This window comes from Jaculus jaculus, chromosome 16 (genome assembly GCF_020740685.1).
Source record: "Jaculus jaculus isolate mJacJac1 chromosome 16, mJacJac1.mat.Y.cur, whole genome shotgun sequence".
Classification (NCBI taxonomy): domain Eukaryota; kingdom Metazoa; phylum Chordata; class Mammalia; order Rodentia; family Dipodidae; genus Jaculus; species Jaculus jaculus.
In genome coordinates, this window is record NC_059117.1 from 12,571,052 (window position 1) to 12,715,230 (window position 144,179).

At 39.9% G+C, this 144,179-nt stretch overlaps 1 pseudogene; it reads left to right on the forward strand.

The window, feature by feature from the left end:
• Positions 1 to 9,610: 9,610 nt before the first annotated feature.
• On the forward strand, positions 9,611 to 106,214 carry LOC101607704 (annotated as a pseudogene).
• The last annotated feature ends 37,965 nt before the right edge of the window (positions 106,215 to 144,179 follow it).

Consider the following 144,179-nt stretch of genomic DNA (forward strand, 5'->3'; position numbering starts at 1 on the left):
ATTTGGACAGTAACTTCTGTGAGCAACCATGGCCTCTGCTTGTCTCTCATCTGGGCTTGGGTAGTTTTTACTGACTGACCCAGTACTTCTCCCATACAGACTTCTGGGTCCTCAAGCTTTTTGGTTAATGAGGTTGTAGAAAAAAGAGAGGTGGGAAATAACAGATGTTTTGTCCAGGACATGTCAGTCTTAGAAAGATTCCCATCTTAAAACAAAGCACACCTATGCCAAGACCAAGATGCTTTCATATGTGATGTGTAGCAAATTCCCTTTGGAAGGGAGAAGGGAGGCAAACAAGTCCAGGAAAGCTGACACTTACGAGGTCACAAGACCTCGCCCCTATGCTATAGGAACAGGAAGTGACTACTCCGACCTGTGGAGGGCACGGCAAGTCATGCAGTGATCTCCAAAGGTGCAGTATCAGTGAGCTACCGCTTGTGCTGGGGTGGGGTTTGTGATGACACAGTCTTTGAGTCATCCATGCTCCTGGAAGTAACCTCAATAAACTCAGAAGGCATGAGTAATTAAACAAAAAATTCCAGTTGTTGGGCTGGAGAGATGGCTTAGTGGCTAAGCCACTTATCTGCAAAGCCCAAGAACCCAGGTTCGATTTCCCAGGACCCACATAAGCCAGATGCACAAGGTGGTGCACGCATCTGGAGTTTGTTTGCAGCAGCTGGAGGCCCTGGTATGTCCATTCTGTTTCCCTCTCTCTCTCTTTCTCTGCCTCTTTCTATCCCTCTGACTCTCTTTCTCTTAAATAAATTCATAAATAAATCCAGTTGTTGCTCAGGGAGGCTTCGGAGAACCCCCCCCCCCCAAGAACAAGAAGACCATTGCTGTTGCTCTTGGTTCCCCACCAGAACCAGAATGTAAGGTCCCATTCATGGAGACACTACATGTTTCAGTTGCATGACACTGAGAAATCAAGTTGGAACTGAGCTGGAAGCTTTCTCTCTGCTGGCTGGCTTTAAATAGTGCCAGAAGGCAGCTGAGAGAGAAAAGACATCAATGGTCCTACCTAGCTGTGGACTCCGTGTGCTGCACACAGAGTGAATATCGAACCACCAGGCAAGATGTTCCCATTGGTGCAATAGTGGTGTGCCTCTGATTGGATTTGAAGCCCACTCTGCAGGAAGGAATTCGTGCCTGATATTGCAAACACAGACAAAAGCTCACAGCTGCAGAGGTTATGTGCCCTAGAAGGGAAGCTCCTAATGCTGTTTTGCCAAATATGTCAAAATACCTTCTAAGCATTTATGTCTATACCATGGATTGCTGCTCTCAGCCTGGTCAAGGAAGCTTCTCTTTGTAGCTGGCAGTGTTCCAAGACAGATAACTGGTAAAACTGCACAGTAATAATTGAGTGCTTAGCCCTAAATAAAACAAATACGGTATCCTCTTTCTTGAAATGCTATGGATTAATCTGCATCCCTCTCACTTAGTGTAACACTCCTTATGCACCTTCCTGTGCAGAATCATCTTCCTGATGTCTAGACCTTCAATTTCCCAAGCCTAGTTCTTAGACTGTTCCTTTCTCCACGCAGTCTCCCATGGAGATACCTTCTTCTGAACTGAAAATGGCTGAACATCAGGCAGCAAGGCCCAAATGGCCTTGACACGTTCTTTGAGTTTTAGACCTTAGAGTGCCTCCCCGAAGTGGCTGCAGTGCTGAAGGCACTCGTGGCCGGCCCCTGCTTATGGAGAGCCACGTGCGGAGAGAGCCGTGGCCATCGAGAGGAACCAGAACTAGAGGAGCCTGATAATTCATGGCCTTTCTCCATGACAACAAATCCTGAAAGCAAGAAGTAACTGCTGAGAGCTCTCCTTGAGAAAAGATTCAGTCTGCATGGGTGTGCCGTCTTTCTTTGTAAGGCTGTGCAGTGATCAGAAGATTGGCCTATTCCATCACGCAGAGGGCTCATTGAAGAGATTACGTGTGGGATCCCCCTGGGAAGTTTAAGATCTCTGTCTCTCAATGACCTCAGCAGGCGCCAAAGCCTGACTCATGGTTATCTTTGAAAAGATTGTGGTTCTGACTTTTGTTTAATGGAGTATAATCCGTGGAAAACCCACAAAGTTTTTAAGAAAATTGTTACATCAGAAACACAGACAGCTGGGACTATAAGGGACAGAGAAAGGACAAAAGGCAAAAAGCCTGACTCTTGGGCTTCTCCCGACAGGCAGCAGGCTGATAAAACTTGTCAGCAGATAGCATGTGCAGATTCTCATGACAAGCAAAGGATGGCTGAGGCAGTGGGAACAAGAGCTAAGGAGACAGAGTTGAATCTTTCCCAGCGTCTGAAACTCAGTCACAAACTGCTATCTTCCCCAACTGTTTTTTGTCCTGTTATAGGCTGGGATCCCTCTTATATAATCCTTTTCATTGAATCAGAATGTCCTTACTTCTCATTTAATGCCATTGCATGTTGGCATTATTGAAGACACTTGACCTACCTTTAATTTTGTAGACTCACAGAGAGGAAGGTCATATGCCACAGGAGATGGACTAGATTAATCAGACCCAAGAGCTCCTTGTAATCTGTTTTAGATATAATAGAGGAACAGAATTTAGACTCAAGCTTAGATGATGGGGCATTGATCAGAGGATAAAATTTTGGTTCTTGATGCTGTGATAGAACCCAGAAAGTCCTGGTCCAGGCCTCCAGAGACTGCGAGGTAGTGAACAGGTGCTCCAGGAAGCCAGTGTACTTGTGGCACTTTGCTATGCATGTGTCACAAGCAATCAGGAGCGAGAACGTAATGATACTGAAATCCTTTCTTCACACTCTTAATGCTTCACATTTGCATAGCCAGTCATTCCTCTACCTATGCTCCTCCTGTCCTAACAGTGAGGCAGCTCACCGCAATGACACTTGGTCCATGAGCAGAGTTTTCTGACGAATGGCAATGACCTTGAGGTTCCCGCAGGCTGCTCGGGATTCCTGTGGTGGGTATCAACACCAGGGCCATCAGGATGTGTGCTGTGTCCAGTGACAACATCTGGAACTCCTGGCTTTTTATGTGGTTGTGGCCCAGTCATGTGCTGCTGATAACCAGTCACCACCTTAGGGCTGGCTGCCTGGCTTGACTTTCACTATCCGCGCTATGCTCCTAGCAGCATGGCAGACAAGGAAGTTTCCTGTGCTCTGCAGCTGTGCTTCAAAGGAGAACGTACCTTAGAAATCTTATGTGAAACTTTATTTTCTATAGAGTTCTCCATGGGCTTGACATTCTTTTCTAGGATAGTGTGTACCTTGTTATCTGAATCTAATATAACCAATCCAAGCATATGCCATGATTTTTTCAAAAAACTTTTTGTTTGTTTATTTTTATTTATTTGAGAGCAACAGACAGAGAAAGAAAGGGGGAGATAGAGAGAGAATGGGTGCACCAGGGCTTCCAGCCACTGCAAACAAACTCCAGACACGTGTGCCTTCTTGTGTATCTGGCTAATGTGGGTCCTGGGGAATAGAGCCTTGAACCGGGGTCCTTAGGCTTCACAGGCAAGTGTTTAACCGCTAAGCCATCTCTCTGGCCCACCATGATTTTTTTAAATCAGTTTAGCAAAATGCAGATACTTTTGTAAGTTTTCTCAGTTTTATTGAAAGTGGGAAGGGTTTAGTCTTTTATCTTGAAGAAGCAGATTGTGCTCTTGCACCATGTAATTGCCAGTAGACACCTCATCTTAAGCTTCTGTAAGCTTGAAGAGCTTTGCATAAAAATAATAGTGATGCAAAACAGGAGGGCTGGGCAGATGGCCCCATGGTGAAGAGCACTTGCTGCTTAAGTAGGAGGCCTTCTGGGGCCCAAAGTTAACTGTCTAGAACCCATGTGAAAGGTAGGCATGGCTGAGTGAGGAGAGGAGTGGTGGAGATGAATTGCTGGTGCTTGCTCATGAACAGCAGCTCTGGTTTAAGGGAGAGACCCCAAGCAATACAGAGATGAAGAGACTAATACCTTATGTCCTCTGCTGGCTTGAGTATAAGTGTGCATGGGGTATTCACCTACATACACTCGTGCATACACCACACACACCGTACCACAGATGTATACCACACACAGATATCTAAGTGATGATCATCTCTGAGAGATTCTCATTGTTCACTTTTCTTTGAGAACTTTATTATGGAGCCTATAGTAATTTAATTGTATTCCCATCCCTTTATTTGTTTTTTTTTTTTTTGCCCTCTCCCCCACCCCCACCCCTAAGGACCCTCTTCTTTCAAGGTTGCCCTTCCCCTGTTTTGTTGTCTTTTTCCTTTTGTCCTCTTCCATCTTTCATGTCAAAATGTTGATGGGCTCAGGACCATGCTGGTCTTGCAGATATATCGGTGACCACTGGGGGCCACGATTACATGAGTGGGTTCACTTGGGAGGACGGCACCCCTCCAGTTCTTGGCTGCCTCTTACTTTGTACTTTGATGAGTTTTGAATCTCCTTGGTATCTATCACCATCTCCATAGATGTGGTTCTCTGGCCACCAGTGAGATCAGCGCTCTCTTATGAAGTTCTTACCCCAGCTACTTCTGCAATGTTCTCTGAGTTTTATTCATTTTTATTCACTGATTTAATGTTTATCTGCCCTGATCATTCATTAGTAATACAATGCGACACTACTATTACTACTACTAATACGAATAGCCCCCAAACTGGCAACCAGTTATTATGGATTATTTGTTTTCTTTTTAAGATTACTATAATAGATAGTTACTATATGACATACCAAGCAAATTTTTTTTTTTGCACCATATATTCTTTATTTTATCATCTGGTGATACACATCTAGGCTTCTTCTATATCTTGGCTTTTGTTAGTAATGAAACAAAATATATGGATGTGCAAGTATCTCTGTGGTGTGCACTTAGCATCTGTCAGGTATATACCCAAGAGTGGTATCACTAGATATAGCTGAAACTATTAGTAAATTCTATACTGATTATCACAGTGGTTGCATCAGTTTAGACCCCACCAACAATGTATGTGTTCCTCTTTCTATATAGCCTCAACAGAATTTGTTGTTTATTTTCTTTTTTTCTCAATTTTATTAACATTTTCCATGATTATAAAAAGTATCCCATGGTAATACCCTCACTTCTCCCCACACTTTCCCCTTTGAAATTCCATTCTCCATCATATCCCCTCCCCATCTCAATCAGTCTCTCTTTTATTTTGATATCATGGTCTTTCCTGCCTCTTATGATGGTTTTGTGTAGGTAGTGTCAGGCACTATGAGGTCATGGATATCCAGGCCATTTTATGTCTGGAGGTAGCATGTTGTAAGGAGTCCTACCCTTCCTTTGGCTCTTACATTCTTTCCGCCACCTCTTCCGCATTAGACCCTGAGCCTTGGAAGGTGTGACCGAGATGTTACTCAGTACTCAAGTCACTTCTTTCCAGCACTATGATACCTTCTGAGTCATTCCAAAGTCACTGCCATCAGAAAAGAGAAGATTCTCTACCCAAAGTGCGAGTAGCGTTAATATAAGTGTATAAATATTAAGAGAAGTGCTTACTGGGCAGTTTGATAAGCATAGTATATACATTTTTCCAGACATCAGTAGATGTTAAATCCCTAGGGCTCATGACTACCCCTGTTTTAAGTTTTCAGTATCAGGGATGTATTTCCCCCATGGAGTGGGCCTCCAGTCCAATTGGAGGGCAGTTTATTTCCACCATGACAGACGTGCCACTATTGCACCCATTGGCTCATTTGGGTTGGCTGGCCAATTATAAGGCTTGCAGTGTCCACTGTTGAGTATCTTCACTGGTGGTATCTCTTTCTCCCATTGAACTACATGTAGAATGGCTTCTTCCAGCTTTCTGTCAGCAGCAAAATATTTTAACATTAATGATTTTATATACTCTGTGCAGCAAAAATTTTACATAAACACAATCTCTTGCAGTTACTTTAGATGTCAAAGTGACAATTTATTATTATTCAAATCAAAATGAATTTTCATTAGAAATTCAATGAAACTACTAGGGAGACAGTCCATAGGTTTCTCCTTTATGATCACTTCTGCTGTGTGACTAGAATACCCTGAAAGCTTACTGTGGTCACACTTGACCCCATACAATGCTTCCCAAGACCATGAAAATGAAAACTGTTATTGCTTCAGTGTTATAGTTAAGAAAAGATTACAGAAGTGTTAGAAGCAGAGCCTATATTCTTAGGGTAGATTTCTAGGTACTTACAAGGGCATTGTATTTGTGAGTATCTTTATCATTCTCTCTCTCCCTCTCTCTCTCAGCCCAAATGAAAAAGTAAAAGTCTTCAAGGTGTAGGACACAGTCATAAATGACAAGGAGTAACTGGAACATAAGTCATGAAGAAGGAGAGGTCTTTCCTATACCAGAGTTATAAATATAACTGCACATCAGAAGTGGATTATGTAAAATAAGTTTTCAAGCTGTTTTGTATGAAATAAGAAACATTAATGACCCTTGACAGCACTTAGTTTTTTTGCCATGTGACTTACAAACATTCTGATTAGTTGACTGTGGATATGGTAATTTATCTACTCAATGGGCCTCTTGGGTCCTGTAAAACCAAATTATACCCAATTTTGGATTAGAAAAATGTTTGATTAGGCTGCGCTTAACATTCCTCTTCCTTGATACATTCCACTTCTGCATTGTTTGCACAAGGAGAATTTTTAAGCAGCCTTCCAAACAGTTCATTAGTTTGGGTCAGACCCTGTCACAGCCTCACACCTGGGAACAGTTCACATTTACCCAAATAGCAGGCCCACTTTTAACAAAGTATTTTTTTTTTTCTTTTTCCATGGCTTGGATCCCCACACACAGTGGCCTGAGCATATACAAACTTGTTTTTACCATAATTCATTTTCTCCCTCCCATTAAGGTTGGCGGGACACATGTAGTATTTTGCTTTCTCTTTTGATGATGGCATTGCTTTCTTTCCTTTTAGGAAAACATTCCCATGTTGCCACTTCAGAAAAGTAAACATCAAAACATGGATTCAGAGAGCTTTTGATTTTGCTTCTGGGAGTTCTGAGTTTCTTTCAAGCTGTGGAGCTGCATGGCCTGGAGTCTGTTATGTTCCCTGGCGTTCCCGGCTGCCCTGTGGCCCGTGGTCTGCTCTGACAGGGCACTCAGCTTGCTGTCCGAAGATGCCACAAAGAACAGTGTGTTTTCTGTGTGCCACTGAAGTGATGTTTTAATGCTAAGTAGGCAGGGCTGAGACTCAGTTACTGAAGAAAGGTACAATGAGGTTATTAGCTTGCCTCTCAAGGTCTTAACCCATTTTATACTTTCCGAAGAGATCTTAAGGTTACAGTAAATATAAATGAATCTAGGAGTCTCTGTAAGAATACTTCCTTTGAAACTTTCCTCTAGTTTAAACAGAGAAGATGTCTAGTCAAGAGCTTGGCATAATCATAAGTTCAGTTTAGTAGAAGTCAGTCAGAACCATGGAAGTGATCACACCGATTTTACACTTGGTACCTTCGTAAATAGTTCAAAATCGAAAAGCATCATAGTGCAGTGGCAGAGGCTCTTTATGGTGAGACAGGAGACATTCACAGTGGGAAAAGGAGAGCAGTAAAGGAGACCTGGGAATTGGACATTATTGCAAGGGACACTGAATAGACACAATCAGCTTTGTGTACCAGCAAACAGAGGTCTGGCACTGATTTCCAAGGGAGGTAGAAATGAGCCACACTTTCTCCTTTCTGTGTGAATTTGATTTTCTCAGTTATCCCACAAGCCTTATCCTGACCTGAGGTCCCTCCCTTAGCTTTGTGAGATTACTCATCCAACCCTGTCCCATTAAAAGTCTATGATCATTCTTAAAGAGACTTTTTATGTATCTAAGGAACTGTCAAGACTGACTCTGAGATCTATGTAGGTTTTATAACCTTAAGATCTTCCCTCAACATATAAGACAAACATACCATCAAGCACAGTGGTGGTGTTGCTACTGAAATGTCATTTTCAATATATTAAAACCTTTGTTGTAAAATCTTATTTTAGGAAGAAATTCAATGACATCACACAAGATAACTTGAAAGATTATTGACAAACAAAGGTGTTTTGGTAATTTCATTTACAAATACCTTAGGTAACATGCTGAAATTTAACAGCTTCTATTTTAAGAACACATTTTCTGACATCTTAAAAAAAACAAGAAACAACTGGACAGTAACTGAAGTGCTGTTTCCTGCAGGTAAACTGCTCAAGAAGGCCCAGAGCACTGGGAAGTCTTAGAACTCTTTTTCACTTAGTGGATTTTTAGACAAGCAGGCTGAAGTACAATTGAGTGTATGAGACAGAAGCCCAGCTGTCTGCTCCATGGCTTCTGTGTGTGCGTGAGGGGCGTGGGGGTTAGTTCCAGGACCTCACGGATTTTAAAATTCCTTTTTATAAAATGGTGGTGGTGCAATATTTGCATATAACCTAAGCATCTTTCCCTGTATCTCACCCCATTTCTAGATTCTATCACCTAACATTCTGGAATCACTATGCAAAGATGCCATATATATTATTTAGGGAATAGCTACAAGTTTAAAAGTCTGTACATATTCAATATTGTGCAACTAAAAAATCTTTCTTATCTGTAGTTGGCTAAATCCATGGATACAGAACCCATGGAAAGGGAGGTGAGTATGAGCTTTCACTATCTGAATTTCCCATTGGAGTGCAAAGCTGGGATATGATAGGAAGACACAGGAGATGTACCATGGAATGGATTCGTTCCTTCTTTTTGAAGAAATTTGTTTCAATTCATTCTTAATATTAGATCAAATTTCGATAGTCTAGAGATGATTTCGAGTATTGAAATATTTAGTGGATTATATTCCAGAGGAAGAAACCTGTGGTATGAAAATGTACCACAGATATTTTCTCAAGAGATCACAACCATACTGGCTTGTTCCTCTGTTTTATTCCTCCCAGCACATGCTCCTTGGCACTCGAGACCTCGCTGGGCTCTCATGCTTTCTTTTGCTCTAAGCACAGTCACAAGGGAGGCTTCTCACTGCTGCCAGTTCCCGACAGTACTATGTTATCTTACCATCACTCTTCACATCTTTTGCTCTTTTGATAACCTATTTTCTTGCACTCACTTTTGCATGTGGGTATATGTGCATATGCATGTTTATATGTGTATGTGCAGGGGAGTGTGTACATGTGTGTGCATGTGTGTGGAGGTGAGAGGTTAGCGTCAGGTGTCTTTGTCAATTGCTCGGCACTTTTTTGAGGCACAGTCTCTCACTGAACCTGGAGCTCCCTGTTTTGGCTATCTAGCAGACTCCAGGGGCCTCCCTGTCTCTGACTCTCCAGCACTGGCGTAAAAGGCTCATGCCAGGTGAGTGCTGCGGATCTGAGCGCCAGGTCCTTATGCTTGTGTGACAAGACCTTTGCCAATGGAGTCATGTCTCAAGCCCCCTTGGTAAATTTTTCTTTGAAGCTTTGACATGTAGGTTTGTAGCTTTGGAGACTAGGGATCACTCGTTTCAACAAGTGAGACAGAGACGATCTGCTTTAATCTTAGTTCATTTATCCATCTGTCCCACTGAATTGCTGGGAACTTTGGGATACTAAGTTCAGAAGCAACTTTTTTATGTGGCTCAACAGGCCAGCAGAGATGTCTGTGAAAAAGATGTATTCGAGTGGCATGAAAGTAAACTACCACTGTCTAATGACACCGTGGAAGAAAATGAAAGAAGCAGGAAAAGGACGGGCAGAGGAGCAGCCTCCCAGAGCCAAGGGCCACAGCGGCTTCACGCTCAGGAGTTGCCAGCTGCAGCGGAAGGGGCAGCATGGTGGGCGGCGTCGCGGTTCACACGGTTAGGTATAGTCTCAACCACTACATGTTCCATTGAGGAGAAGCCAGATCCAACCTAGGAAATGTGCCTTGCAGATGGACAAGGACCAGTACCTGCAGACAACTCTGTTGAACTCCTGCAGCTCATATGTGAGGTAGGGCCTTGAGAACTCTAAGTACTCATGTAGGTTTTGTTGTCTGAGCATGGTCACAAGCATTTGTGAGACACTTTGTGAGTAGCTAACTCATCCCTAGGAGCCCCCAAAGGATAACACGTTGTAAAGACTTTATAGTTTGAGCTCTCTCATATATTCACCACACTTATTCACAGTAATTGTATTAGTTATGCTCTTCTTGCTGTGGCCAAATACCTAATACGAAGCAACATGGAAGGAAGGAAAGAAGAAAGTAAGGCAGGGAGGGAGGAAAGAGGGTCTGTGTTGGCTACAGGCTGTGGTTACAGTCCTTGGTGTGGGGAGGGCATGATAGCAGGAGCGAGGTGACCCGGTCACGTGTAGTCCACAGCCAGCAAGCAGAGTGAAGGCTACTGCTGCTCAGCTCCCTTCTCATTTTTTTTTGTTTTTTTTCGAGGTAAGGTCTCACTCTAGCCCAGGCTGACCTGGAATTCACTATGGAGTCTCAGGGTAGCCTCGAACTCACGGCGATCCTCCTACCCCTGCCTCCCAAGTGCTGGGATTAAAGGTGTGCGCCACCACGCCCGGCTCCCTTCTCATTTTTTAATCGGTTCATGGGTGAAGCCACCCATAGTTACTCTGGGTCCTCGCATCTCAGTTAACCTGACTTGGTTATTCTAAATGCTTTTCAATTTTTGGGGCTCAGTGAAGATGCCCCAGGCTTGTAAATCCCAAGCTTTGGGTTCTTTTCCATTTTAACAAAGAATTGAGAAAATGGACTCCGAGAAGGGTAAATTATGAATTAAGTTTATTTATGGAGAAATTATAAATAATGAGATTTAAAAAGACTCAAGAAAGAAGGGGATTCCCCTCCTTGCCCTGCTGGAGGGTAGGCAGGGGTAAAAAGGCTCTGGAGGAGACACATACATTCATACAGGGAAGGCAGAGCATAGGAACCAAATCAAACATGCACCAAAGTGAAAAGACATTGGGAAACAAAATACATGTCAAAGGCAAGCAGAAAAATACACAGGCAAGTAAAAATAAAAGCCCTTCCTTTTACCAGCCTGTATAATTGAAAAGATGTTTTACGTGCAAACCTGTCCTGAAATTTTAAATTCAAAACTCAATTTTTTTTTCTCCATTGAGTTCCCTGACTGGGGGCAAGCATTTAGAATCTCACAAAGAGACGTTAGTGGATAACATTTCTGAATCTTCTCTTAACTGTGTATTTTACTAAACAAGTCAAGTTTTACTGAAATTTAATGTTTGTAATCCACAAAGTGGAAACAAAAAGCAGGCAGCAAATAGGCCAGAGTCATTGCTAGAAGATTACACTGGGAATTTTAGAATTGCTGTTCCACATGAGACAGGATCGTTCATGTTCCCTCCCCTGTGGCTTTTCTGTGGCCATCGAGGGCATTCCAGATGCCACACAAGAGCAGTGTGTGGGCACAAGAGCTCTCCTGGTGGGGTGACGGCGGGGCCTCCTCCAGTAATTACTGGGATGGATCAAACTCGTCTTGCAGATTTTGTATCTGGATTTCACTGTAAAGAAGATAAGTGGAGAACTACACCAGCTATTGAGGAAAATCCCAATGCTTCTTGTTTACTTGTGGATAATCTGTGGCAAAATGCATTTGAATTTTATAGTAGAAAGGAGGTATCTACCATGCGTCTGAGTTTTCAGTTGCAGTTGTAAGTTCAAAAGTGTTGATTTCTGCTCCTGTTAGAATGTTGGGAAGTGTGACTTTTTATGTCAGTAGATGTTCCACATGATGGAAGAGAATTATTTTGTTGTTGTTTGTTTTTTCTGTAGAGCCTGAACATCACTGTGTTGAAGACCCAAGTACTACTGCCAAGGATGCCTTCCCTCCTCTAACTGAAGTTCAGAGGTCTCATATTCCAAACCAGGGAGAGTCCCAACTCTGAAAAGAGACACAAATGACAAAGGGGGAAGATGAAAGCTTCAATGATAAGGGTATGTATTAGCCTCAAAATCAATTCTGGGACACAGCAAGGGAGGTCATTAAAAAAATTTTTTTTATTAGATATGGAGGTACTTAGTATGTAAACAACACATGTTGGTACCATCCTTTCTCTCATTCCTGCCCATTTTCTGAAGAGGCCCTCCTCTTGGGGATGTAGGCCAACCTCATGGGGATCAGGGGGTCATGCATTGTGGGGGGCAGCAGTCAGTTATGGGGGAGAGGCAACATCTCTGTGCATAATGTCCCAACTTGTGGCTCTAACAATTTTTTCTGACCCCTTTTCCACAAAATTTCCTGAGCCATGCCGGGTGCATTTTAAGTCTACTTCGGTGATGGGCTCTTAGGAGACTCTGGATCTCTGCTTTGGTGGGTGTTGAGTGTCCTCAGTGTCTATCTCTTTCACCCTTGTGCTGATAACAGGTTCACCAAGAAAGCAGCACTCTTGCTCATTTCCCTAATTCCTCTGTGGTTTCAGTTGGGGCTAGGGTGAAGTGTGATGGGTCATTTATCTCCTTGGGTCCAGCTTCCATCTGCAAAAGAGAAGCAGATTCTCCAAAGGAGAGTGAAGTCAGCACCAGTTAAATGGGATAACCATTATAAATTTAGAGAAAATTTAAAGGGTGTAGACCCTCTTACAGTCCAATATTAGTGGCAGTTTGACAACGGAAGGCAAAAATCATCATCTGGATATGATTCTGACTTGTTTCCAGTTCCAGGTATGGTTTCCTGTCCACTGAGCAGCTCTGTTAGCCGATCCACGAGCACCTGGTCAGCCAGCACGGCTGAGTCAGTACTGCTCTCGTGTCATCAGGTGGTGTGCTTCTGAGCAGCTTACCATTGAGTTGCTCGGACAGATGTTGGCCACTTTCCGCTGGCCACTCATGTAGTGCCTTCCAGCACTAGATGAGCTAACTGTGTGGGGACTGGCTCTCTTCCAGATTTCCACCAGGTCTCTCCGTGGTCCCTGCCAACAGTATATGATGTCTTTAGCAGTAAGGTATTACCATTGATCTCTAGTGAGTAATAATGTGCTCTGACAGAAGTCTGTTTTGTTTGTTTGGGGAGACCTTGTAGTTCTCTTTGATCAACAGCATGTTGTGGATGTTACCCATGTCCTGGTACAGGGAATTATAGGCCAGAGCCAAAGGAAAAGCAGAAAAGAAAAAGACAGAAAAAAAAGAGAGAGAGAAATTAAAGTTAGGTTTCATCTCACCCTCTCCAGGGCCCTTGGGCTCAGGTGCTCCCCCTAAGGTCCTGTTGAGGGTTCAACTTTTAGCCTAACTTCCAGGATATAGCTTTCTATGGAACCAGTTCAATTTGGGTCCAGTTTTGTGTGTCCTCCCAACCCTTCCTCTTGCCCCAAGCCTTACCCTCCCTACTGTGCAAGTCTTGAGATGCCACTCATGTATGTCAGCAACTTGGGCTGATTATTTTTATTTTTTTTATTTTATTTATTTATTTTTTAAAGATTTATTTATTTATTAGAGACAGAGAGAGAGGGGTAGAGAGATAGAGAGTGAGAATGGGCACGACAGGGCTTCCAGCCACAGCAAATGAACTCCAGACACAGGTGCTACCATGTGCATCTGGCTTATGTGGGACCTGGAGGATCGAACCTGGATCCTTAGGCTTCACAGGCATACGCCTTAACCACTAAGCCATCTCTACAGCCCCTGATTATTTTTAATAAAATAAATAAACACACACATCTATATAATATATAGTGTGTATGTGTGTATGTTGTTTTTGTTGTGAGCAGAACACTTCCATTGAAACCAAAGCACATTTGTGTCTAGAGAACTTACATCTTGGGCCTCAGCAGCACATAACTGGCTCCTAATTCTGGCTGGCTGCAGCTGCATCTGGGCTGTGGCGGAAGCTCCCGCAAGCAAACCCACACCTACCGAAAACACCACCGCTCCTGTTGGACACAATGGGGAGCCAGCCTAAAGATGCTGGCTCACTTCTTCAAGCCTTGCACTTCTCTGGCATTGAATGACCCTCGTATCCACATGGTGGCGACAGAGTCACAGCATCCATGCATCTTATGCCTGGGCCCAAAGCAGATGCTCTTCATTGCATTCTATGTTCAGGAGGACTCTGCGGCAGACAAGAATTACTACAAGGAAATTTGGCTTTTTTTTGAAGACTTTGCCTTGTTCTTAAACCAAATTATTAACATACACTTCCATGTCAGTCAAATTTTGAGCTACTTTTTACAACCCAAATCAGGTCTAAAATTTAAGAAACTAACTGGATTTTATATATTTCATTTTCAACTATGGGATTCTTATGGTGTTTTATTTATTTATTTACTTACTTACTTATTTATACATTGCTTTTCTGAGGTAGGATTTACTCTAGCCCAGGCTGAGCTGGAATTTCCTATGTATTTTCAGGGTGGCCTTGAACTCACATCAATCATCCTACTTCTGCCTCTCAAATGCTGGGATTAAAGGTGTGCACCACTATGCCCAGAAACTTATGTTTTTGTCCATGTGGACCAGTGCCATAATAACACAGAAATAAAAAAAACATATAGTGAAATTTTATATATCTTTTATAGAGAATTTTTTATGCATGAAAATTTTGTTCTTAAACTATTTAGATTATAAAATGTTCATTTCTGTATGTTTATGTGTGAACTATATGTAGTGTGGCGCCCGTGTGAGTACGTGGCCTGCGCATGCGCCCCATGTGAACGTGTGCAGGCCATTCTTAGAGGAGAGTGCTGCGCGCCCCTCCGCCATTCCTCATCCATGTGTTTCCTTGAAGTGGTCTCGCACTGATAACAGAGCTCGCTGCTTTCCATGAACCCCAGCGGTTTTCTGATCTCTGCTCCCTACAGGCTGAGGTTACAGACCTGTGTGGCCATGTCCACTGTGAAGCGGTGCTGGAGAATTGAACTCAGGCAGTCTCAAGACTCTGCAGGTCCTCATACTTGCCTGGAAAATGCTCTTATCTTCTAATCCATCTCTCCAGCTGCTGCACAAGGCTTTTAGTTCTTTGTTACAATTTATAGATTGCTTAATTATACTGTTTAGTTTTATTTTATATTTGCATCGTGAATCATTTCACAAAGACTTGGAGTTACGTTAATAAGTTTTAATTTATCTGAAGTTTACTTTTTGGAGTATGAGTTCATTAAGATGCTCGAAGCAGTTTCCATAGTCTAAATCAGATGAGGAAACTCTACACATTGTTTCTCCTAAGATGTCTTATTCCTTTCAGAAATTAAAGGCTCTGGGAAGTCTTCCAAAAACAAACCCATGTTTTCCAGCTTCATCAGACTACAGAACACTGAATAACAGCTTAACTATTATAGTATCCCACAGAAATAGTATTTCTGAAATTTAGTCAAAAGGGCATGAGCTTATAAATTTAATTCCTTTTGCTATTTTCTTTGTAATGCAGGTTATATTTACTTTGAAAGTAATGTTGAAATAAATGATACAGTTATATTCTGCTGCTAAGGAGCAGTATGATTTTAGATAAATTATCTTATCCCCTGAATCTCAATTTTCTTATTCATACAACAAATGTTATAAATCACAGACTGAAAAAGGCCTCTGACATTATTGTTATCCTATGAGATTTATCCTAGATACTTTCTTACAATATGTACCCTGACTGTTATCCTGCAATATGTATCCTAGATGTTATCCTGTGATAATGTTTTCTAGCTGTTATCCTGTGATGTGTGTGCTAGATGTTAGCCTGTTGTGTACGTCATGCTTGCTATTCTGTGATGCATACCTTATCTGTTATCTTGTGATGTGTATCCTACCTGTTACCTACTTGATATCCAGTGATGTGTATCCTAGCTGTTATCCTGTGATGTATAGCCTAGATGCTGACCTGTGATGTGTATTATATTGTCCTGTGATGTGTATCCTAAGTGTTATCTCTGATGAATATCCTAGATGTTATCCTGTGATATGTATCCTGAATGTGAATAGGCACTTAGGGTGGCTGAACCTCCGAAAGTAAAAAAGGCAGGAAGGTCTGCACTTGCTAGAAATCGAGGATGATCTGACTTCTTATCTCTTGACTAGTTCCCTAGACCTGGTTTTTCATAAACAACCTGGACCCCTCCCAGGAAGGAAGTCTTCCACAGGATTTACATTGTTGTGGTTGGTCAAGTTCAGTCCCCAGAACTTGATGTCAGGACTAGCCTCTTCCTGAGACAGCCCCTAGCCCTAATCTACCAAGTATCCCCCAGGTTCCTCTGAGCTGGAATATAGGGTACACCACTATAATGTCATAAATACTTTTGCAAGGGGAAGGTAGGCTCTCTGAGCTGCTTGACCACTTGGGAACTTCCAGGTGTAGGTGAGTTTTCCCTCAGCTGGGCTTGGGTCAGCTGAGGGGAGGGATCCTTAGTCCTTACTCTTTACATGGGCTCCTTATCCCCTCCAGCTCTCCACATGGCAGGAGCTCTTTGAACTTTGTTTGCCTATCCTTTCTCTCTGGTTTTCCCAGGCCCTCCACATGGGCTCTCCAGCTATGTGGATGTCTTCCCTTGGCTTTGTACTTCTCCCAATAAATATAATAATTTAATAATTATGTATCAGCCTTTAAAAAATTCAATTCTTTGATTAAAATTAGAAATGAACAAAGGGTTTGGGGTTCAAGAACTTTCCTGAACCTGAGCACCCTATTGCAATCCTAGATGTTATCCTGTGATGTGTACCCTAGCTTACTTTTCACAGTTTTCGAGTTTTCCTGTACCCTAGGAACTATCACAACATAATGGACTCCTAAAATACAGTGCAATAAAATATCAGTTTCAGAATGCATTGTGCTGCTTATAGAAAGAAAAGTGCCTGGAGAATTGCGGCTTTCATCAAAAGGCACAGATCTTTGTACAGTTGGCCTTTCCCTTCTGTGGTAACAACTGTAGCCGCAGCTCCTTTGGGGCGGCGTCACAAGCTTCTCTTTGATTTGACTTTCCCTTCATGTTGGAATAGTGGCTGCTGCTGAGTCTGATCCCTTTTCAAAGAAGCAATCAACTATACTGAGGAGGACGTCTTACTAAGGATAATAAGCAATGATTTCACAATTACTCCCGGCAGGCTTTGCTCACATCCTCTTTAGCTGTAGAAGGACTCAGAGCTATGTGATGGATGAATATAGTCTAGTGTACCATCTCCTTCTCATGACTCTCTTAGGACATTTGCAGGATGAGGGCTGGAGAGATGGATTAATAGTTAAGGTGCATGCCTGCAAAGCCAAAATTACCCAGCTTCAATTCCCCAGGACCCAAGTAAGCCAGTTGCACAAGGTGGTGCATGTGTCTGGAGTTCATTTGCAGCAGCTGGAGGCCCTGGTGAACCCATTCTCTCTCTCTCTGCCCCTTCCTTCCTTCCTTCCTTCCTTCCTTCCTTCCTTCCTTCCTTCCTTCCTTCCTTCCTTCCCTCCCTCCCTCCCTCCCTCCCTCCCTCCCTCCCTCCCTCCCTCCTTCCTTCCTTCCTTCCTTCCTTCCTTCCTTCCTTCCTTCCTTCCTCTCTCCAAAATAAAAAAATAAAATAAAATATTCTTAAAAAGGCATTTGCAGGATGATATATATAGATCCTCTTCTTTTAATGTAGACCAGTTAATGAACAAAATCTTGATCCTGTTGGTAAAAGAGAAAGGAGTAGGGGAGTGTCTGACACAACTGCCTTTTTTTCCTCTTTTTTTCTGAGCAAGAGACTAAGACACTCTCTCCTTTAAAACACAGAAACTTCTGTGGTGGGAAAGACCTAACGCACTGACCCAGCCTCTCTGCATGCCGAATGGAAAGTCTTAATCACAAACACCCACCTTAGCTGCCAGAGTCCTTCTTTCTTAGGCCTCGGAAGTGATGGTGGGTGGTATTTATAGGACTTCACAGTAAGTAAAGCAACACTATGAAGCCTCAGTGTGTAAGAGTTTCCCCAGCTTGCAGCAAGATCTGTGAATGGAAAATAACAAATGCACGTCACTGTGTAACTGTAAGTCCATCATGACAAATGCTAACAGGTTTCTACACTATAATTGAGCTAGTGAGCTAGTACTACAGGTATGTAATTCCAAGCATTTGGCAAGAGTGTTGCAAGCTAGAGGCCTGTCTGAGCTACATAGTGAGTTCATGGACATACTGATAACTTAGTGAGACTTAGTATCAGAAAAGAAAAGGAAAAAGTGGCTGAGGATGAGCTCAATGAAAGAGTACTATGCAATGTGTATGTAGATATGTGAGGCCCAAATTCAATCCCAGTCCCATATTCACACATTAAGATAATGGTAAAAGTGGACATATCTCATAGCTAAAGAACGTAAGATTTAGAAGTGAAAGAGAACTGAAAACCTTTGTCACAGAGAAGTAACTCATGCTGGCACTCAGAGGCAAGATGGCATGGGCCTTAAGAATGATCCATATGCCATTCATCTCAATGCAGTCAATTTTGCCACTTACCTAATTAAGTTTTTTCTCAATAGGTTGACCTACCCAAGGTCAGAATGCTCCACATGTCCCATGATCAGCACGACATGGGAAAAGGGCTGTTAGACTGTTCCAGGTCAGCCCAAAATGGAAATTTTGGCTCTATTCTGGGACTACCTTTAAAAATGTATTTTAGTCACAAAATTTTCTTGGCTCCAGTTTTGTGGACTTCCATTGCTTTTGGTCCTTGGTCACAAGCTCCTGCTTCACCTTGAAAGCCTCTTAAAGAAACTGTCTCGGACAGCTCTGAGGGGCCCTCCCTCTCAGCTTCCCATCCTTCCTTTTCCAGGTCTGAACATAGCAATTAGGAACGGACCCATGACATTACACTCTTGCTAATATCTGAAAACTGCTTTCTTCCCACTACTTCTACAGGGCAGTCATCCAGCGGCATTGATGACACCATTTGTTTACAAGATTCATGGAAACTGCCCATTTGCAAGTCACATGCTTTCCAGTATCATGCAAATGTCACCAATTCTGAATTGGTAACTTAAAAATATCTGATTAATTTTGGTTTTGTCCTTAGAAAGAAGTGAAGCTACAAGTGAGGCATCACAGAACGGCTCTATCACTGTGAACGATGGCACAGCTTCTTTCAAAGGAGTTGCCTGGAAAACTGGGCATCAGGAGGAGAGTACTGAGCAGGATATATGGCTTGCTGGCCTTGTTTCTGTGAAGTCCTCTGAGGCTGGGACTATCTTGCTCTTGGGATAGTGAAGCTAAAAGTTCCCATGGTTCCAAGCTTCCCAGATGTGTACATCTAGCTGATGTTCTGAAGGCCAGTGGCATGGCTCCAGACAAATCTCCTTGCTTTCAAAGGAGAGAGCTGTCTCACTGAGCTTGCCACGTGGGGAGAGTCTGGGGAGAGGTCAGTGGAAGCATAACCAGCCACCCATGATTCACTTTATTTACCTTACAGCAGGTCACCTGTGCCCCATGGCTCCAGTGCATGACTCAGAGTATTGGAATTTCATGCTCACTTCTTGGCATCTTGTAATTTCCAGATGGGTAGGGACCATGGCTAAGTATGCATTGGCTCAACCTATCTAACAATGTTCACCATATGAAAGATGCTCTAGAAAGTGTTGCTTAATGACAAGGGCAGCATGCCACGCCAATTCAGCGTGTGGGGAGCATGCAGCCCTGGGGAGATCAAGGGCATTAGGCCCCTTGTCTGCACAGTCAGTTAAAAAAAAAAAAAAACAAAACAGGAATTATCTCATCGTGTTGCCAGATGAGTGAGTTGGTAAAAAGAATGGTGTAACGAAAATGCAGTCTGTGCTTAGTTCAGGCTAATGAAGGTGAGGCAGGGGTTAAGAGCACAGAGCTACAGGAGAAAAGAGCCACCACCTGCTTACCTCCAAAATGAAGCTCTGGCCACCATGAGATGTCCACTCCTGCACACTGACACATTCCCTTCCAATAGTCAAGTCAGCCAGATTTGGATTTCTATTACATGCAAAGGACTCTGAGTTGCTTGATGGCCAATCTCAAGGCTATGAAATGAATCTACCTAGAATTTAACTAGCTTCACCTTGTTATATTACTGAGGTTGGGAGTTCCTTACATGCTCATTGCTTGCTTTTGTTCTATCTTTGATGAATTTATGTTGGGTTGTTTGGTGATGACAGTTTTCCCACTTAATAATGATTCAATGTTGTAGATTCTTGCTGAATTTTTATTGCACATATACAGATGCGTCTGCTTGGACACTTCTGTTACATGGGTTGTGAGGCTTTAGGTTTAAAGGTCTGCTCCTTAGTTTTTAACTCTATATGCTGGGATTTGTTCTGGGGTCTTAATGAGACTTTTCTTCTTCTTTTTCAAAGTTGCCTCTGGGATCTCATTTAAGAAACCTCACCTTACTTTAAGGTATGAAGATGTTCTTCTGAAAGACTTTTCTTTTGAAATCCAGACTTGTATCTCACATCTGGAACTTATTCCCAGGTCAGTTTCTGTTGCTGTCATTTCATTATGTCATTATGCAAAGCACCACTTAGCCGATGAAGTCCTCTCCTTGCGTGATTGGAACTGCCTTGGCTTTTGTATAACAAGGACCTGTTCCTTCAAAGGACTATTTATGTTTTATTGATAAACTTCTCTATTTCTACATCATCTTCATGTTGTTTCATTCAATGCTGATTTGCTTACATCACCTGATAACTATTTGCATTTGTCAAGTCAAGTCACCATCTTTGCAAAACTTCTCTAAATATCTAAGGCAGTGCATTTTGATCAATGTATGCTTATTAAAAATTTATGGAATTTTATATAACATAATCTTTATCACCACTTAGAAGCACAGAGTTCCTTGCTCTTGATATGTTCATGGTAATTTGTATCCATCACCACAACTTAATTCTGGAGTATATTTGTAAATGCTGGCGACCTTCTATCCACCAAGTAATCATTGCACACTCCTCATCTCCCAGAACATGGAAACCAATAAATGGTTTCTGTATGTATTATTTGCTATTTTGTGGTATCATATACTATTAGAATCATGTGATATGTGCCATTTTGTGTCTGGCATTTAAAATTTTTTATATGGGGATGGGATCTAGGTTCTTTTACAAACTAGACTAAGAAAAAAATTACTACTGAGTTAACACTTCAGCCCTTTGTAACTTTTCTTTAAAAAAAGTTCTGAGGGCTGGAGAGATTGCTTAGTGGTTAAGCAGTTGCCTGTGAAGCCTAAGGACCCCGGTTCAAGGCTCGGTTCCCCAGGACCCACATTAGCCAGATGCACAAGCGGGCACACACATCTGGAGTTCATCTGCAGTGGCTGGAGGCCCTGGCCTGTTCATTCTCTCTCTCTCTTTCTCTCTCTCTGCCTCTTTCTCTCTGTCTGTCTCTCTCAAATAAATAAATAAATAATAAACAAAAAACTTAAAAAAATTCTGAGATAGGGTTCTTTATTTTGAGACAGCTATGTAGTCCAGGCTGGAAAGAAACATTTGATGTTCTTACCTTGTTCTCCTCAGTTGCTAAAATTTCAGGTTATCCCACCACACTTGTCCAGTGTGGTATTCCTGCCTCAGCCTCCTCAGTCACTGGGACTATAGGCTATCCCACCACACTTGTCTAGCATCTTCTATGTCTCATGCAAATTTCAAGATTCATTTATGAGAGAGAATACATCAGTATTTCATTCTCACTTATCATCAAATATTAGTCAATCACCACTTGCTTTACATTGAACTGACTCTTTCATCAGAGGACAAACATTTCAGTTCTACTTTAGTGGTGCTATGAATAACTGAATGTATGTTTTCAATTTCCTGAGGAGTATGATTGATAGGTCATAAAATAATTCTCTTTTGGGGGGCTGGACATGTGGCTCATTTGGTAGACTGCTTCCCTGGATTTGATTCTCAGCACTGCATAAACTGGTTGTGATGGCTCACACCTATAATTACAACACTTGGGAGGTGGTGGCAGAAGGATCAGGAGTTCAAGGTCATCCTTGGCTACAAAGCAAGGAACCAAGGCCAGGAGGAATGATATGAGACTTTGTCTCAAATAAATAAATAAGTAAACAAACAAACTAACTAATTTTTGAGGAGCCACTAAACTGCTTCTCCCAATAGCTGTATTTTTTCTTTCCTACCAGCCACACGTGAAGTTCCAAGTTCTCTGCATGCTTGCCAGCAGTTTTGTTATTGTCTTTTGCTCCTCTTTCCCAGCCACCCCCAGTGACAGTGGGATCTCATTGTTCTTCTGCTTTGTACTTCCCTCACTGCTCGTGGTGATGAATGTCCCTCTCTGGGCTAATTGGCCACTTGCACATCTTCAGGAAATTTCTGCTCATCGTTTGTTGTTTTAAACTTGGAATGTGTCTTTTCTTTTGGAGTTCGAAGAACAGTTTTGTATATTCTGAACACTTACAGGACACATAATTTGCAAATATTTTACCCCATTTTGTGGTCACATTTGCACTTCCATGAGAGTGTTCTGTGATGCATAGTTTTCATTTTGATAAAATTTAACGCCTTGCCTTTTCTCTTTTGCTCATGCTTCTGGTGGAATGTTTAAGAAACAGTTGTCCAGCTCCAGGTCATAAAGATTTAGACCTGTGGGTTGGAGTCTTCCCAGTTCACTATTTTTCAAGAATGTTTTAGATGCCTGGGTCGTTTGCAATGATATGTGAATTTTAGGATCAGCTTACCAGTCTCTCAACAGAGGAGGTTGACCCTTGTATAATGGAGCAGTGTGGGAAGTACCGTCAGATATGGGAGCCACCAAGATGCTCTTCCATTCTTAAGTCATTCTTAATGCGGTGCACTAACAACAAAGGAGTCTTCCTGTCCTATTTTTCAATGTATTTGGTAAGGACTGAGTGAATTCTTTTTCACATATTTGAAAGAATTTACCAGTACAGGCATATTGTCCTGGACTTTATTCTATTGGTGTTTTGCAGTTATTAATTCACTGTGTTCCTGTAGATAATTACTATGTTTCTTCTCAAGTCAATTTGGTAAATTGTACATTTTCAAGAATTTATTCATTTCATGTAACTTAACTAATTGGTTACATATACTTTTCTATTCAGTTCTCCTTTAAGTTATTTTATTTCTGTAATATCTGCTTTTCCATTACTGGTTTAGTAAGTCGAATCATCCTAGCTTTGTCCACATATTTTATTATTTTTCAGGGAGACAGCCAAGTTCCAATGAAAAAAAAATCTTACTTATTTGACATACACACACAGAGAATAAATGTATGAGAGCGCCAGAGCCTCCTTCTACTGCAAATGAACCAGATATGTGTGCCACTTTGTGCATCTGCCTTTACGTGGTACTGGGGTATTGAACCTAGGCCCTCAGGCTTTGTAAGCAAGAGCCTAGCCATGTGAATAACTCTCTCTTTCTCTTTCTGCATCTTGGTCTCCTTTGTCCTGTGGTTCTGCATGAACACACGTGTGTAAGTCTCTCTACCCTTTCTTGGCCTGGTTGGGAATTTCTTATTTCCCTGAGCATTTTCCTGCTTGCTTTGTGCATGTTTGTTGTCTCTGGATGCTTTTCTGTTTTACTTCATGTGTGATCTTTCTTTAAGCCTGAGTCCTTCACTGTCCTAGCCCTTAGTCTGTTCTGACTCCCTTTGGAGTGTGGAGGTGAAGGGGACCTTGGCTGGGCTCTCAGGCTCTGCCTCCCACGTGTGCATGTGTCTTCTCTGCAGAATTCTCTGTGAAGGAGGTCCTCTCCACCCTTCCCACTCCCTTTCCAGTTGGGCAAGGGGGAGAAGGCCCTTCTGGCTTGGGTCTTCCAGCCATCCTTCCCCTAGAGCCTAATTCTCCCTCAAATAAATCTCGCAATTCATAATTTATCCTCCTCCAAGTCCATTTTTTTCAATTCTTTGCTAATTCAGATAAAACCCAAAAATTGAGGTCCACAGGTGTGGTATCTTCTGCATCTTTATGGAATTTTTAATCCTTCCTTGGACCCAAAGTTCAGCACTCATAAAGATGAAGTGTCTTATTTTGACAAACTTTGAGTATTTTATATTGAATCATGGGAGTGATTCTTGATTTTATTTATATGGTCAAGAAAGATAGTCTTTGGTTTTCAGCCTTTTAAATGTGTCATGTGTACTGGGTGGTCTTTCATAGGTGTCTTCAGAGCTACATGACTTATAGTCCTGTTAACATGATCACTTCTTGGGTCCTTTCTCCCACTGCCATTACCTGTTCCTGCAATCCCTTTATGCATGTGAGGACTCTGCCATTTACTGGTTATAATAGTTGTCACTGCTTAATGGATGAAATATTTTTCATTATAAAATATGTCATTTGTCTTTCTGAAAACTTTTTATTTTTTATTATTTAGTTGTGAGGGAAGGAGAAAGGGGGGAAAGAGAGGGGGGGGAGAGAGAGAGAAAGAGAGAAAGAGAGAGAGAGAGAGAGAGAGAGAGAGAGAGAGAGAGAGAGAGAGAGAGAGGGAGAGAGAATGGGTATGCCAAGACCTTCAGCTTTTGCAAATGAACTCCAGACAAATACGCAACCTTGTGCGCCTGGTTTACGTGGGTCATGAGGAATCGAATCTGGGTTCTTTGGCTTTGCAGGTAAGTACCTTAAACATTAAGCAGTCTCTTGAATCCTGAAAACTTTTGTTTTATACCCATTTTTTAAAAATAGCTATTTATTTATAAAGAAAGTTTGAGAGATAGAGAGAGAAAGAAAGAGAGAGAGAACATGCCAGTACCTTCTGCTGCTAAAAACTCCAGATACATGCACCACTCTACACATCTGGTCTTATCTGCAGACTGGGGAATTGAACCCTAGCCTTTAAGCTTTGCAAGCAAGCACCTAAACTACTGAGCCATCCATCCAGCCCTCCTTGTTTTATTTATTTATTTTTGTTTGAATTGTATTGAGGCTCTAGCTCTTTTTCGGTTTTGTTTTATGTGGAAATAATTTATCATACTTCATTTTTAACCTACTTCTGTCTAAGATGAGCCTCTGTGAGATATCATATAATTTGGTATTCATTTTTAAACAACTATGTCCAAGTATAGCATCATCATCACATTTATTTGTGTGTGTACGCATGTGTGTGCATGCGTTCGTGTGCATACAGGCATGCCAGGGTCCCCGGGCACTGCACACGAATTTCACACGTGTGCTACCTTTGTGTTCTGGCTTCAGGAAGGTGCTGAGGAGCTAAGTCCAGGCCAGCAGGCTCTGCCAGAAAGCACCTCCAACCACTGAGTCATGCCAGCCCTGGTTTGGTGTTTTTGTAGAGCATTTACTAATAATGCTTTTCGCTTCTCTCTGCAGCTTTGAGCCTCTGCATCATTCCTTTTGTTAATACTGAATGGCTTCCTTGACCAGTTACCATGCAGGTCTAGCAGTGTTGGAGGCTGGCATCTGGATTTGTGGGAAAAGATCTTACTTTTAGAAAGATAGAAATCTTTCTTGCTTGAAAGCTTCACTTTTGCTGAGCACTTTGAATATGTAATTTTTCTTCCTCTTTACTGGCAGTTCTGATGAGAAAACACTGCTGATCTCTTGGGGGATCCTTGTGTAGGAAGAGTTGCTTCGGTTTTGGGATTTCTCAGTTTATGTTGCATTTTGTGTTTCTTTTTTATATTATCCTGTTGGCTGCTATTGATATTCTTGGATGTTTACATTAAATTGCTTCATCAAATTTAAGGAACTTGGGACCAATGACTATTTTATTTTATTTTATTTTTTTGGTAAACCTTCCTGTCCCTTATTCTAGAACTTCCATGATGCTTATGCTGGTATGCTTGATGGTGGCCTTTGGGTTTTTTAGGATCTCATCAAGATACTTCATTGTTTGTCTTTAGTTTCTCTGATTGAAAATTTCAGTTGCCCTACATCCAAATTCTGAACTATTTTTCCCAAGTATGCTTTTTTTAAAAAAATATTCATTTATTTTGAAACAGAAAGGGGGGGGGATGGGTTTCCAGGGCCTCCAGCCACTGCAAGCAAACTCCAAATGCATGCACTACCTTGTGCATCTCGCTTACATAGGTTCTGGGGAATCAAACCTGGGCCCTTAGGCTTCACAGACAAGTACCTTAACCCTAAGCCATCTCTCCAACTCCAGCATGCACTCTTTGTTGTATATGTCTACTCATGTCTCTGATCCATTAGCTTAGAAGTCAGCTAATCATGGGGCATGGGTCATCTTAGATGCTAAGAGCCAAGGAAACAAACCCACCCACCCACCAATCAACCAACTAATCAACCCTCTTTCTGTTCTTGCAGAGGAACCCTGTTTTATGTTGGGGCCTTCAGAGCTCAGACAAGGTGATCTGTCTTGGTCCAACCACCAGCAGAGATGAAAGAAAGGTTAGTGTGTTCTTGAGTTGTCTGTTATTATCTAAACATTTCTGTGAGAACTCAGGGTTTTCCAGACTCCCAGAAACTGCAGCACTTTCCAATGTCTATTTCTGAAAATATTCTATTCTCTTCTCTAATATTTTCCCCTCAAATTTTCAATCCATTATTCTCCTTCAACCATGATCCAGCTCAGGGAGTGTCTTATTGTGGTGGTTGGAAGGTAAAATGTCCCCCATAGCACAAGTGTTTGTGCCTCAGCCTTCTACTTAGTCCCCAGCTGGTGGGGCCTTCGAAGATGGAGCCAGCTAGAGGAGGAGTATCACCGGTGGCAGACCTTGAGACTTACAGGGTATTGCTCGCTAGCTAGCTCACTCAGACTGCTCTCTTTTCCTCTCTGCTGTGGATATGTGAAGCTGTGAGTTAGCTGCCAAGGCTTCCATTCCAAACCGTAAGCATCAAATAAATTACTTCTTCCCATAAGCTTCTTCTTGTCCGATGTTTTGTCCCAGCAATGAAATGTTACAAGTTACAGAAAATTGGTACTGAGGAGTGCAGCTGTTGCTGCAGCAAACCTGACCACATGGTTTTTTGGTCTACTGGAACTGTCTTGTGGGAAGAATAATCTGGAAGGAATTGATACTTTGGACTAGAGAAGTGCTGCAGTGCTATATAAATAGAGGTTGATGGGCCATTCTGGAGAAAGTATGAAAGATGTAAATTCAGAGATAAGTGTGAACTATAAATGCTTGGCTTATGATACTTCAGAGGAGAAAAAAAGGACCCTGTAGGGACTGGGCTAGAGGCCCATGTCTTGAGAAGTTGAGCAAAGTTGGACTTAAAAATGTTTGATGGAAGAAAGCAGAACACAAAGATATGAATGGTGTAAAGTTTACCACAAAAAGAAACTGAAGCAAGTCTGAAGTCACAGGTACAGAGACTGGTTTTAGTCCACTTAAACTGTGATTGTTAAAGAGATGATTACCCCCATAAGGCCAATTGTTCTGCATTGAAACAATGAGAAATATTCCCCAGGAGTGAAACTTAACCCATCTAAGAACCATACTAGTAAGAATGAAAATTATTATTATTTTAATTTTTTAATGTTATTTGTTGAGTGAGTTAAACAGAGAGATAGAAAGAGAGACAGAAAGACAGACACACAGACACACACACACACACACACACACACACACACACACACACACACAGAATGGGAACACCAGGGCCTCTAGCCATTGCAAATGAACTCCAGATTCATATGCCACCATGTGCATATGGCTTACATGTGTTCTGCGGAGTTGAACCTGAGTCTTTAGGCTTTGCAGGCAAATATCTTAACTGCTAAGCCATCTCTCCAAAGCTGAAAATTATTTTGTAAGAAGGAGGTCTAAAAGAAGAATGATGTAGGAGTATCCTGCTCCTCAAGATTTATTCCTCCCTGGATTTACAAATCTGATGGTAAAGCCTGCCTGGTACTAGTTTGGGAAGCACGAGAAATACAGGAGGTAGTGTCATGAGATGCAAGTATGGTTTCAGGAGCTGCCAAAATGCAGCAATGTGAAGAAAGATTAAAATCCCAGTATGAAAACCGTGTGAGACCATTGAATGGAGCTGTGAAGGGGAATCATGAGTTGCAATGGAGATCCAGGATTCTGGAGTTGCCAGGACTGTGAGATGACTACCTAGGAAAGGCTTTTGGCCTGGTTCAGATGCATCTGCCCATAAAACAAGTAGTAGAGAGGCCAAATTGGGCTATTTGGAGCCAGAGGACTTCATCACAAGCCCCAGCTGCTGACATGGGGCATCAGCATCTCTTGTCTGCCCTGCTGGTTTTCTCTCTTGCATTGGTTGCATCTTTCTTGCTTTGCCTTCTTTTTCCAGTGGGAATGTCGAATCTGTGTCCTTTTGTGTTAGAAGAATATAACTAATGTTTTGAGTTTACAAGGATCATAGTTAAGAGACTTCCTTAAGATACTGTTTGAATGGTGTTGGGATTAGGAAACACTATAGGGACTTTTGAGTTGTACTGAGTTAATTTTGCTTTGTGAGATGATTGTGAGTCAGGGGGAGGATGTGGTGACTGAATGTAGTGGTTTGTATGTAAATATCCCTAGTATCTGTGATTAAGCTTCCAGTTTAGTCCCAAGCTAGTCATGCTTTGGGGAGGGAAAGCCTTACTGGAGGAGGTATGCTGTTGGGGTTGATTAGTTGAGCCCTACTGAGTGTTGAGAATGAGCTTGCTCAGACTCACATCTCTCTGCTGTGGATATGTGAAGTTGTGAGCCAGCTGCCAAGCTTCATTCTGCCATGATGAAGCTTACACTTAGGACTAAGCCTGAAATTAATCCTTTCATCCCATAAGCTACGTCTGATCAAGTTTTTTTGTCTCAGCAATAAGAATGTAACTGACCATATGTATATGTGTGTGTATGTATGTATGTATGTGTATGTGTATGCATATATATATATATATATATATATATATATATATATATATATATATATATGAAACAAGCTTTTGTGGAAAGTTAATATAATCTGAATAGAGTTGAAAGAATGGACTGAATAATTCTGTTTAAGCTTTAGAGTACAAGATTGTCAAACTGCTCATTTATGAGACTCAATAGAACTAAGAACTATTGACTTATCGAGTATGACACAATGGTTTTGCAGAAGAGAAATGGAGGACTGCTGTGGTGGTTTGAGTCAGGTGACCCCATAAACTTAGGTGTTGTGAATGCTAGCTCCCCAGCTGATGGAGATTTGGGAATTAATGCCTCCTGGAGGGAGTGTATTGTTGGAGGCGGGCTTATGAGCTTTATAGCCAGTTTCTCTATGCCAATGTTTGGCACACCTTCCTGTTGCTGTGGTCCACCTTATGTTGGCCAGGGGGTGATGTCCACCCTCTGCTCATACCATCGTTTTTCCCTGCCATCGTGGAGCTTCCCCTCGAGTCTGTAAGCCAAAATAAATATCTTTTTCACAGAAGCTGCTCTTGGTTGGGTGATTTCTACCAGCAATGTGAACCAGACTGCAACAATTGTTTAGCCAGGTAATGTGCCTGGCCAGGTAAGGAAGTGTATTTTGGGGTCTTGGAGGCTCCTTTGCCCCATAGCCTCACTGTGGTTCATGCTCTGCCTTCCAGGGATCCTCCTGCAGTACCATCTAGCTGGTTTCCTCCTTGCCTACTACAGTGTCATACTCTGAGGCTTGATGGTATAAACACCAGTCTTTTCTTTAGAGTCACAGATTCTGCAGGCCAGGGATTGAATGCAGTCTAGTACTTGGTTTATCCTTGCCTGACATCTAGAACCTCCACTGGAAAGATTTAGCACCTACAAGCAACCTAAAATGCTAGGGACTAAACTTAAATTGGGGAATTCTTTCCTTTGGCATCATGAATGGGGTAAGGACACTATATATATAATGACTTAGGGCTCCAAGAATAAGAGTGTTACTAAATGAGGTGGACCTGCTTAGCCTTTAATGGCCCAGCCTCAGAAGTCACTAGTGGAACTTATAATATCCTTCAATATTTAAATAGTCAACCACTTTGCCAGGTTCAAGAGAAGGGAGACTGCGTTTAATGGCGGAACTATCACATATTAAAATCTAATAAGTGTTTACTGAGAGCTGTTAGGTAAGAAGAGGCAACTAGGGAACAATCTCAATCCTCAGAGCATTCCCAGTGTGTACAGATCCAAGGCAGATACTGCTGAGGTAGGTCTGATGATGACAGTGTGATAAGTGCTATTTTTATTTTGGCATAGGGAGGGCAAGCGAATGTATAAAATAACATAGAATAGCCTAAGAACCAAGGAAGACTATGTGGAATTTTGATCAAGGATGACAGTGTTATGGACGGTCACTGTCCAAATGAAGAATTACATCATAAATATATAGAGATAAGAAAATATATTTCTGCATGAACTTAATTTAATAGATTTATACCTCTCACTATAGGGAAATTAAGTCCAGATGGATGAGTAACTTAAATGTCAGGGGTGAATCATTTTGTTTTAGGATTAGTAAGGATTTTATGACAAGACACTAAAAGCACTGATCACAAAAAAATATGATTGATGAAGTCCTCGACATGAAAATTAAACTTCTGATTATCAAAACTTTTCTTAGAAAAACTTCTTTTAGAAACGGCAAAATTGGGAAAACATTTCTAATGCAGATAGATGAGATACAATCAGTATCTATCTCTGTCTATCATCTGTCTATCTACTTGCCATCCATTTCCTATATATCATACATCTACCTATTTCTATCATCTATATAAATAGATGAGAAAAGACATACCCCTCAATGGAAAAATAACATAAAATGAATACAATTTCACTGAAGAGGAAAATATGATTTGCCAATAAATATTAAGTGTTGTTTTGCTTATTGGAGGTTATGAATTCAAAAATCACATGCATTAACATTTTATATAAATTTTATTGGCACAAATTATCATGTAACATAATGTCATCATAGGCTACTGAAGGGTCTGCAAACATATAAACTGAGGCAATAGCTTTGAACATGCTGTCATCCTTTTCTTTATCTGTAGGCACTTCAAATATACATGTGTCTTGGTTCCACTACAAAGTAAGACATCAGAAATGATGCTGAAAACAAAATGTCTTCATTACCAAAGGCAATAGAAATAAAAGCAAGAATTAAAAAGGTAAATCAGGACCCTAATACTTCAGAACTAAAGTTCCCTTTTTGTTGTTTTTTTCTTAAAATATAACTAATCAAACAGGAAGTGATAGTGTGATCTCGAGCTTCAAGACACACTTCACACTGAAAACTATGACAGGGCTTAAATGTCACATGAAGTAACAAGTGAAGAGGACTGTGCTGCATTCCGTGAAGCATCTCACCAGTTTATAAATGGTGGTCAGTGAGAGAGTGCAGAAGAAAGTCTGTGGATGAGTCGCTTCGTGAGCACTGTGGATTAGTCACTCTATGAACACTGTGGGTGGGTCACTCTGTGAACTCTGTGGATGGGTCACTTCCTCAGCACTGTGGATGAGTCACTCCATGAGCACTGCGGATGGGTCTCTCTGTGAGCACTGTGGACATGACCACATGACTGTGATAATTAAGTCCTGAAGAAAATCAGCTGAATACAAAGAAATACAAACTTATCTTTCATTAGCCCACATATGAAGACTCATTTTGATTCTTAACATTCAAGTGAGAGTCAAGAGAGAGCCCTTCATTATTTCTTATCACACATATCCAGTGTGATTTTCTCTGCATTTCTAAGAAGCTTAGATAAAATTCCTCAGGCTATTATTTATTTGTTCTTGAGCTTCATTTGTGCCTTGTACAAAGCCATCATTGGCATACACAAGTATTTGGATGCCTTCCATCTATCTGAGTAAAGAACTAGATGTGAACTTAAGGGTGAGAAGGGTTCATCTGCAGCATAAATGATGATATTGACTGAGGAAGTATTCTCACACTCTGATAACCTGATGACTGTACCAGCAGGCTTCCATTGCCTAATGATGGTTGTTCTAAATCAGGGTTGACCCTGGTCATGGACTTGTTGATGTGAGGATGAAAATCTTTCTCAGGCTTTATAATCACTCATTTACCCAACAAACTTACAGACCAACTTGTTCAAGTGGGCCTGTGTTTTCATGCAGTATTCTTAAGAAAGGGATTTAGAATTGTGTTCATATACTCACAAACACAGCTAAAGTTCACATCATAATAATGACCATGGAGAACATGTAAAAAGAGAATGTGATACTGGCTTTGCATCAGGTTACACCTAGGCATCTATTATATAATGACAAACTGATTTATAACTTCCAATAAACTGCAAAACACATGGCTTGTGTGAGACACGCTTGCATTCCCTTTGGTTTTCTTAAACTAGAATATAATGAAATATAAACAGTAAACCAACTATGTCCCTTTTGCTGTGTTCTGGGAGCATATGTACATTTGTTGTCTGTCTGAGAAAAGGCTTGTTTGTATTACTTCTCTAACAAAGTAGCCTGTAGCAGAGTATATCCTTGCTGGGGTAGGTGTATGCAACGTGTGTGCATGTATGTCCATATGTATATGGGCACACATGTGTGTGCAGGTGCATATGCCTATGTGTGCATGTGTGTGTGGAGGCTAAAGGTCAACATGGTGTCATTATCAATCACTCTACATATTATTTTTGGAGAAAACATCTCTCAGTAAATCTAGAGCTTAGCAAATAGGCTAGACTAGCTGAACAGCAAGCGCTGAGGATTATCCTGTCTCTGCCTCCTCAGTTTCAGGATTATAGTCAGGCATTGTTGTACCCAGCTTTTATGTGGATATCTGAACTCAGGTTCTCAGGCTTGTTTAGAAGGCAAACCCATATCCACAGTCCCTAAAATAATCCTTTAAATGATGGCCTATGTGGCATTCTGCACCACAAAGGTAGAGGAAAGGACCTAATATTATGATTCAAGTGGATTATTAAAGCTAATGATGACATGTAGCTATGTGCACTATAATCTTAGTCCTAGGAAATTCCTACTTAGGCAAGTTATAAATGTCTCTGGAATAAGTCTGAAACTTTGGTCTCTAGGGTATTAACCTCTTCTTCCTCCAAGAGGCTGAGTTTGTTGTTGAAAGAAGTAGTTCAATAAAGGAATGCTCTTTCAATGGCTCTCTAACTTTTCCAAAACATTTTTAATGGTTAGTTCCATGAAGAATATGTTAGCAAGTCTTGGAAGGTAATGATATTAACATGAGATAAAGTAAAAAAAATCTATCAACACTGGAACTGATGGACTCAGACATAGATGGAACAACCAAGATATATCGTTCATATGTGGATGACCTCACTGCCTGTCATCTTTCCAGAGAACTGCAGAAATGTCAACTGTGATGAGAGGGGCAGGTTGAAGACCATTCTGTTAAATGCAGGATTGGGCTGCTCTACAGTGCTGAAATAGACCAGGAAATCCTGTGCAGATCCCTATGAGTTAGTTAGACTCAACCGAATGGCCACTGTAATTACTTGGTTGTAACTATCAAGTTCACTGAACATCCTTAGAGAAAATGGATCGCAGCACAGCTTACAGTGTGGAAAAGAGATGGGAAGGCCACTGTGCACCATGGACAGAGTCAGATAAGTAAATGGGATGAGGCACAAACATCAAGCTCCTTTTAATTCCTTGTGTTTGCAGATAGAACACAAATATTTGCATGTTTTCTACTTTAGTTCTTTGAATTATTTCCTAAGTGCTTCAAATTCATCAAAGCTTAAGAGTTTGCATGAAAATTTGTGGTTATTTATTTTAATTTCTACTATACAGCAACTTTATTGGAATTGAAATACTCTCTCCTAAAGAGAGGAGGAAGTCAGGAGGTCAACAAATGTGAGGAAAGGTTGTAAGACCCCTCCCTAAGGTTATATAAAGGTTAAATAACTGTGTGGAGAGGAGACTTTCCCACTAGTACAGCTGTCTTGAACTCCTGTAGTGCATTGCAGACTCTCCTATCAGGCTTGCTGAGCAGCCTGCAGGCATTGCATTAAGATACTGAGATGGGATTTCTTTGGAAAATCACTATACTGGGGTGGACTTTTCAGTGAATCATCTGTGCCTCCATGAGTAAACCCACATAGAGCTCTGTAAGCAATCCCAATAAAGTCCCTGGTTCACCAGGGCAGATTTTGGTACTATCATGCTTTGGTCTGTCATCTGTGCTCTGTGCATGGTGAGCAGATGTGTGTTTGTGTCTCTCTGGGGAAAAAGTTTTCCATGACAATTTCTAACATGGACAGTGGGATCATTGTTCCTAACACAGTTTGATTCGCCAAGTCTGATACGCGTTCTTCCTCTCCATAGAGCTCAGAAATCTCCCAAGAATGCATCTCAACACCCAGCACAGCTCATCCCCTCCTTCGGTATTTGTGAACACTTCAAATATCATTTCAATTTAGAGGCAATGTCTAAAAATCACATCCTTTCCTTCCACATCTCTGCTATGCTAGAACCCCCTTTTGGTGATTGTTGACTTCTTTGACCAATTGCCTTTATCTTTCATTTTATTAAAACAAATATATGGGTAACTGACTTTGCTCATGAATGTGGCTCAGGGGACTATTTTGTTTTGTTTCTCTGTGGTCAGTGTTGCATTAGTTGTATCAGCTGGGGTCAGGATCTTCCCCAACTCACCCTGGAGTAAGAAGTCTTTTTTTCTTTCTCCAGTGTTTCCATGACCTTTTAACACCCATGTGACCTTTTAACATGGCCAACTCAGAGTAAGAGCTTATTTAGGGCTGGAGGAGAGAATAAGAGAATCCATTTGAGCTGTGACCACTCTCTAACCAAAGACAACATACAACATTATTTCTTTACCAGGGGACCTACACAGGGCACATAGAATACAGAGCCTACCTCTTCATGGGAAGAATTCTATTCTATTTTATAGTCTATTTCTATTTCTATTCTATTCTTTATTTGAGGTAGGGTCTCACTCTAACCCAGGCTGACATGGAATTCATTATGTAGTCTCAGGCTGGCCTCAAACTCACAGTAATCCTCCTACCTCTGCCTCCCCAGTACTGGGATTAAAGGTATGTTCCCACACCTGGCCATGGGAAGGAGTTTAAAGAATTTAGGGGTAGACTTTGAAACTGCCACCTTTAGGACTTTTGCCAACAAACCATGTACATTTTTCTTACATAAAAGTTATGCTCATCCTCAACTCAAAGTCTAAGCTACTCAGAAGCAAACAACCTGGTGTGATGTTCACACAAGTGCATTAGTGGCACACAGCCATGGTGGGTAGCCAACTGCTCTTGGATTGGCTAACAGATCCACTCAGTGGAAAGGAAACCATATCTGGAACTGGGAAACAAATCGGAATCATATCCAGATAATGATTCTACTTTCCATTGTCAAGCTCCCACTAACCTTGTGCTCTAAGAGGGTCTGCACCCTTTAAGTTCTCTCTGAATTATTAATGGTTATCCCATTTAACCAGTGCTGATTTCATTCTCCACTGGAGAATCTGCTTCTCTTTTTCAGATAGGAGTGGGACCTGAGGAGGTAAATGACTCAGTATATTCCACCCCAGGTCCAGCTGAAACCACAGAGGAATTGTGGAAATGAGCAAGGGTGTTGCTTTCTCTGTGAATCTGATATCAGCACAAGGGTGAAGGAGATAGACACTAAGGATACCCAATACCCACCAAACCAGAGATTCAAAGACTCCTAAGATCCCATCACTGAAGTAGACTTAAAATGCACCCAACATGGTTCAGAGAATCTGGCTGATTAGGGCTCAGAAAGATTGTTAGAGCCAAAGTTGGGACATTTGCACAGAGACATCGCCTCTCCCCCTTAACTTACTTCTGCTTCCATAATGCATGACCCACAATCCCCATGGGGTTGACCTGCATCCCCAATGAGGAGGGCTTCTTCAGAACAGGGGCAGGGAGGAGGGAAAGGATAGTACCAGTATGTGTTGTTTACATACTAAGTATGTCCATATCTAACAAAATAAATTTTAGAAAAGAAAGAACTGTTGGAAAGATGTGGAAAAAAGGGCACCTTTGCACAATTTGTTAGGAATGTAATATAGTAAACTCATTATGAAAAATATTTGAGATTCTTCAAAAACATAAAAGTAAAATTTATGATCCAGAAAGTAAAATTATGGTCACCCCTACTGGAGCCCCAAATTCCTTGGCATGGTGTGAGCTGGTTTGGATATAAAGAATCTTTTTTAAAGAGGCTCTTGTGGTCCATTCCTCTCTATCTGAAGATTGGGACAAAAAACAATTGAACACCCATTGTGACAGAGAGGAAACTAGCACTGGAGCTCCCTGCGCAAAGGCAAGAAGTGAGGGATCACGACTGTCACTGGTCCAAATCACCTGAGAATCTGGATCCAGGACACTACCATGGTATGCTTCTGTAACCTTCCTGCTCCATTCCCTGAACTATTTAAAAAAAATCTCTCTAATAAGTGATGAGAGAGTTTCTGAATCTCAATAGTTTTTTGAGCATAATTCTCACTGTAGAACAGATTAGTGCTTAAAGTATGCAATTTTACTATTGTATTGTCTCTGTAGGTCCCAAGCATAGGTCAAACCTTAGCTGAGGTACCTAGCTGCTCAGTCTCTCAAGACAGAGGTCAAAGTGTTAGACAGAATCCTCTTCCAGGCACACTGGCTGCTGGTAGAATTCATTTCTAAGATCTTTTGCCACATTTCAGCTGTCAGACACTATCTTCATTTCCTTGCCTGAGATTTCTCAGTGAGAATAACTTTATCTTTGCCTCTAGAGATGATTCATTCATGCCTTTCAGGGTGCTGTGAGGACCACCTGGATATAGCTTCCTGTCTGAAGTCTAGTATATTTAGGACCATAATTAAGTCTATAAAGCTGGCAACCATTTCAGCTAGAGTAGTTTTGGATTAAATAGCTATACAGGAGTTATGTTATCCAGGGGCTGTAGATTTGGGAGTTATCTTGGAACTCCTTGAAAGAAATGACAAAACTGTTAATTTTCTCCACCTTTATGGAAGTCTATTCTGTGTGAACAGTGACATTACTTTTATTTTCCTTTCTGTATCTTTGGTATGAAAATACCATCTAATGATATATATTGAAGAAACCTAAGCCAAATAAGCAAGTGAATATAAAAACAAATGGAGAGTATATAACAAATTCAAGTTGGTATGACCTAAGTTTAAGGCAACCTACAATAAGGAATGATGGAACCTTTGCAATGAAGTAGTAATTCCTTACATTTGACCGTTAGTTCTTTGTCACTGTAACTCACAGAAAGCTACATGTACTGTGCACCACAGCCTGCATAAGATAGTCTCCCTCCCTCTTAGCAGGATATTAGTGAGAATTTTCCAAAAGCAATGACTGTATTTTAGGATTGCCTGGACCTGTTGAGATATGCATGCTCCACCTTGGCATCTCCCCCCTCCCCCACCGCCAATGCCTACATCTTGCATGCTGTCTTTATCACTCTTCTTGCTTATTTTGAATTATAAAATCTGTCAACATAGACAAGATGCTTATTATAGTCCTTTAGTACACTGCAAAGCACCTCTTACTAGGTACTAAAGGTCATTCTCACACCTGTTCCTGATGGTCTGCCCGTGTGGGCATGCTGATTCACAGCTAAGGAAGTATGACCACCTGAAAAAGGGGAGGTCTCCAACAAGGCTTCCTCACACTGGATGGCTGGTATCACCACATCCCCTTTCATGCCCTGAGAAGCACACCCAGTTATGACATCACAAGACTGTCGATCTTATGATTTACGTGAGGTATGCTGAACATATAAGAACATGCTACCCAAAGGCATCGTGAGGATAAAAAAGTAGTACATCTTAGTTGTATCAGCTCTCATGAAGTTTACTATTTTGAGGCAAATACCAAGAGGGGTTCATTGGAAGGAGAGATAATATGTGGATCAAGATCTATGAATGACTAATACCTCTGGGTTTGGAAAGGTGGGAAAAATTGCTATTCAGAGATTGTGGAGCAAACATTTCATGAAGAGGGAGTGGACTCTGAAAAAATATTACAGAGAGAGAAACAGTTTAGCAACTCCTCCATGGAAGATAAAATGGTCATTGTATAGAAATTATTCCTTCTCTGTCGTGCCCAAGAAAGTGAGAGAAGATACTATCAGATAGCATCTTTCTATATTTATTTCATCTAGCTTGTCTAAATAATCTTTATACATTCCCTGATTTATAGATATTATGATGTTATAATAGTGAATCCTCATTTTTATCTAGCTATAGTAATGACATTTTGTTTATTTTCGCAATGTCCCAGGCCCACATCAGTTTCAAATCTTTTTTAAAAATATATTTTTAAAATTATTTATTTATTTTAGAGAGAGACAGACAGATAGACAGAGAGAAAATGGGCACGCCAGGGCCTCCAGCCACTGCAAACAAACTCCAGGTGCATGTGCCACCTTGTGCATCTGGCTTATGTGGGTCCTGGGGAATTGAATGGAGGTCCATTGGCTTTGCAGAAAAATGCCACAATCACTAAGCTTTCTCTTCAGCTCAGGGTTTCAATTTTTAGTTCATTAGCTTCTAATTCAGAAACCGCATCACTTTTATCCTCTAAGCACTTAGAATACTTGATGCTAGGAGCTGTGGAGATCTCGCAATGGGTAAAGTACTTGTCTCAGTTTCATCCATATAAAAAAGGTGGACACAGCAGCATGAGCTTGTGTTGTAGTTTCCTTCTAGCTACTGGGGCAAATCTACAGTCTCAAGTGAACACTTCGTTACACGAAAGCAGAGGCTGGGCATCCCATCCTGCCACCGCAGCAGACAGCAAGCAGTGGGAGAGTGAGCTGAGCTCTGACGGGTGAAGCTGGGTTATAATAATCCAAACCCACCCCTAGCAACATGTAAATTGTCACTCGCTTGAGACCAAGCGTTCAAAACATGTGATGATGGTAGAATCTCATTCAAACTACCAGCACTTGTAGCCCAACATTGGGAAGTTGGAGATAAAGTCCATGGAGCTCACTAGTCAACGAGTCTAGCCTAGTTGGTGAACCCAGGCCAATGAGCCTCTATCAAAAATGAGGGTAGCATTCCTCAGAATAGCCCCAAAACTTGTCTTCTGGTCTCCCTATGCAGACACTCACACACGTGGGACCACACACACGAACAGGAATCCATTAGCAGCTTTCTTAATTTTATTTCATCTAGTTTGTCTCTATAGTCTTTGTACATCCCTTGAACACACATATTAAAAAATGGTGAAGGAGATAGACACAGAGAACAATCAACCCTTGCCAAACCAGATATCCATAGATACAGAGGCTCCCAAGATCTCAACACTGAAACGGGCCTAAAATGAACCCAACATGGCTCAGGGAAATTTGTGGAAGAGGAGGCAGAAAGAATGTCAGAGCCACACGTTGGGTCATGACACGCAGAGACATTTCCTCCTACCCCAAACTAAAGGCTAACTCCGCAATGCATGACCCATATACCCTAACAGGAAAGTCCCTGTGGATGGGGGGGGGGAGGAGGACAAAGAGGAGCCTAACAATGGTACCAACTTGACGGAACACAAAATTAAAAAAATAAAAAATTCAAAAAATAGATAATAAAACTGAATATTTTCCAAAAGATAGAGTACTCAATGGTTATGAAAATTATCCAGTTTTAGTAATGACTCAACCTGGGCTATATTTCTGGAATCAAAAGCAGTCAGTTTGATTTCTCTTTCTTCTAGTTGCCTCTTATTCAGTGGCTGGGACTTGCAGCAGCACAACAGGGATCATCAATTTCCTGTTTTTTTTTTTTTTTTTTAATTAATGTGAGAATTTGCTCTGCAGCACAAGGAAGAGTAACACAAGGAAGGGCGTCTGGGCCTGTTGGGCAGTGGTCATTCCTTCCTTCCTGTGCATTTATCTTTGGACCCATCATTTTATTGCTCCACAGTTTTAAATGTTTTCAGGAAATGCTTTCTGAAACAATAAATACTTCTCTGCCCCCATCAGAAAATTTCCTGCCTTTTATACCTGCATTTAATTTTGATTACCTTCAGGGGAGAATTCCTAAAGCAGCCTTTTTGGCTCAGACTTACAACCTAAAGCCTGAAAGAAGAAAATGTTTGATAATGTTTTCTTTGGGGGAACATTTACAAATGTTTATTTTCAGCTCTTACTTTAGTGGAGTCTATAGGAATACAAAGTAATTATCATTTCAAGAAAGAATGAAGTCATCTTTATCCAGAGAGCCCACAGCTTTTACTTTATCTTCCATGCTTATCAGGAGTGAGGGCCCTCCTCTTAACCAAAGAGGAAACCCAGTCATGGAAAAGGTGGGTGATTTGTGTCAAGTATTAGAACAGGTGAGAAGTGACTTTTCCCAGTGGACACTGCTTTTAGTCAGGCTTGTCCTTAAGGTCAGGTTTGTTTCCACTGCCCCTCAGCTATAAAACTGTTTATGCCAAAACAAAACAAAATAACCAAATAAATAAAATCCTCTTTTCTACTTCTGGATTCAGATGACAAGAATATTAAGCAATCATAAATGAATTTTCTCCTTCCATGCTGGAGATAACCAACAACTTATTATAATGAAACTGGTCATTGCTCTTGCCAAAGGATTTCATCAGCTTCTGGCACCTATTACATCTGATATGCTTATCCAGCATGACTGATGGCTTGGTTCTTAATAAGCAGGCTAGTTAAGCAGAGAAGTTAATGACAGGAGGTTTTTTTTGTTGGCTCCAGGGCTCAGGGTGCATAGACAGGACCCTGCATGCATTCTTCCAACATGTGACGATAAGATACTTCCACTGCCAACAGAAAGCAACTTCAGTAATTAAGAACACATTGCATGCTATCACAAAAGACTGACTTTTTTTTTTTTTCTAGGAAGAATTCCCCTTTGGCATTTATGATGAGCATGAAGAACAGATAATATAATTACAGGCATGACTTTTTCCCAATTTAGAATGGCAAATACTTAGGATCAGGAGTTAGTCATTAGAAGTCCTTCAAGGTCTTCCTCTAAAGGAAATATTTGAGACTACTGTTTTCGTTTTGATTAGAAAGGCTATGAGATGTAAGCATTTCCTCAATCCTTTTGACTATTGGTAATTTAACAGGATATGGTTCTCAAATTTAAAGAACACATGTAAATGCCTTCCCCTTTCATGTTTGAAACTAAATGCAGGGCTTGAATAAAGGGTTGGGGGATGAAGATGCTTGCTTGCAAAACCTGATAGTCCAGGTTCAATTTCATAGTGTCCATGTAAAGCCAGATACACAAAGTGGTGCATGTGTCTGCAGTTTGCAGTGGTAGGAGGACCTGGTGCACTTGTACTCTCTCTGCCTCTGTCTCTCTCAAATAAATTAAAAAAAATTTTAAAAAACAACAAATGAATGAACCAGTAAAGTGTTTGCAAGGCTGTAAGAAGCTGAAAAAATAGTCTAATAGAGTAAATTAATCTCTCTTTCTGAATGGGGTTACTGGTATCTCTAGCAGGCCGAGTAAAAAGAGGTTGTCTGAGTTGCATAAGGTGGTATTAAAATAGTTTGCTTTCTGGCACTAATGCAGACCTATGACATAAGAGAATGTGGGATCACAGCCCCACAGGGACCATCTACATTAACATCCAAACACAAATAGATGTTCCTAATATCTGATCAAGTAGCTTACATTCCACCATAGACCTCACTGCTTTACAAAATCCCTATTTGAATGAGATGTCCTTCCTCAGCTTTCAGTGTATTGTTTTTACTTTTTTTCTGTGACACAATGTATACCACCCTGGTTTTTTAATGTTCACACTAAATATTTCCCTATGAAGCCTGCTATCTACTGATTAGAACATTTTCTAAACCCCCAAATATCCAATATCCCCTCTTAACACATGCCACACAAAAATCAACAAAATATTGGTTGGAGTGGCTGGCATAAGGGTAGATATAGAACATCCATATTTGTACTTATTTTGACTTCACTGTTTTCCAACTGTGTGTCATTGTGCCAAAGACATGAGTTTAGACATTTTACCATTAATATGGAGATACACCTACTTCATGTAGCTTTTGGAAAAAAAAATCACATCCTTTTTTGAGGGATCTGTATTAATCCATTACATATGCATAGAGAGCCCAATATATCCTGGTACTGTCTAGATGCAAGAGTCATAAGGCTAGATGCTACACACTGCGAACCCCTCCTTGTAGAAATAATTTTCTAGTTGGAGAAAATTCATACTAAAATAAGTAATAAGAACATAGCAAACGCTACATAAATGGTCTTGGGAGCTATTTCAGACAATATGGTTAGTCAGTATGTATCTAAGGACTGTTATCTCAGGATAGACCAGAACCGATGTACATAGGTAGGTGAGGTGATAGCCTTGGGAAAAAGATGTCAGGTGTGATATAATAATTGGTAACTGTTTCCAGTTCCTGACCCTGAGCCTTTAACATTGTCCTCATTTCCTGAGTTATGGGTTGATAGGGGCAACTTTTGTTATGTTTGTTTATTTCAGCCATTTTACATCAATATATGAAGTACTTCTTTAAAAATACAAACCACTTTTGTGTGTGTGTATGTGCATGTGTGTACCCTTTCCAAAATTATAGAATGCCTTTCTGTATAATAACAATATGCCTGGTGGCTGACTGAAAGACCAAGGTAATTCCAGTAAAGGAGTGATTATTGATGAAGGGGATACTCATCCCCAACCCCTGAGAAGAAAAGGGACCTTAGATTAAGCTCAGTAATCATTGGTGAGTGAGTGAACCAATCATGCCTTTATGTTTTTTATTTTTATTTATTTATTTATTTTTTTGAGATAGGGTTTCACTCTAGCCCAGACTGACCTAAAATACACTATGTAGTCTCAGGGTGGCCTTGAACTCATTATGATCCTCCTACCTCTGCCTCCTGAGTGCAGGGATTAAAGGTATGCACCACCATGCCTAGCTTCAATTATGCCTATATAATAGAGACTCGTAAATGACAGAATGAGTGACCAGGTTAATGAACATGTGGATGTACTGAGACTGAAGAGTGCTTAGAGAAGGCATGGAAGCCCTGTGCCTTTCTGACAGTCTCACGTACCTTGCTATGTGTAGCTCTTTATTTTTGTTATTCATGGACTGTATCCTTTATAGTAAACCAGTAACATGCAAAGTGTTTCTGTGAATTCTATGAGCTGTTACAGTCAGTCAGTCATGGAACATGAGGAGGACTGTGGGAACCAACAATATCTTGCTAAGTCTCACACAAACATGAGTAACATGGGGAGTACACATGATTAGCATTTGAAGTAGGGAGCAGTCTTGGAGGTAGGACCATGACAGAAGCTGTGGGGGCTACATGGCACAAGTCTCACTCATCTTAGCAAGTCCAGCAGATTATTTTGAGGTGTGTTGGGAAGGTTAAATAGTGTCTGATCTAGGCAGGAGTTGTGGCTGAGTGGTTAAGAATACTTCCTGTTCAAGCAGTGACCTTCTTCTTTCTGAGATGATACACCAAACCAGAAACAGCTTATAAAAGAAGAGGGTTTGTTTCTGGTGGGTAGATTTCATCATGACAGGAAAAGCATGGTAGGAGCAGATAACTGGCCCTCGAATCTCTCTCTCTCTCTTTCTTTGAAAATTACAGCATTAAAAACACCTTGTTGATAAGCTTAATAGCAGAATGAGATACCATGAAGAACTGTCAGAGAACTTGAAGATATAACAGGGTCAGCAAACTTTCTAGATGGGTCATTACTGGAAATGTTTGAGGCAATGCAGATCTTAAGTTTTACTCATTGAAACCGTTGAAGACTTATTGTGAGAAAATAACTAACAATATGTCAATAAATGTATGTGGCTTTGCTCCAACAAAACATTGTTCATGTCAATTAATTATAGGGTGCCACTAGAGCAGATTTTCTGCCTACATAGATTGATAGGCACTATCTAATGAGAAATGGATAGAAAAAAAAATATAACAAAAGGACTGCCACATGAGTCATGGGAGCCTCCAAAGATGAGAATATGAAGATGAACAGAAAACAAATGCTCCAAGAAATAATGGAAAATAAATTATGGACAAAATTGTTGTGAATTTCTTCATGCATATGATTGTACAGATTTATAAAAGCTAGTACTCCCTAAAGTGCCACAGTATAACACCCATGCACACAGACACAAAAACACATGACCATATGTGTACACACAAGCTCACACAGATACATGTGCACACAAAGCTAGGTACAACACTGAGATTGCTGAAAATCATAGAAAAAGAAAATTTTGGAAATAAACTGAGAAAAGGAGTAACTGTATATGGGTGACAATTACAAATCATGCATAAAAGAAATTTTGTGGCATAATGCTACTAATAATGTAAATAAAAGAAAACTAAGACAATCTAGAATTCTGTATCTAGTAAAAGTATTCTTCAAAATGGCAGGAAGGAAAAAGAAAAACCATTTTACATAACGTGAAATAAGGCTTTTATTTTTCTGGAGAACTGTACTGCAGGAAACATTAAAGAAGCAATGTCCACACAGGGCCCTCATAATAGGAGAAAAAGATGATGACATCAAATTGAAAGAGAGACTAATGGAGAGAGGGAGGGGATATGACAGACAGCAGAGTTATGAAGGGGAAAGCAGGAAGGGGAGGGAAATACCATGTTTTGTTGTCTGTAAGTATATAAGTTGTCAATATATATATGTATATAAATGAAAGTTCATTATGCCAAAGAAAAATGTTACCAAGGGAAAATTCAAAACATGGGGAATTTGGTATATTTATACTGTTAAGATAGAAACAGGAATGATTCAGCTCTGTTTACTACTTGTCTTTCTCTATTAATTGCTAACTATAATATTGCTAAGTTTTTAAGGTTGGTAACATTTTCATTTGTTTTTGTAAGCACAATAATTTTCCTGAATCTAACAGATATCAAATATTTAAATTACCATTATTAATGAAAAATAAGTCTTTTAAATTCTCCATGAAAAGCCACCATCCTTGTGATTGGAAAAAATTTGATTAGAAAAAAAATTAATTGGAAAAAATATGGAATTTAATAAAGCCACATTAACTATAGCAAGAAGAAAGATAGTGTAGACATGGTGATATCAGATAGCTTGTAATATTTTTAGAACACTATTTCATAGTGTTCTATGTATAGATTTATATTAATTTTATATTTATATTAATTAAAGTTTTAATTTTTCATAAAGATATGAAAATCCCAACTGTATTTATACTCAATATACTTTTTTTTTCAAGTTTATGCGGCAACGATTGACAAATCCATTAAAATAAATTATCAGTTATGGTTGGGAGGAAATCTTAATATATTTTTAACAGGAATGCTGAAACAAATAAGCAGATATAATATACATACATGCAGAAGATTTGAAGAACCTAGTTTGTCATCTCAAGCAATTTTTATATGTATACCAACCTATAATGAACTTGAAGATATATATTTATATTAGTTAACCTTCTTCAGAGAAGCAGAATAGCATGAGAATGCTTATTATACTAGCTGAATAGTCCCATAGTAACCATCTGCAGGCTAGGAACAGAGGAGGAAACGAGGAGCTGCTGGAAGCATCACAATGAGAAGCCAGCATGCAGTTCTAGTCCCCAGCTAAAGGCATCCAGATTGCCATTGGGAGATGTCTGTTCAAAGGCTGAAAAACCTGGAATCTGTTGCCATGAGTGAAGGCAGCAGAATAATGAACATCCCCATGAAGAGGTGGGTGCAAGTGAGAGGTAGTTTTCCCATTTTTGTGCCTTTCATTCCATCTGTATGTCAGCCTACTGAACAGGGCTAGTGCATCCTTGTGGTGCTTCCTAGGATGTTTGTTAACCCACATCCTCATCTTCTCCATAAACATCCCTAGACATACCTAGTAGTGTGTCTTACCTGCCCTCCAGGCATCTCTCCACTGAAGTAAGCTAACAGTGAAAACAAATCATCAATATGCTTTCCAGTATATTTATCTGAAGGTGTCAATTACCTCAGCTAGAGTAGATATTATTCTAGAAATTAGATATATAAGAGTAAGATCATAGAACCTTTCTATGAAGGATGAATCAGAAGTAACTGACACTTTTTTTCTGGGAAAAGAGGTTTATTTTGGCTTACAGGCTCAAGGGAAGGTCCACAATGTCAGGGGAAAATGATCATGAGCAGAGGGAGGACATCACCCTGTGGCCCACATAAGGTGGGCAACAGGAGTAGGGGAGTGTGCCACTTTGACACTTTTGATGCAATGGGATGGGTTTTCTTTTTTGAGACAGTGTCTTGCTGTGTAGGTCAGTCTAGCCTTTAGGTCATGAGCCTCCTGCCTTAGCTTCCAGAGTGTTGGGAATGCAAGTGTGCATCATAATGCCTGGCTGGGAAATTTCTTTTTTACAAAGAGCCAACACTGGCCAAAGATGATTAAAAAATTCCAAATATATATATTTTTAAGCTTCAAAGAAATATATTCAATAATGGAAATCATGTAGACAACGATTGTTCTAGCAGAAATTTTACTCCATTTTTTTTTTGAGGCATCATCTCACTGTAGCCCAGAGTGGTCTCAAATTTATGCCAGTCTTCCCATTTCAGCCTACTGAGTACAGAGATTCAAGACATGAACCACCATGTCCTACTATTGCAGCAAAAATTTTAAAACTACGTGAAGAGGTATTTCAGCAATAGTCAAACTCTTGCAGAAAATAGATGAAGAAGAAATGGCCTACAACTCTTTTCTATGTCCATGGTTGATATGAGTCCAGGGGGAACATGACAGCAGAAAGAAGGAAAATTGTTACCAAGCTCATTCTAATGCACACATCTAATGCTTAACAAAATTCAGCAAAGCAAACCATTTAATCCATAAAAGGAACATTTGGAAGTTAATCAATAAAATAAATCATGTGATCATGTAAAATATATGAAAAAAGTATGTTTTTGAAGTTAATTTTCTTTTATGATAAAACATCTTGAAATCAAGGATATAAAAAAGTGTAATAAAGTCTCCAAAATAATGAAATAATGAAAATTTTCAGAAGACTTCACGTTTAAAAGTTAACTACTGCCAGGCTGAGGTAGGAGGGTCACCATGAGTTTGAGGCCATCACCATGAGAGTACGCAGTGAATTCCAGGCTGGGCTATAGTGAGACCCTACCTTGAAAAAAAAAAAAAAAGGAAAAGGAAAGAATAAGGGAGAGTGAAAGCAGACAGAAAATAAATACAGAAAGCCTTTACACATATATGCTAACTATTGAGAGCTTTTGCTCTTATCACTGTGTTTAGCAGTAAACTTGAGGTTCTATTCAGGATAATATGGAAAAAAAATGAAAGAAAAAAAGCATAAATTAATCTTTATTCAAAAAGAAGAACAAAGGCTTTCATTAGTCACAGCCTACATGGTGGAGAAAATGAATACATAAACAAAGCAATAATGATATGATTTAATTACAGTTACATATTCCAGAATTCTAATTAAAAGCCTGGTTGCAAACTCAGTCCACTATACTTTCAGCTTTATCTTACATTCCTTCCATGACCAGGAAAATGCTTTTCCAAAAGGTTAATGTGTTTTTCTCTTCTCATGAACTTTTGAATGCACACTGATGTACCTACTAAGAATATTCACATATAATCCTGAAAATTTACAAAGTGTGTGCAGGTGAGAAAGCCCACTGTAATATTTCAAATCTTTGCTGCTGGTCAACTCTCATTTGGTCTTGTGATGGTTAATCTCTGTTGTCAACTAAATTGGATTAGGAATCCAGTAAGAGGCATGCCTCTTGGGCATGCCTGAAGGGGCTTTCCAGGAGAAATTAACTGACCAGGAAGATCTTCCTCAAAGTTGGTAGCCCTTCCAATGGTAGCCTGCATATAAAGAATTTCCAGGAAAAAGCGGCCGTTTAGTCTAATCCCTTGCTGCTTGCTGGTGAGCACATCTACCCATTACTTCCATTTTTACTTTCATTGGAACTAAGCTTCTTCAGCCTTCTGATGTGGACTGAAGATCAGCAGCTTTCTAGGACTCATCTGGGCCTTAAATGTCAGATTGGAACTGTTTAGGCATCTAGACTCTTAGTTTGAACAGCTTGGGGTTCTCAGACTCTCCGGCTTAGAGATAGGTATTGTTGGACTTCCCAGCCCATATCCTGTTAACCTAATTGAATGAATCTCTGTGTACATTCCTTTTATCAGTTCTATTCTTCTATAAAGCCCCAAATACAGCCTTTAAGCAAACAGTACACTATTCTAACACAAGCTCTTCTAGAACAATAAAATGTTCATGCTTATCAAACAAAAATGTTGCCTATCTAAATTTCTTTCATAAAACTCTGAGTCCCTTTAATCATAATCTCTTTGCATTACTTGTGTCACATCTATTTATGAGAAGCATTTTGTCTACTTCTGGGGTTCTTTCAGAAGGTTTAATGCCTTGCTTAGTGCTACTATTTACTTGTTTACTTTTCTACCTACTGTCTTCCAGAGTACAGCTTATTGTTTGATTCAGGGAGAATGCTAGATCACAGTTCAAGTGGGTTCTTTGCTCAAATTGATTTTGTTTTCGTAAGACTATGTTAGATTACAAAATATCTCTAGATTGATGATATTAATATACAGTGTGCTAATATTTGGCAATGAACCTGAAATAGTGACTGGAGGGAGTAATTTAGCATAAAATAGAAAAAAAAACCATAAAGAAATGTCTAAAACCAACAATGTAAATTTACACTTTTGGGAAATAGAAAAAGAAAGTCTGAATAAATCAAAGCAAGCACAATGGAAGGAATAATGAATGTATAATTAAAATTGAATAAATACTGCTATGGATTTGACACATGTGTCTTGCAAAAACCATTTATAACCCTACCTCCCAAAGTGATGCTAGGAAGTACATCTTGTGGGAAGGGATTAGATTAGTTGATATCATACAGATGGAACTTTCATGAATGGGATTACTACCTCGTAAAAGCTATGGAGGTTTGCTTTGTTCTTCTCTGCTATGTGAGGATACAATGAGAAGTTGCAATTCTGTCCATGGTTCTCATCTGAGTGCACCAGGGTTGGCATCCTGACCTCAGATTTCCAAACTTCATTTTACACTGTAGAGCAAACTTCTCAAGGAAGCCTGAAGGTCACTGCCTTAAGGAAGATCATCATCTCATCTGATCTTGGAAGCTTAGCAGGATTGGGCCTGATTAGTACTTGAGTGGGAGAAAGATTATGTATGTCAGATTTTATTTTACTTACTTATTTATTTATTTATTTTTTGATCTAGGGTCTTGCTCTAGCTCCGGCTGACCTGGAATTCACTCTGTAGTCTCAGGGTGGCCTTGAACTCATAGCAATCCTATTTATTTCTCCAAAGTGCTGTGATTAAAGGCATACTCTACCATAACCTGCTCCAATGTAAGCTTTTGACAAAATACATTTTCCATTCTCTAGCCCCTTTCTGATGTTATATGTCACCTAAGGCAATGTGGCCAAGGAGAAGTGAAGTAACTCTGGAGGTCACAGGTTGGGGCAAACTAGAGAAGGCTAAGACTGAATAATGGCATCATTATTGAGGGCATTCTCCTCTCTCCTTGACATGAACACCAAGGGGTTTAGCATGGTCCTGGACTGCAGCTGAGGAGGTAGAATACCATCTTTTTCTAAAGCAGAACTTACATAAAAATATAACCAGGAAACATGGGGAAAAAAAGACGAGAGGAATTGGAGACCACTGATACCCATGGGTGCAGCAGACATTGAGAACTAGCTAGCTGAGCTCCTGCCTGGCAGGCGTGAAGCTGCAGACTCCAAGCTTTGCTGTGGGTGCATGTTTGAACCTACAACATTCTACGTAATATAGAAACATTAGCTGGCAAAGACCAAGGCCACCGTCTTACTCTGGTTACTAATATAGGCATATGTGCCCTCCATCAAAGAAAATGAGAATGATTACAAAATTCAAACAAAAGTTTAAAGATCTTCATTGGTTTCATTTGTGATCTTAGAATCAGGCAGGATTCTGCTCCAGAAAATACCATGGGTGTTCCAACAAGCTGGTAGAGAGGTTGGTTTTATAGGCAGAGAGAGGCTAAAAACAGCAGAAACAACAACAAAAACCCAATCACTTTTCTTGCAAAGGAGCAGCATGGAATAGATTAATAGGCAAATAAATGTTTGGTTAACACAGGGTGCTCAGGTTCCTTTTTCATAAAGATTATGACAGAAAGCCTTTCATCATCAGAAGATAGTCTATGGCCTGTTTGTAATATCTGGCTTGTTATCTCCATAACAGTGTGTGTGTGTGTGTGTGTGTGTGTGTGTACACACACACACACACACACACACGCACACCAGCACACCAGAAGCTGAATATATCTTGGTTCCAACTCATTGACATGGTAGATCCTTATGGGTGATTCCATTTGAATGTTTCATCTTGTCTGTTGAGGCCCAATGCAGAAACCTCATCAAAATGGCCTCCAGGACTGGTAATTCATCAGTTCCAAAATTAATATGTTGAAGCAGAAACTTAATGTAATGGTTTGGTTATCAAGAACTTGGGTTCCTTAGAAGTTGGGACTATGTCACTATGTCAAGGGGGTAAAACATTCACAAGTGGTTCCTTTATTATAAGGGACACTAAAGGGAATCTCCCTTTCTCTAGCTGTATGGGGACAGTGATGAGGCATTGTGTTCAAGCCAGGAAGTGAGCCCTCACCAGAAACTGGGTCTGCTGGAACCTTGATTGTGAAGTGACCTGTCCAGCCTGGGAACTGCTGAGAAAGTAAGGAGTACTCTCTAGACACTCTTGCCGGTATTTTATTACATCACCCCTAACTGGATAAGACATTTACCTCAGATCCTATTGCCTAAAAAGTGATGTCTGCCTTTCAATGAAAAAATTGCAAAGGATACCAAAGATAGGAAATATCATAGTGAGAAGAAATAGTGTAAACATTAGAATTCATATATGACACAGATTTTGGAATAATAAGGGTTTCAAAACAATTATAATTAATATGCTAAGTGTTCTACTGGGAGAGGCTCACTGATTGAGCTCCCTGCAAGTCAAGTACTGCGCTTGAGGCTCTTAAGACCAGCCCGGCTGCCTGCGGGTTGTGCAGTGACCTCAGGAGATGCCACTTCCTTGAGTCATCACCTAGGCCGTGTGGGCATTCCTGCGATGAAGCTGCCTGTGAGTCAAAGTGGCTGTGGGACGTCATCAAGGGTGGGATGAGACTTCTCTATGGTGTGACTGACTTTTGGTTTCCATTGCTTCTGTAAAAAAATCCATCACCCTGCTCTATAGGTAACCCCAATAAACTCGTTGGTTCACCAAATAAAGGTATTCTACTGGAATAAAATATACAGAGTTGTTTTAGTCTCACACATATTTTTGTTGTGATATAGTTTATATATCCAAATTTAAAATTGTATTTGGGGGAGAATTGATCCCTTTGTCATTTTGTAAGCCACTCTTTATCTTGAATAATTTTCCTCATCCTTATATTATCTTTGCTCAAATTAATGTGGCTAACATGCCCCTCCTTTTTTAATTCTCTTTTTTTAACCTAAATGAGGCTTTACACAAATGCTTCCCAGTGTGTGATGGGGTTATGTCATGATAATTCTATCATAAATAAAAAATATCCTTGAGCCCAGAATGCATTGAATAACCTGGCTAATCCTTCATGAAGTCAAAACAAAAACTCCAGCAGAAACTTTGATGTAGGAAATAGTAAAAGTTCTTCATGTCAAAGGAAAATTATAGGAATCATGACCCAAAATCCATGTAAGGAAAGGAAAAGCATTAGAAAACCAATAATTTTCTTTTTTTTTATTTTTTAAAAGATAATTGAAGTTAGAATTCTAGGTTGTTTAGTTTTTTTTTTTTTCTTCTTGATTTGAAATGTTTCACTACTCTGTCTTGAATGCATGGTTCTGATATAATTCTTATTATTCTCTTGGTAAGGTCCCCTTCATATAGGCAGATGTATCTTGATGTGATAAAATAAAAATAGTGCTTGACTTACAAGTTTTTATTCTGACAAGATAATTATCCCAGACTTGGGGAGAAAAAAAAAACCCACAAGACAAATTTCAATAGAGGGATCTTCTACAAGAAATCTGACTAGCTATTCTCAAAATAGTTAAAAAAAAAACACAAAAAAACAAAAAAAAAGCAAAAACAAAAACAAAACACCAAAACCAAGGAATGTCAGAGACACTGTCACAGACAAGAGAATATTAAGTAAACATGACACCTAAGTATAACATAATGGATGTCTTATTTTCTGAGGTGATCAAAATAACTGAGGATTTATAAAGTGCAGTGCATTTAGCTCAGAGTTTTAGAGGTTCAAAATATGGTGATAACACCTGCTCATCTCTAACGAAGGTCATTGGCAGTTAGCATTTTAATGGAGGGAACAAATGAGAGAGATTGCTTGGTTACAGGCATGCCAGGCTCACCCCTGCTATCTCAGCCACTCTCAAATGAATGAAATGGAGCCTTGGAAGAACCACAACCACCTCTACTGAGTGTGCACCCCTAGAGACTGAGTCATGGTCCCCTGTACCTCACCTCCTCATGGTCCATCATCTCTCAAAACTTCTTTCTTTGCTGGGGACAAACTACATCCAAACCATGGCATAAAGTGCTCAGGCAGAATCTGGGGATAGAACAAGAATCTTTAATAAAAACATCTGGGCTAGAGGGATGGCTTAGTGGTTGTTGTAGTCAGGTTCAGCATTACTGGTAGAAATCACCCAACCAAGAGCAGCTTCTGGGACAAAGGTTTATTTTTGCTTACAGGCTCAAGGGGAAGCTCCATGATGGCAGGGGAAAACGATGGCATGAGCAGAGGGTGGACATCACCCATTGGCCAACATAAGGTAGACTATAGCAATAGGGGAGTGTGCCAAACACTGGCAAAGGGTAACTGGCTATAACATCCATAAGCCCACTCCCAACAACACACTGCCTCCAGGAGGCATTAATTCCCAAATCTCCATCAGTTAGGAACCTAGCTTCAGAACACCTAAGTTTATGGGGGCCACCTAAATCAAACTACCACAGTGGTTAAGGCATTTGTCTGCGAGGCCCAAGGACCCAGGTGTGATTCTCCAGGTCCCACGTAAGTCAGAAGCACAAGGTGGCACATGTATCTAGAGTTTGTTTGCAGTGGCTAGAGGCCCTGACATGCCCATTCTTTCTTTCTCTGTCTCTTTCTAAGAAGTAAAAACTGAAAAATCTGGGAAAAAATTGCCTTCAGTTGTGAACACCGACTAAAGCAGAGATCCAGAGGCTCCTAAAAGCCCTTCACTGAAGCAGACTTAAAACCTGTCCAATATGATTCAGGGACTTTGGTGGAAGAGGGGGCAGAAAGATTATTAGAGCCACAAGTTGGGACATCATGCCTAAAGGCACTGCCTCTCCCCAGTAACTGATTGTTGCTCCTAGTACACATAACCCACAAGCTCACAGGGAAAACCTGTAACCCAACTGAGGTGGGCCCCAGCGTAATGGGGGCAGGGATAAGGGAAAGGAGGCTACCAACACATGATGTATCCATACTAAGTATGTGCATAACTAATAAAAAACATTAGTATTGGGTTGTTAATTGTTGCACATTAATATGTAAGATTATAGCAATAGAGAAAACTGGGAGGAGCACATGCAGATTTTCTATTTTTGCAATTTTCCTTTGAATACAAAACTCTTCTAAAAAAAATCAAAGCCTATTAGAAGGAGTTTCTGGAAGCACATAGCAATGATCAGGGTGTGGGGAGGTCTTGGTGGCAGGGGTACAACTGAACTAAGCTAAAGGGTGAAGGAAGACTTGACAGATCATGAGGAGGCTCTTGTAGACATGACAACTGATGAGGATGTTCAGGGTTGAGAGAAAGAATGGTTATGAGGAGGCAATGAAGACAGAAGCTGGTTTTCTACAGTGAGCAACACTGGGGGAAGTGGGGGCTGGCGAGGGAGGGAGGGTGTCTGTACTGAGAGCCTTCTTTATAAGAGAAGCTACTGGAGGCGTTCATGTGGAGCAATAGCTGAATGGACAGACTCGTGATGTGGAAAGGTGACCTTCAGTGGTTTAAGGAAAGCAAAGAGCTCTGTTTACTTTGTTTTCTTTCACCACTCTCCCTCTCTATTCACTGGGGAATGGTTGGTGGTAATGCTGAGATATCTCCCTTCGAGTAGCAATGTTGAAGGAGGGCTCCGGGTTCGAGCCCCACAGCCCTTTTCATTTTCTCTTAAGAATGACAAGCTCATTGTCCATGGGCCACAAATGGGTCCCACAAAGAGGTTAGAAAGACACATTCTGCTCAGATGTCACTCCCCAAGCCATCAAGAATGTCTGAGGCTTGTTGACTAATTACCTGTGGCCTTGGAAAACAGGCTTGCTCCCTCTCCTCTTCCTTCAGACATAATTTTCAGTAATTAGTAATCAATTACCACTCGGATCCCCAGACCAGTGAGATTCCTTTGCCATGACGTGTTCTCCGCACCAAAGCTGCGCTGACAGGGAGCTGAGTCAGATTGTTCTCAAGCCCGCCAAAAGCCACACACTAAACAAAGGGGGAGAAAGAGGAGAAAATGAAATGATATATACTGGATAACAGATAATTAGATAATTATCCCTTGCTGAAAGCACACCTTGCATTCAAAATGAGGAAATTTGGCAAAAAGAAAGCTGATGTCAGTTAATGGGTAATTTTATTTCAGAGACATACTCAGTGTGGAGAGTTTAGTCATTGTCTGACTTCTTACTCCAACCTCTTTACCGCCTTTAGTTTTCTTTTCTCCTATAACTTAAACTTTATGCTGTTATCATAGAGTACATCCTGAAACATCATGCCACCATTAAATAAAAGCAGGTGTGAGAGGGCTGTCATGATAAGTTGAGGTGTATAAAGGCCTTGTGTGAGGTAGCGCTTCCTGAATTTTTGGTTCCATTCCCCAAGCCATCTTTGTAGCCTTGTGCATTATACTTCAGCAATACTGAGCTATGCATGTGTGGGTGCCCACATTCAATGCTGTGTGGTCATAAATCCCTGCTTTCTCCCAAAGTCTAAACTCTGTCAAATGTACCGCCCTTAAAAACATCAACCCTAGTGCTCAGAATAAGACATTTAGGTATTCTTGGTCATTTTTTCTTTTTTTCCACATCGATGCTTTGCTCTGTACTAGTGACCCTCCTTGCTCATTTTTAAGCATCTTCACTGCCCATACGGTCCTTGGGCCCCACCCCTGGACACTGAATATAGCTGAATTCTCATTGGTAGTCCAGCAGCCACTAATGGACGTCTGCACTAAGTCCCTACCTGCCTTCTTTTCTCCACACCACCTTCCTCGCAATCCATGGGGCCCTTACAACTGAGATGACAACAGTATTCTCTGCTGTGAATATCCCAGTGGGCTCCACAGTCTCCAGTGTACTTTGAAGTCTATCCACCTTCTTCACATTGCTGGCCTTACACCAGCCAGCTCACTTCTGTGCTCTCCTTCCTTCTCTTCTTTAGCTAAAACCCCTAAGAATGGCAGAGCAAGGCACTCAGGCTTGGTATAGCTTCTGTGAAATATCTTACTCCATACCCTCACTGTTCACTTGGCAAAGATGTAATGAAGGCCTCAGCAAGATGGAGCATTGCCACACAGGGTATAAACTCTAGATGTGTATTTGGTGTTCTACAGGATTGACCAAGTTCCCTTCTCCAGAGCTAAAATCTGGAAGAAAAGGTTCAATGGTCTTCTATTTTCTATCACAATAAGAGTCTATATCAGGTTCTATAAGTCCACATGTCACAATGGGAATTAATGGGAAGAACCACTGCTCACACCTAGCATGGCTCCATTTTTGCACACATAATCTACGGGCAAAGAACTAGAGAAAGTGCTGTAAGTTCAAACTTACAAAAGGCAATAAAATAATATTAGAGCAGAAACTCACAAATAGACTTAAAAAAAAGCAGGAAAGTTTAATGAAATTTAGTTTTTCTTTTTTTTTTGGTTTTTCGAGGTAGGGTCTCACTCTGGTCCAGGCTGACCTGGAATTAACTCTGTCATCTCAGGGTGGCCTTGAACTCATGGCAATCCTCCTACCTCTGCCTCCCAAGTGCTGGGATTAAAGGCGTGTGCCACCACGCCCGGCGAAATTTAGTTTTTTCAACAAGATGAAATTGACATAATTTTATAAATCAGTGAAGAAAAGAAAGAAGACTCAAATGTAAAAGAAATAAAAGTGCAGACGTTATAGCTGTTGCCATGAACTACAGAGGACCACCAGACAATTATGAACAAGGGTACACCAACAAACTGGATAAAGTTGAAGAAACAGATGAATTCCTACAAAAATTAAACCTGCTAGGATTGGCAAACTTTTAACTTTCAACTGTACACTGGATTTTACTAAATAAAAAATAAAAGGGCTGGAGAGATGGCTTAGCGGTTAAGCGCTTGCCTGTGAAGCCTAAGGACCCCGGTTCGAGGCTCGGTTCCCCAGGTCCCACGTTAGCCAGATGCACAAGGGGGCGCACGCGTCTGGAGTTCGTTTGCAGAGGCTGGAAGCCCTGGCGCGCCCATTCTCTCTCTCTCCCTCTATCTGTCTTTCTCTCTATGTCTGTCGCTCTCAAATAAATAAATTAAAAAATTTAAAAAAAAAATGTAACTATCCCCAATGTGCATTTGATGCATCTTTTAGGCTGCTGACTGGTTGTTGATGGAGGTGTCTAAGGGAAGCTGTCAGCCAATAACACAATCTTGGAGAAGGAGAAAGTTGAAGATCAGAGTAAAGAGACTGGGATCAATTGTAGAGTGATGAAGCAAACAGAGTTATGACAAGATTTTGGGAAGACAAAGGAAAGATGGGGAGTTCAAAAGAAAATAAGCAAAAGGAAGGAAGATACTGGGGCATCTTCTATTACCAGCAAGATAAGTTTCCATTGTTTGCTTGAAAAATCCAGACAATAAGACCTGCCCAAGCTTGGTGGGCTTCACAACATTGTATTGTGGGCTCGATAGTCTATACCCATCAGTTAACTATTATCAGTTAAGTGTTGTTGGGGAGGGGAAGCCATTTGCTTAGTAGTATAGCCATCAGTATGTGGCCTACACCCCAGTAAATAACCCCTATAAGTGCTCATACAAACCAGGCTAACTCAGTCCAGTCGAGTAACACGGCAACAACAACACAGACATAACAGTGAAAGAGGATTGGTTGTGTGAGAGGGATAGGATAAGGTGTCATGGGGATAAATGTGATTAAAATACAGTTCTAAATATATGAACAAAGATTTTTATTTTAAAAAGAAGAAAAAAAGTGAAAATCCAGACTGGATATCCCTGTTTTCTTATATCTAGTCCTTCCCATTACCCACTTCCTCAGGGCTCTGGTGCTCATGAACTTGACAGTCTTGCCTCCACATACTGGTGCACTTGCCCATTTCACCCCCATACCCCTCAGCCTTCCAGGATGCACGGGCATACTTCTAGACAAACAGGAATGCAGTTAAATGCTGTTTAGGAGAGGAAGAGTGGAAGACATATGAAGAAGAAAACCATCAACTACTCTGCAGACCTGTGTTCAGAATAAAGCTTTCCACAGTGGACCTGGAACCCCCAGAAGACCTTCTTTCTTCTCATCAGGGTGGATGACATCCAGGGGTGTGCCCTGAATTCTTGGTATGATTATGTTCACAGGTGATTGACGAAATTTCATTTTCTAACACTCTGCCCTGGAAGTTTGGATCATGGCTCCCAGTGTTTCTTCTGTGGATGATGTACAATGTCCCTCTCCCCTGATCTGTAGCAGACTTCTTTGGCCAATAGCCTATGTTGAGATATCTGTGAGTAGTGTTGGCATGTGACTAAGGGATCCTTAACTAAGGAGCTTAACTACTTCATTCAACTTTAAATGCTTTGATCAACTTTCATCCTTAACAATATCCTGAGGCAGAAATAAAGATCACTGGCTTAGATGAGGAAACTAAAGTAACTTACGTGATCCGGGTCTTCTCACGTCAAACTGCTGCCTTTACTCACTAGATACCTATGACTTGTGCTACTTCCATCCTAAGCCCAGCTTGACTTGCTCTGTGAGGCTGGGCAAGGTTTCAGTTCCAAGATAAGGAACTTCTCTGACCTATCTTATCTATTCTGGGTCATAGGAGATGCTTGTTGTCCTCTCACTATGGGCTAGAATTACATCGTTATAGCATATATGACTCATCTAATTTTCTCATAATATAAATAAAGAAGGACATTTTAACTGAATAATAACCAAAACTTTTCATCTGAGAGATTCTTGAATACTGGCAAGTAGGATAATCTACTTATAGATTTCAGAAATGCCAGACTACTTCTATGGCCATGTTGTTTTCTATTCCAACCTGAAATGAGTGAAGGTTCCAATGTCTCTGCTTCTTTAGCCAATACTAGTTAATTTCTTTTTAAAGAAAAAAAATAATTGTTAAAGCTATTAGTGGGAATGAAATGGCATCATTGTGATTTTAACTTTTATTAGCATAATAATTAATGATGATTATCATCCTAATTTGTTTATTGCATCTGGAGTTTGTTTGCAATGACTGGAAGCCATGGTGGGCCCATTTTCTTTCTCTATCTGCCTCTTTCTCCCTTCTTATCTCTCAAATAAATAAATAAAAAATATTTTTTAAAAGAAATTGTTTCTTATATTTATGTCTTTGATATATTTTGAATTTATTTTTGTTTATAGTATGTGAAGGTCCAAATTCATTCTCCTGCTTGTGGAAAGCCACAAGCCACTTGAGGATAAGACTCTTCTTTTCCATTAAACAGTCTTGGCATCCTTGTTGAAAGCCATTTTACTACAGCTACTGTGTGCAACTCTAGACTATTAGTTCAATCCCATTGGTCTGTTTATCTTGATGACAATACCACACTATTTTTACTGTTTTTGCAATCAGGTTTTCATTGCTAGCAGAAATCACCCAACCAAGAGCAGCTTTTGGAAAAAAAAGGGTTTATTTTGGCTTACAGACTTGAGGGGAAGCTCCATGATGACAGGGGGAAATGATGATATGAGCAGAGGGTGAGTATCACCACGTAGGCAACATAAGGTGGACAATAGCAACAAGAAAGTGTACAAAACCCTACAAGGGGAAACTGGCTATAATACCCATAAGCCCACTCCCAACAATACACTGCCTCCAGGAGGTGTTAATCCCCAAATCTCCATCAGTTGGGAACCTAGCATTCAGAACATCTAAGTTTATGAGGTACCCCTGAATCAAACCACCACATTTCGCTCCTGGATCCCATAAACTGATAACCATCTGTGATGTAAAATGCAATGCATTCATTTCAACTTAAAATGTCACCATATTTTTTATCAATCCTAATGATGTTCAAACATCCCCATAGTCCAAGGTTTTTTAACTGAGCCATAATGGCAAAAATCCCCCCAAACAAAAAATCCCATAATGGCACAGAATAAACATACTGCAAAAGATGACATTGGGCATAGCAAAGAAAGATTCGACCAAATAAGATTTAAACAGGGCAAACATCAAACTCTGTAGCTCCAAGTCCAACAACTCTAGTTAGTCAAAAGTCTCCAACTCCAAGAATTCTAACCAACAACAAGTCTCTGGAATTCCAATTCCACCCCTCCAGTTAGATTACTCACAGCCCTGGAAAACTCCATCTGGGACTGGCAGCTCTTCTTGGCAGCCATCTTGTGATCCAAGCATCTCCACTAGGTCTCCACTGCAACCCACAGTTCATCCTCATGGCTCCATTGGGTCTCCATGCAGGCATCCAGCAAACCTGCTTCACACTGCCCATGGCAATTTCCAAAACACAAGACCATGTTTCAAATTCAATGACCCTTTCTTACTACACAATACCAGGTAGGGTGTTAATTTGTTAATCCAGGAGGAAATAAAGCAGACTTTGAAGGACAGGACACTCCTTGAGCACTGAGGAGAGTCTGCATTCTTCCTATTGCCCCAGTGCAGGTCAGCTGGCCCAATCTCAATGGTTGTAATCTCATAATTTCAGCTGAATGGATAGAAATTTTAGCCCAAAGATTTCATTTCTGTGCCATACCTCTCTTGTCACACCAGTCCATTTCTATGCAAAGCAACCCTGCACAAGTTCTCAGGACATGGGCATAAGAGCAAGCCTCTCACATAAACTGCTTCTAGCCCAGTCCAGGCAAAGCTCTTTCTCACCCTCATAAGCCAAACTTCACAGTTGTTAGTTTTTACTGCATTCAGGTCTTTCAACTCTGACCAGAATAGTCCATCAAGCTGAACTTATAACACTGAAAGGCATCCCTTAGGCCAAGGTTTCAAATCCTCCCACATTCCTCTTGAAAATCAGCTCCAAAAGTGCAAAGCCACCCAGTCAGGTGTCTAGTAGCAAATAATACCACTTCTCAGTACCAACATTACTATTGTAGTCATGTTGTGGGAAAAAGAGGTTTATTTTGGCTTACATATTTAAGGGGAAGCACCATGATGTCAGGGAGAAACAATAGCATGAGCAGAGGGTGAACATCACCCTCTGCCCAACATAAGGTGTATAATAGCAACAGGAGAGTGTGCCAAACACTGGCAAGGAAAATCCTATAACACCCATAAACCTGCCACCAACATTGCACTGCCTCAAGGAGGTGTTAATTCCCAATTCTCTATCAGCTGGGAATCTAGCATTCAGAAAACCTAAATTTATGGGGGACACCTGAATCATACCTCTACATTAATATGTGTTGAAAAAAGTATTTCTCCCATTTTTCCCCAAGACTTTTGTATATTTTAGTATCATTTTGGGGATATCTTATCTGTGTACAAAAATCAAATCTGGAATTGTGAAAGTGATTATATAAGATTTATAAAGTTATCTTTGACTATCAACATTTTAATAATATTAATAATATTAAGTTTTTCAATCATGAACAAAATTTTCTATACTTGTTTTCTTTTATAACATATACTTTGTGATTAAACTTATTCATAAGTACTTTCTTTTGGTGTTACTCTTTTTACTTTACTTTTATGTTGTCCATTACTAGTGTATTGGAACATGATTATTCTTTTACCCTGCAACCTTTTCGAGTTTGCCTATTAGTGTTAACATATGTATGTGTTTACAGTTTTCTGCAGAAAAGATCACACCATCTTCAAATATGATACTTTTATTATTCTTTTCTAATATGTAGTTCTTCACTTCTTTAGAAAGTCCCTTGCAGTATTGAAAAGCAGCATTGAGAGAAGATATCCTGAGAGGTTACATGTTTAGTCCTGAGATTGAGGGAGGAGCATTGAGTCAGTCTTTTGAGTCAGTCTTTCACCATTAGTGTTATGCGTTCTGTAGGTTTTCCATAGATAAACTTTATTAGGTTAAAGAAGTTCTCTCTTAATCCTAGTTTGTTGAGGACTTTGATCAGGAGTGATTATTGGATTTGTCAGAAGTTTTCTATGCATCAGTTAAGATGAACACATAATGCTATACAGTATACCACAGTAATAAATTTGTACATGTTTGTCTAGTGTTATGTTGCTGGAATAAATTCTACTTCATCATGAAATGCCATCCCTAAAGAAAACGGCTGGATTTAGGTTGTTAGTTTTATCAGGATGAAAATGCATGGAGTTTGGTGGAAAATATCTATCAAAGATAAAGGAGGAGGGACCAGTAGTAGGCAAGGTGAGAATTTTCCCCATGGTTTTATCAATGCCTCAGAGAGCAGAGAGGGTTGCAAGAGATGGAAGAGATCTAAGTGGAGAGAATTCAGAACAAATGGCACTCCAGAGACTCCCATTAGACAGAGATGCCCTGTCAGTGTCCCACTGTATCTGGCCATGAACTGTAGTTTTCAGAAATGAGAACACAGCCATGCAGGTGACTGTTCCAGAGATGCTGGCCCTGCGGCCCGACAGCAGACTGTTCTCTACAGCACCACCTATGTAGTGCAAGTCCATGGCTACCATAAATGGGCACAGCGAGGAAGGCAAGCAGCTAGGGTGATTCACATTTCTGCCATCACTCCTATGACTCCCTGTGAAGGCAACCTGTAATGGCTAAAGCTGGCCCTTAGAACATTCATAGATGGTTCACTGCACTAGTCATACAGGCTTTGGTGCAAGTCTATGATGCCTTCCAGGCTAGATTCTAGCTTTTCTCTGTTAATCTGATGGGTCAGGATGTGGTGCCTCATTGTTTATCCAAGAACCTCCAATCAAGCCTTTTGCTTTGAGTGCTGGCAGATGTAGGGTGTTGCCTTTATTCACTTGTAAAGATGCTAATCTCCAAACCACAGTGAGGGGCTGCTCCTGTGATTGATTCTGCTTTGCCATTTGATATGTCAAGGAGTTCGAAGAATCTCAGTGACACTTGCCAAGGTTCCGACATTCTTTGCCTGTCCTAGAGAATGTAATAAGACTAAAACTGCACAAGCAGGACTTTTTCACTCTTCTGCCCTGGGCACCCACTATAAGTGATGAGATGAGGGATGGGAGAGCAGCCAAGATGCTTCAGCAACCTAAGACTGAGCTCTGCAGAAAGCTTTGGAATTGGTAGAACTGTCACTAATTTAGTGCGATTGCATTTGGCTCTGTTCAACACATTGAGATCTGATCCAGATTATCCATGGAAACCAAGGTGGCTACTTCTGGGCCCAGCCACTCATATCTTCATGAAACATTCTAAGGTTAGCCCTGTGGGTCCCATGTTCATATACTGTATTCTGTCATGTCTATCAATAGTTTTTCCTTAACATTCTAACTACATTCATGTCACCATGGGAATAATGGCTTACAGACACTTTAGCAAGCAGTCAGCTTACATATCCTTAATGCTGCTCTTGTCAGAGCCTTCTGCTTTTCTTTCCACAAGTGGAGTTTTTAATACACCTACCCCTTAGACTTAGACTCTATATTTATGTATTTACTTGAGATAGAGAGAGAAAGAGGCAGGTAGAAAAAGAGAATGCCAGGGCCTCTAGCCACTGGAAATGAATTCCACATGCTTGTGTCACCTTGTGCTTCTGGCTTATGTGGGTTTAGGGAATTGAACCTGGGTCCTTTGGCTTTGAAGACAAGTGCACTAACCACTAAGCAATCTCTCTAGCCCTAACTTTGACTCTATTTTCTCTTATTTAATAATATTTACTAGTTTTCTACAATACATGCATTCCTTGGTTTGAGTGGCTCTTAGAGGTCAGGTTTCCAGTTTGGTAATCACAGGACCTGGTGAGTAAGAATGAAGCAAAACTACTGGCTACATAAATTCTTTCAGGATTCCTGATGTCCTCTACCTGCTCCTTTCTCTGGTCCATATTTCCATATTTCCATCCATATTTCCAGTGATCTGGCACTGTGATATTGCTGTAATGAGAAAGCACAAGTTAAAGTGATTTGTCTGGAAGGATTCTCTCTGCCAAAGGGTGTGCAGAAACAGTATCCACAGCATCTTCAGGTATGCTTTTGAGTAATCAAGCAGAGTGCAAATGTGTAAATGAGCATGGAGTGGGCAAAGGAGAATTGGAGTCTACCCTCCATGGGATGGAAGATAAACCAGTTGTCTTCTTGTTGCTGGGGGAGGAAACACCTGACTAGAAGCAGCTTATGGAAGGAAAGGATTTATTTCTGGATCACACTTTCAAAGAAAGTTTCCTTATCACATGGAAAGCATGGTATGAGCAGGAAGCTGACTCACATTATCACATATCAACAACAGGGAGGAAACAAGTGTGTGATTCTATCTCGGGCAAGTGGGGAGGCTGGATTATAAAATCCCAAGACTCACCCCAGAGGCACACCTCCTCCAGCAAGGCTCTTCTTTCCATAGGCCCCATAAATTTCCCAAATAGCTACCAGCTGAGGACTAATTACTTAAAACACATGAGCTCATGGTAATATCATGGTGCAAAATATGTTAGTCCAACTTTAAGTGTTCCCGTAGTCTTTACTAAACTTAACACCATTAAAAAGTCCACAACCTTGGGGCCGGAGAGATGGCTTAGCAGTTAAGAGCTTGCCTGTGAAGCCTAAGGACCCTGGTTCGAGGCTTGATTTCCCAGGACCTACGTTAGCCAGATGCACAAGGGGGCGCACGTGTCTGGAGTTCATTTGCAGTGGCTGGAGGCCCTGGAGCATCCATTCTCTCTCTCTCTCTCTGCCTGTTTCTCTCTCTGTCTGTCACTCTCAAACAAATAAATAAAAATAAAACAAAAAAATAAAAATAAAAACCCACAACCTCATCTGAGACTCAAAATAGTCCCTTAACTGTGAACCCTGTAAAATCAAAACACAAGTTACTTACTTCCAACACATAATGTCACACAGTAAACATACTCATTTCAAAAGGAGAGCATGAGAGCATAGTAAGGAAAGACTAGACCAATACAAGATTAAAAACTGGATGGCCAACATCAACATGTCTGGTACCTGGTTACAGTTACCTCTCAATGCTTGGACAAACAGCTGACCAGAAGCAGTTTACGGGAAGACAGAGTATCAGTAAGGCTTATAGAATCCAGGGGAATCACCATCAATTGTTGAAGAAACTGGCTCACATCAGCATCCACAGCAGAAAAAACAAACAAACAAAAAACCCAGCACCAGCTGCCAAGCACAAACATCTAGAGCACAAACTGGCCCTGAACACATGTTAGACCTGGTCTAGAAGACCCACCCCAGTGACAACCTGCTGAAGACTTAAGATGGATGCTTAACCAAAATCTCTGAGACGATGGGGGACATACATTCACACTCAAACTGGGCTCTGAAAAGCTCAGGCAATTCTACCCTATAAGTTCTGCTGCTTATTTCTTGGGCAGAATCCACACTGAGGCAAGAATTTTTATTGATGGCTTTGTTTTAATGCCTCCTTTGTAAACATTACATGAATGAAAATTTTAATTCTTATCTATATATAAAAAGAATTATTAGATTTGGAGTTTTGTCGCTGACAAAAATTGTTAGACTTGGAGCTGCAGAGTTTGATGTTTGTCCTGTTTAAATCTTGTATTGTTTGAATATTTCTTTGCTATGCCCAATGCCATCTTTTGCAGCGTGAATGTTTATTCTGTGTTATTCTGAGATTTTTTTTTTTTTTTGTATTATGGCTCAGTTAAAACATCTTGGGTTATGGGGATGTTTGAACATCATTGGGATTGATAAAAGAAAAATTATGGGAACTTTTGAAGTTGGACTGAATGCACTGCATTTTGCATCATGGATGGTTATCAGTTTGTGGGGTTCAGGAGTGGAATGTGGTGGTTTGACTTAGGTGTCCTCATAAACTTAGGTGTTCTGAATGCTAGTTCCCCAGCTGATGGCAATTTGGATATTAAAGCCTCCTGGAGACAGTCTATTGTTGGGGGGGGGGTTATGGGTGTTATAACCAGCTTCCTCTTGCCAGCACACTCACCTGTTATTCTTTTTTAAAATATTTTATTTTTATTTATTTATTTCACAGAGAAAGAGGGAGAGAGAGAGAATAGGTACACCAGGGCCTCCAGCCACTGCAAACGAACTCCAGATGCATGTGCACCCTTGTGCATCTGGCTAACATGGGTTCTGGGGAATTGAACCTGGGTCCTTTGGCTTTGTAGGCAGATACATTAACTGCTAAGCCATCCCTCCAGCCCTCACCTGTTGTTTTTGTCCATCTGAGATTGACCAGGAATTGATGTCCACCCTCTGCTCATGTCATCATTTTCCCTGTTGTCATGGAGCCTCCCTTCAAGTCTATAGCCAAAATAAACCCCATTTTTTCCCCACAAACTGCTATTGGTTGGGTGTTTTCTGCCAGCAATGCAAACCTGACTACAATACCATGCATGTGCATGCACACACACACCCCTCAATAGTACACAAACTCACAGGACTCCTCCATCTCACCAGTTAGCCTGTACCTCAGCTCTCACTCATCTGAAGGGACCGGATGGCCAGGTTCCATTAGGATAATTTAGAACTGGAAGCATGGGCCCTGTCAGGTCAAGTTGAATTTTTGTGGTTCAGATGGCCTTAATTTACGATGATTGGACTTGCCTTTTCTGCTTTATAATTGTGGGAAAGCATAACCCAGTATCCATTCTGATTACCATGCTCTGTACAGTGTTAAATAAATTGTGAAACATTGAGAACTTTGTTATAGAGTAAGCTCTGGATTATGGGAGGTTGCCCAATTGTATTTTGGCTTAGGTGAGTTTTTGGGCATGTTGAAGGTAGGCTGTGCTCAGCTATGGCCTTCAGTAGTTTCAGAGTATTAATTTAAAGATCATGGTATTTTCAGTTTGTGATGATTTCATTGGGATATAATCCACTGTAGGTCAAGGAGCATTTACAGTTATTTTAAACAGCAGGAGTATTGGAAGGTTTAGACTAAGAAGAGAATTTCTGGCTTAGCTCCAGGATTATATGTCCTACAAGAACCATGATGCAAGGTGATTAACTCCACTATTCTAAGCCTTGCTATCATTTTTGTGTTTGCTATGCATAGGTTAATGCACTTCTTGAGATTCTTTTACCTTTTCTGTATAGTAAGAAATGATTATCAACCGCATATGATTGTAGCACCAGCCATGTGGAACTTGGCTACCACCATCCACATTTCCTCTGCTCAGACTGACATTAAAATAATGGGTACAAGTCTATAAGGTGGTTTGTTGGTTCATAACTTGTTAATTCACCTGTTTTGGCAGTTTCTATATAGGTATTAGAATGAGTTTTTCAAGAGGGATGTGAGGATTGAATGAGGCATATCAGTAAACCATGCAAGTAGTTCACATGGATTTCAGATCATATTATGGTGCCCTTCCAGTGACATAAGCAATATATAAACATGGAAGAGTTCAACTGAATAGTCCAATGCATTATAGCTTATGAATGGAGAGCTTGGTTGGTACTTGGTGTCCATTGCCCCTAGCCTGTGGCTGACCACTACTTTTGATCAGCTAATCTTTTAGTGAGTGGAGCTCTAGAGGTAGACATTAGTATATGTGGCTGTTTCTGAAGCTGGGGTTCTTGTTCAATGGGTTCCCTCTGCCCCTACCAATGATTGGGAAGAAGGCAATGGATGCTACAGAGCTGGTCAAATCACAACACATATAGAGAGTAGCAGACATACAAAAATATATATACAAAAAAGACATTTCACAAGGAGCCATACACATCCATAGGGTGCTTATTTTTTAATGCTGCTGTGTCTAATTTCTACAAACTTCCAGTTATATTATCACATGCAATCTGTTTGACTCAAAATCTGTGACAATACTTATCTGGGTTCTTTGCCTAGATGTGCCCAGGCTGAGATGAAGGGTGGTGCTGTTTTGGGTGGGCTGGTGGTACTGGGAAGAATATGCCTATAGGTTTATGCACGTTAGTAGAATCTAATTCCTTGTTGCAAGATGTAATTCCCATCAGGTTGTCAGCAGAAGTCATGTCCAGCTTCTAGATTCTACATGCATTCTCTGGCTTGTTGCCCTGTTCTTCTATGCTCAAAGTAGATAGTACCCAGTAAAGCCCTTTTTCACTTGGAATCTCTCCAACTTCTCTTCTGCCTTGGTACTCCCACTTTTTCTTCTCCCAGAGAGCTGCAGACAACAGTTCTCTAGTTGTGATGGCCCATGGAATTGTTTAGACTTACTGATAAAATCCATGTAATCTCTTGATTTTCAGTCCATAAATGAATCCAATCTGAACACCTCCCTGTGGCATGTCCTGTAGCATACACATATGTTCTGGGAATTGCTGTCAGGGCACAGTTCATGGAGGGGGGCATTATTCAACTCATTGCAAAGAGGATGAGAAGGAAGAAGGCAAGAGAACATGAAGTTGGAGAGAAGTCAAAACAGATTTTGGGAGAAAGAATTAGAAATGAGAAGGTTGTCCCAGGTTATGAAAATAACAAGGACTGAGCAACAGTACATCTGTCAGCAGCCATTCATTCTGTCGCATGTGACTTAAAGACAATGAGTTCACATAATCTAAGACATGCTTTTCATGCAATTCTGCCACACCTCCTCTGTCTAGTGAAACCTTGTACATGCACTGAGACTTGCATAGAATTTGAACTGCTTTTGCATGTCAAATAACTCTGAATGACAAATAGGAGATAGTCCTGCCTCTATCTGGAAGGGCTTGCATAGACGTGCCAATTGTCAGTAGGAGTTGAGGGAAGTGCTCAGATCCACAGGAGACCTGGAGGACTCCGTCAGTGTGGTCTCGCTTCACTTCTACCTTCTCGGGGGAAAGCATGTGCAGATTGTGGGGCTGCACAGACCTGGGTCAAACCTAGACCCTGTCACCTGGGACCACTCCTCAGCCTGCTGACTCTCCCAGGCTATAAAAAGAGTTTTTAGATCACAGAAGATTATTATCAGTCTCTAACATATGGAAGTTATAAATTATTAGTATCATTTGCTCTATTTATTCAAGTTTTCTCCTGTTTGCTGCAGCAGAAGAAAAGTTCATTCAGTCAGCACCTGCATTCTAAATAATCAGTGCCTTAATCAGCCTTCAAAGATTCTGCAGAGTCAACTCAAACAACATGCAGGTGAAAGTCAGTCATTAGAAAGGACTGAAGAAATGGGCAATCTAGCGTGGGTGTCCTGGGTTGAATCATATAACATTGATGGTCTTAAAATCTTTTGACTCCCAATATGATAGTTTCAGAAGAGTCCATCTAGTCTATGAAAAAGGTTTTAATCATGTTATCCTAAAAAATGTAAACCAAGTCAGTTTGACAGGAACAAAATATTAGTTTCTTGAAAACTCATAGTGAGGAAAGGCTTAAAATGTCTTTAAGCCATCTACAAATGAAATATACAAAAGGTCCTGAGATTCTTCTCAACGGGGATGTGCAGGACTGATCTGGATGATCACATGATAAATTAATCTTCAAATAGCAACATTTTCTATTAAGATTTAATTCTATCTCATGCTGATATTCTAAATTTTTTGACTTGAGCAATCCAAACAAGTATTATATAACATTAAACATCAATGTAGGAGCTTGAGAGATAGTTTTACAGTTAAGGCTCTTGCCTACAAAGCCTAATGACCCTGGTTCAATCCCCCAGTACCTATGCCAAGCCAGATGCACAAAGTGGTGCATGTATCTGAAATTTGTTTTCGGTGGCTAGAGGCCCTGGCACTCCCATTTGTCTATTTGTTTCTGTTCTCTCTCTTTCTCTACTTGCAAATAAATAAATAAAAATATATTTTTTCTTTTCACAATTTTTATTAACATTTCCCATGATTATAAAAAATATCCCATGGTAATACCCTCCCTCCCCCAAAATATTTTTTAATCAATGTAATAAGTACAGGAGAAAAAAAGACATCAGAGTCAAAGAGGGACTAATTAGGAATATGAAGGGATTCAATGAAAAGGGGACAAGGCTGAAGAAGTGGATATGGTAATGGAAGGGGATTATGATAAAAACACAAGTATGTGTATAAAATTATCAATAAAAATCAGTGTAGTAAGTACTTTTTTGGCTTTTGTTCGACAGGATCTCTCCATGTACCCAAGCAGGTCTCAACTTATCATTTTCTTTCCTTAGTCTCCCAAGTGCTAGAATTATAGACAAATAGCAATAAGTCTGGCTGTGACAGGTAAATTTTTAAATAGTTACTAATTAGTAGACTATGAAAAGTTAACTAAAACATGTAATTTATTTTATTTTACTTGGTTTTATTCTTCATCTATTTATATATTTTTTATATATTTCCCAAAGAGCTAAGCTGATAAGTAAGACTGGACACATTAGGAAAAACACAATTCATAATCATTTGAATTGCCGAAAATGATCCTTCAAATTATAAGAATTCTTTTGCTGTTCTCTGGCATAAAGGTACTTTGAATTTCTTGGCTGACTGGTTATTAAGTTCTTTTAAAAAATCTTTTTACTCTTGGGCTGGAGAGATGGCTTAGCAGTTAAGTGCTTGCCTGTGAAGCCTAAGGACCCTGGTTCAAGGCTCGATTCCCTAGGACCCACGTTAGCCAGATGCACAAGGGGGCACACGTGTCTGGAGTTCGTTTGCAGTGGCTGGAGACCCTGGCACGCCCATTCTCTCTCTCTCTAACTGCCTCTTTCTCTCTCTGTCACTCTCAAATAAATAAATAAAAATACACAAAATATTTTAAAAAATCTTTTTATTCTTTACAGTGATTATTAACTGAAGCAATAACATTTTCTGAAATGCTTCATTAGAATTAAACTGCTGCCTGATTCATAGGTGATTCTAATTCTGAAATAAACACCTTAATGAAACTTATTTTACATTTGAAATCAGTTCAACCCACATAAAATCAGTGATGAATAATAAGGTTAATAAGAGATTTACTTTACAATCTAAAACTAAATGATATTTGATTTTGATTTGCATTAATTCCTTTATCACTAATTTATTCAATCATTTTTAATTCTACTTTAGTTCAGATTCTCCAGTTCCATCTGATAATGTCAGAAATGCCAAGTAAAGCTGGAATATTTTATGATCTTTTACCCATAGGCATATGACTCTATTAAAATAATAATCCTAAGATTCACTAGTAAGTGTATCTATCAAACACTTAATTTGAGATCAGATTATTTGTGTACTTGATTATTGAAAAGTATAAATATCCGACCCATCTTTTAATTTTTTTATAAAGTAAAATTCAAACAGAACATAGTTCAAATCAACAGAATTTAAGAGACAATGATTCTATAATAAGAAAATCAATCCCAAATGAAGAAAAATGAATCATCTATAGAAATCCATAATTAGTACAGCAAGTGAAAATCAACTTAAAACAAGTGAGGATAGATGCTTCTAGAGAAAACTGTAAAGTGAAGCTTGGCCATGATGGTGGGAGCTTAGGGGAATGGGGACAAGTGAAGTTATGTCTCTGCTAAATCAGTTTCCTACTCAAGGCCTGGTACCTTCCCCACACCCACTGATCTGTTCAAATGATGACACCACCGGCCCCCCCACCTCTGGGAGACTCTGCTGTCTCCCAACTAATCTTCCAACCTGAGCCCTATAGTCCATAGTTCCTGCCCAATCTAGGGAGTTCAGAAGTAACTTCAGCCCAGCCTGTTGAAGGAATCCAGGCTCCAGGCCTCAGGATCAGCATGCTCTCAAGCAGCAACACTGGGCAGTTGTGCAAAAAATATCCTAGGAATCCTGGTTGTTCTAAAAGCTCATGGATCCCAGAGCTTCATTCCCACAGGTAGGCCCCTATGGTTTTGGCATTTTCTCAGACCCTCACACAAAAATTCTTTCATATCACAGGTGGCTCTGGAAAAAGTGTGTGTGTATGTGTGTGTGTGTGTGTGTGTGTGTAGGATAAAGCAAGAGGTAAAAGTAATCATTATGACATAAATACAGGTTGAAGGAGCAGATCATTATTCTTGGCCCTCCTGGGTCTCTTCTTATTCATGAGCCCATTGAAACTGAAGAATTTGGGTCCAGAGGAGAAGAATGTAGACAGAGGGAGGTATCTGAGAGCTCAAAGCATTTAATTTCAAATTATATTAAAAGGGGGAGTTTAACCATACATCATCCTTGTGAGTTATCTTTTATGACAAGAATGATTAAAAAAGAAAAACCTAGGAGGGAGAGAACTCAATTGCTCCAGCTTTGTACATGAAAAGAAGGCTGAGATCCTTATCTCAGAAGGAGTAGTTAGGAACCTTTCTTATCTTATTGTTTGTTCTCTCTTTTTTCTTCAAAGTTTGAAAGTATAAAAAAATTACCTTGAAGGCCAACTGGTTCTGACAATCCTGCACAAAAAGACAAAGATAATTTTAGCAAATCATTGCAATGTTATGGTGAAATTGGAAAAATATTGACAAAGGAATGTTACATCTCAATTTTAGTGTTTACATAAGGATTTCTTTCTAGATTTTTTTCAATCTTATATTTCCTTTTTAACTCAATTATTTGTTGGTACTTTATTATATCTCAAATGTTACAAATGGTTTTGAGATGGAAATTCTACTCTCAAGCATTTAAAAATAGTTAAAAACATAGAGATGTTACATCACTATAGTTAGGATGGCTATTATTCAAAAAAGCAGGTGAGGATGTGAAAAAAAGTGAACTATAATTGCAAATCTAAGCTAGCCCACCCATTATAGAGAGTACAGAAGTCTAAGCTAGCCCAGCCATTATAGAGAGTACAGAAGTCTAAGCTAGCCCAGCCACTATAGAGAGTGCAGAAGTCTATGTTGTGTCACTTCAAACCATTAGTACCAGCTCTGTCTTCAAGAACAGTCATACTCTTAGAAGTATAAATTTTATTTATTTATTTTATTTAATTATTTTTGATTTTTCAAGGCATGGTCTCACTGTAGCTCAGGCTGACCTGGAATTAGCTATGTAGTCTCAGGGTGGTCTCAAACTCATAGCGATTCTCCTATCTCTGCTTCCAGAGTGCTGGGATTAGAGGCGTACACCACCACACCTGACTCAAATTTTATTTTATTTAAGTTTTTATGTATTATTTATTTGCAGAGAGAAAGAGGAAAGAGAAAAAGAAAAAGAGAATGGTATGGGCATGCCAGGGCCTACTGATACTGCAAACAAACTCCAGGTTCATGAGCCACCTTGTGATTGTGGCTTTATGTGGGTGCTGGAGAATAGAACCCAGGTCATTAGGCTTTGCAAGCAAGCACTATTAACTGCTGAGCCCTCTCTCTAGCTTTGGTTGTGGCTTTACATGGGTGCTAGAGAATGGAACTTGTGTCATCAAGCTTTGTAAGCAAGTGCCTTTACCTGTTGAGAGCTATCTCTCCAGCCTCAAAATACAAATTTTAGTTTAACCAAACTTCTATTTATTCCCCTGTTGCTTGAGGCTTTCATAACTTATATGTAACATTTATATTAATTTGTTTTCATGACTTTTAATAGGATGTTTTCTTTAAACATATTTCAGAAAAATGCTTTAAATTTTACAAGGGGAAATATAGTGCAAAGACCAAGAAGGTAAAGAGAAAGGGCATATTCAGGAGCTGGCTGGGCAGCTGGGAGAGGCACTTTGTCTGGCCTAACTGCATGTTTGGGGATGGAGTGATTTCTGAAAAGTTATACTGGTTTATGTTGTGAATTTCCAACTAATTTAAATTCACTGCTGACAAATGTTTGACTCTTCTTCAATAACAGGGTAAGATAGAGATAGGAAAAGGCAAAAATTCACAAATGTGTGCATATAAAGGAGGAACCAGTAAGAAGGGGACAGGCATGAAGGATGTAGAAGAGAGATTGAAAAGATAGGAGCATAACGATTATGTCTGCCTAAGAAAAAATGATTTTTTTAGATGCTACAATTTTGTTCTGAGGTAAAATGGTTCCAAAATGGAAAAAGAAAGGTTTATAGGACAAAACTAGACATGTTATGTTATATATGCTTTGAGTAAGTTGTAAATAGGTGTGAGATATGAGAAAAAAGAAATTGAAACAAAAACTGGACTTTAAAAATGTGTAACTATAAAATGATAAAGGCTCAAGCAGTCTGGATTCTGTTTCTTTCTGGAGAGTCCGAAAGACTACCTCTAATGTTTTCCTGCTCCACGGCTTGGCTGGCTTATTAGCTGATGTCAGAAACCGTGAGGAGTAGGGAAGGAAGGACAGCAGAGAGATGCTCTACTAGATAAGTTCTTTGTTTCTTACAAACAAGATGCCTTCAGAATAGTGTCCATAAATTTCTTATAAGTTTCAAAACAAGCTTAAGTCCCAACTTGGTCTTGTTCAGAAGTTTTCTTTGCCTCTTTCCCCACAATAGCATGGTTTAAGAGGCCACAATTCTCTCCTGTACCAGAGAACAAAGTCTAGTGGTCAGACACCAGTTCTCCTGTGCTCCTGGGCTATGGTCCTGGGTGCTTCAGATTGATCCAGAGAACAAGAGAGAAGATGGCTCAAAGAAACCTCTCTACCTGTTCTGTTAATTCCTTAACTTTCAGAAAGGAAGAAAGCAAACTGTAGATGGCAATGGAGAGCTGCTGACACCCATCGACTCAGTGAGACAAGCCTTGGAGCAGGCCGTACTGGGGTGTAGTTGAGGGTTGATCTCCCTGTGCTCCAACATGACCGCACAAGGGGAGACCCCATGGCCCTGAAAGGCATAGCTGTCATCCCAGGCAGATCTCTATCGTTTTCTCCCCAACCCCTCAGAAATGAGTGGAAGGGGATACTGTCCTCATCAGAGATGGGGTACCTCTTTCAAAGATTTATGGGAACAGATCACAGCACTTAGCACTAGAGAGGGTCTCTGCTGTTTTCTCCTGCTCTGGAGTCTTGTCTCTTTTGCACCCCTGAATATCCTTGGCTTTTCTTTTCTTTATTTTTCTTTCTTGCTTTCTTTATTTGTTTGGATTTTTGATCTGGAATTCACTAAGTAGTCTCAGTCCAGCCTCATACTTACAGCAAACCATCTATGCCTCCTGGCTTTTGAGGCCTGCTCAGGCCCCACCACAACAGCCTTTCAAATTAGGAACCTTATGTTCTTTATGAAATTTGAAAATTGGACCCTAGAAGACTTTGCTTCAGTCTCAAAATCCAGGAAACAAGCTCTTTTCTCCAGACTTAACATGATTAAGTGAGATGGTATGTGCTTTGAAGAATGGAGACAGCAATGGTGTCTAGGATATAAGCAAAACTACGAGGGACCTGCTCTACAAGCCATAATTCAAAACAGACCACCCTACTGCTTGAGAGCAGCCCCCTGTACTGTCATCTGGGCAGTGCCAGTCTCCTCCTTTTCAGGTTTAAGGCTGTGCCAGTGACTGCCTCTTCAGGTCTGGTGGGGGGGGGCGACATAAAGAGAGAATTAGGGGGATGCCCTAATTCCTGTATTTCAAAGTTTTTCACTTATGTATGGGCACTTCTGCCTCCAAGATTCTGCTAGACTTCCCTTCACCTATATTTCTTGGAACTGGACAATTCAATCCCCAGACCCTTAGGAAGAAAGTCCACATCTTCCTTCACATTCAAGCCTGACCCAAATACATATATATATATGGGAGAGAGAGACAGAGAGAGAGAGAACACACATGAACACAACCGAGCCTTGAGAAGGCAAATTAACTTATAACACCATGCTTTTGGTTAGACTCCTTATGTGGGTGCAAAGGGAAAGGTCCCACATGTTCAGCTGGTTTTCTGTCTTGGAGACCATTCCAAAAAGAGATTTGCCACCTCTCCCATTTCTTCAAGAAAACAAATGCCTTTGATGTTTTAGACTACAGTGGCAGTGCTAACATTGAGGCATTTGGATCTATAAATAGTTTTGGTTTTTTAACTGTGAAAGTTCACTAAAGCTCTGTTATCTTCTGCTAGAATGTAGTTAATCTTGTTCAAAGATAGAAAAAAAAAAAGTTAATGATGCTAATTTTGCCAAGTTGTCAGTACTGAGTTTGTCATTTTAGTTTTATAAAATGAATTTTCTAATCTAATTCATTGTGAAGTTTGTTCTTAAGGAAACAAGAAAGACTTCCCATGTCTTGATAATCTGGGCTTCCTTAATTTAAAGCTATGTTAAATGAAGGGCTCAATCTCCAATTATTGAGTCCAAATTAAGGGATTTCCTTTCCCAGATACCTCCAACTGGTCTTCCCTGCCCATCATTAGCAGCTGAGAGACCAGGTACTGAGAAGAAGCTAGAAGAACAAATTAGAACTAGTCTGGGAGAGAGCTTCTATGGTGCTATTCACCACTCAGATCACTTTTCAAACATCAGAGAAAGGGTGGACTCACTGCACTCACTTCGAGCAGGTGAAGAAAGGGCATCAGGGAACCCCTTGAAGTGACTCAGAAAGAGAGAGCCCCTGTACATTCTTGATTGAATATAAACATAAATAGAATGTTCATTTGAGTTCTCTGGATCTTCAATCTGAAGGTTCCATTGCCAGGAGACTATTAGTAAATAAATGTACAGTGCTTTCTTCTTGTTAACTTTTGTTATGGAGGGAATGAACACGCCCCTTCATGAGTAGTGAGAAGGGATCACCCTCACTTCCACCCCTGCAGCTTGTCCAATGGGAAGACCTTGTAAACACACAGTAATGACATGAATGGCTGATGGCACAGGATCCAGTCATCCTGTATTCCTCAGATCGTGAGGTTGGGCAGGCTGCTTACTGCAGTTGGGATTTCTCTGATGCCTCAGGGATTCCCTTTCTCCTCATGCAGCCCTCCAACATCTGTGTCACTAATTTCCAATTTCCTATGTTATATCCCTCTGCCTAATTGCCTGGTGTGCTTTTGAACAAGTAACAAGTGGAGAGAGAGAGGAGAGACAGAGAGTGTGAGAGAGTGACAGACAGAGACAGAGAGAGAAAAATATAGTTCCTGAACTGAGTCAGTGTTCATTCTGGGCTTCAAATTTGTCTGTTAAAACAATGAGCTGAGAAGCCACACGTGATTGTTTTAACATTGTTTGGAAATTCTCATACACTCACTCATTGTAGCACTTCTGACACTAGGTATGGAGGTATTTACACACACACACACACACACACACACACACACACACACACTACAAGCAGCTCTGCAGCAGCTTCTCCATGGATGCCAGCTGGTATACTTTCATCATTTCAACTCTGATACCACTTACCCAAGCGTACTGTCAGTTCCCTGGGTTAAGGGCTCAATTCCTACTTCAGATTCCAGTCACATCTGGGCCTGCTCAGTTCCTGAGGACTTGACTTCAAATTGGCACTTCTCATAGCCCTCTCCTCCATCTTAATTGACAACTTATCCTCCCATGGAACTCAAGGAAAGATTTGGGTTTATTGTCAAGGATATCACCACAAAGTACACAGCTGAAGAATAGCATGTGTGAGAATGTGGCAGAGACTGTGAGCTCCCGTGCCTGCTCCCGACTTGCTACACGGCAGGACCCTCCCTGTGGTGACTCTCCAAAGCACATCAGAACCCTGTCTTGTTCGGTTTTCTATGGAGAGTTCAGTATACAAGCATGATTGATTTGATTATTGTCCACTGGTGATTAAACTGTGTTTAGCACTTCTCCTGTTCCCAAAGGTTAGGAATGGATTTGAATGTCTCAGACCCTCTAAAAAAACCTCTTGGTGTTTCTAGTGACCAGCTGCTAGCAACCCTGTCTGCATTATCTAGAGCAGGGCTTCTTAAAAGTTTGTGGAAGAGGGGGCAGAAAGAATGTCAGTCACATGTTGGGTCATGATATGCACAGACATTTATCGTACCAATAACTGTGGACTAACTCCACAATGCACGACCCATTTACATTAACAAGGAGGGTCCATTGGGAGGGGGTAGATCATGGATGAACCTAAACAATGGTACCAAACTGCCTGTATGTGCTGAAAGGAAAACTAATAAATTAAATTAAAAAAAAGTTTTCCAGTCATAACATTTTTTCACTCAAGATATTTTTATGTGACATCACATAACATATAGGAAATAGGTATATAAATGCAAACACTTACTGATAAAAATAATAAATTTATTTCAGTACAATTATTTAGCATATATTTCAATTTTACTATTTATTAAAGATGAAATCAACATTATATATTAATGAAATGGGTGTGTTTATTTTTCATCAATAGGCTTTGCAGGCAAGTGCCTTAACCACTAAGCAATCTCTCCAGCCCTTAGACATTTCTTTATAACTACATGGTTGTTAATGCTATCCTTTTTTGGTAACATTGGGAGGAACAGTTCAAGGTCATCCTGAGAAATATAGTGAGTTTGAGAACAGCCTGGTCTACATGAGATCCCATCTCCAAAAATCAAAACCCAAGAAGGACAAGGGAGAGGAGGCAAAGGCTACTACTTCAATCAAACCTATACTGAATCAAACTGAAGGGGCCCCAAGTTATTTTGTAATCATCAATGTGGAGAGTGCCATTTAGTATAAATATATAGATAATACAAATAGCCCAGCTATGTCTAGGTCCATTTCAGAAATAGTTGGAAATTCCATCTTAATCTTAAATCAAAAGTCACTGAACATTTGTTTTTGAAACTCAAGTCAGCAACTCAAACAGAAGCTTGTAAAATCAAGCATCCTAACACAATGCAATCCAAAGACATACTGATTTTATATTTACATGCTGAGAAATTACATCAAGAAAATATGAAAAGTCTTTATCTTCTGTAATTAGACTGGGATGCTTCTATGAGAGCAGAACACTTTGCACATATAGTGAAAATATCGCAGTTTATAACACACTAGTTTCAAATTTGAGCCATTCGCTGGCACTGTGTGTCATGAAGGCGCCCGCTGTGCAAAGTGTGCTCTTTATGTGTTCACAACAAGACAGCAGTGAAGTTGTGCAGTACATCACGGTTAAGTGCTGCCAGAAACACCTCAGCTTCATTAAGTGTTTGATTTTGGATTAATTTCTGTTATTATGCATTCAGAAACCTATTGTTGTCAAAGTTTTCCTGACCCTCACAATTTGTTATACAGCCCCATATAGGGAACTGACCCATAGTTTAAGAAGCTGTGACCTAGGGGCCTCACTCATTGGTCAGCTTATCAGAGTGCCAAAGACATGCTCATTCCACAGATTGCAGGGGCTTTAGAATCTGCACATTATAAAACTGGACAAAGATAGACCTAGTATATATTTCATAGTGTCATACATTTCAAGATGGCAAAATAGATTTGTTTAGACATGACATACAGGTATTAAAAGGGGCTGTGGATGTTTAAAGATGAATAACTAATAGTCTATAAGAAAAAGGAAAATCCCCTGAACAAAACCCAGTAGCACAGGATCTTAAACAATCACTTAACCAATGGGATCACATGAAGCTGAAGAGTTTCTTCACAAACAAACAAAAAGCAAAGCCAATAGATTACCCACAGATTGGGAGAAAATATTTGCTGAATATCCAACTAACAGAGAGGCCTAATCTCTGGAATCTACAAAGAATTCAAAAATCTAAACAATAAAAAGCAAACAACCCACTCACAAAATGGGGCAGAGAACTGGACAGGCAGTTCATAGAGGAAGGAATACAAATGGCATACACAAACTTAAGAAAATGATCATCATCCCTAATCATTAGGGAAATGCAAATTAAAACAACTATGAAATTCCACCTTACCCCAGTAAGGATAGCAAACATTAAAAATCAAATGAGAATAAATGCTGGTGAGGATGTGGAGAAATAGGAACTCTCATACATTGTTGGTGGGAATGTAAGATGGTACAACCTCTTTGGAAAGCAATATAGAGACTCCAAAAAGAGCTGACTATAGAGTTACCAACAAACCCAGTTATTCCCTTACTGGGTATTTACCCTAAGCCCTCCAGGCTTCAGTCTGGAGAGATTTGCTCAACCATGTTTATAGAGGCTCAATTCATAACAGCTAAGAGCTGGAGTCAACCCAGATGTCCATCACTAGACGAATGCATAACTAAGATGTGGTATATCTACATGATGGAATTCTACACAGCAGTAAGAAAAAAAAACCCAACACAATGAAATTTGAAGAAAAATGGTCAAACCTGGAACAGATCATTCTCAGTGAGCTCACCCAATCACAGAAAGATAATCGCCATGTAGTCTCACTCATTTACAACCCCTAGCCTGAATCTACCCAAGATGCTAACATACCCAGCAATCATCTCAAGGACTGGACAGTAGAGTGGGTGTGGAGGGAGGGGAGGGCAAGGGAAGGGGTGGGGAACACACAAATCTGGACCCAAACAGCAATGGTACCATAAAATTCTACATCCTAAAAGACAGACCAAATGGTTGAACCTTCACCAGGCCCTTAGAGGAAACACCTGAATCATAAGGCCCTGGAGAGGGTACAATGAAAATTGACCTTAATCTACTGCTTCTCTCTCTCTCTCTCTCTCTCTCTCCCTCTCTTTCTCTTTCTCCCTCTTCTCTCTACCTCTTTTATATCACTTGTCTTTTTCTTCCTTCTCTTTGTGGGCACTGACCTGTAACTCCCAGTACCAGTAAGTGGCTATCATCCACAATGAGCTTTTTATCAGAGAGACCTACAAGGTTTCCTAAAAGAATGACAGATTTCTGTCAGAGCACTTGATGACCCACCAAAGGTTAGTGGTAAGACCCTACTGCTGAAGGCACCATATGTGGTTGACATGTAACATGGAGTGAAGTGACTGGAAGCTGGAAGAGTCAGTCTCCAGACAGTCAGCACATCTAGTGCCAGAAAGTGCTACATGGGCAACTGGGGGAAAATGACCAATATCTGTCCAAGCAACACATGGTCTAACCTACTTAGCAGCAAATAACCTGTCGTGATGCTCACATGAGTACAATAGTGGCACACAGCCATGGTAGGAAACCAACTGCTCTTGATTTGGCTAACTGATCCACTCAGTGGAACAAAACCCATAGCTGAAGCTGGGAAATAAGTCAGAACCAGATCCAAAAATGAACCCACTCTCCATTATCAAGCTACCACTGATCATGGGCTCCAAGAAGACCTACACCTATTAAATTCTCTTAAAAAAATAATGGTTATACCATTTATCCAGTGCTAACATTATTATCCATTGGAGAATCTGCTTCTCTTTTTCGGATAGATGCAGATCCTAAGGCGAGAACCACCCCACCATACCTCAAAAGGGCCCCAGCTGAAAATAAGAATAATTGACAAAACAAGCAATGATACTCTTTTCTTGGTGAACCTGGTACCATCACAAAGGTGAACGAGATTGACACAGAGAACAATCAACTCCCACCAAATCAGATATCCAGAGACACAGAGGCTCCAAAAACCTCATCACTGAAGCAGACCTAAAATGAACCCAACCTGGCTCAGGGAAATTTGCAGAACTGGGGTCAGAAAGAATGTCAGAGCCAAATGTTGGGTCATGATACACAGAGACGTTTCCTCCTACCCATAACTGAGGGCTAACCCCACAGTGCATGAACCATATACCCCAACAAGAAGCCAGGGGAAGGTGGGAGGTCAGGGAGGAGGCTAACAATGGCACCAACTTGACTATATTCACTGAGTACAAAATTAATTTAAAAAATTATCAAAAGAAAAGAAAAAAGAAAAAGGAAAATCTAAGAAAAATGACTCACAGAATCTGACCCCAAACATAGCTTAGCCATTCTTTTGTATGGTATAGGAGATGACAAAGGAGCTCAATTCAGCATTCAAAATAAGCCTGTTTTGCTGAAATCTGTGTTCTACCCAAAGCCCATCTCATTGTCAGTGTCATAAAAGATGAAAGGTCAGATTTTCTTCTCTAGGGGACAGAAAAGGGAATAGATTACAACATAAATGTTTACCACTTTAAGGAATGAAGCCATCTTGTCCAGTCATGCCTCTTTGTTGGACTATATTAGATCTGCCACCTGGTCTTCTAGTTTAGATATTCTGTTCTCTCCTTCATCGATTCTACTGGTAAGACTTTCCACAGAGTTTATTTGATTTATTGTGTTTTTCAGTGCTTGTATTTCTGCCTGGTTTTCTTCAGTATTTCTATTTCTTTACTCATGTCTTGTAATGACCTCCTTATTTCATTAAGCTGGTTTCCTGTGTTCTCTTTCAGGACTTTGTTTTCTTCTTTAGTTCCTTTTCTTCTTTGATTTCTTTGAGTATAGATAAAATCATTTTTTAAATATACTTGCATGCATTTCATCTAAAACAGTCTTATTAGGGATCATTTCTGATGGATTTATAATTTTGGGTGGGATTGTATTATCTTGATTCTTTGTGTTTCTTGTATTATAATGCAGTGATTTTTGCATTCTGACTTGATTTGAGGCTTGGGTTTTCTAATTATTTTCAGTATTCTTAGATGTGGAAATCCAACTTAAATACCTTCAGGGTAGGAGTTTCAGGTGCCAAGTGTAGCTCTTGTACTCCAATCCAACCACAGAAACAATCCTAGGTGTTAAGTTTGCTTGCTATTCAAGTATTCTAGTGGTCTGGGTGGAACAATTTACTAGAAATTCTAAAATTCAACTGAGCAATATACACATTCAATAAAAACCAGCACAGAGTATGCAACATACAGATAACCTTTTAAAGCCAAAATCCTGAAGGATGTGTTTTACTCTACACCCTTAATTCTGTAAACTGGGAGATTGATATTTCTGTTCTGAAATGGGTTTCAGGTCAGCCTGGGTCTGAATTAGACCCTGACCCAGTAATGAGAGAAGAAAAAGACAAAGGTCCTATGAATCTGGAAGCATCAAAGGCAACAATATTCAACCCCCAAATGCAGCTTAATTGAGAATGGTAATGCCAGCCAAGAATATGTAACCCATAACCTGCCCTGACATGGGAAGAGTGATTAGCACTTCCAGTGCAGGCCTGTGTACTTGCTTTTTTTGTCAGCCTTGTTACCTTTTGGGGCGGCTTCCAGTCTCACCCATGATGAGTGCCCACCTTGATCCCTCTCTTGTGCTGTGGAGCTGGTGTTCTGAGCAGCCATGCTGGATGCCCTGCTGCAGGGGCTGAATGAGACCCTCAGGAGGGTTGTGGTGTTATTGGTTGGGGAAGGGAGAGTGCAGGAAGCCTGGAGTTGTACTGGAACTGCTTAGTTGATCCTGCCAGTATCCCTTTCAGCAGCTCCTCAGCTGGTCTCTGCTGTCTCTCCTTCAGGTTTCTTGACTTTGCAAGGAGGTGGTTGTGATTGGAAAGTCCCCTTGTTTGATCTGTTCCTGCAGCTCTGCTGAGGTAAGAGCAGATCACCTTGGCAGGATTCTGGCTGGTTTCCTCATTTTAGGTGGATCTTGGTCTCTCCTGCTTCTCCACTGTGGCTGATAATAACCTATACACCTTCATGTTTCACAAGAATGTATTTTGCTGTGGTTTTGCTAAACTCCCTCCCTTGGTTGGTCTGGAATGATTCCCATGCTGCCATCTTACCAAGAAGTCTCAAATTAATGTTTTTTGAACATTAGTTCGTTTCTGTTGGAGGAAGCAATGCCTGAGATGAGATGGGGCAACAAATTAACTTATATATTTATTTTTTGCCAAAATGCATTGTTTACAAATGTAAATCCTCTGTTTTTGATCTTTTAACTCCTCATCTCTACATTTTCTTTTCTAGCCTGCTGATTCAGAAATATAGGATATCCTTACAGAAACATTTCATCTTTCAAAACTAGTAAAATAAATGAATAATTCTGTCCTCCAACTTTTATCAAAGAAAAATGAAGGATTATTTCTTTCTACTGCAAAGTCATGTAGTCTTGCCTATGAACAAGATAATTGTAATTACCACAATTTTCCTATCAAATTGAACATATTAATTTAGTTGACCAGCTATATTTCAGTCTAATGCTCTCCCAACTGAGCTATTTCAGCTATGACCAGCTATATTTCAATACCATCTTGTAAGAAGAAATGAGATACTAATATAATTCCAGTCAGTTCTAATATGAAATAGACACTAACAATTAGGATTATTTGGAATCATAGAATTTCCTATTTTTGGTAGTTGATTATGTTTTGCTTGAAAGGTCTGAAATTGCTTTTAATATGTTAGAAATTTTAAAATATATATATGATCTTATTCATTGATTTTTGCATGTCCACTACCAGCAGTTATGTAAACTTTCATTAATATGCATAATTTTAGGTACAAAGAAAAGATATGGATGTTATAATTATATATTACAGAGAAGGAAGTGATGGCCAGAGAAGTTAAGCAAGTGGCCTAAGAGCACACAGTGCTTTGGAGCCCTTGATGAAGCTACAGTCACTAGGCCTTGCTTGTGCCATTGCACAGCTTCTGAGGGCAAGACCCGTAGGATATGAACAGGCTACACTGTAAGACAGCTGTCTGACTCCCAACAGCAACGGTCATGGCTGACCTATATAGCTGAGAGTGGAGATTATTTGACACATTTTTATACCTATGAGACCAAGTAAGGACTTTCCTGTGTCTGAAGCACTGGAGTATGAGGTAACCCAAGACATGCAACCTGCACATGGGAGGACCAGGCCAGCTTCCAGCCCCACGTGGAGTACCTCCGTCCATGTCTGCAGGTATCATTTCTCTGATGTGTAGCCTCTCAGACATATGTCTCTGTGGCTCAGGGTTATTTGTATTCAAGTCCATTTTCATTGCTCTTTAGTTATAACTGGAAGTGATGATTCAAATCATGCTGACATCTCCTGGGAGTCCCAAACCAGGACAGTACAGCAAACTGAGCGAGCATAGGTTGACTGGGATGTTAAAACTTCCAAACCCCCTATCAACTTTAATCAGTTCAAAGCAAGAGGCAGTGAGTAACTTTCCAGTCTAACAGAGATTCCAACCTTGGCTAATGCTTTCAAACAAGAAAAATATTTTTACACAACTATCTAGATCTAATTTGTTAAATCACAGGTTCCTTTCAGCTGTAGATTATAACTATGATTACTGTAAAAAAGAAATGTAAATTTAGTCCTAGTCATATTACCACTATGTTTGACAAAACAATTATTTTAATTTGTAGAAAAAAGAAATAACCTGCTCTGGGCGTAGGATCCTGTAAACGTAGTAATGAGAGAGGGGCATTAAATATGATTATTGTGTGAGATGTGGACATGTGGAGGTGATTTTGAGTTATCCAAAGTGAGTCCTGTCTAAGTCAAATGAGACTCAACAGAGCAGAGAATCACCCAGGGCCACTGGGGCCAGAGGAGAAATGGTTAAGAAAAAAGGTTGCTATGTTATTGTCCTGAAAGAAGGGACCACAAACTAAGATGTGAGTGGCCTTCAGAAGCTGGGAATTGCGAGAGTGTGAATGCTTCTCTAGACTTTCCAGGAAGGGGCACTGCCCAGAAGAGACCTTGGTATAATTCAGTGAGGCCAATGTCTGACTTCTAACCTATAGGGCTATAACATAACTTATTTTAAGCGAAGGAGCTTGTCGTGATTTTAAGACAGAAGTACAGAAAAAAAAAAAAAAAAAAAACATGAGTTATTCTTTCTCTAGCCAGAGCAATCAACAGAGCCAGTTGCTTTAACAAAAGCACAGAAGATGTTATATTAGCATTTACGATAAACAGTAGGCAGCAGCCATTTGTATTTGTGAAGTACCACCTTGCTTTTGAATTTGGCATCCTTCTGCTTTGAGTATGCTTCTTTCTTATTTACAGGATCTGCTATTCATCCTTCAAAGTGAAGACCAAATAGCTCCAAGTATAACCACATAGGCAAAGATGGCCACTAGCCTTGAGCTTTTCTTAAGAGATAGCTGGATAAGACCAAGTTAGTGGTTAAAATAAAATACCAACCAGGGCAAACATTGATCCAACTCCAGCATCTTCAGAGCTTGCTGAATTACATGTTTCTGCCCTGATCTCACATACGAGCCTGTCTACTATGGGGATGAGGGTAGTGAGAGCCTAGAGGGAGCTCTGTGTGGGCAGAGATGCATGATGTTCAACATCATGCCCTTGGTACTCAATGCAAAAAAGGGTGTGTGAGCTGCCCCTTCCATGTCTTGGCAAATAAATAAAAGAAAAAGGCATAAAGTGGTCAACTGAGAGGCAATATAACATTCCCACACTCCCCAAATTCCTATATAAATGAAGAGCAAGCTACCTTTAATTGCATCAGAAGCAAAATTGGTAAGCTGACCATAGTCCACCACCAGCAACCTTCTCTTTGAACCCTGAGCAGGTCTCATGGTCAGCCAGTACGATCAGAAGTCTAGGCTGGGAACAGTGGTAACTAATACTTAGATGGGAGTCTGGAGGCTACAGAATTGACATGGCCTAAAGAGGAATTCGGGCAGTTATGGGTTGGCGTGCTCAACATAAGCACAGCTGTGGCCATGCTTAGAAAAGTCTGAAATCGGAGTAGTCCCAGCTTCAGGCCATGCTTAGAAAAGATTATCCTGTGAGAAGCCTTCCTAACCAGTGACACTGCATCGTGGGTGTGTAAGTCAGGGTTCTCTAGTGGAACAGAACCAACAGAATGAATTGTATTGAAAGAGAATTTATTGGATTAGCTTATGACAGTCTAACAATAGCAGATTGCAGGCCTGAGAGTCAAGGAACCTGGTAGCTGCTCAGTCCACGAGGCTGGGTGCTCAGCATTTCCAATCTGGCACTGAAGGCCTGGAGGTGTCCTGGAGAGATGCTGCTCTTCAGTCCATGCTGGTCTTTGGTCCACATTGGGAAGCAGCATACAGCAAGCAGCACTGGAGGCCAGGTGGGAGGGGAGGAGAAATACTTTCCTTCTCAGAGTTTCCTTAGATAAAGCCTCCCTTCTGAGAGGAGCCACAACTCTGGTGGAAGGGCTCACCCTGGGGGAAGGATTCCTCCTTTAGTTAATCTTTCCTGGAAGCAACCTCAGAGACCCACTTATGAGGAATGTCTGTAGATTCCTAAACAGATCAAGTTGACCCAAACTTAACCATCACAGTGGGTGATAGTTTTGAATGAGACCATAACCAAGGGCTGGAAAGTTGGGTGGGGGTAGATAAATGATGGGTAGGGAAAGGTTAACGTATCTGTCTTGGACCATTGGGACAAGGCTTAGTTTGGGGCTTAAGGCCAAAAAGAACGTGGCAGAGGGCTGTCTCATGAACTGGGTCTGGGACTAGGGACATGCCACATTACTTTTAGGGTCAATGCTCTCCATGTTGAGGGCCATCTACTAATTGTAAATACCACCCTATGGAAATACAATTACTAAAATGTGACCTTCTTTTCCTGGTGGCCCTGGGACTGGGGAAAGCAGGGCTTGGAGCAAAGCCCTCCCTAACCCATGCTATGCTCACCCTGAGTGTCGTCATCGCATGGCCATGCTTCCACGGCAACCTGTGTCATATTGACTATGATTGATTGATATGTCCGAATTCTTCCTAAGGGCAGGGTCAATGCCTGATCCTTATCATTTTCTGGATATCTGCCTCAAAGACAAATGCATAAACTCAGTGAAAGTCTGAGATGAGGTTATTTTTCAGTTCATGAGCACTCTGATCTCTATTGGTAGAAAGAGGCATGGATCATTGCCCTTTACAGACAGGTGTATTTATTCCCAGACTTGTGTTTGATGTGCCTTGAAATGAGTCTTATTAGTTGGCATGAAGTGGTTTACCCTCAAAATGTACAGAGTTGTGAGTTATTTGCAAACCCAATATAGCTCACTGTTATTTTTTTGTTTTTTAATTTGTGTCTCCACTGTTTTGGTGGCAATTTGGTACATGCTATTTCTTGGGTTTTAGAATTTTTAATTTGTAGACATTCAATATTTAGAGTGGTCTGTTCTTTTGTTTCTAGACATTCCCCTGGGATGGTTTAGGGCAGAAATGTATAAAAACAAAAAGTACATTTTGGATGAGAGTTATGAAATACTTCAGGAATCCTCAAACTTGAAGTTTTAGAACATTCTGTATTCCTACAAATAAAGTGAAAAAAAGTGTTTGCCTCTTTGACCCTACTATGGCTGAGAGGATGGATGAGTTACTTGATGAAGTAAAAGGATGACATGCGCCTACCAGATGAGATAAATGTGATGCCTTCATTTTCACAGACTTGTTTTGATTAAGATGAGTCCAGCCTCTAAGAGGAATGAAACATTGTTTGTTACTTATCGTATAAAGTCCTGTGACAAAAATCAGATGTTCTCTTTGAATCTTGGTTACTTCTTCCAGCTATAAAATATGGGTTAGAAAATTCAATTATGGAACTAGATCTGGAATAGAAAACACAATCAAGTTAGAGGGCAGATCTACTCAGCCTCGAGGGATATGCTGGAAGCACTGGTAGTCCACACAGGGTGGTGTCTGTGAAAAGACAGTCAATAGACTGGAACATCAGAGTCGAGTGTCCAGATACAAGTCCATATCAATATGGCCAGATGCTCTCTGACAAAGGAACCAAAGCAATGCTGTGCAAACAAGGGAGTCTTTGCAGCAAATGTGGCTGGAACAAGTGGATACACCATGATGGCATCCAATGGAATGCCCTGCAGACCCTCTCTGCTCTTCTTCTTTCCTCCCTGCTAGTCAACTCCCATCTTCTATTTATCCTTTTAGGATCACCAGTTTTCTCTTTTCCAGAAGGGCGGTAGTGGGAAATGTATATAATATCCCAGTTTTCCAATTTGTTTCTTTCATTTATTATACATTTAAAACATTTTTGTGCATATATTTATTTGCACATAGCTCCAAATTTTGGGGATAAATGTGAAAGAGTGCATGGGCTGGGTTGAATGAAATGATAATATTTATTTTTTAATAAGTCTAGAAGCAATTTCCAAACTGGTTGCACTACTTCATTTTCCTCTGGGTGAAAACTGCTAAGTGATTCCTTAAACCCTGGTGGCTCAGGAAAGCCTGACGTCTTTCTATTGTTTGGCATTTATTAGGTTTAAATATGTAACAATTTAGGATTTTTATTTCACTTAGTGGTAGGAAAAGAAAAACATGTATTTATCCCATTCTTCCAGAAATGAAAGTTCAAAGTTCATTTTGCTATAGATTTTTTTTAAATCAAATTTTATTTTGTCAGTGAGGTGTGTGTGTGTGTGTGTGTGTGTGTGTGTGTGTGTGTGCACTCATGTCCCATGGCATCCATGTGGAGGTTAGAGGACAACCTCAGTGTCTGTGCTGCACCTCTGAGACAGTCTCTTGCTGCCATATCTGCGAGCTTCAGATGGCATCCAGCTTCATGTGGGTGCTAGTCATTAAATTGTGCAAATGCCTTTAAGAGCTGAGCCATCTCCCCAGGCTTTTCTGTAAAGTTTTGCCTTTACTTAGTGTAGGCCTACATGTGGGGTCCGCTGCATGCAGATGTGTGGTGTGAGCAGGTGTCGGAGGGTATTGGCAGTTGAGAGAAAATACATATACGATAGGCCGTGTGGAGGAGTGTGGGTTTGTGGAGGCAGCGGAGTTTGATGTGAAGACTGGTGGCTTAGGCAAATGAAAGCAAGTGAATGCAGGTGGAGGGGCAAAAGTTTCTGCACCTGGTACGTAGACTACCCAGAAAGAGGACAGGGTGTGGGTGTGAGGTACCTTGAATAAGAGTGTGTTTGTGAGAGCATGACAGAATAGGTGGCCTCGAGTGAAAATATGTGTAAGTGGGAGAGTGGATAGATGTGCGTTTTAAAGACATTTCATGACCACATAAATGAGTATTAGAAAAATATTAGTGATACATAGTCCAGTGGCTGAGGGACCACCTAGCATGCATGAGGCCCTATGTTCAACCCTCAGCATCACAAAAGAAAGACATATATAGAGAGGTGGGAATTCAGGTTTTTGCCTGAAAGATGGTGGTGATGAGCATGTCAATGCCTTGTCTCTTGACAGAATGGGATGCACATATATGTCCATGAGCTAGCACATGTGTGGATCGAGGAACTGGGTAACTATGAGTGTGAGGTCATTCAATATGTGTGTGTGTTGGTACTGGCCAACAGTTCCTCTCTCTCTCTCTCTCTCTCTCTCTCTCTCTGTTTGTGTGTGTGTATCAAGGAACTAGGTAGCCGTGAGTGTGAGGTCATTTATTATGTGGGTGTGTAGTGCCGGGCAACAGATCCTGTGTGTTTCAAGGAGTTTTCCTAGACACATTTGGGTGTGCCTGTGTGTGGCAATTAGAGAACCAGAGTATTTATATATGCAAATATTACATATATCATATCATATCATATCATATCAATATGTATGATGTTTAACTCATGGTCATTTGGAATTACTGCTGGTGGGGGATGTTTTTGGCATGCATGCATGTGTGTGTAGAGTATGTGTGGTATGTGTAAAGTGTGGTGTATATAAGTGTGTGTGTGCACAGATGCATGTCTTTTGTGCATGCTGACATGTCTGCAGACGGCACAGTACTACTTTGGGTGCCCTTCTTTATTGTTCAACCCCAGAGTCCCTTGAGATGAGGTCTCTCCCTCAACCTTGAGCTGCCATTTTCTGCCTGAGCTCCATTGGTATTCCATTCTCTTCCCACTTCCCCACTATGGGCTAGGGTTAGAGATGTGCATGGCCACATCCACCCAGCTTTTGACATGGATTCTGGAATACTGAACTCAAGGGGCCTCAGGTCCTCCCAGGCTCTACTGCTTAAATGGCTCTTAATCACTGAGCCATCCCCCAGCCCTGAAGCTGTGTTTTTAACTGTGATAATTGTGCATACCAGGTGCTTGGAGGTCAGAAGAGACCCACTTATCTTACAAGGACAGATATTGAGCTTTGGGGAAAATGCCAAGTCTCAGCTTATATGTGGTCTGTCACTTACTTGATTGCCTTCTCTATTATTGTATGTTTGCTTACAATTTCAAACAGCAAAATTAGTTATATAAAGATAATTTCATGTTGTTTTTGAAACCCTTCTGTTGAAGTAGGCCCAGCATCAATCAGCACTTTATAATTCCAATGAGTACAAGTGTAACAAAACAAAATACAAATCACAGTCTGCTTCTGGTTCTGAACTGCATTTCAGGGTCTGGAAATCTGCTTGAGTAGGATGGTGTGCAAGCTGACTTGGAGAGCAGTGTCACTGAAAGGGATGCTCAAGCAAGTGCTCAAAGGTGGCATTGGTGCGAAAGGAGGAGGGAGAAGGGCAAGATTAAAATAAAAGACTCTTGGGCTAGGGAGATGGCTTCGTGGTTAAGGTGCTTGCCTGCGAAGCCCAAGAACCCATGTTCAACTCTCCAGATCCTACATGAGCCAGACGCACAAATGTGAGGCAAGCACAAGGTTGCACATGCTCACTAGGACGCAGAAGTGTCTGGAGTTGGGTTGCAGTGGCTGAGGCCCTGCCAATTATCTCTCTCTCTCTCGAATAAAAAAAAATAAATAAAAACAAAAATACTAAAATTAAAGACTGTCCAACTTGTGATGCATGAAAAGACATGACCCAATTCATTATTCATGAACTTGAAAGCAAGCTAAAGGAGGCATGCTATCTGCTGGACTTCCCTTCAAGTCCATGAATAATGAATTGGGCCATGATTTTTCATGCATCACAAGATAGTCTTTTATTTTAATCTTTCCAGTGACATCCTTTTGGATAGAAATTCCTAGCAAAGAGTTTATTCACTTTTTTCCTGAAAGGAAGACATTCTATTATGAACTTTTGCACTTTTTCCCAAACCTGCAAAGAATATTAAAAGTTCTTCAAAAGGATTTCAGGGTTGGGTTTTGAAGAAGTTTCCATGTTAAATGGTTTTTCAGTGTGTCATCTGCTAGCAACATCACACAGCTGTTCCTGGGCCCAGGGGAAACATGAGATTCTGTTACGACAGCAAATGAAATGGTCCCAATGCAGATATTTTTCTAGGACACTGAAGGACCTGAAAGGGAACAGAGGTCAGATAGGGATGGAAATGTGTTCTAGGAAGAAAATTGTTCAGAGAAGCATTACTATGGCTCACACTTAAAATATTGTGAGTTCATTGTCTGTTCTTATGGTTGCATACCTGCATACCATCATTGTGTCTTCTTTGGAGAGATAACTATCAAGCTCTCTGGTCACTTTTTTTTAAAATTTTTATTAACATTTTCCATGATTATAAAATATATCCCATGGTAATTCCCTCTCTGGTCACTTTTTTAATATTATATTTTATTTATTTGAAAGAGGCAGGGAGAGTGAGAATGGGCATGTCAGGGTGTCTGCAAATGAATTCCAGATGCATGTGCACCTTGTGCATCTGGCTTAACATTTGTCCTGGGGAATCTAACTTGGGTCCTGTGGCTTTGTGGGCAAATACCTTAACCGTTAAGCCATCTCTCTAGCCCTTCTCTGGGCAGTTTTGATTAGGTTATTTGTTCCTTAGTTACAATTATTATTTTGGTATTGAATTGCAGAAGTTTATTTTTTGCATGTCTGTGTGTCTATTATGTGATTATGTGTGACTACTTGTGTGAGTGTACGTGTGTCTAAGTGAATGTGTATGTTTGTGTGTATTTACAGACTGGGTAAGAATCTTGTGTCTTCCTTGACCATTCTCCATTTTATTTATGGAAGCAGGGTCTCTAACTGGAAGCCAGAGCTTGCTAATCTGGCAGGTTAGCTAGCCAGCTTGCCTCTGGCAGTCCCTTGTGTTACCACAGAGTGTTGGGATCACCCACCATGTGTATGGGTCCGGGTAGTCTGAGTCCGGTCCGCACATTTGTACAGCTAGCACATAGTCCCAGGACTTTTCTTAAAGATTGTGTCATAAATCTTTGTCCTGCTTCTGGCTTACAAATACTTTCTCCCATTTTGTAGGCTGACTTGTCACTCTGGGTTGCTGCATAAGCTTTTTAGTTTGGGGTGGTGTCATTTGTCTGTTTTCACATTTATTTTCTGTACTTTTAGTGTAATATCCATGAAATTACAGTCTCCACTTCTTCTTTATCTAAGCTATACTTAATCCTTAGAGAATCTTGGTTAGATTCACAAATGTTTGGATCATGTCAGAATGCCTGTGTAGTCTGAGAAAGGAAATCTGGTGAGCCAGTCTGGGAGGCCATGTGCTTCTACTGAGGCCACAACCTCCTCCCTGTGGTGTGAGAATGGGTCTGCGTCCCAGTGAACCACACAGGGATCAGGACAGGTAAGACCAGTTGATGCAGAGGGGGCATGTTACCAGGTTACCAGGACAGCCCGCCCACATTCCGTGGCTAAGTTGACACACTTTGGGGACTGTTCACCAGAAACACTAGAGCCACAAGGGCGGAGGCCTGTGACCAGTGACTCTCCTTATTCTAACTACCAGCTTACAAACTATTTGCAACTTGGGAAACTAATATTCATTTTTATTTAGTTATATTGTGACCTATTTAAATGTCAGTTCATTCAAGAAGCCAAGAAACTCTCCAAGGGAAGGGAGTGTAATATTAGTGGGCTTTGAATCCAGAGGGCCTCACAGAAGGATGCAGGCAGAAAATTTGTTCAGTGTGTAATAACTAAATACAATGGACTGCCACATAAAAATAAGTGTTGCAACCCTGCCAACTCGCAGCACTATTTTCAGAAAGCATGTTTGTCCTATAAATAGAAATTGGCTTTTTCTTAAAGAAGAGTTAAACTATTTCTTAAAGAAGAGTTAAACTATTTGTTGACATTGATCTTTGGAAAGACTTCATATCTACCTCCTGACCCATGTTCTTGGTAGTCCAGAACATGCGGGGAATACACAGTTTCCTGAGACATTTGATGAAGGACAGTGTGACTAGACTAAGTTCCCTGAAGGGTTATGGAAGGGGCTCAGGGCCACCAGGCATCCAGGTCTGTGTGGATATTTTGCTGGTCCAAGCTTTCTGCTATTGTTTTCAAGAGTAGCATGGAAACCAGTTTTATTTTGGAAGTTTAGTATTTTTAGTTCTTATTTCAAGTTCAATGGAATGGCAGATTTTCTGGAAAATAATATTCCCAGCCCCATTTTCCTTACTCTTTGTTTCCTCTTTATCATGAAAGAAAAGAAATAAAACCATTGCAGTATTTCAGAATCTGGAAAGAGGGATTTTATTCATTTTAAAGGCTATAAATTCTTTGTAGTTCTATAGGCTTCACATACATACATGTTATTTTGCTTATATTTTTGAAGGATTTGACCCTTTAAAAATTTTAAAAATGTAGCTTGAGTAGTAAGGGCATACCACTTTAACAATGAAATAGGCATGAAACATCTTAAGCCTAATCTCCTCAGTCTCCTTATTTGGGAATAGTAAGTGCTTTGCCCATGAGAATCAGCAAGTCTGGCAGAGCCTGAAGGAAGCCAGGTCTCCACCTGGAAGCTTAAGGTTCCTCTGTGGCAAGCATTTGCTTAATAAGAGTTAGCCACCATGCTCAGCTTAACATATTACTTTAAATTAAATGTTAAACTGTCATTTGATCACTTTGAATAACTTAAATATAGAAAGGTTGTTATGGTGCTGGCTGATCTAGACCCCCAAGGAAAACTTAGGCTGCTGCACCACAGTAAGAATGAATAAGAACATGTCTGGAACCCAGGTGAGCCTTTTGTGAGGCTCTTGGTATTATTATTATTATATTCTGTGAATAAGATTAGTGTGAAACTGCAATTCTATTCAGGGAGGACTATGATTGGTCAAAACTCTTAAAAATGAAGGTCAGAATCACTATACCAGCTCAAGACCCATGAATTGTTAAAGGCTTTACTGAAGGAACAGAGAAGACAGAATGGGTAGTAGAAAAGTTAATTATTATTAATACCAATCCAAATATATTGCAACAATGAAACTTTGATTGTCATGAATATTCTTCCTGATTTTATTGTGTTTTTATTATCTATCATCAACCATCTATATCACCTACCTCTTCATCTGTGAAGCAAATATTTTTGTTTTTTCTTATTTCCATATCATGTAACATATGATGGATTTATTTATTTCAACAATGTTAAGTATTGTTGATTTTATATCATAGTATTTAAATGGTAGGATGAATATCCAGAAAAGTAATAAAAATGCTTAAGGATGCTTTCTTCTCTTACAAGGTTATTCAGTGTTTAATTATGATCTAAGGAGATATGTATGAGTGCTAAGTTGACTAGGATGGATTTTTAATAGTTAATTTTATGGGTCAACATGATGAGCCAAGGAGGAAGCCCAGATATTTTGTTAGGCATTAATTGTTCAGGGTTCTGGGAAGGTGTATCTGGTGATAATACTCATGTTTACATCAGGTGATCCAGTGAAGCCATCCTCACATGATGAGCAAATCTTGTTCTCATTGGATGCATGAAAGGAATAATAGACAGGGAGAGGGGTAATGCTTCCCTCTTCCTCTTTTTGTGCTGAAAAGCATGCTTTCTGCTGCATGTGAACTTTATTATGGGAAATTTCTCAAAAGTTTAAGTGTATGCCCAATATAGAACTCAACCATCTTTCTTAAGGATGGTTCTCCAAGAGGAATGGAAATATGTCCCCACAGAATTATTTACACAAACATCTATAAAAGCTCTGTTCACAATGCTCAATATCTGGAAGCAATCCAAATGTTCATTAAGAAACAAATGGAGCCAGGTGTGTTATAGGCACACACCTGTATCCCCAGAGCTCAGGAACCTGAAATAGGGAGATCATGTTTCAGGTCAACTTGGCCTGCATAGAAAGACCATGTCTCAAAAACTAAAAGGAAAAATAAAAATTAAAAAAGAGGAGGACTAAGGATGAGGAGGAGGAAAAGGAGAAGTGAATGGATAAACAAATTGCAATACCTCTACCAAATCAATGAACAACTCTTAGGATTAAAAAGAAAATATTAATTGGTTCACACAAACTAAATAAATGCCAAATCAACCTTTTAGGTGAAAGAAACTAGACATAAAAGCACACATACTACATAATTTCACATATGTAAAATAGTGTGAGAGACAAACTAATTCGTAGTGATTAAAAACTGAAGATTAAGGGGCTGAACAGATGAATTAGTTGTTAGGGTGCTTGCCTGAAAAGCCTGCTGGCCCAGGTTCAATTCCATCTGGAGTTCATTTGTAGTAGCAATTGGCCCTGGAGTACCTATTCATATTTTCTCTCTCTTTCTTTCTCTCTCTCTCTCTCTCTTAGAAAATAAATGAATAAAACAATTTTTGAAAGCCATGAAGATTAATGGATGTCTGGGGCCCTGGATAAAGTGAGGAAAGAAGAGACAGTAAATAGGAGCAAAAAAAAAATCTTCAGGACACCAAGGATGTATTTGGGACCATGACAAGTGGTCTTTCACAACCCTGCTCATGTCCAATCTCACACAACCATGCAATTTAAAATAATGCGTTAACAAACCTTGAAAACTGTTAGGTCATTTTCACAGCAAGAAAAGATAGTCTGAACGTGACGTAAACATGGAGAATTACATGTCTAGCACAAGCTACCTACAGCTGTAGCTCAAATTACACGTTTGTTTTTGTGTTAGTAGACTGGCTTAGCCACACGGTGGTGAGCATCTGGAAGGGGGACTGGCGGGCCGGGGCAACTGCAGCTTGTGATTGGGTTTGTTACAAAGGAGGGAAGAGGAAAGATACGCAGTTGAATAATAGCTTCTGGCCATAGTTCCTGTGGTGAAAATCTCCATGGCTCTTTCTGGGAAAACCGGAGACCCTTACATGAAAGAATAAGATAACCTTTATGTAATATACAAAAATCAACTCAAAATAGACTAAATACCCAAATGTAAGACCTCAAGTTTTAAATCTCTTAAAAGAAAACATGATAGAAAACTACGTAACTGGACTTTGCAGTGGTGTCTTTGGATTTTTTTCTTCTGGATGACAACAAAGGAACAGGCAGAGAAAGAAAACATATGCTAGAAACTAAAACCTTCAAATACCGAAGGACATACCTAACAGTGAAAAAGTAATCCAGAGAACTGGTGGAAATACTTGTAAATAGTGGAACTGACATAGGATTGATATCCAGAATAAATACATAGCTCCTAAAATTCAACAAGAACAGCAATAGCAAAAAGCACTATGCTTTTTAAATATTCAAAGAACTTAAATTCTTAATTCTTTTTAGATATATTTTTGTTTATTTTTATTTATTTATTTGAGAGCAACAGACAGAGACAGAGAGAGAGAGAGAATATGAATAGGTACTCCAGGGCCAATTGCTACTACAAATGGCATTTACGGGAATATTAACTTGGACTAAAGGGAAGGCAATTCTGGTCCATACTACTGCTGTGGAAACATTAGGCTAAGTGAAATCAACCAGCAACAAAGTGTATAAATTGCATGATTCCACTTACATGGAGATCTACAGTGGTCAAATATACAGAGGGAAAAAGTAGTATGGTGGTTACTATGGGGTGCAGGTAGGGAGGATCTAGGAGTACTGACTTTCAGCTTGTCTGTGTGTGTGTGTGTGTGTGTGTGTATGTGTGCACACACATGTTGACACAGGTCTCACTCTAACCCAAACTGAACTTAGAATTCATTCTGTAGCTCCAGCTGACCTCTACCTCATGGCGATTCTTTTACCTCAGCCTTCAGAGTGCTGAGTGCTGGAATTAAAGGTGTGTGCCAAACAGCCAGCTGGAGTTTCAGTTTGGAAAGATGAAAGTCTTGTATGATAGATGGGGTGATGGATACACAACATTATGTAAGTGCTTAACACACCATATATTTAAATGTGATTTAAATGGTACATGTTATTGTATGTATTGTAATTTAATCACAAAAGTAATTTGAAATAAAGAATTTACAGCGCATGAAAATGGTTAGTTAAAACATGAATTGACATCTGTAGTCCTATAAAGGCAGTTTCAACAGGGGAATACCGCTTCCTGGAGAACCTCTAAATTTTTCCATTTCTGTAGAGAAGTAAGGCAGAGAATCTTAATATTTACTCCAGACTGTCTCCTCTCTTGTTAGGTTTCTTCTGTACCACAGGCAGAGGAGAAGGTAAAAAAGATGATTTAGATTTACTCCCACAACTTATCCTGAAGTGTGGTTCAGAAAGCCATACTCCATGGCAATATGGTGTTACCCATGAAAGGAAGGTTCACCTTGGTAACTAGAGCTTCATGTGGTCCTAACGGTTCACACAAACAAAGCCAACATGTTCTGGCTTGTAACTCAGGACATAAGTATATAGGATGCTTCTACCAGTGGGGAAATGAGTCAGTATCAAGCACAACAGGGGCAATGCAGTCATTCAACTGTAGAGGGTCACATTTTCATCTGGAAATGGGAAAAATGATAGCTTCTGAGGCATGAAAATGGTGCTTATCTTACTGGAAAAATAGGGATTATGCGGCTGCCATGATTCTGGGTAGGTTGTGACATGTCTGTGGCAATGTGGCTGTAGAATGTGAAGTGGATTTTTGTGTTCTGAAGTCAGTTAGAAAGTTGATGAGGTAACGCTCTGCCACTGGAAACTCCTGCTTGAAGTCCTAGATGTCTTGGAAGATGTCCAGCAATCCAAGGACGCTGGTGTCTGAGAAACTAAACTCCAACAGTGCAGGAGCTCTCAGACACAATCCTGGATTCTAACTCCTCCCAGCCCAGGTACCTCACAGGATGAATGCAGGAGTCCACAAATGGCTTCAGTTCCCATCCATGATCCGCCTCCCCTAGTTTTGAGTCTTTTAATTATCCATCACAGAGTATGGAAAAGGCATCTTGCTTGCAAGATTTGCATTCCTAGCCCACAAATATGAATCCACGAGTATGGTCAAATAATTGGATAATACAACTAGTCTTGGGATTGCCTGTTATGCAGTATTACTAGAGTAGGTTCAGAGAAAAGTCAGAAGTCATCTTGAAGCAAAGACATTTGTTTCCTCATGAATACCCTTAACCACACTACCTCCTTTTCATGAAGACCCTATTAATATCTCAGAAAACAATTAGGCTCTAAAATTCCTTTTAGAAGTGCTACATGAGTCTGTAGGAAAGTGGTTTTTGAACTGTCAGTAGACTAGAGTTTTGCGTGAATTTTTTCTACAGGTCAGCAGCTGAATGCTTTATGTATTTAAACCAACTCAATGCAGTTAAAACTTTTGAGCTGGGAACCCGGTATAGGTATAACTAATAAATATTACTGAAGAATTATTTGCCTTTCATTTTGACATTTACATTTTCCTCTGTTTAAGGAGGATGGTCTGCAGTAGAATTAGGACTTGAAAATACCAAGGCTTGATTCCTCCAGCTATGAAGGTGGTGTCAGTATAATTTCTGACTTATAAAATTTTACATATTGAATACAATATGGAGCCAAGAACTTGATCACAGTACCTAGTGCATGATAGTCAACGAACATGTTACCACTTGATTTTAGAATATAAAAACCACTTACAGTGATGATAGTGTCATACACATTTACTTGTTGGAACAATAGCATAGGATGGATCACTAAAACCATTATTTCTCCATTAGTCTTTCACTACAGAAATTAGAGAGAATAGAAAACAAAAATAAGAATTAAAAATGAGGCTTAGAAAAGAATGAAGTTAAAAAAAGAAAAGAATGAAGTTATTGCATCAGAATAAAACAATCTTAGCTCAACTTTAGCATTCAGATGGAACTATGGAGTATAGTGAAATTAGCAGCATCAATGACATCAAACGTGGAGCGTGAAATGCATGGTCATATTTTAAAGTTGTGTCTGTAACTACTTTCTACATAAAAATAAAGATTCCTATGGGAACGTAGCTGCAGTTCAATAGCTTCAGTATAAACCAAGGCAGGATGTTGTTGCCATGTCAGCAGGCCTGGGGGAATTGGCTTGAATGCAGTTTCCTTATAACATATAGCATGAGAAACCCAACATTTTTGGCCATTATTCACTAAGATTCAATTCCATGTTGTTAAGAGTCATAAAGATCGTTGTAACTATGAGCAAGTAGTGTCAAATTTGGGGCTGCATCTGTTTTTAATTTCTTTAAGTTGACCAATAGTTTGGAGGGACCCAAGTGGTCCCAGTAGAGCCTCAGATATTTCCCACCATCTCTTCTGATACCCACAAGGTAGGGCCTAACCATACAAACGCCTTCTCCTCCAGGTAAGGTGAGCTTATTTGGCAAACAAAGATGCAAAATTATCAGTTAAATCTGAAATTTATATAAAAAATTCTTAATCCAAGTATATTCCATGCACAATTTGGAAATAGTTATACCAGTTTTTTCATTCTTGACCTGAACTATAAGTATCACTAGGTGCCCTGTGTTTCATGTTGAAATCTACTTTAAAGTGAGATGGGACAAAGACTAGCCCAAGCCCAGCTTAAAAACTCTAACTGGGTGTCACAGTTCATATGAGTCTCCATCCAGAAGAAGACTGACAATGTTTATGCCATCTTAGGACTCCTTGCTATGAATAGGATGTTTCATGTACTTAAATGGAGGGATTTTTTTTTTCTGTCTGCTTTGGCATGTATAGATGTATGATATATGTATATACTTATGTCTGTCTCTCCAAGTTCAAGCTGAACCGACTTGCCTTCTCCTTGGAGATGTTGTGAAGATTAACTTAATCCTTAGCAAAAGGCTCAATAAATGAAAAGATCTCTGAATGAACTCAGTGACCCTTTGGCAGGATCCTGGTTTCTCTTCAGTCAGACTGTAGGGACCAAACAAGACCACTGCCCTGTGGTTTCCCACAGACCTGAGTACTCCATGCCTCCTGTGGGATGGTAAGCCAGTAGTCCTGAGAGTCTTTCCAGATTATTCCAATAATTTTGATTACATATTTTCATCTGTGACCCTATCTATAGCTCTATAAATAACTCTAATATACAACAATAGTGGAGAACACAGCAGCTAGAACACGTTTACCACTGTTGTACAAGGAGATGAGAATGGTGCCTCACTGATAACTGCCCTGCACAAACTCCCACTTGGACTCATCCTCCAGCAAAGAGTGCTCCATTTTTCATCTGCCATTGTAACAAGTGAATATGAATAGGCAAGACTATTTTTACCTGACAAATCTCTTTGAACAAGATTTAGAATTTGTTTCCTGATAGACCTTTAAGATATTCCAGAAAACACTGGTCCTGAAAAGGTATGAATCATAACATTTTCTGTACTTAGGTTTGACCTCTTGGTGCTCAGTCTTGGCTAATGAATCATGGACTAAAACATCCTTGTGGTGGGACCATTAAGACACAGGACATAGTGTGATGTGGTTAGGTCATTCAAGTATTGCTCTCAGAAAGGATTATGGTGGTTTTCACGAGAGGGTTACTATAGAACGGCCCACACTGCTTCCTGGCTATTTGGTCTTTCCTTTCCATGCCCATCACCATCATAATGATGCCATCTCACCCCATCATGAATTTCTCACAAAAGCAGACCCGAGTGCCATGTCTTTGAACTTCCAGAATTGTGAGCTACATTTTTCAGTGATGTTGAGTTCTATTCATCTGAAGTCTTTCTCTTCTGCAGCAGTGGTCTGAATAAAATCTGTCTTTCAACCTTGAATAAGAAAAAAAAGAATTGTGAGATAAATAAACCTCTTTTCTTGATAAAGTTACCACCTCAAGTATTTTATTACAATAACAGAAAACAGTCTAAGCACTTTCCACAGTAAGGAACTTAGTCACACACACAGGAACTCCTAGCCTGTCTTTTTTGCCTAAGCTTTGTTTAGGGGGAACAGCATTTTATAGAGGTGGTTAGATATCAATACCTTGTGGTTCACAATGGATATTCCATTTGGACATCTTTATGGTTAACATAACCATGTTTTAAAGATTTAAATCTAAGTAAGAAGTTTCCAAAGAAACAGTGTTTGTTAGACAAACACAAAACCAGACTACATTGTGGCTTACCAAACAAATGAATTTAAAAATGAAAATCTCATTAAAAATAAATTACATTTGATTGTTTTTAAAATAATCTAACAACTATGCATTTGAATCATCAATGTTAAATAATTTGTTTATGACTCTAATAGGTGCTAATGGTCTCTAGTGCCTTGGGAAACGCATTTGAGGTAGGGAGAGAAAGGACTCCTTACTGGAACAGGGATGAGGAAGACAGCCTGAAGGGGGGGTTGCTGCCAATGTTGCCCAAGGTCATGGTCTGCTGTATGCCAGGCCAATGCAGAAATGAATGTTCTGTGGTACTTTAAGATGCTCAAGCAAATACAATCAGTCTGTTGTTGTGGAACACTGAGGGTCATGATCCTAGTTTCCATTGCAAAGAGACAAAAACTACAAGCTATTTCCTCAGACTTATAGAGTGGGCGCTGCTCATACACCTGCTGTCTCTATCCTTTCTGGGAAAGGTAACACTAGTGAGGGATAGCATATCTCTCCTGTAACTATGCCACTTGAGACAATTGAGAAAAAGCAAATAGGAAAGAGATTTCCTAAAAGTTGACTTAAATTTTAAAACATGTAGCCACTTATTTTTGCCAGCAATGTAAAGCTTGATTATTCATGATGAACACATCCTTAACAGCCTAGAAAAGGTGAGGCATCTCCACGACCAGCTCTGCTAAGCTGCCTGCATGCACTATGGATCTCCACCACATTTGCTTCCCTGAAGTTCTCTCGCCTTAGAGACTCAAGGCCCTGTTTCTTTGTCCTGTTATGTCTCTGAAACTGTGCTGTTCTTTGTTGAAGGTTCTATATTCTAGACTACCAAAATCTCTCATCATTTCTCTTTTCTTGAGTAGGGGCAAGAGAGAAAGAGAGAGAGAGAGAGAGAGAGGGAGAGAGAGAAGATGTTTGGATATTTTCTATCTTTCCCTGGATCTGGGAATTAGTCACTTCCATGTTAATAGACTTCCCACCAAATCAGAAAGAATCCTCTTCATTGCAACTTTGTAATGAAGTACGTATGGTGCAGTCATCTTTTCATATGCATATGCAACTTCAGGGTAGCTCCTCTGGTTTGAAGTTTCTACTAAGATCTTTGCCCAGTTTTAAATGTGCTTCCTTGTTATATTTTTGGTATTTTAAAAAATTCTGCTTACATTTTGGATGCAATCTTTTATCAGATAAATTTTGCAAAATTTTTTCCTGTGTCTTGGTTCTTGAGTATTTTGACCTTATTTATTTGTAGAACTGTAAGTTTCTTTTACTTTTTCCTTCTTGTAGTCCCTACTCCACCTCATCATCTTTCTTTTCCTCCTCTTCTTTCTTATTCTTTTTTTTTTTTTTTTGATACAGGGTCCTATTATGTACCCCAGGATATCTGGACTTGAGGTCTTCTTGCCTTCAGCCTCCCAAGTGCTGGGATTACAGACAAGTGCTACCATGTCTGGTTTATGATTCTGATTTTAATGAGGTCCTATTTAGCACTTTTTTGGTTTTGTTTTTCTGGAGTAGGGTCTCACTCTAGCCCAGGATGACCTGTAATTCACACTGTTGTCCTAGGCTGGCCTTGAACTCACACTGATCCTCCTACATCAGCCTCCCAAGTGCTGGGATTAAAGGGGTGCACCACCACGCCTGGCCCATGACCTTAAGAACTTTAAGATATGACCATACAGCAATGTGATCATGTTCCCATCCTTTATTCTTTGTTTTTCTTTTTTTGGTCCCTTCTCCCCTGTCCACATTCCCTGGGGACTCTAAAATGAGTTTCTTGTAGGCAACAAATGAGTAATTTTCCTTCATGGTCTCTGGCAATCATTTCCCAGCTATGTTATTTCAATCATTGATACTCAAAGTGACTTTTGAAGAAGCTGGATTAATATCTTTATAGCACATCTCTTTCCTAGCTCACTTGTCAGTTTTTCCAAGTCATCAACTTTGTTCATGAGAGTCTGCAAGCTTTGAGCACAGTTAGTTTGCATTCCCCACCTAATAACCAAATGCTTGCCTTGTCTCTTTAACCTGGGTTCATCCTTATCTTTCAGTTTGTCTTGTAATTTTCTGCTGAAACACACAGGAGACACACGGAGTGACATGAACCAAGGGGAGACAGCTCTGGGTGTGAGGCTATGGGGACCTGTTAGTGCTGGGATGCACTTAATAGTTATTGCCAGCAGCTCCCGGGTGGTTCCTCTGACAGTCGGTTGTTTGTGCTTGTCTTTAACTGGCTCTGTTTTCTTGGGTTTCTCTTCTCTCAGAATGTGTCTTTCAGCTGGGATGCCACTATTGGACCTGAGCCCAGGTGGTGGGGTAATTTGTAGGGTGGGGGAAGCCTGCTGCAGCTTTAAAATTAAGTCCCTGCGCTTCTGTGGATGTGGGCCTTGGATTTAATCCAGCTTCCCTCCTGGCTAGATGGAACAGGCTGGAGTTAGATAAAGACCTGCCTCCCTCACAGAACAGGCGTTGGTAATACTGTTTCCCCCTAGCATGAGTTACTTTGTTACTAGGAGTATTGTAGGTATATTTTGGCACAGTTATTGCCTACTTCCCTGCCAAAGTTCTAAGGGAAATCTAGCCTCTTCACTATGAAAGCTTGCTGGGCTCCTGGACATAAAATCCACAGGGAAGGAGTAAAATTTAGTGTTGGAGCACTTAGTAGTGCTGTGGTTGAATGTGAAACAGAGCCTCCAGGTTCAGGTGTTGACTGGTGGGCTGGTCGCCCCTCTGGTAGGGATGTTTGGGAAGATTGTGGGTTCTGTGGAGCCCTGCTGGAGGAACTAGTTCTAGTCCTTTAGTATTTCCTCCACTGAAAATTCCCTATTCAGTTCTCTGACCCATTTTTATTTTCTTTTTTCAAAATTATTTATTTTTTTATTAACAACTTCCATGTAAACAATATCCCATGGTAATGCCCTTTCTCCCCCACTTTCCCCTTTGAAACTCCATTCTCCATCATATCCCCTCCCCATCTCAATCAGTTTCTCTTTTATTTTGATGTCATGATCATTTCCTCCTATTATGATGTCTGACCTATTTTTTGAGTGGACATTTGATTCTTTTATTGTTTGGTTTTTTTGAGTCCTTGTAGATACCCATATCCCTGATTAACTTGGATGCAAAAACCTGAACAAAATCTTCACAAACAAAATTCAGCTACACATCCAAAGCATTATCCATCTTGATCAAGCACACTTCATCCTAGGGATGAAGGAATGGTTCTACATCCAGAGATCAACTAATGTCATACACTACATAAACTTCAATACAATAACCACATGATAGTCAATAGACTAGAGCAGGCTTTTGACAAAATATGCATCACTTCATGATCAAAATACTGGAGAAACTAGGCATGTAATGTTTATATTGCAACATAATACATGCCATATGCAAAGCACATAAAGCCCAAATCATACTTAGTGGGAAAAGATTCAAGGAGTTCCCATTAAGATCTGCAACATAGTACTGGAAATCTTAGCCTAAGCAATAAGGCAGGGAAAAGATATAAATTGTATACAAATTAGAATGCAAGAAGTCAGACTATCCCTATTTATAGATGACATGTTCCTATACATAAGTGACCCAGAAGACTCCACCCATAACTTCTAAAGGTGATAAAGTCCTTCAGAAAAGTGACAGGATACAAAATCAATGCACAAAAATCAGTAGCCTTCCTATGTGCAAAAGACAATTATACAAAGAAAGAAATATTGAAGGCCTCCATGTTTTCAATAGACACACACACACACACACACACACACACACACACACACACACACAAATAAAATACCTTGGAATAACACTAACAAAGGATTTGAAAAGCTTATATATTGAAAACATAAAATTGCTCAAGAGACTTCCAGTAAGATGGAGGCATAGCAGCCGGGCCAAACCAGCCTAGGGAAGGATTTAAGAAAAACCCCAGCAAAATACACTCTTCTTCTGAAAAGTGAAGGAGTATAGGTTATTTTTAGACACAGTGGAGAAGCTAGAGAGACCAAGATTCACCAGAAAGTAGCAAAATGGCCCGATCCATGCACCTGCCCAGCACTGCCCCACCAAGACACAAGAAAATCTTAACAAATACAGGAAAACTGAAATAATTCCTTGCACTATATCTGATCACAATGGGATCAAACCACAAATCAATAGCAAGAAAAGATACAGAGCATACACGAAATCATGGAAACTAAACAATACACTACCTAAACGATGAATGGGTAAATGAAGAAATTAAGAAGGACATCAAAATTCATAGAGTCAGGCGGCCCTGGTCAGCATGGCGGCCTTCAGAACCCGTGTGCTGCTGTGGAGGCTGCTGTCGGGCTGTCTGCGCTCACAGCGGCTCCTATACGAGCCGGATTGCAGCCCCAGCAGGCGCTCTGCTGCAGAGGCTGCCCGGGCCCTTCGAGGCGAGGCTCCCATGCCCCCGGCTTGGCTCTGAGGTGGAGTCTAGTAGTGCAGAGATGAAGAACTCGACATTTATGGATGAAGAAGTCCAAAGCATCCTCATCAAGATAACAGGCCTGGACTTGCAGAAGACTTTTAAGCCAGCTATACAGAAACTGAAGCCACCAACCTACAAGCTGATGAACCAGGCACAGCTGGAAGAGGCCACCAGACAGGCCGTTGAGGCCGCTAAAGTACGATTAAAAATGCCACCGGTTCTGGAAGAGCGAACACCCATAGATGATGTGCTAGCTGAAGATAAGATTTTGGAAGGATCAGAAATGAATAATTATGTTTTTACTGATATATCATATCATGCCCCACACCAGAAACGCTTTATTGTTGTCAGAGAACCAAATGGCACACTTCGTAAAGCCTCTTGAGAAGAACGTGATCAGATGATACAAATATATTTTCCAAAGAAAGGTTGTAGAGTTTTGACACCAGTAATTTTCAAGGAAGAAAACCTTAAGACCATGCATAGCAAGGATTGACATGTTGACGTCCTCAATCTTTGTGTTGCCCAGTTTGAGCCAGATTCTGCTGATTATATCAAGCTTCATCACCAGACCTATGAAGATATAGACAGATATGGGAAGTACGACCTCTTACGCTCAACAAGACACTTTGGTGGAATGGCTTGGTATTTTGTAAATAAGAAGATTGATGGCTTGCTTGTTGACCAGATTCAGAGAGATTTGATCAATGATGCTACCAGCTTGGTCCAGCTGTATCACATGCTCCATCCCGACAGCCAGTCAGCTCAGGAGGCCAAAGAGCAGGCTGCTGAGGGAGCAAATTTGATTAAGGTCTTTGCAAAAACTGAAGCCCAGAAAGGAGTATATATAGAACTAACACTGCAGACGTACCAAGACTCATTCATTAGACATTCTTCAGCTTCCTGAAATCATTAAAAACATTTCATTTTATTAAATGCTAAAAAAAAATTCATAGAGTCAGATGATAATGAGAACACAACATAACAAAACCTTTGGGACACAAGAAGGCAGCCTAAGAGGGAAATTTATAGCTTAAAGTGCCTATATTAAGAAATTAGAAAGGTCACAAGTAAACAACTTAATGCTTCACCTTAAAGCCTTGGAAAAAGAAGAACAAGGCAAACCAAAAATCAGTAGACAGGAAGAAATAATGAAGATCAGAGAAGAAATTAATGAAATAGAAACAAACAAACAAAAATAATCCAAAGAATCAATGAAACAAAGAGCTGGTTCTTTGAAAGGTAAACAAGATTGATAAACTGCTAGCAAATTTGACCAGATGAAAGAGATAAGAGACAAAAATTCATAAAATTAGAGTTGAAAAAGGTACCATTACAACAGGTACCAAAGAAATTCAGAAAATTATAAGGACAAACTTTAAGAATATATATGCCTATAAGTTTGATTTATATGACCTACCAAAATTAAATCAAGATGAGATAAACTATTTAAATAGATCTATAACAAATAAGGAGACCCAAACAGTTATAAAGTCTCCTAACTAAAAAAAGTCTAGGCCCAGATGGATTTACTGGTGCATTTTACCAGACCTTCATAGAAGAACTAACACAACTGCTTCTCAAACTTTCCCATAAAATAGAAAAGGAAGGAATTCTACCAAATTCCTTCTATGAAGCCAGCATTACCCTCATACCAAAACTAGACAAAGACAGAACAACAACAACAAAAAAAGAAAATTACAGACCAATCTCCATCATGAACATAGTTGCAAAAATTCTGAACAAAATATTGGCAAACAGAATCCAAGAATATATCAAAAGGATTATTCACCCTGACCAAGTTAGCTTTATCCCAGGGTTGCAGGGATGGTTCAACATACACAAATCAATAAATGTAATACATATTATAAATTGTCTGGAGTGCAAAAATCACATGATCATCTCAATAGATGCAGAAAAGGCATTCAACAAAATTCAATATCCTTTCATAGTATAAGTATTACAGAAACTTGGAATAGAAGGAACATATCTCAGCATAATAAAAGCTACTTATGACAAACCTACAGTGAACATAATACTAAATGGAGAAAAACTTGAAGCCTTTACACTAAATTCAGGAACAAAACAAGGGTGTCCGCTGTTCCCACTTTTATTTAATATAGTACTGGAAGTCTTAGCTATAGCAATAAGGCAAGAGACACTCATAAAAGGGATATAAATTGGAAAGGAAGAGATCAATTTATCACTATTTGCAGATGATGTGATTATATGCATAAAAGACCCTAAAAATTCTACCAGCAAACTGTTAGAGCTGATAAACACTTTTATCAACATTTCAGGGTAAATACACACAGTAGCTTTTCTACATACTAAGAACAAACATGCAGACGATGAAATCAGGATATTCCTCCCATTCACAATTGCCTCAAAAAAATAAAGTACCTTGGAATAAACTTAATCAAGGAAGTGATTCAAGCTGGAAATTACAGAAGACTAGTACTATAGATCATTAGGTAATTCCTCTGGGCTATCTCTATGTTTGGCATGTAAGCATTTAGAGTTACAAATGGCTCTGTTAAGGCTGCCTGTATTGTGTTTTCATTGTCATTTGATTCTAGGAATTTTTTATTTCCTTTTTGATTTCTTCAACTACCCATTAATTATTCAATAGTGTGTTGTTCAATCTACAGGAAATTGTGTATTTTCTGTAGTTTCTCTTGATTTCTATCTTTATTGCATTATGGTCATATATGATATAGGGAGTTATGTCAATTTTCCTGAATTTGTGCAGACTTGCTTTATGTCCTAATATATGATTTATTTTAGAGAATGTTCTATGAGCTGCTGAGAAAAATGATTATTCTGTAGAGGTTGTATGGAACATCTTTAGATGTCTGTTAGTTCCATTTGATCTATGGTATTTTTAAGTTTTATTGTGTCTCTATTTTCTGTTTGGATGATCTGGATAATGATGGTAGTGGTGTATTATGGTCACTCACTATTATTGTGTTGGAGTTTATTTCTGTTTTAATGTCAAGTGGATTTTGCTATATAAAATTTGTTGAATCTGGGTTTGGTGCATATATGTTTATGATCATATTATCTTCTTATTGATTTTTTTCCTTAATGAGTGTAAAGTGTCCTTTTTTAGCTGTTTTTATTACTTCTGGTTTAAAATCTATTTTTTTCAGATATTAAGATAGCTACATCTTATTGTTTCCTATTTCCATTTTATTGGGATATCTTTTTCTAAACTTTAACCATAAGGTGGTGTCTATCTTTAATGATAATGTAGGCTTCTTGAAGACAGAAGATAGATGCACCCAGTTTTCTTATCCAGTGAAATAACCTGTGTCTTTTGACTAGGGAGCTGAATTCAGTGATGTTCAGAGTTATAACTGAGAGGTATGAATTAATCTCTATAAAGTTAAAGATTTTGCAGGTTGAGTGTTTTCTTGATCTTCATTTGCTTTCACATCTGTTCTGGTTTTGATTTTTGTTTTTTCCCTCCTATAGTCTTTTGCCTATGATTGCAGTTCACTTCATTGTGAGTGTCTGTCTCAGATACTTTGCAGGGCTGGCTTAGTGTTCCTATATTCATATAGGTGGTATAGAAAGTTTTTCATCTATTATGCAGGACAGTTTTGCTGTGTATTGTAGTATGTGTTGCCAGCCATGGTCTTTCAAACACTGAAATATTCCTTTCTAACCCCTTCTGATTTAGAGTTTCCACTGAAATATCAAATGTAATTCTGATGGGTTATGATTGCAACTGATGAGTTGCTTGTCTTTTGCAGCTTTTAGTATTCTCACTTTGTTTTCTGTGTTTCTTGTTTTAATTATAATGTAATGTAGGGAAGCTCTTCTCTGGGCCTGTCTATTGGGTATTTTATTTGCCTCCTGTACCTGGATGGACTTCTCCTTTGTAAGATTCAGAAATTTTTCTTCTACAATTTTATTGTATACTATATTTTCTTTTCTTTATCTCTTCCCATTCTTGTATGCCCAGTATAAGAATGTTTGGTCTTTTTATGGTAGCCCACATTTATTTCATGTTCTGTTTACACATTGTTTTTTGAACTTGTCATTGACTTTGACCTCCCAACCTATTTTCTCTCTCATGTCCTCATGTCCTGATAGTCTGTCCTCCACATTATCTGTTGTTTATAAGGCTTCTTGGTAGCCTTTTAAATGGGTTATTTCATGAGCATTCCCATTCCAGGCCTCTACCTACATCTCTTCCTACCTTAGTCATGCTCATCTCTTGCTATACCTTTTCTGAGATAACCACCCTACTTCATTATGAAATTAGTATCTTATTGCACGTTTAAACTACATTTTGGAACTTGCACTCTAACATCTTTTCTGACATTGCAAGGCAGCATTTGATTATGTCTAGCATTAAATTGGCATATTTATCCTTACTCTGTATTGGATTATGTTGCTAACATGAAAATCCATGACAAGTACATGTTTATTTGTGATTTCTGCTCCTTAGGCTATAGTGCTGAAGACAAGGATGGTTTTATCACAAGGATCTTTATAATCCTAGAGTTAGCACAACCCATGGACAATTAGAAATCTTTCAGTTGTTCATTGCTGTTGTTGTTTAGAAATGAGTTACAGCTTGAATAGCCATTGTTCATACAGTCTCCTAGATGGGACCATAGAACTTCAGAGCTCAGTACAGTTTTAGTTATTTGAGAAACTTTATTGTATTTTTAAATATTTATTTATTTATTTATTTGAGAAAGCAAGAGAGAAAGAGAGAGAGGCACACAGAAAATGGGTGTGCAGGGCCTCTACCCACTGCAAACTCCAGATACATGTACCACCTTGTGCATCTGGCTTTACATGAGCACTGGGGAATCAAACCTTGATCCTTAGGCTTTGGAGGCAAGCACCATTTCTCCATCCCTGATATTTTGTTTTGTTTTATTTTCATGGTAGGATCTCAATGTTGCTGAAGTTGACCTGTAATTCACTGTGTATCGCAGGGTGTCCTCAAGCTCATGGTGATCAATCTACCTTTGCCTCCCAAGTGCTGGGAATAAAATAGTGCACCACTACACCCTACCCTCATTAAATTTTGAATAAAGAGTTGAGCATACAATCAAAATTGCAAAAATGGAGAGATTTCTTAGTGGTTAAGGTGCTTTCCTGCAAAGCCAAAAGACCCAGGTAAAATTCCCCAGTACAGATCTAGTAGGGCTAGATACACAAGGTAATGCATGTGTCTGGAGTTTGTTTGCAGTGACTATAGGCCCTGGCCTTCCCATTCTCTCTCTCATAAATTATATAAACTAAATATATATATATATATATATATATATATATATATATATATATATATATATATATTAATTTAATTTAATTTATTAGTTTTCTTTTCAGCAAATACAGGCAGTTTGGTACCATTGTTTAGGTTCATCCATGATCTACCCCCTCCCAATGGACCCTCCTTGTTGATATAAATGGGTTGTGCATTGTGGAGTTAGTCCACAGTTATTGGTATGATAAATGTCTCTGCATATCATGACCCAACATGTGACTCTGACATTCTTTCCACCCCCTCTTCTGCAAAATTTCCCTGAGCCATGTTGGGTTAATTTTTGGTCTGCTTCAGTGCTGAGGTGTTGGGGGCCTCTGAGACTCTGACTCTCTGATTTGGTAGGAGTTGATTTTTCTCTGTGTTGGTCTCCTTCCCCTTTGTGCTGGTATCCAGTTCATCAGAAAAACAGCACCCTTGCTTGTTTTGCCAACTTTCTTTAGTTTTAGTTGGGCCCCTTTTGAGGTATGTTGGGGCAGCTCTCTCCTTAGGATCTGCATCTATCTGAAAACGAGAAGCAGATTCTCCAATGGAGAGTAAGTTAGCACCCGTAAAATTGAGGTAACACTTACTTTTTTGATAGAGAGTTTAATATGTGTAGGCCCTCTTGTACCGCATGATTGATGGTAGCTTGATATTGGAGAGTGGGCTTATGTTTGGATATGGTTCTGACTTGTTTCCCAGCTCCAGCTATGGGTCTCATACCACTGAGGGGATCAGTTAGCCAAATCAAGAGCAGTTGGTTCCCCACCATGGCTGTGTGCCACTATTGCACTTGTTTGGGCATCACACCAGGTTATTCGTTGCTAAATATTTTAAATGCACCATTTGATTAAAAATGTAGTTCATTTTAGACAACTAAACTGCATCATCAAATTATGTTGCTTGAATACATTGATTTCCAGAGTTTTGGCTTGATGTATTAAATATGACCTCTGGAAAATTATGGGTAATTTAATGGAAAAACATAATAGTCAAACTTTTGCAGAAGTTTGTCAGTGGTCATTAAAAAGGATAGTACAAAGAAAAGCTAAAATTATAACTTTTCTTGCCTTGTCGTAAACATCCCTGTTTTAATAATGCCCAGTTGTTGCTTACAGAAAATAAAAAGTATTTTATGATAGGGTTGGGTGCCCGTGCAGACAAATGACCAACACTCAGCATATGGGGACAAGTTGTTCTAAGCTACTTGCTTCAAGTAGCTTCTCTTACTTCAGTGAATAAAGGAAAAATAAAACTAGGACAGAGTGTGTAGCCAGAGAGCAGCAGTTTATTAGCAGTGAAGGGATGAGTAATTGTGCGATGGAGTGATGACAGCGCAGCTTTGTGCCTCCTTGGGATGCATCCCTGCAGCCGTTCCAGTCACTGCTCACAGGATGTTGTCACAGCCAAGTGCTTACAAGTCATGTTCATGTCAAAAAGGCAATATAATGAACATAAAACTTTGTTCTAAGACTCTGGAAGAAAGGGTCTTAGGACAGAGAACAGCATTGAGAAACCACAAACTCAATTTTTGCTGACATTGTATTTTTCTTTTCATTTTTGTGGGTCATATCATGTTGTGTTTGAATGAGATAAAATAGAAGAGAAATAAATAAAGGAGTTCTATTCATTTTGTCAATCTGAGAAAAATGTAGGATATGTTTTAAAATTTAATGTATAGTGCTTACTACCTCTTCCAAGTATCTACACCTATAGGAAACAGTGAACTAGTTTAGACAAAAGTTCAAGGTCTTTATCATGCCTTGTTATAAAAAAGGCCTTCAATGTGTATCCTAGATTTTCTGATCCATTTATCTTTTTACTTCCACAAACACATACACATACTCGTGCACACACCTGCATACACAAACACACTCTGCCTCACTTGAGTATCTATCAACACAGCTTCCTTCTATCTTTCTTTTTGTCTGCAGGTAGAGCATGGTTTACCCAAACCAATGTTCTGTCTGTCATCACCTCCAAATAGACTTAATGCTAGAATAGTTCATATCAAAAAGTTTCTTCTTAGATTCTGAAGTCTCACCATTTCCCCAAGGAGATGAAGGACAGCTGTTGACCAGACCTACTGAGGGCTGTGGATATTTTTTCTGCCCCACAGCATTTGCAGTCTCAGAAGGGAATTCTGATTTTGGATCACCTACCCACTAATGTCATTAAGAAATGTCCCTCTGGAACCCTCATACACTGTTCATAATACCACAAATGATTACATGCCTAACAAAAAATATATTATTAAAGTTTCTCAAAAGTCTAGAGCTAGGGCTGAGAGATGGTTTGGTGGATAAGGCACTTGTCTGTGAATTCTAAAGACTCAGGTTCAATTCCCCAGTGCCCATGTAAGCCAGATGTACATGATGACCCATGCATCTGGAGTTCATTTGTAGTGGCTAGAGGCTTTGTCATGCCCATTCTCTCTGTCTGTCTGTCTTTCTCTCAAATAAATAAATAAATAAATAAATAAATAATTCAAATTAAAAGCCTAGAGATAGAGCTACTACCATTCCTTCTAGTAGGTACATATCCAAAGGAATTGCAATTAGCATATCAAAGCAATTTCTTCACATACATGTCTATTTCTGGACAATTCACAATTGTAAATAGTAAAGATACAAAATCAGCCTGGTATTCATTAACTGATAAATGAATATAAATGTGGTCATATATATGATGAAGGATTATTCAGGCATAAATAAAAATGAAATTCTTTTATTTATGGTAACATTGATGGAAATAGAGGAGAGCTCTCAGTCATGTGAAAGCTGACTGACCACATAGGAGAGTAGCATACAGGTCATTTGAGGAAAGAAGTTGGGCTGGGAAAGAAGGATGGTGAACATGATGTAGCACATTAGGCAACTTCATTCCAAAATTACTATAGAATAATTTGAAGGCCCCCAAATCAGAAAAAAAAATGGTATTTAAAGAGATGCAAATCCTACTCCCATCATATGATCATTTTCCATTACAAGCATCTCTTAAACTGTATTAGTACATCTGGTAGATAAGGACAGATATTGTTAATTAAAGAGTAAAAATTAAATAAATATCTTCTTGACCTCCTTTCTTCTGACCACATCTATGATGTTCCTTGCAGCCCACTGCATGATTGAGGATAAGGAGAAAGAGAGGAAGTGCCATGTGGGAAGATGCTGGCTTATCTCAATGTTTGTAGCAGCTAACTTCTCATTGTTGGGACAAAACATCCAACCAGAAATAGCTTGTGTGAGGCAAGAGTTTGTTTCAGCTTACAGTTTTGAGGGGAAGTTCCATCATCAACCAGCTGTCATCTTCATGCATCAAAAGCAGAGTGAGAGAGCAGCTAGCACTAGGTTGCTCTAACCATCCAATGAGCTAATCAACCCCAGAGCCCACCCCCAGCAACACATCTCCTCCAGCAAGTCTCCACCTCCCAAAGGCTCTACTAGCTGGGGTCAAAGTAGGAAGCTTAGTTACAAATACTTAAGGCTTTGGGAAACATCATAGGTACAAACCACCACAATGTTAATAGTTACCTCATACAATGAAGCTTTGTGGTATTTATAAATATATTGTTTATTGATTTCAGTGAAAACTAAAATGTGCCGATCAAAAACTTATCACACAAAAGCACCCACAGGACTGTGTACAATCTGCTTGTTGCTGAAATGTGGCAGGTTATTGTGGATGCTGAGTAACTCCTCCTCACTCTGAATTCCATTCTGTAAGCTCAGTTTTGCTTGTACTGAATCTATGTCACTTGAATAATACAAGACATGTTATTTCATGTGTGAGTTCTTTGTTCTGTGAGGCCCATCTAAATCACCATACACCCAGGCAGTCTGTTCATTTTGTATTGAGGACTCTTCCATTGTATAAGTACCCTACAATGTATTCATCCAGCTTATAAATGTCTATGGACATCTGGCTCGATTCTGGGGTTGAGCTATTATAAATAACACTTCAATTAACATTCTTTTACGTGTCTCTTGATGCATATTGTTACGATTTGCTTGGGCACATGCCTACTGAAGGTGGAGTTACTGGTTTCAGGAAGAGTTTACATTTAAATTTAGTAGTGATTGTGAAACTTTTCTAATGATGCTATATTAATTTTCATACCCCATGAAGTTTATCATCCTATTAAAATCTGCTTTTCTCTAATGGATGCTCTTTTACTACTGATAAATTATATTGTAGACATTTTAAGAGTTGGAAAGAAGTTTGCAAACAAAGTAGTTGTAGACTTTTCTCCTTTATGTAGAGGACCTAATTCAAGAAGGCAAGTAACTTTTCTAAAACTATCTATACCTTTGGAAGTAAACAGGTGGTATTTTCTGAGCTAGATTTTATTATCTTGCTACCTTGATAGCATTTACTCCCTGGTGAAGTAATTCTTAAGCCTATTTACACGAGGACTAGGAATTTTCTCTGTGGGACTTTGCTTACTGTGAGCTCAGAAGGCTTTCAATATGTAGACACTTGTGAGTACATTCTAAGACATCTCACTAGAGTGTTCTACTTTCAGTCCTATACATATAGCTCAGTTTACTTACTAAGCACATGGCCTTCTGTTTGGATCTATAATTGCTTATTTTCCTATGTGAGAAGCTTGAACGTGTGGAAAAAAAAAACAATTATAACCCTTTTTTCCAGATTTGTTTCTTCTCTGTGTTTATTTTTAATGTGGTTATGTTAGGTATGGAATATTAATAAAATCTATTTTTTCCAGAAAAAGTGGTTTTAAGACTCTTTCAATTGAATGTGGTTTCAATGCTGAGAATATCTACTAATACAGGGGAAACTTAATTTAGGGTAAGTACAAGCACACTTTAGACTTTTTTCGTATTAGAATTAGAACTTTCAATGAAAACATTTGTATTACAAATAAATGTATTTAGAAGGATTTGATTGTTATTATTTCCCTCATGACTGTACTTGATTTACTTTAGTGCACAGAACTCTTAGTCCTTTTAAATAGAAGGCAGAAATAAATACTCAAGGGGGGGAGTTACTGAGCACAAAAATCTATGAAGAAACTCAGTATTATAAGTACTACATTCTACAACACTTAAGGATTAGTAACATGTTAAATAAGTTATTAGCTGGGGTTTAGCCCTGACAGAAAGAGCTTAGAAGTCTTTCTACTCATCCTTCCAGTGAAGTAACACTGTGATGCAGGTTGGGGCACCTCCATAGAAAAGATTGCCAGCCAGGGAACACAAAGGGACTTACACATCTGTGGTACCCTGTCCTTCTGTCACACAGGGAAGAGATATCAAACAACCCAGAGACATGGGAACACTAAGACTAATGATTTCCTTTTCTGTCAATACAAGGCCAGTGCCCAGTGATGGAGGTAGGGGAGATAGATAGATAGATAGATAGATAGATAGATAGATAGATAGATAGATAGACAGACAGACAGATAGACAGATAGATAGATAGAGATAGATGATATATAGATAAAAGTAAATAACTTGAAGCTAACATCCAAAGAGGATTAAAAAGGAAGAAATATCTGCAGTTGATTATTTAATTTTCTATCTTTGGAAATAATGTCAGAGTGCGTGGTACAAAAACACACCAATATTTGAAAGATCAAGCAGGCTACAGATAGTAAGAACATCACCTCTCTGAATCGCATTGTCAAACAATCTTATCTGACACTGGTAAGACATTCCATCTCAAAACAGTGCCACTTTCTTATCAAACTCATCTGGCATCTTCCTGAGAGAGAAAATGTTATGGGACAGAAAGCATATCTCCACAAATGCACAGACCAGGTGTATTCTTAGACTACAGCAGAACTGACTAGAGTCAGTAGCAAGATAGCTGGAAAACATGCAAATACTTGGAGAGCAAATAAAGTTTCCAAATTGCACATGAGTCAAAGAAGTCTTGAGAAGAAAAACATTTTTGTACAATTTGAAAGTTAAAGTATAACTTATCAAAAAATGCCATGAAAGTAATGCTTTAAGTTTATCCATTTTTACCTTTAAAATTATACATGATGCACCATATTTACCAGAAAGGAAGAAAGATATTGATGAATCTTCCACTTTCAGAAACAAAATAATAGTAATTTCAACCACAAGTGAACAAAAAAATTTAATAATAAGAATTAGAGCAAAATCAATGAAATTGAAAAAATTATCAATTAAGAATATCAGCAAAATAAAAAGCTGGTTCTTTGAATGACTAATAAAGTGAGCATATCTCTAGGTCAACTAGCTAAAATAACATTAAAGAAAATAAATTAACAACATGAACATGTAAGCAATGTCATTACTGCTCTTTCTACTGATATTAAAAGTACAGAAAAAAGGCTGGAGAGATGGCTTATCAATTAAGGCACTTGTCTGTGAAGCCTAAGGACCCAGTATCCAAGTAAGCCATATGTACAAGGTGGTGTATACATCTGGCATTTACACCCTGGCAAGCCTATTTTCTCCCTTAAATAAATAAATAAAATGTTTTTTAAAATTAAAAAAGCATAATAAAGAAAGATAAATAATTGTACAATTCTATACCATATACAAAACAGATAAATACCTTGAAAAGTGTAAATTCCAGAATTTATACAAGGAAGAGAGATAATTTAAATAGGTCAGCATCTGTCAAAGAAATTTGATCAATTGATAACATTTCAAAAGGGAAGAGACACATCAACTTGAGAATAATTATAATAGTTTAAGCTCATGACTATCTTAGTTTAAATACAACTGTTTGTGATATCTATCTATATGCACAATAGTCCACACACATATACACATATTTTCTTGCTGTATCAGATATGAAGGTCTATAAGGAATACCTCAGTAACACATGTGGGGCCTGGATTTGCTCCAATTCTGAAATGTCTAAAACTAGTCCTGAGACAGAAACATATAAGGTGATCCTGGAGCAGCTTGTACTGCCAGAAAAAAAGTTATCTGAAACACATAAGCAAAAGCAATTTCTATCAAGGGCAGAACCTAACCAGGCTAGGCAAGCTATCAAAAGACCTTCCAATTAGAATAATCCCACCAAAAATAAATAAGTAGTATTGGATTATAACCCAGATTATACAACAGATTTGCGTCAATACTTATTTAATCAATAATTGGAAAGAAAAATCAATAGAAGATGCTCTCGTTTAGACTGGGAATGTCCCCTTAATGACATGTGTTAAAGTCGTGTTCCCTGGTCAGTGGTGCTCTTGGGGTGGTTGTAGAACCTTTGGGAGATGGGGCTTACTGAAAGGAGGGTAGGTCATTAGTGCCATAACCTTGAATAAGATATTGTGACTTTAGCCCTTTATCCTCACCTTTGTCTCTGCTTACTGTCTGTCATGACCTGAGCAAGTTGTTCTCTCCCATGTCCCTGCTGTGATGTGTTACACCCCCAAAGCAACAGGTCAAGTGATTACTAGATGCCTACAAAACAAGGCCTACCTCACTTCTAAATCCTACCAGAAGGTCCTAGTATAAAGTAATCACCAAGTAATACTTTTTGTGATGTTAAGATCATCAAAACACAGAACTCTGAGGTACTTCCACAGCCACGATAAGCATAAGAAGAACTTATGACAACATGTAATCCTGGATTAGAAAAAGGACAGTGGGTAAAGTTCTAGAAAATCAGAACAATGCATCAACTTCTGTATATGACAACACATAAAAACTGGTGTATTAGTTGTAATAAATGTACCACATGATGGGCTGGAGAGATGGCTCCGTGGTTCAGGTGCTTGCCTGCAAAGCCGAACAACCCAGGTTTGACTCCCCATTACTCACATAAAGACAGATGTACAGTGGTGTATGCATCTGGAGTTCATTTGCAGCACACCAATTCTCCCTTTTGTCTCTCCCTCCCTTCCTTCCCCTGTCTCTCTTATCTCTGCTTGCAAATAAATAAATAAATAAAATATTTAAATGTACCACCTTAATGTAACAAACCTTGGTGACAAAACAGGTCTGGGCTTGGGGGAGGTCTATAAAAATGTCATGCAATATTTTCTTAGACTTTCTGTAGGTCTAAAATTCTTCTAATATAAAGTTTCTTTTTTTAAAGTGCATTTTGTCCTCTTTTGTTTGAAATAGGCCTTGGTTATGTTGCCTAGGCTGGCCTGGAGCTTTCTAGGTTACAGTGATCCTCTTGCTTCAGCCTCACAAGTAGCTAGAACTATTTATTGATGACAATGAGAAGTTAGCAATGTTGTTGATACAGAGTGAGATGCTAGGCATTCCTGGTCTAGATGGCATCAAGTTGACCTATGTCTACGGGCAGAGCACTATCATTCTCTGCCTCCAGTTTTTTCCATCATCCACCAAAAGCAGAATATATATGTGGTATATATTCCTTATACATATTATAACTTTTTGTGATCACCAAAGGCTTTGCTGTAGAATGGAAAGCAATGAAGAGATTTATATGCCACAAAAATGGGATGGCCAGGTCAGGACTTGGGGAAGGAACATTCTGACTATAGGACTGGTCTTTTCCTTTAAAATTGAGAAAGAATACAGGGACAGCATCTTTACTCATTAGCTCCTTATGGACTTTCTTCCTGTAAAAGCTTCAGAGAATTTTCCTATGTTGTAGTAAGTTTTATTTTGGGACCAGGGATAAGAGCACAGTGATGTTAGCCTTGAGGAAAGGACATTCTTTGAGCCTGCTGGAGAGACTCCATGGTCTGTGTTGACATGAGGACACAGGCATGGTTTTCTTTCAGCTGGAGATGGCTCTAAGATCAGATGGCTTATGTTTAGTCCCATGCCTCCTGTGGATTGTCTGACCTGGCAACAAGTACAGAGCTGCTCTAAGCATAGAAATCCTAGCATTGCCTGGGGCACTTGGCAATTGTGCTGACCATTATGCTACGTAGCCTTTTACCCAGTTATCCCACATGGTCACTGAACAAGTGCTGTAAGCTTCTGTGTCACAGGTGGCTTGTCATGTTAGAAAACAAGTAAATTATTCCTCCCCCCGATGGCAATTCACATCTCCTATTATTGATTCATTAAGTCAATGTATTTGCTAAAATTTATTTAGATCTTTCACACAAACATTTCCATAAGACCTAATAATACATATAGTAATTGTTTATTAAGGTTATGTTACAGTGGGAAAAGATAAATTTTAAAATGAAGTGGTCTTCAGAGACTCTAAGACTTCCTAAGAAATCATTACATAGCTAGAGGCTTGAGCATATGACTTTCCTCCTGTAAGCAAATTTTTACATAGAATCCGTCATGCTATTTTATCAATCCCAGAGTATTGGTAACCTTTCTATCTTTCTTTAGCATTGCATTCTGCTAGCCAAGGACATATTTTCTTTCACTTTCAGATAAAATATCTTCAGCATAAGTGTCAGCATCAATCCTGCATTCTTTGAAAATTACAGAAAGGCCACAAGTCAACACCAGCTAAAGGCAAAGTCGAAGTTGTGTGCATCCCTTGTAATGGAAAACCTTCTGCTCTTCTCTCATCTATCTCAAATTAAGTTATTTATTGGTCCTACATGTGACTGCCTTGTTTGTTGGCCTTAAGCCTAAGGCTCTTCTTTTTCTTACATATATGAAAATATTCTTTATTTTGAATTTCTGAAATATTTTTATTGATAATTTTATATGCAAACATGTTGCAAATTGTTCATGTCCCCATTGGATTATACCTGTATGCCACCTCTCCCCTGCCTCCATTCCACTGATGGCTCTCCTCAGTGGAGTTATCAATAATCACTGTGGGATCATGAATGCAACATTCAGTCTCTATTGGGTGGGAGTACATCAGAGTACACTTGCCCGCTCTTTGGCTCTGATATTCTTTCTGTCCCCTCTTCCACAATGAGCCTTGGAGGACATGTTATAAGTCTCCTTTAGAGTTAAGCTCTCAGCAGCCTCTGGTTTTCTGCTTTGATAATTTATGACAGTGTCTACTGTCATCTCCTTGGAAGAGGTTCTCTGGCTAGCAGTGAGAGCAGCACTCATATTTAACTTGTGACTTCCTTTGTAATGTTTCCTGGGCCCTGAAAGATGTGGTAGAGATGAGTCATCTGGTTCTAGGCACTAGGCTTTCTTTTCTTGGCATACTAATGGGCCTCCTTGTATTTGTTGCCACCTGTAAAAGTTAGATTCTCTAGCCAAGAGTGAGTGCAGCAGCATAGGTCAAAGGGCATAAACACAAGCCCTTTAGAAGATGTTTTGATAGGCATAACCTCTCATTTTAGCCAAAGAACAGTGGAAACTTTCCTCTAAGGTCTGTGACCTTCTAAGCCATTGGTTTCTGACTTGGTACTCATTACCAGGATGTGTTCCCTCCACTGAGCCCTCACATCTGCTCAGAGAGCAGATGGTTATTCCCATAGACTACGTGTCACTATCGTACTGCTGGGTATGTCTTGCTTGCTGGTTGTTTTTGTAGTTACCAGGATCCACTGCTTGTGCATACTGGTTACTTTGGCAATTCCCACCATCATGCTGCAGCTAATAAAGGTCTCATCTGAGACCCAGCCAGTAGGGAGCTGACTTTCATCGCAGTTCTAGCATGATATATCCATGTTATGTGATCACAACCAGTAGTTTCTTCAGCAATAGTGACATGCGTGTGTATACATATATATGAATATAATATGTGTGTATACATATATATATGCATATACATATATAGTAATGAGTCAAAATAACTATTTTTAGATTTTTGAGGAGTCTCCATCTGATTTCCATAGTGTCTGTACAAGTTTTCACTGCCACCAACAGTGGATGAGGGTTCCTCTTTTCCCACACCATCACCAGCATTTGTTGTTATTTGACTTTTTGATGACAACCATTCTGACTGGAGTGAGATGGAATCTCAAAGTAGTTTTAAGTTGCATTTTTTTCATGGCCAAAGATATTGAACATCTTTTTAGATGTTTATTGGCCATTTTATTTCTTCCTTTCAGAAGCCTCTGTTCATTTCCATGCCTCATGTTTTGTGTACATTAATTGATTTTTTATTGCATAATTTTCTGAGTTCTTTATGTAGTCTATATATTAAACTTCTGACAGATATAAGACTTAAGTTTTTTTTTTCTCCCATGCTGTAGGTTATTTATGGATTCTTTCAATGGTTTGCTTAGCTGTAGAATAGCTTTGTAGTTTCAGAAGATCTAAATTGTTGAGTATTTGCCTAATTCTTTCCCTATGCCTATATCATGGAGTGTGCTCCCACTTTTTCTTTTAGTTGTTTCACAGTTTCATTCTTATACTGAAGTACTTGATATGTTTTGAGTTTATTTTTGTTCAGAGTGAGAGCAGAGAATTTAGACTTAATCCTCTATATGTATCTAAACAGCTTCTTCTGTATTATTTGTTGAAATGCTATCTTTTCTCTAGTGTGCATTTTTTGTCCTCTTTTGTCAAAGACACAGTGGCTGTAGTTACTAGACTGATACATGGATCATATATATTATTACATTGATCTATGTGTCTATTTTTGTGCTAGTACCATGCTGATATTATTATACTCTGTAGTATATCTTGTACTCAGATATTGCTATACTGACAGCAATGTTCTTTCTGCTGAGAAAATTTTTGGCTCTCTGAGACCTTTTCATCTTTCGTATGAATTTTGAGACCATGTTTTTCTATTACTCTAAAGAATGATGCTGGCATTTTGATTGAAATTGCAATGAATGCTACCTTTCATAGAAGAAATATGTGTATATTAATTCTTCCAGTCTATGAGCTTGGGAGATCCTTCCATCTTACCATGTTTTCCTCACTTTCTTTTCTTCAGTGTTTTAACTTTTTATTATACAGCTCTTTCATTTCCTTGGATAAGGATAAGTTGGGACATTTATATTTGTGTGGCTATTATAACAGGGACTGCTTCTGTGATTTCTTTCTCTGTATGTTTGTGATTGGTATAATGAAGCTACTGATCTCTGCATGGTGGATTTTATATCCTGCCACTTTTGAAAAAGTTTATCAGCTTTAATATTTTTTTTGTGAAATTTGGGGAATCCTCCAGTATAGAATCATATAATCTACAAATAAGTCTAGTTTGATTTCTAACTTTAGAATTCAAATTCCTTTTGTTCTTTTTCTGCCTTATTGCTTGAGCTAAGACTTCAAATACTATTTTAAATAGCAATGGAGAGAATGGACACTCCTGTCTTGTTCCAGATCTTAGTGAGAATACCTCAAGGTTTTCTTCATCTGCTATAATATATGCTTTAGGTCTGTTATATACATACATGCATTCATACATACAAACATATGTACATGTTGAGTTATCATCCCTCCATCCACGTTTGCTCTAGGGGTTTAATAATGAATAGATGTTTTATTATGTCAAAGGCCTTCTCTGTGTCTATTAAAGTGATAATGTGATTTTTGTCTTTAAGTCCATTTGTGTGATATAGTAAGCTCATCAATTTTCGTTTGTTTATCAATCCCTACAACCTTGGAAAGAAACATACTTGATCAAGGTGGATGATACTTTTGATGTGTTATTTAATTAGATATGGAAGAATTTTTGAGAATTTTTGCCTCTGAGTTCATCAGGGGTATTAGTCTATAATTTTCTTTGCTGCTGTGTCTGTCTCTGGTTTTGGAATTAGTGTAATGCTGCTTCATAGGAGATAGGGGGCATTTCCTCCTTTTCAATTATTTGAAATAACTTAAGAAGTAATGGTTTTAGTTCTTCTAAAAATATGTTAGAAATGGGCAGTGAATCTATGTTGGCCTGGACTTTTTTTTTTTTTTTTTTTTAGTTGGAGGCTTTAATTAATAACCTCCTTAGATGTTATAACTCTATTCAGAAATTTTTTTCTGGGTTTAACTTTGATAGGTCATATGAGTCCAAAAATTCATCCATTTCTTCCAGATTTTCCAATTTTGGACAAACAGTCTTTTAAACTGTGACCTTATATATAATTTTCTGAATTTCATTGGTGTCTTTTGAAGGATACCTTTTTCAATGTTTAATTTTGTTGTTGTCCTCTCTCTTTTTCTTTTGGCCAGTTTGGCTTATTTTTGAAGAATAAGTTCTTCTTTTCATAATCTTTTTTGTTTTATTTATTTTTAATTAATTGATTTCTACTCTTATGTTGATTATTTCTTTCTTTCTGATATTTGGGGATTTGAATTTTTTTTTTTTTACTGCCATTAAGTTATTGATTTGGGATGCCTATTTTTTGCAATGTAGGCATTTAGAGCTACAAACCTCCCTCATAAGACTCCAGTAAGTTTTGGTATGCTGTGTTTTCATTCTCATTTGGCTAGTATTACACTAACACAAAAACTAGAGATATTATCTAGGAAGTATTTTTATTTTTATTTTTTTTTTGATTTCTTAAAAAACTATTCATTTGTCAATTATGCCTTGTTTAATTTCTAGGAGTTTGTGTATTTCTTGTTGTTTCTCTTATTGTTGGTTAATAGATATATTGAATTATGTTTATATATAATACAGGACATTATATCAGTTTTCCTAAGTTTGTAGAGATGCTATTTCCTAATATGTGATTTATTATAGAGAAGGTCCCCTGATCTGCTGAGAAGAATGTGCATTCTACAGAGTCTGCATGGAATGTTCTCTAGTTGTTAAATATGGGTTCTTCTTCTTTTTTAAGTTTCTTTTTAAAAATATTTACTTATTTGCAACTAGAGAGATAGAAATAAGAGAGGCAGACAGGGACAATGAGAATTGTCATTGCAGGACCTCCAGCCACTGCAAACAAACTCCAGATGCATGCATCACCTTGTTTATATGGCTTATGTGGGGACTGGAGAATTGAACCTGGGTTCTTAGGCTTCGTAGGCAAGCTCCTTAACCACTAAGCAATCTCTCCAGTCCAGGGATCTTCTTTTTATGAGTAGCTGCCAGTTCATGTCCAATTGCCAACATCAAATCACTGCTCACCTCTCTGCAACTGTGTCTTCCATGTTGACATCTGGCAGATTTGCTACCACACTCTGCAATGCAGTGACATTGTTTGGCATGTGACCTAGAGATTTAATATATTTTTCTGGCTTAGAAAAGTGCAGTTCTTTCTAACCTCTCTTTTTTCTTGTTTGACATTTTAAAGTCTATTTTAGATGCTAGAGAGCTGGCTCAGCAGTTAAAGGCACTTTCTGGCAAAGCCTGGCAACCAGGGTTTGATTCCCCAGGACCCACATAAAGACAGGTGCACAAAGTGGTGCATGCATCTAGAGGTCATTTGTAGTGACAGGAAGTCTTGTTGTGCCCATTCTCTCTCTCTCTGTATGTGTTTCATTATCTCAAATTAATATTTTTAAAATTCTATTTTATTAACATCCCATATTTCAAGTTCTCTTTGGACCCTAAAAGTCCACTTTTACATTCTCTACTGAATTTAGTTTTTATGAGTTCTAAATGTTGTGAACCAAAAGGCAAACTGCTTAATTGCTGGAAGATCAATTTGAGATAACCAGCCAGCATATACAGGGAGAAGCCCAAGGACGTTCTCAGGCAGGGCCCCCACTTTGATTATCTGATTCCCCAAGGCCTGGCTTTATGAATACTCTCTCCAGCCCCACTGGCAAAAAGGTACATTATTTCATTTCATGAGACTAAATGAAAATCCCAGACAACAGCAGGCAATGTGTGTTCACCCCAAGCCACTGCAGCAGTGGGATTGCCTCCCTCTTTGCATGTGCCTGACAATCCCAGGTATCCCCAAATCTTCTTCCAGGAAGGAGAGGCTCTTTTTGATGGTGAAAGAGGTCAGAGGAAGCTCTGATTGGGAAAGGGAGAGTCCCACCATCAGGGTCATTTATTAGAGGAGCATAGTTGGCTCTCTCCATATGGTCCTAAATTGGAAGCAGGGACAAAAGTTAGGGAAGTTGTTAGGTATTAGTCAAATCCTGATTATTTAGGGCCAATTATTACAAGGAATTTTTGACTTCCTGGATGGTTGCTGGAGATGGTGCTCTCCCTCCCTGTAAGCCTGACTTGTAGAAAATAGACTGGGTTCCTGGGCCAGCAGTAGCAGGAGATAGAGAAGCAGAGTGGGAGGAAAGAAAGAGGAAGGCCAGGAGAAGAGAGAAGGAAAAGAAGTGGGAGTGAAGGGAAGGAAACCAAAGAAAACTTTTCTGGAGGCCACATAAAAAATATCCTCTTCCTGAATTTACTTGGCTTCTATTGTTTTGGTGAGCCCATTGCCATGCCCCCACAATGGGGATGGGGTGTAATGAAGTTATGACTTTATGATAACGTCCACCTTACTCGGGGGTCTAAGAGTTTCTGCCTTCTTTCAGGCACTCATACTGCAGGGGGATGAATAGAACCTGAATACTGGGAAAGTATCACGAGAAGAAAGAAAATCCTTCTTCACATTTTGTCCTTCTGGACAAATTTTTAACTCACACATGTTAAATGATTCCACTTTAAATCCTGTCCCCAGCACCTGGAACAGTTTTGGGTAGGAAAAGATGCCATGCTCAGTGTTCCACTTTCAGAGGAAGCCCCCCAGCACTGTTACAGATGGAAGCATTTCAACTTCCAAATATAGCTGCATGTTATTATTTACACATGGTGTGGCCCAGGGGATGCTGTGCACACACAGATCTTTCTTGTGAAACAATAGATGTTGCCTAAGGCCTCTGAAGTTCATCCACATTTCTTTTGCTCTTACAAAGTTAAGGGAAAAAAACTACAAGTAATCAAATCTCTTGCAAAATGCTTTGGTAAATTTTAAAATTCCATCATTAAATGTTTCTTTCTCAGTGCTAAGAATTTAAAAGGGATATTTTTTTATCATAAATGGACTTCAATGCTAATGTTTAGGCGTTATTCTATTAAAAAGTAATAAACATCCAAATGAACAAGCATTTTCTCATTCATTTTATGTTTATTTACTAGTTTAAAAGTTAGCTAGTGATCAGCACTAATAAAAATGTACTATTTTCTCTTTATATACATAGACAACACAAGTCATCGTTGAGAAAGGCCATAAAATGATTTCAAGACTGAATATTGATCACAATTTAGAGATAATTTTTTCATGTTTTTGGTTTTTTTTTTGGCAGGGTGGTGGGGGGAGATAACTAATTCTTGTTCTAAACAAGGCACACCCAAGAAAATCGAATCTAGGCACATCATGAAACTGAGGTATACTTATCCAAATGACTCCCAAGCTTACTATAATTTGAGGATCATAATATGCTTGCTTTTTCTTTTCCTCTCATGGATGTAAACATTACTGATATACATAAAACAGATGTCAAAGAAAAATAGATGCTGAGCTCCTGGCCTTTTCTCATATCTCGTATAGATCCCAAAGGTTCAGCTGGCCTCAGCTGTTTTGTCCAGGAACAAGCATTATAATGTTCCATCACTTGCCAGCCAACATCCTTCTGAGAAGTCCCTCCCCCAAGCATCTCTCTGGTTCTTATGATTAATAATAACTCAAAGCTGTACTCTCAGTTTTTCATGCAGAATGACTGCCTCTGGAATTCTTTATAAATCCATTATATAAAGACTGACAAGCTTCACATTTGTACATCATCAGGAGCTTGACAGCAGCTGAAGCTGTCTCTAGAGTTGAATGACAGACATAGGCCACATCATATAGTGACATCCAGGGCACAATGAGGAGAAGGAAAGGAATTGTTGTTCATTCCTAAAGGACATGGAGAAACGGTTCCAGAGTGATGGTCAGAGAAGTGTGTTCTATGGAAAGTGCCTGTCCACAGGCTAGAGTCAGGCCAGTGGTGGGGTGAGTAAATAATTCCATACTTTCCAACTTGGTTGATATCTTCTCAGAGGTCTCATAAGAAAGGCAAGAAACAGACCATGGGATAAGCCTGCAACAGACCCCTGAGTGATGGGGTGTTTAAATCCTGTGAGATGGGAAGCAGCAGATAGAGAGAGATATGAAGGGAAAAGGAACCAGTGAAAAATGGGCCAACTGTTATACTGCTTATGGTAACATTTCAGGAACTTTATGCAACTTCCAGCATAAAAATGGAAGCGTTGGGTGGGCAAGCTTGAAAAAAATAGTCTGATCAAAGATGGCAGCAAATGTGTCTGAGAGCTGACCTTGAACATCACTAAAATACATTAGCTTCATAAAAACTTTTCCAGAGGGAGAAGCCATCTATGCATTTTGCTATTAACTTGCCTTTACTTTGGCCTCTGGTCAATGTCTGAGGTCTACCCCACAGGACACTAAAGCCCCCCACCCGCCCATGACAGCCACACATATTCAACAAACACTGGGTCATATTACTATGTGTTACAATGGGAAGTCATCCTGATAGTGGGAGGTTCTGAGACACTTAGTGAATTTTCAGTAACACTCCCTGAGAAGTGCAGAGTGTTGCCTGGGAGATGTCATGTGCAAGAGGCAGACTGTCACAGATGTGTGTGTAAAGAGCAAAGGAGGATGCCAAGAGGGACAGTGCTGTGAAGAGAGAGGAGCAATTTCATGAAAGTAGAATGCTAATGGGTAGTGCACATTGGTTGCCTGAAAAAAAGAAATGTACCCATGACAGAATTTGATTAAATGAAGTGGATCCTAATGTCCAAAAGCAAATTTGCCAAAACAGTAGATTATGTTTAAATGCTTTTTTACTGGGGGGGGGAGATTGATGATATTTCTCCACTATTTATGCTTGAATTCATTATTCTTGTTATCCTACCCTCATATTTTGAATGTCTATTTGTTGTAGGCTCTGGGATATCAGTACATAAAATGGAGGTAGCTATTCTCAAAAAGTGTAAATTCTATGCAGGGAAATAATGCATGATTTATAGTTAACATATAAAACTTTTTCATAGTCATTCATCAGTTGGAAAGGAAAAGTGAGATATGAGTGCTCACTACATATATGCTAAGACTCATGATTTACATATTCATGTATATGTGTGTGTGTGCATTTAATAACTAGAATAATTTTAAGATATATGGATGATTATCCTAATTTTATTGTGGAAGATGCTAAACTAATATGCAGAGAAGGATATTAATATAGAAACTGTGAAAATGAAATCCAGGACACTCTTGAACTTATGATGAGCTTATGCAGTGGACCACATGGTGTGTACCTCCAAGAAGCAATTAGAAAATACAGAGATGTGAAGCATTTCACTTGCAGTAGAAACAAAACTAAGACTTAACCAAGGTATCATCAGAATATCTACCAAAACACTGTGCACAAAATATATAAAATATTATTCAGGATATCAGGTAGTATATTTGTAAAAATATTTTCATTTATGAGAGAGAAAGAAAAAGAGAGAATGGGCATGCTAAGGCCTTTTGACACTGGAAACAAACTCTAGATACAGACACCACCTTGTGAATTTAGCTTTATGTGCATACTGAGGAACTCAATCTAGGTTGGCTGGTCTTACAAGCAAGTGCCTTTGACTACTGAGATACCTCCCAGCCCCCTCGGTAATATTGTAATATGGGAAGAATCAAAGTCATAAAGATGTGAATGATGGTTACATCAAATGAATATAAAACATTTCCAAATAAGCTATAAAGTTTACAAATGTGTCTTAGGATGTAGACACATCCTAGTAGAGAAACTCCAAGAAGAGACTATAAAATCTTATGAAAAAGTTAACAAGCAACTGTTATATAGTTGTACTTATTTTCAGCTTATAATAACATTTAGAGATTGGCACACATTGATAGAGATTGGCACACATTAATCAATATCCAGAACATTAAAATAGCTTGTTGAAATTGGAAAACAACTTGTAACTGCCAAAATCCCAACAAGAGGTTTACACAGGAGAAATTCTGAATACCTTAGGGACATGCAAATGACTCCCGTTGTCACAGTAATTGCAGGCACAGGCACTCAGCCCACAGGGAGAAGCTGTTTCATACACCAGACTGGACAGGAGAAGAGGATGCTCCAAGACAAGGCACTCCCGATGATGCAGCACATAAGCTGCAGGCTTGGGGGCCTGTCAACTGACATCACATCAGAGAACAATTCAGAAATGGCTAAAGGCTTGGGACTCTTTGTTAAATATCATGCTCATAGCAGCATGGATTTCAAATTTGGCATTATCTCTAAGAGTGAAAACTTGGGAACCATCCAAAAGCTCATTGGTGGAGAATGGTTATATGTCCAACACTAAGAAAATAGCAGGATTCTTGAACCTATGGTGAAATTATTTTATGTGACATTTGGCTTATTATTCCAAGGCCATGAGGCTTATAGGAAACTGCAGTTCCTTGGGACAGTGAGCAGAGAGCTTGGAAGGTGGTAGCTGTTGTCTGTGAATGGAGTTGGTATCTGTTGAGGAGGAGGCTCTTTCATCTTGGTTACATTCTCTGGGACGGCTTGAGTTTGGTAAGTGGGTGGTGGAGGGCAGCTTAGGATGGGGAGGAAAGTTCTGGACTTGCTGTTCTTGGCAAGCCCATGCATCTTGGGAAGGCTTCCAGCAGACAAGTTGTGATGGGAGTTAGGAGCTCCACAGAGGGGCCTGAGACAAGTTTGGTGTGAGAGCTACTTGTGTGCAGGGGCAGGGAAGAGGGCGCATAGTATGTTACTGGGGATCATCAGTTTGGAAACTACTGCAGGCAAGTTAGCTTTCATACACATGCATGGACGGGAGAGGCTACGAGATCTTTGACAGGTCTTTCAATTTTGCCTTTTTGGCCACAAACTACAAAGACTTGGTCTCCTTCCACCTGTCTCCCTCCTTCCATCCTTTGTAAATGACTGGCCATGAAAAGGCCAAGAGCAGTGATATGCTCAGATTTCACAAAATGCAAGCAAGGTTTTGGAAGATGCTCACAGCAGTGTACTCTCACTTCGCTCCCTCCCTGATCCACACAACCTCACCCTCAACTCTAAAGAAGGAAGCGAGTGCTTTCAGTGACTAAGGAGAAAACACAGGGAAGAGGACTGCTCACGAATGGCTACCTTCATCCCCAAACAGAGTCACAATGGCTCAACTATTGTCTTTTCCTCATCAAAATCCAAAAGGACACATACGCGTTTTTCTGATTTTAGAAACAATATATAAATATTTAGAACAATTAAGTTAACTGTCAGAAACCAATAGTACATGTGTGGAGGCAGAGCCATAAACCAGATCTGTGTTTCCTTACGTCCACTACCCATGAACCCTCTCCTATCATCAAAACGTCAGCTACTCAGCAGCAAGCAACCTGACGTGATTCTCACCCAAGTGCAGTAGTGGTACACAGCCATGCTGGGAAACCAACTGCCCTTGATTTGGCTAACTGATCTGCTCAATGGAATTGAACCCATAGCTAGAGTTGGGAATCAAGTCAGAACCATGTCCAAAAATTGGTCCACTCTCCATTATCAAGCTCCCATGAATTGTAGGCTACAAGAGGACCTAAACCTATTAAATTTTCTCTAAAAACACGAAGGTTATCCATTTATCTGGTGCTAACTTCACTCTGCATTGGAGAATTTGCTTTTATTTTTTAGGTGGATACAGATTCTAAGGAGAGAACCAGCCTATCACACCTCAAAAAGGGTCCAGCTGAAACTAAGAGTATTTGGGGAAATGAGCAAGAGTGCTGCTTCCTTGGTGAACCTGGTACCAGCACACGGGTGAAGGAGATAGACACAGAGAATACTCAGCTCCTATCAAAACAAATATTTAGAGACACAGAGGCTCCCAAGGCCTCATCACTGAAGCAGACCTAAAATGAACCCAACATGGCTCAGGAAACTTTGTGGAAGAGGGGGAAGAAAGAATGTTGGAGCCACACATTGGATCATTATGCACAGATACATTGCCTCTTAACCATAACTGATAGATGACCCCACAATACACAGCCCATAGTCCACAATAAGGAGGGTCCTTGCAGAAGGGAGAGGACAGGGAGGAGGATAACGATGGTACCAACATGGATATATACACTGTGTACATAGCTAATAAAAAATAAGCCCAAAATGTCACCTACTGATGGTTCCAATGGGCAGAATACCTTGAAAAATATTCCATTTAAAAGTACATCACATATAATCATTGTTGTCACATGGTGTAATAATCAGTCCACACATTAAGAACCAATTAAGAGAATGGCTCACTTATTTATCAGTTGAATGTCAAAGATGAGTTTCCTATGAAGCAAAATATTTTAAATAATAGTTGAAGGATGAGACAAGAAAGACTCAATTCCTCATCTACTGTAATTTTGATAAGGAACATTTTAGGGGATGGAGAGATGGCTTAGTGGTTAAGCTCTTGCCTGTGAAGCCTAAGGACCCACATTAGCCAGATGCCCAAGGGGGTGCATGCATCTGGAATTCGTCTGCAGTGGCTGAAAGCCCTGGAGCGCTCATTCTCTCTCTGCCTCTTTCTCTGTCTGTTGCTCTCAAATAAATAAATAAAAATAAACCAAAAAAAATTTTTTGAAAGAACATTTTAGGAGTGATAAAGAGAAGCCAGCCTCAAGAACAGACAACATGTGATCTACCCTCATATTTTAAAATGCACAGGACTACATTGACAGCTATGGCCTTGATGTTGGATAGCAGACTTTAGAATTTAATCACCTCACCTAACTGAAACAGGTACTTACTGACATACCATGTCATCTACTAATTCTACTTTTAGGTACCACTTAAAAGAGTTGAAATGAGGAACTTGAAGGAGTATCTATAAGCTCACATCCATTGCAGTATTATTCATAAAAACAAGTGGATTAGAGAAAAAAAAAACCTGTGTGCTACATAATGAGACTATCTCAAAACATAAAAGCAAGCAATCAAATAAAAACCCTCTAGCATAGCATGTACATGCAAAAGAATATTATCTGGCATTAAAAGAGAAGAAGCACCTACCACTTAATGTTAAGATGGATAAAACTGGAAGATATTATGTTGAGTGAATCAAGTTTAATTCCATTAAAATACCAGCATGAGAACTAGAAAGATGGCTTAGTGTTAAGGTATTTGTCTGCAAAGCCTAAGAATCCAGGTTTGATTCCCCAGCACCCACATAAAGCCAGGTGCACGAAGTGGCGCACGCATGTGCACTGGCTAGAGTCCTTGGCATGCCCTGTCTCTCCCTTTCTCTGTGCCCCTCTCTCTTTCTGTCTCCCTCTGTTTGCAAATAAATAAGTAAAAGAAAAAAAATAATAAAGGAAAATACCATCATGAGCAAAGTCATCCTGAGGTATGACATGGGCACGTCTGAGTCCAGCCCGTGGGTGAGCGGTGGAGGCAGGCGCCCACTGGGGCAGCGCCGCCCGCTGGTGGACCTGTGGGAAAGTGTCACGCGCTCCCAGGGGAGATTTTCTTGACAAAGCTCATGATGGAACTCACTTTGCTGATCCTGACCGGAAAATACACCGGGGCAGTATAGAGGACTTTACTCCAAATTTACGCATATGTACTATTATTATTGAAGTCACCTGAGATTTCTTTTCATATCTTTACAAAAATGAACCCAAATAAAGCAGACAAAGCAATGGAGAGCTACCAATCTATAACATACATATGATCCTTATTCAGGATGAAATTAGAGTATGAAAATGCTAATAGCTGTGGTTTGGAGTATTCCCTGTGTCCAGCCATCTGTGAAGTGATTTCCTGGTCCCCACACCACCATATGAGGCAGAGTTTCTGTGCTGGCTATCAATGAAGAGTGTCTCAGGTAAGGTTGCCAGATGTACCCAGAAGTGCCCAGGACATTCGGCTGAACTTGAATTCTACACATGCAATAGACAGTGTTGTATGCAATAATGTCAGTAGGATACATTATTTTCTGGGCATCCTGTATCTTATCGGGCATCATTGTTTTTTTGTTTTGTTTTGTTTTTTTGAGGTAGGGTCTCACTCTAGCCCAGGCTGACCTGGAATTCACTATGGAGTCTCAGGGTGGCCTTGAACTCACAATGATCCTCCTACCTCTGCATCCTGAGTGCTGGGATTAAAGGCGTGCGCCACCACGCCTGGCTTTCCACCCTTGAACCCAGGGCTACAATTTGAATCATTGTCTGTGAATCAGCTGTGAAATGGAGGCTCTGGCCAATGTGAGTATGATTCTAAAGCCTACGCTTAATTTTTTTTCAGCTAGTTTCCTTAAAATCGAAAAAATAAAGCATTATAGACACAGGTAGACAGGAAGATTTGGTCTTCGAGGAACACTTCTCTTATGTGTGCCTCAGTGTTTAAATGACCTGGTGTTAGCTTCAGGCCCTGATGTTGAGCACTGCCCAGCAGATGGTGGAGTCAGCCTTTAGGCCCTGATGTTCAAGCAATGCCCAGTAGATGGTGGAGTCGGCCTTCAGGCCCTGATGTTGAGCACTGCCCAGGAGACGGTGGAGTCAGCCTTCAGGCCCTGATGTTGAGCACTGCCCAGGAGACGGTGGAGTCAGCCTTCAGGCCCTGATGTTGAGTACTGCCTAGCCAACTTTGTTCCATTTTTCCATTTCACTTTGTCTATGAGGTCAGTATCTTTCCTATCCAAAGTTAATTCCAGATGTCCTTTGCTTCCCTTTAAACTATGAAACAATATTATTTTTTTTCCATTAACCTTTGATGATTACATCAAAACCAGTAGGTTTTCTGAAAATGAAGTATTCAGTACAAGGGGTTTGTTGGTCCTGGCTTGCCAGGATTTGTGTTCTAGAATTATTATTATTTTTTTCCTGGAAGAGGATGAGGACTTTGAGGCCCCTGGAGTGCGTACGTGAGAGGAATGTCCTTTCTGTCCTAGAAGTTACTGGGTCTAGCTTACTGGACAATCATTAACTCTGTCTTCTGGATGAATGTTATCTCTGAAATAAAAATCAACCTTTCTATAAGTTTGAATGAAGTTTTTTTTTTGCTATTATGTAATTTTATTTAACTAGATGCATAGAGTTCAGATGCTTCTGTGCATCCTGCTTTTCTGAGGTCTGGACATAGGTATTTTATCCAGTATGTTTTGGAAAAGTCCTGTCATTTAGCTGGCATTTTGGACACACAGGAAAATAAGCCCTTTCCATTCCATCTTATCCATGACCTGTTTATATATATATATATTGTTTTGTTTTTCAAGCTAGGGTTTCATTCTAGCTCAGGTTGACCCAGAATTCACAATGTAGTCTCTGGGTGGCCTTGAACTCACAGCAATCCTCCTACCTCTGCCTCCTGAGTGCTGGGATTAAAGGCGTGCGCCACCATACCTGGCTGACCTATATTCTTATTCAACAGCCTTAAGCTTAGGTTGTATTTTTAGCTCAAGAGCAAACTGAGGTACTTCTTCATTCACTTGGGGTACTCGTCTTTCTGTCATTTCAGTTTGCTTCCAAGTAGTTGTTATTTTACCACTGCTCCCATGAAGGGTCAGGCTTCCTTAAGGCTGAGATTTAACAAGGAATGAGAACTATATTTTATACAGTGCTACTACAAGCAAAATCTGAGTGATCGGTTTCATAAATGCTCAATATATTCCTCCCAATAACCTAGAAAAGATATATATCATTACACCTCTATGTATGAGATGAAATTGAGGTCATTGTCTCCAAAGTCACATTTGTCAGAGTCAGAGGGAAGATGATGGAGTGATTCAAGGTCCTACTGCGTCTGAAAACTGGAAGAACATCTGGACACAAAGCAATGTTTCCAAAAGGAGGGGAATAAAAACAAAACATCAAGAGGAAGAATTGTTGTAATTCTTTTTTTTTTTCCACCAAAATCTCCATTGACTAATCCAAGAGGAAGGATGGAGCAGAGAGAATGTGCTGCATTTTTCTTCTCCAGCTGCCCCATTTCTTGGGTCAATATCATCAGTGGGGTCCACAGCTGGGCCTGGGAAGGCAAAGGGCACCTGACCAATGTCTCCTGTGCCTGCCTTTGATCATCATCTCTTTGTTACCCTGCTTCCAGTTGTCCTCATTCACATAAACTCTCCTCCTGATTTTTACCCCTATTTTGTCTTCTCATAACCAGGCCCCACCCATCCCAAGAATCTATTGCTATTATTTCAAGTTCTTACCAGACTTCGCTTCAAACATGAATGAAGAGACAGAAACACATCATGAAACTGGGTGAAGGGAAAGACATCGTGGAGCTCAGAGAACAGACAGTGCCCAAGGAGAGGGCTTCTTAGTGCCACTGACTGCGGTGTCTTCAGTCAACGGCCTCTCCCAGGAAGGCCTCTCCTGGCTGGACGGTGGCACCTGTTTATCTCTGCTAGGCCCCATTCACTACAGGGCTCCCAGAAGCCATTTTTTCACCTCCCATTGCACAGTTCTTGGTCCCAGGTGTTGGCTTCTAGTACCACTATAGACAGGGGAGTAATGAGCCACCTCAGTGGTGTCATAGTATAGTTTAGAGTGACAGATATTTAAAAATCCTCTTTACTGTTTTATGTGTTCCCTGGCCCTTATCTACACACCATTATTTCCATTAGGTTTTACTGTATTGGCTTATTTAAAATGTAAATATAACATGCATTTGCTATTTTATATGAGAAAACTGAAATCCATAGAATATATAGAGTATAGTTTATAATGAAGTTTTGGGTCTAGACCTTGCCTTGTTTAAGAATTGTATAGCCTTACACTTTCGTGATCTGGGTACCAATCCCAAAAGCTTCCAACTTAGAAAACATTTCTTTGCACCATTCACTTTTATCTTCCTTGGATAACAGTTTTTTTTTTTCACAAGTGCATAATGCAATATGAAGCTCATTTTCCTACCCCGTTGCAGAAGTTAAAATTGTCCAAGGAAGTGCTATTATAATTTTGAGTGTGAGTAGAGCTGTGCATCCAAGAGTGGTGGAATATTGGGTCTCTTCATTCATACATCAACTACAAGGAGTTTATAAAAAGGAAGCAGTGATTTCATCTTGTCCAGCTAGTGTTAGGATTGAAAGAATAGTAATATATACAATAGAGGCGAAGTGTAGAAAGCACACACTTCCTCTTCATGCTTATTAATTTGCTCTCGTTCTTTCTCTGCAGGCTCTTCAGCTGTTAATTGATCATAAGCCATTTCTTGCCAGGTTTTGGCAGAGCTGCAGGAGGGACCTGAGAAGATGTTTTCAATGTGGTTGCCTTTCACTTGCTCCTCTGACTTCAAAGGCCATTTCCATGTGCAGGGTAGAATATGGTACTAGACCATCAATGTTTCCATGACTTGTTTCTGGCACCATGCCTCTAAATGGAAAGAGTGGGAATGACTAAGAAGTTCCAGTACATTCTAAGAACATACAAAACCCTATGCTACTCAAATCTGAATCTAAGGATAACAGGCTTAGAGATTTATTAGGTCCTAACAAACATCCTTAAGCTAACTTTATTTTTGGTTCCAAATACATTTAATTTGAAATGGTAGCACAATTTTTATATAAGTATATGAAATGAGCTGTCTTGATAAAGAGTTTTCAGCACTGGACATCTTCAGAAAGCATCTGAGTGATGAGCATTTAAGATGCTGTAATACCAGTGATCTTGTAATTAGATACAGGGAGTTGCTTCAAGATGGGACTTTGATTGCTGTGCCATGAGGCCAACATATGCAGAGTGAGCCTACAGTGCTGAGTGCATTTCTTCTTCTCAGGACTCAGACCTGTCAGATGTGCATTTTTGCTTTTCTATAGTCAAGTCATGTGTGAGGGAGAGAGAGGGAGGGAGAGAGAGTAAGAGAGATGGGGAGGGTAGGGAGAGAGAGGCCAGCTATAACTGGAGAGCATGGGACATGATAGAGACAAGGAATCTACATGGGAGGACTTTGGAGAACTCACAGAGATGGGGCTCTGGGCCCACTGAGGGAGTCTAGATAAAGGGATTCCTCAACATAGACACAGCAACTTCTGGGGAAGGGTTCTGGGAACTGGGAGAGACCCATGAACTTTCCTTGATGTTATACTCATAGGTTGTCTTCCTGTCCTTCAAGCCCCTGTATAAATGCTGAGACTCTGGTTGGGAGTAGTCTCCAGAAAGTTCTTCACTGTTAATAGATTTGACTTCATCAATATTCATAGTAGTGTACAGGACTGCCCCCCCCCCATGAACTGGACCTCTGAAGGCTTCTGTGGTGGTTTGATTCCGGTGTCCCCCATAAACTTAGGTGTTCTGCATGCTAGGTCTGTAGGTGATGGCAATTTGGAATTAAAGCCTCCTGGAGGCAGTGTATCGTTGGGGGCGAGTTTATGGGTTTTATAGCCAGCTTCCTCTTGCAAGTGTTTGCCACACTGTTCTGTTGCTGTTGTCTACCTCATGTTGGCCACAAGGTGATGTCCACCCTCTGCTCATGCGATCATTTTCCCTGCCATCATGTACTTTCCCTTGAATCTGTAAGCCAAAATAATCCCCTTCCCCCCACCAAGCTACTCTTGGTCAGGTGTTTTATGCCAGCAATGTGAACATGACTGCAACAACTTCTATGTGAAGGGACAATTGTCGCTGTGGTATCAGCCACAGTCCCTGGCAATTCCATTGAGCATCCTGCTGTTCACAGGATCACAGGACTTGCTGACAGATTCATTCTCTGGGCGTCTCATCTCAAAGCACAAATTATGCAATAGCTACCTTGCATTTTGCCATGCATTCTACTACACAGGACTCACTTGTATTCCATTGCCAGGTGATTCAGGGATTGTGTTGCAGACATTGTGATCAGATAGCTCGCTTTTACACTATGGTTTTCTCTCCCATTCTGTATACTTATCTGCTGCATGGAGGTGAATAGCATGTTGTCTGACCTCCTGTCAGCCCCTCAGCCGTAAGGCTTGACTTGCATTGTGGGTAGTTCACATATCATTTGTCCCAAGAAGTACTTGTGCCTCAATGGTGGACATAATCCTCATCATTCTCAAATTCGGAGCTCAGGCACTTCCAGGCCCTCAGGACCCAGACAGTATGTCTCATGAAGTGCTGCCTTCTCTCCCCAGCGAGGGATAGATGTATCCTTTGAAAAGTATAGTTGCACACTGCCAATGCCAGCTTTCCAAATTATCCCCTACCCAGTGCATGTTTGGTATGTATTGCCAGTCCTGTCACGATCATGCTCTTCACAGTCAAAGTGCAAGTTCCTAACTCAGAGTTGGCATTGGTGTTAGAAGTCGCAAATGCAAGGTCCCAGCTCTTGTCCAGCAGATGGAGCCTGGAGCCGTGCATGTGATCAGTGCTGTGGGATTCTGTGATCCACACAGAATGAGACTGAGCTGCTTCTGCTTATGTGGGGCCGAGGCCACATGGCACGTATGTGGGCTGATCTGGAGGCAGAACAGCCACTCAGTAGGTGTAGAGCAGTATCTAAGTGAAGGGAAACATACTGAGAGCAACCGCATGGATTGACAGGGGCAAGCAGGCAGCCAGGGTGTCATGGTTACCTTGTGACTGAGAAAGTGTGCCCAGAGGGAAGACATCTCTGATCAACTTGTGAAATCAAAGAAACTGTTGAGTTGAATTTTACTGACAGACATCTTTCAATTTCTTTATGTGAACCATTGATGAGTTATGAGCATGCATTAGTAAGTCATAACTAAGATTTAATATAAAAGAGATTGCAGTAAAACCAAACAGAGACTAAAACTGTAATTATCAAAATAATCTGGAAACATAGAGCCTGAAAGCTGTGTTTGCGTTTTCTTTCAGCGTCCTGTTGTGCACACAATAAAGAAGGAATTTAGCAGCCAGTTAAGCTGACAGTGGACAATGCCAGGAGTGAGTGTATCACAGTCAAGAAGGCCATGTGAGGCTTGCTGTTCAGTAGAAATGGTAGAAATGAAAAGACGATCTAGCATAGCATTGTATTGAACATAAGCAGAACTAAATCAAAATTTCTTGCTACTAAGCTAGCAGGAGAGGTCTTTTGCTCAGGTTCTAATGAAGTGGCTGGCTCCTGCCTCAACTCTGTGTGAGCAGCTGGGAGTGAATCGTGGAAGTGAACACCCCAAAAAGCACGGATTTCAAGTTGGTGCTGCCATGGACTAGTTTGTTTTAAAACCAACTTTTCCCCAAAAGAATACTGGGATTGATTTGTCCCTCACTGTTTGGATGATGGGGTTTGGGTTTTCTTTTGAGACAGACTTTACTTTGTCATCAAGAGGTAAAAGAATGAAGTGAACACATTGAAAGATACAAAATTCTTCTATGATGAGTTCATATCATCTAGGACATGCAGGTTACTTTTGAAACTCTGGCTTGTATCAGAATTTCAATGAAGTCACAAAGTAGAGGAGAGAAGTGAGCTGGGAATGGTGCTCCAGCTTCGGGCAGATTTGAGCTGGCAGGCAGGACTCTGAAAAATGTTTGCATGCAAATTTGCCACCTGCTTTTGAAAGCAAGCACAGCTTTCCTTTGGATGGCTTGCTGCTCCACCACCCACCTAGAAGCTAAGGGCCTGTACCACAGTGCGATCTGGTGGTTGATGTACTGGTGGGAAACTGCCTCTCACCTAATGTACATGACCAATCAGGCTGTGCCTTTATTCCAGCATGGGGCTCCTCGCTCTCAGTCTCGTGGGACTTCCAGAATCACGGTGCAGCCACGGAAGAGCACGTGACGGCATGAATATGTTTCTTTGAAGGAGCCCTCTTGACATAGTAGTGACAGGAAAGCATTGAGACCAGGATGTCTGAATGCCACATTGACTTTAAAGTTGTATGGGAATCATTTTGATGGAACAAGAAAAGAAATAGAAGAAAAGAAAAAGAAAGGAAAACAAATCAGTGAGTAATGCTAAGAGGGTATACGCATGAAAATGTATTTGTCAAGGAATGATTTTTAGAAGGAAAAATTTTATCCTAAAGTAAAATTGTTAGATTCATCCACATTACAAAAGAAGGTTGGGAACAAATCTGTAAGGTCTGAGTAAGTTGCATAAGGTTTGTTAAAGATGATGACATTGTGTGTATGGTTTCAGGAAGTAGGTAAGGTGTGGAAAGGGAAGAATTTGAACACTGATAGTATATCCAAGAAGAAACAAGAGCCCCAAGAAGATATACAGAAACAGAAACAGATGAGTATAACTGGAATTTGAAAAGGAATTGGATGATATCTGGGAAGAAATAGGGAGAGAAATAGAGGGAAAGAATTAAATAAACAGAGCATGGGAAGCAAGAATCACTGGAGCTGACTACTACAGAATGATGGTTTATGGAACTAAAGTTGGACTGAAGGAGTTGATAGGAAAAGAAAAAATGCAAAAAGCATTATATCTAGAAGAACATTACTTTATTTTTCAATATTTTATTTATTTTAGAGAGATAGAAGTGGAGAGTGGGCAAACTTGGGCCTCTTACCACTGCAGAAGAACCACAGACATGTGTACCATGTTGGGCATCTGGCTTTATGTGGGTACTGTGGAATTGAACTTGGGTCAGCAGACTTTGAAAGCAAGTGCCTTGAACCACTGAATCATCTCTGAAGCTCAGAAAGCCACTTTTAAATGAAGAGTCAAGCTGGTAGAGAGGAATTTAGGAGATGGACATTGGCAGATATTAGTGGATGGGCTAGATGAGACCAAGGCCAAAGAAGTTTCAGCTCAACTTATTTCTTGAAAGGTCTAAGGAAAGACAAGAGGCAAGGAGGACTTAAAATTTGGTGCAGGTAAGGGGAATTATTTCTTTTTGTTTGATCCTTTGTATTCATTAGTGCTGGTTGCCACACAACATGGCCTTAAATGTGCAGAGGATGCCCTGAAGTCAGGAGAAAATAAGAAAGGGAAAAGGAACGCCTTTTCCTTCTCTCTCAGTTGGGTAATATACTCTCTGAAGTATATACTTTATACAAGTACATACCAGGACAGGACACTGGAGCTCTTTTGATTCTCAAACCTTGAGAAAAATGCCTAGTGTTTTCCTAGTGTTCCTAGTGCCTAGTGTTGCAGCTTGGCATGACTGAAGAATGAAAGAGAAGGAAATCTGGCTGCCTGAGATGGGATATCAGTTGTCCATCTTTTTAGAAGTCCTCCCCCAAACTTAGGCTGCATCCTAGGAATCAGGATGTTTTACCTAGACACTAAAAAGGTAGTAAGTCATTTTCTTTTACAAAATAGCATATATAAGCTAAAGATTGTTTATCCCCATATATTTTTTAAAAATGTCTGTGGAGGAAATAGTTAATTGGAAGCTTCCCTCAATGGGAAGGTCCTTTTCCCAGGACCCCTTAGCTATGATTTGAATGGAGCTTCTCCAGTCATTTCTACCAGGTGTTGTAAATGCCTGATTTATTGTTCTATTATTTCTCTGCTGCCTGCCATTCTTTTTTTTTTTTTTTCCTTTTACCTTTGCTTGCTGTATAATTAGTAGACTTACTAAGTGTGGTTTTCATGGCGCATTCTCTGAACAGAACTTAAGTATTGTAGTCAAGAGGACCTGTGAAATCTCAGTTCTATTTCAAAAGAGCAACTGTTCCAAATTTACTGATATAAAGAAAATACACCTTCCCTTTGCCATTGAGTCAGATTGGGATTGAGTTGTTGGAATGATAATGTTAATGATAAAATGCCTTACTGTGCATGCATGTGCACAAACACACACACACACACACACCACACACACACACACACACACACACACATTCATCTCTGGATAGACTAAGCAAGGAGAAAAGAAGGAAAGAGTAATAACAGAAATCTTAGAGAAACTGATACAACAGCACAGAGGGAAATGAAACCTACAAATGTCCAAGGACCAAAAACCAATGTAAAATTCTTAGGAATAATTTGAAATCAGGGGAACAAAAAGCCTTTTGTATCTAAAACTGTAATTATAAGGTTAGGGTCAGCATAACTAATTTCTACCAGTGACTCTCAGGATATTGGACAAGGACTTGTGCACTAGTTTATCTGTCCATAGGATAGACCCAGATCCTGATGATCAACCTTCGTTACTCCTTTAAGAGTGAGCATCAGAAGCATGTGAGTCATAGGTGGTGGTTTGAATGTAAATGTATGTCCTCTATAGACATTTAGGTTTTTTTCTTTATTGTTATTATTACAGTTAAGCTTCCTGCTTAAGTCTCTGGCAGCCTGCTGGAGGAGATGTCACCTGGTGGGAGCAGGATGTCAGATCCTGGTATCCATTCCTAAGGTGTATTTGGGGGTAGATTCCAAGCCCAAAAGTATGGGAGAGCAGCCTGAGCTCTAACTGTTTGTGTTTTGTGGTGCTGGATGTTGGTGGTATCTCTCTGCTGGTGTCTGTGAAAAGGAGCCAGCTTCCTTCACCATTGATGAACATTCCTTGGATTTGCAAGCTTGAACTAAATCCCATAAACTGTGTCTGCTTGGATGTTTGTCTCAGCAATGTGGAGCTGACTACAACACCATATAAGTTGTTCCTCTTCTTGTGGCACTCAGTGTGAGCACAGGGGTGAGGACTGATATTGCAGGATTTTCCACCCCCTTCCTCATATCAGTCTAAGAATCTCCTGATAGCCTGGGGCCGATTGCACACAAAGTCCCTTTGCACTCTTCCTTAGCAGGCAGAAATCTCCAAAATCAAAGAGGACTAGATCTGCTAGCCCCTTACAGAGAGCTATGCCTCTTCCTAGAGTTGAAATCTTACTTCTGTGTCCATTAGTCAGGGATGAAATGCGAGAACTAAGAGTGCGCCCCCACATCCACTAACAGCTGTAGCCCAGAGGCTTCCTCTGAAGCTGGTGCTGCCCATCCTGACTGCTTCCTGCACAGGCTCTTCACTGATGACCCCTGTGGCTGTTCCATCTGGACCCTGTTTGCTTAACCTATTAACTAATTTAGCTTGTCTTGCCTAGAATCATTCAGACTTGAAATGTTACTACAGTTGGAGCCTTGAGTAGATGCCTTCTCCTACCCCACAATAGGACTCTGGAGCCCTGATGACTGCCCCTTAACGGCTCTTCTTTTCAGTCTCAAGTATGCACAGTGTTCATCTTCCTGTGCCCTAAACTTATGCGCTAAGAAAGAGGCTCTAGGCAATAGACACATGACCTTGAAAACAATGGCCAGGCTGGAGAGATGGCTTAGCTGTTAAGGCATTTGCCTGCAAAGCCAAAGGAACCAAGTTTGATTCCTCAGTACCCACATAATCCAGATACACAAGGGGCACATGTGTCTGGAATTTGTTTGCAGTGGCTATAAGCCCTGACATGCTCATTCTCTCTCTGTCTGTCTTCTCTTTCTCTCTCTCTCCCTGCAAATAAATAAATAAATAAAAATTTTATTTAAAAAAATGGCAAGATACAAGTGACTTGGCTAGATGATCTTTGAAAACCCAAATAGATTTCTTTGATTTCTTGAGGCTGCTCCATTTTTCTGGAGTGGTGATTGGAATGCAAATGAGGAGTTTCACTGCCACTCTTTTCTCTGCCAGTTTGGTGATCTCTGTGGTGCATGAGTGAGATTGCATTCATCAGGGTACTTTTCAAACTCCTGGAGGGCTCAGTAACATTCACATGTCAGTCAGAGGGCATTTACTAAATGCCTATCATGTGTTAGACACTTGGGAATGAACAAGTAAAGACAGCATTTAAAGACTTTTTTTAAAAAATTTTATTTATTTATTTGAGAGCAACAGACACAGAGAGAAAGACAGATAGAGGGAGAGAGAGGGAATGGGCACACCAGGGCTTCCAGCCTCTGCAAACGAACTCCAGACGCGTACGCCCCCTTGTGCATCTGGCTAATGTGGGACCTGGGGAACCGAGCCTCGAACCGGGGTCCTTAGGCTTCACAGGCA